This window comes from Pan troglodytes, chromosome 6, assembly GCF_028858775.2.
Source record: "Pan troglodytes isolate AG18354 chromosome 6, NHGRI_mPanTro3-v2.0_pri, whole genome shotgun sequence".
In the NCBI taxonomy this organism is placed as follows: domain Eukaryota; kingdom Metazoa; phylum Chordata; class Mammalia; order Primates; family Hominidae; genus Pan; species Pan troglodytes.
The window spans coordinates 173,716,993-173,849,529 of record NC_072404.2 but is presented as its reverse complement, the minus strand read 5'-3'; the positions used below and the strand labels follow the sequence as shown (position 1 = coordinate 173,849,529).

The 132,537-nt window shown below is 44.4% G+C and overlaps 2 protein-coding genes across 10 annotated transcripts; both read left to right on the top strand.

Annotated features, from left to right (window-relative positions):
- The first annotated feature begins 11,770 nt into the window (after positions 1-11,770).
- On the top strand, positions 11,771-83,313 carry NCAPG2 (non-SMC condensin II complex subunit G2). Of its 9 annotated transcripts, XM_016958513.4 has the most exons (28): positions 11,771-11,942; positions 14,564-14,680; positions 23,018-23,206; positions 23,556-23,670; positions 25,829-25,983; positions 26,595-26,729; positions 29,119-29,213; positions 30,319-30,388; positions 33,172-33,258; positions 35,747-35,842; positions 36,474-36,599; positions 40,911-41,090; positions 44,862-45,014; positions 50,880-51,102; positions 51,334-51,446; positions 53,265-53,438; positions 57,246-57,316; positions 58,286-58,439; positions 58,558-58,731; positions 59,536-59,652; positions 59,733-59,873; positions 60,297-60,396; positions 62,505-62,692; positions 64,013-64,153; positions 67,988-68,091; positions 68,930-69,030; positions 70,160-70,259; positions 82,909-83,313. In XM_016958513.4, exons 2-28 carry the CDS (start codon positions 14,603-14,605, stop codon positions 82,958-82,960), a joined length of 3,432 nt encoding a protein of 1,143 aa, XP_016814002.2. In that variant the 5' UTR covers positions 11,771-11,942; positions 14,564-14,602; the 3' UTR covers positions 82,961-83,313. The 9 variants fall into 9 exon arrangements, with proteins under 9 accessions (XP_016814002.2, XP_016814003.2, XP_016814004.2 ...); XM_016958514.4 differs by lacking the exon at positions 36,474-36,599 and having other exon boundaries at positions 11,823-11,942; XM_016958515.4 differs by lacking the exon at positions 64,013-64,153 and having other exon boundaries at positions 11,835-11,942.
- A 9,519-nt stretch (positions 83,314-92,832) lies between these two features.
- LOC107976009 (THAP domain-containing protein 5-like) lies at positions 92,833-95,649 on the top strand. Its single transcript, XM_016958511.3, has 2 exons — positions 92,833-92,925; positions 93,048-95,649. The coding sequence occupies exons 1-2, from the start codon at positions 92,915-92,917 to the stop codon at positions 93,961-93,963; spliced, it is 927 nt and encodes a 308-aa protein (XP_016814000.1). The 5' UTR covers positions 92,833-92,914; the 3' UTR covers positions 93,964-95,649.
- Positions 95,650-132,537: the final 36,888 nt, after the last annotated feature.

Here is a 132,537-nt window from a genome sequence, read left to right as displayed (position 1 = left end):
CATCAGAGTTTTGTCATTTATTTCCTATGGATTTTTTTTTTTTTTGAGACAAGGTCTTGCTCTGTTACTCAGGCTGAAGTAACACATTGCACAAACATAGTTTCATGCAGTCTTAACTTCCTGGGCTCAAGGGATCCTCCCACCTAAGCCTCTTGAGTAGCTGGGACTACAGGTATACACTGCCATGCCTAATGTTTAAAAAAAAATTATTTTTTGAGATGGAGTCTCGCTCTGTCACCCAGGCTGGAGTGCAGTGGCACAATCAGCTCACTGCAACCTCTGCCTCACAGGTTCAAGTGATTCTCCTGCCTCAGCCTCCTGAGTAGCTGGGACTACAGGTATGCGCCACCATCTCTGGATAAGAGGAAGTTTCTTTTTCTTTTTCTTTTCTTTCTTTTTTTTTTTTTTTTTTGAGACAGAGTCTCCCTCTGTCACCTAGGCTGGAGTGCAATGGCGCGATCTCAGCTCACTGCAAGCTCCACCACCTGGGTTCAAGCAATGCTCCTGCCTCACCCTCCTGAGTAACTAGGATTACAGGCACGCACCACCATGCCCAGCTAATTTTTTTGTATTTTTCATAGAGACAGGGTTTTACCATGTTGGCCTGGCTGGTTCCAAACTCTTGACCTCAAATGATCCACCCACCTCGGCCTCCCAAAGTCCTGGGACTACAGGCATGAGCCACCTCACTCGGCCTATAATTTTTTTTAAATCGAGCTAATTGTGTTACTCATCTTTTCCTTAGCGTTACTTATCTTTTGTAGCTTCATAGTTCAGTTTCTGATTGCAATATGTTAAAAGGTGCTGTGATGATTGAGAATTCATCTATTTCTCCTTGTAAGTTTTTCATTTTTTATTTCATATTTTTAAGGTTTGGTTGTAAAGGGCATACAGATTCATGATTAATATATCTTCCTGATGGATTTTTTCATTTATTACCTATTATCCCTTCATTATTTTCTATAGATATTTTTGCCTAGGATTCTATATTGTCTAATATTAATATTGCCATACCAGCTTTCCATTAATTAGTACTTAAATGGTATTTTTCACACCTTTATTTTAAACCTTTCTGTGTAGCTTTGTTTTAATTATATCTTTTATTTTATTTATTTATTTATTTTTGTATTTTTAGTAGAGACGGGGTTTCACCCTGTTCGCCAGGATGGGCTCGATCTCCTGACCTCGTGATCCGCCTGCCTCAGCCTCCCAAAGTGCCGGGATTACAGGCATGAGCCACTGTACCTGGCCTGTTTTAATTATATCTTGAATAAGATACACATAGCTGGAATTTGTTATGTTATCCGATTTAATCTTTTTTTAAAATTAAGAATTTAATCTTTCTACATTAGTTATGATTAGTGGCATATTTACACTTATTTCTATGATCTTACTTGATGTTTTATTTTACCTTTTCTTTTGCTTCCTTGCTCTTCTTTCCTACCTTTGGATTGATAGAGTTTTATATATTTTTTCCTTTGCTGTTTGGAAGCTGTAGGTGATATTATTTGATTGGTTAAACTCTTTCGGTATCTGTCTTTCTAAACACAAAGGACCGTTGATACTACAACTCAGTGTGTGCTCTTCCAGAGTTTTAGTTCCAATATTTTAACTTTTTTTTTTTTTTTGAGATGGAGTCTCTCTCTGTCACCCAGGCTGGAGTGCAGTGGCGCGATCTCAGCTCACTGCAAACTCCGCCTCCCGGGTTTACGCCATCCTCCTGTCTCAGCCTCCTGAGTAGCTGAGATTACAGGCGTCTGTCACCACACCTGGCTAATTTTTTGTATTTTTAGTAGAGACGGGGTTTCACTGTGTTAGCCAGGATGGTCTCGATCTCCTGACCTCGTGATCCACCCACCTTGGCCTCCCAAAGTGCTGGGATTACAGGCATGAGCCACTGCGCCCGGCCAGTTCCAATCTTTTTCAATGCAAAAAAGTCATTATCACTTTATAGTGATTGTTAATAACATCTAAGGGTGCAGATTGGCAATTTCTGTGCTTGTTTTTATTTCCTGGATTCCATAGCTTTCCTTGAGTTGACTTTTCTTCTTTAATAATTCTTTATGGAGAGTCTCTGGGTACTGATTCCCTTGGTCTTTTAAGGACTGAAAATGTCTTTATTTGCCCTTTTCCTTGAATAATTAGTTGGCTGGTTTTAAAATTCTGAGTTGGCAGTTACTTTTCTCCAGCACTTGCCTTCTGGTATTTACTGTTGATGATTATTGTTTGTAATAATCTTCACATCCAATAATTATTAAATCATTCACATCTCTTTAAGCAATCTGTCTTTTCTGTCTGAAAGGTTTTAGGCTTTTAAAAATAGCTTGATGTTCTACAATTCCATTGTAACTTACATAGGTATGGATTTATCTTAATTAATTCTGTTCATTGCTTAGTGTGTACTATCAATCTTTTTTTTTCTTTTTTCTTTGAGATGGAGTCTCACTCTGTCGCCAGGCTGGAGTGCAGTGGCACAATCTCACTGCAACCCGTCTCCCAGGTTCAAGCGATTCTCCTGCCTCAGCCTCCCAAGTAGCTGGGACTACAGGCGTGCACCACCACGCCTACTTTTTTTTTTTGTATTTTAGTAGAGACAGGGTTTCACCATGTTGACCAGGATGGTCTCGATCTCCTGACCTTGTGATCTGCCCACCTTGGCCTCCCAAAGTGCTGGGATTACAGGCATGAGCCACCGCACCCGGCCTTTTTTTTTTTTTTTAATTGAGACAGAGTTTTGCTCTTGTTGCCCAGGCTGGAGTGCAATGGTGCGATCTCAGCTAACTGCAACCCCTGCCTCCCAGGTTCAAGCGATTCTCCTGCCTCAGCCTCCCAAGTAGTTGGGATTACATGCACATGCCACCGCACTCGGCTCATTTTTTGTATTTTTAGTAGAGATGGGGTTTCACCGTGTTGGCCAGGCTGGTCTTGAACTCCTGGCCTCAAGTGATCCACTCGCCTTGGCCTCCCAAAGTGCTGGGATTACAGGTGTGAGCCACCACGCCTGGCCCCCTTCAGGCATTTTAAAGATTGACATTCTAGTTCATTGGCCTGGGTAGTCTTGGGCATGCAGTGGCTGTGAAGACCCCTGCCTGCTGTGAGGTGGAGGCAGCAGCCAGAACTCACTCCTCAGTGCGGCATCCGAGGAAGGACTTCCCTGGCTGGGAGTCATGCCTGTCACCCGTGGCTGCCTGGCTGGGTCCCTCCCGCCAGCACCTACCTGGGCCAATGTGTCCTCCCGTTGCCCCCAGGGATTTCTCAGAGACACGTCACACTCGTTCTTAAAATACTTCAGAGAGGGCCAGGTGCAGTGGCTCACGCCTGTAATTCCAGCACTTTGGGAGGCCGAGGCGGGTGGATCACGAGGTCAGGAGATCGAGACCATCCTGGCTAACATGATGAAATCCCGTCTCTACTAAAAATACAACAACAAAAAAAATTAGCTGGGCATGGCGGCGGGTGCCTGTAGTCCCAGCTACTCGGGAGGCTGAGGTAGGAGAATGGCGAGAACCCGGGAGGCGGAACTTGCAGTGAGCCGAGATCGCAGCACTGCACTCCAGCCTGGGCGACAGAGCGAGACTCCGTCTCAAAAAAAAAAAAAAAAAAAAACAAAAAACTTCAGAGAGATTCTACCACCCATTGAATAAACCCCAACTTCCCGGTGTGAACCCGGGTGACAGTTCCTGTTTCCAGCTTGTTTCACCCCTTGCCAGTCTATGCTGGCAATGCCCGTGTTTGCCTGGCACTCACATGCCGCCCTCTGCCTGGCAGGCCCCTCTCCCTTCCAGCTTCAAGCCCCCGGCAGCATTCAAACCTATACTCTGGCTACACAATGGAATCACTCTGTCCAGCCCACCGCCAGCGATTCTGACTTAATTGGTCTGGGGTAGGGCTAGGTTTTTTGGTTTTAAGAACTCGGTGATTTTAAGTTGTGTTCAGGGTTGACAGTGACTGTTCTCGAGTCTGTTTAGATACCACGACCCTTAGGAAGCCTTTATAACATCTTTCTGCCCTGTGGCACCACCCAGGACTCTGGCTCACGTTGTCCCTGAGGCCAGACCCATGGATATGGGCTTGACTGTGCCCGGTGCCACCAGCACTGCATCCCCTTCCCCTCAGCTCACCAGATCCGAATCCCCACCTTGGCTCCTCTCTATTCATACTCTTGCTGGTAAATTTTTATTTATTTATTTTTAGTAAATTAATTTCTTTTTGAGATGGAGTTTTGCTCCGTTGCCCAGGCTGGAGTGTGATGGCGTGATCTCGGCTCACTGCAACCTCTGCCTCCCAGGTTCAAGTGATTCTCCCGCCTCAGCCTCCCGAGTAGCTGGGATTACAGGTGCCCACCACCACACCCAGCTAATTTTTGTATTTTAGTAGAGACAATGTTTTGCCATGTTGGCCAGGCTGGTCTCGAACTCCTGACCTCAGGTGATCCACCCACAGGCCTGAGCCACCATGACCGGTCATAAATTTTTTTTTGAGAGGGAGTCTCGCACTGTCGCCCAGGCTGGAGTGCAGTGGTGCGATCTCGGCTCACTGCAAGCTCCGCCTCCCGGGTTCACGCCATTCTCCTGCCTCAGCCTCCTGAGTAGCTGGGACTACAGCCTCCGGCCACCACGCCTGGCTAATTTTTTTGTATTTTTAGTAGAGACGGGGTTTCACCATGTTAGCCAGGATGGTCTCGATCTCCTGACCTCGTAATCCGCCTGCCTCAGCCTCCCAAAGTGCTGGGTTTACAGGCGTGAGCCACCGCGCCCGGCCGCGAATTTTTAATAACAGCTTTATTGAGATACAGTTTTATACCATAAAATTTACCCTTTTAAACATACAACTGTGTGGTCTTAGTAAACCCACAAGGTTGTGCAACCATCACCACTATCTAATTTTAGATAATTTTCGTCACCCCAAAACCACAGCCATTAGTAGTCACTCCCCATGCCCTCTTCTCAGTCTCTGGCAACACCTAATCTGCTTCCTGCCTCTGTGGATTTTACAGTCATGTGGACATTCCATATAAATGGAGTCCTACAATCCGTGACCTCCGTGTCTGGCTTCTCTCACTGAGCATGATGTTTCAAGGGCCATCTGCACTGTAGGGGTGTCAGAGCCTCATTCCTTCTACAGCTGAGTCATATTCTATTGTGGGAAAAGACCACACTGTGTTTCTCCATTTGTCTGTTGATGGACACTTGGGTTGTGTCCACTTTCTCAGTCATGCTATGAGCTTTAAGAGGCCAGTGATTGTCCCGCGTTAACGCCTGGCTTGGGCAGGTGCTGAGGAGCCACTCATCGCGCAGTCTGATTCTCAGCTGTTTCAGGTTCAGCCTGGGGCAGGAACCTCAGCTTTATTGATTTTATACTTGAGTCACTCACGTTTCCTCTTTTTACATGTTTTCTGAGATCAGTTTCTTCTAACCTGTGCATTAGGATCACTTGGGGAGGTTAAAAAATATGAATGCAGGCCGGGTGCGGTGGCTCACGCCTGTAATCCGAGCACTTTGGGAGGCCGAGGCGGGAGGATCACGAGGTCAGGAGATCAAGACCATCCTGGCTAACACAGTGAAAACCCGTCTCTACTAAAAATACAAAAAAATTAGCCGGGTGTGATGGCGGGCGCCTGTAGTCCCAGCTACTCAGGAGGCTGAGGTGGGAGAATGGCATGAACCTGGGAGGTGGAGCTTGCAGTGAGCCAAGATTGCGCTATTGCACTCCAGCCTGGGCGACAGTGTGAGACTCTGTCTCAAAAAAAAAAAAAAGAATGCCCAGGGAATCCCCGGTTGAATTGATCGATTTGATTGAGTTGGCCAGGAAGCCTAGCCTTTAGTATTTTTAAAGCAGCTGAAGTAGTTTTCATGGGCAGCCATGGTTGAAAACGTTTGCCTCGATGGTTTATCTTGTTCTCCTTTGAGTAACCACTAAGGAGATACCCCTGAGCTCACCTCCCGTGCCTGAGCTCCGCATCCCTGGACCCATGCTGCGACGTCCCCGAGGACCCCAGGGGGATGGGGGGGGGGCTGCTCACTTTCCTCTTCACTTTTGCCCCTGCAGTCTTCCCTAGGTCACAGCTGCAGGTTGTGTATGAAAATTCCTTTATCGAAAGGCCGGGGATCATGTTAAAGAGGAATTACAACCTAAGAGGGGGAAGAAAACCACTTACACTGAACAGGAGCTCCCCAGAAGTCCAGAGGGCCCTGGTCCACAGGGCCCTGCAGAGCCCGGCTCGCCCCACCATTCCCCTCCCCTCACTGTCGGGGACACCAGGTGAGTGGTATCTGTCTCAGCACCCCCAGTTGTCACCCTCCACCCCTTCCCAAGCTCTCCCTAAGTGTGGCTGTGCCTCCTGGGTTAGCAGGAGGTGCTGCAGGGCTGCTGGCCCAGCACCCAGGCAGGGGCAATGTGGGTTCCCAGCTGTCGAGCACTTTCGAGTCTTCTGTAGTTACTGTACTTTTGGGATCAAACATCCACATCCACATCTCCCAGGTTCAAACGTTTAGAGACAATGCAATACAAAAACCACAAAAAGGAAAAAAATGTTTCTGCAACAGCTTCTGATATGGTTGGCTGTGTCCACACCCAAAATCTCATCTTGAATTGTCATCCCCGTAATGCCCATAATCTGCATGTGTCAAGGGACAGATTAGGTGGAGGTAAATGAATCATGGCGGTGGTTTCTTCCGTGCTGTTCTCGTGATAGTGAGTGAGTTCTCACGAGATCTGAGACTAGGTGGAGGTAAATGAATCATGGGGGTGGTTTCTTCCATGCTGTTCTCGTGATAGTGAGTGAGTTCTCACGAGATCTGATGGTTTTATAAGGGGCTCTTTCCCTTTTGCTCCTTGCACTTCTCTCTCCTACCACCTTGTGAAGAAGAATGTGTTTGCTTCCCCTTCCTCCATGATTGTAAGTTTCCCGAGGCTTCCCCAGGCATGCAGAACTGGGAGTCAATTAAACTTGTTTCCTTTATAAATCACCCAGCCTTGGGTATTTCTTTTTTCTTTTTTTTCTTTTCTGAGATGGAGTCTTGCTCTGTCGCCCAGGCTGGAGTGCAGTGGCGCGATCTCGGCTCACTGCAACCTCCGCCCTGCCTCCTGGGTTCAAGCGATTCTCCTGCCTCAGCCTCCCGAGTAGCTGGGATTACAGGCGCACGCCACCATGCCTGGGTAATTTTTGTATTTTTAGTAGAGACGGGGTTTCACCATGTTGGTCAGGCTGGTCTCAAACTCCAGACCTCAGGTGATCTGCCCACCTTGGCCTCTCAAAGTACTGGGATTACAGGTGTGAGTCACTGCACCTGGCCTCAGGTATTCCTTCATAGCAGTGTGAGAGCAGACTAATACAGCTTCCTATGTGCCGGAGAGACTCCTCCCCTTCTTGGAGCCAGTGGCTCTCTGCTGGGCCAGGCCCTGTGTGGCCCTGGAGACCCCTCCTCTGGGCCCCCGGCTGGTGTGACAGAGCCCTCACAGCTGCCCTGCACTGGGGGGTTTTGCCCAGAGTGGCTTTGAAATGGTTATTTTAACTAGGACTCCATGAAGTTCCTAGCTAATGACTTCTTGTTGGTTTAGCTTATTTTCCATGTTACAATTATTATAATTAAATTATAAATCTGGTATTTTCTTATACAGGCAGGGGAAGGGTTTCTGAGAAGCTGATAACAATGGTTTCCTTTGGAGCAGAGGGCTGTGTCCAGGGGGTCTCAGAAGACTCTTCTGTATACCTCTTCTTGCCATGTGAGTTTGAACCGTGTGATTGTGTTACTTGTGCAATTCAAAATAAACTAAACTTAAAAAAAAAAAAACCTGCAAACCCTATGCTTGGCTCACTATGAAAGATATTATATTTTTGGCCGGGCGTGGTGGCTCACGCCTGTAATCCCAGCACTTTGGGAGGGTGAGGCGGGCGGATCACGAGGTCAGGAGATCGAGACCATCCTGGCTAACACGGTGAAACCCCGTCTCTACTAAACAAAATACAAATAATAATAATAATAATAATAATAATAATAATTAGCCAGGCGTGGTGGCGGGCACCTGTAGTCCCATATACTCGGGAGGCTGAGGCAGGAGAATGGCGTGAACCTGGGAGGCAGAGCTTGCAGTGAGCCGAGATAGCACCAGTGTACTCCAGCCTGGGCAACAGAGCGAGACTATGTCTCAAAAAAAAAAAAAAAAAATATCATATTTTTATCAAAGATATTTTTGCCAAGTTTTATACCCTTTGAAACTTAGTTTTATATTGCCTTGCCATGTGGTCCACCTTTAATTCTATAAACCTTTTCTAATTTACCACATTGTAAGGTTTTAAGAACACAGATGATCTCATGCCTCATTCATTCATTTATTCAGAAAATATTTTCTTCAAGCATCTAAAATGTGCCAGGCCTTATGCCACGGATATAGGACTAAGGATGACACAGTGCTTGACATGGAGGAGATGATGAGGCCTGTGGTAGGGGGCTAAGAGACTGCATTACAGTGAGGATTATGGGGTTCAGGAAATAAACCCCTATAGAAGGTAAAGCTTGAGCTGAGTTCTGGAGGAGTGTCATCTATTTGCAGGGAAGGTCACATTCCCAGTGAATGGTGATGGCAGCAGGAGGCAGGCAGGTTCCTGGGTGGGAAGGGGCAGGTCCCTGGTGAAACCCCACTTTCAAGCCAGGGACAGCCTGAAGTTCCTGGGCCAGGATGCCAGTTCCTGGTGAAGTCCGAGATCCAGAAAGAGAACTTACGTACTTGATGCCTTTCAGCCAATCAAGTGGTGCTTTTTCCAGGCCTGCCCATGGGCCAATCAGCACACACTTCCTCCTGTCTATGGACCAATCAACATGTACTTCCTCCATTCTGAGCCCATACCTGCCTGTGGATAGGAGCTACCCACTTCGAGTCTCCTCTCTGCTGAGAGCTATTTGGTCAGCTGTTCTCTGCCTTGCTCACCTTCCAGATGTCTGCCAAACCTCATTCTTCCTGGACATGGGACAAGAACTTGGAACCTGCTGAATGGTGAGAGCAAAACGAGCTGTAATACTTTCCTGGCCAGCTTGCCAAGTTGCAGGTGGGAGCCAAAGTGGCTGTAACGGGTTCCTGGCCGGGTCGCTGAGCTGCGGGTGGTGACACGCTCCCAGACTGAGGGAGTGAAGAGTGGTGACCCTTGTAGAGGCCCAGGCCTTGGGATTCCCCAAGCCAGAGCTATAATGCTATAGCCCTCCCACCCTCTGCTGGCGCCCAGTGGCCACCCCATGCAGTGGGAAGCAGCGGTGGGGCCGGGACAGCCAAGGAGCTGTGGACCGGTGTGGGGCGGCAGGACCAAAAGACCTGTAACACAAATGAGGTGAAACATACCGCCCCGGAAACACGACCCCCTGCTAGCCACGCTGTGGGTGATGAGAAGGACAGAAGAGCTGTGGCCCTTCTGGGAGCCCAGACCTCGGGGCTCCCCGAGCCAGGGCTGTGACACACTATAACCCCCCTTTGGGGCTCTGTGGCTCCTGGCATCTGTGAGCTTTCGGGTGCCACCATGTTCCCCTTGTCCAGATGCTGATGCCTGCAGTGGAAGCCACTTGTGGTACCTCTGGTCCAGCCACAGCCTTGCATGGAGCCGGCAGCTGTGCAGGCACCTAGAGCTGCCTGCTCCACCACAGCAGCTGCATGGCTGGGTGTGCGCAGTGGTTGGACCCCATGCTCGCTTGCTCACATACCCCTTGCTGCTCTGCACCTGGCTCACCCTTGGCAGGCGTGGGATCTGGGTTGGTAGTGCAAGCCGAGCGCAACCTGCTGGGCTGAGTGGGCTCGAGCAAAACTCTAGCAGAGGCACCGCTGGCCACGGAGGTTTCTAGCTGGTGAAGCGATACCCAAAGGATCCTATGACATTAGTGGCTGCATGGGCAGGTGCATTGGGGGCGCACTGGGCGCTCCTGCTGCCCTGCTTCCACGCGCCTCTGAGCACTGCACTACATAGACATTTAGGCCTCATAACAACCCCCTAGAGGAGGCTGAGCTCTGCATTATACAGACATTTAGGCCTCATAACAACCTCCTAGAGGAGGCTCAGTACTTAAGTAGGTCCCATTTGATAGATGAGGAAACTGAGGCTCAGTCGCCCACGGCTTGTTGAAGGTCACCAGCTAGTGAGCACAGAACCAGGTTAGCCCAGGTGGTACAGCTTCAGAGCTCACATGCGTAACTTGTTACATTATTCCTACTCAGGAAGTGGAACCCCCAGGAACAGATGGCTGATTGGAGGAGGGACCAGCATAAGGAAAGGGGCAGGATTCAGGGGTGGGAGGGGAAGTCGATATCTGTTTTGGATGCATGTCAGCACCAGCGTGGGAGTAGGCAGTGAGCTGTTGAAAATTCTGGAGTTCAGAAATAACCGTGTCTTGCAAATCCAGATGCAGAGGTCACTGCTTGAAGGTGGCAGTTTGCACCTTGGATATGAAGGAAATTGCTAAGAAGAAAGCAGTGAGAAGATGAGGGCACCAAAATTCAAGAAATGGCAGGGAAGGATCTGTGTATGGAGGGAGGAGGAGGTCAGAGGTGGCTGGAGCCCCAGGATGAAATAGGCAATGTTAGATATCGGCCACCTGTTGACAAGGGTCCCAGACTCAGCATCCTCTGAGTGGGTCTTCTCCCTCCCCTCTGCAGCCTGCCTTGCTTCACTGTTGCAAGCTTCCTAGTAAACCAGTCTTCTCCCTGCTATAATTTTATATTGCTTGTTGAAACGATATTCCAACAAGTAACATAAATATTTTTGATATACTAGGCTAAATAAAACATTTAAAAATTAATGTCACCTATTTATCTTCATTTTTCTAATGTGGTCACTAGAAATTTAATTGCACTTGTGGCTCCCATGATGTTCCTATTGGGTGGTGCTGTGCTCCCACAGTGCAACGACTTCAATCTCGCCAAGACCTCTGGCTTGAGTTAAGCCAGGAAAACAGATACCACTCTAGACATCTCAAGCATGAAAGAACATAGCTCCAGGGAAGGCCAAGTCCTCACGAAGGGATGCAGAGCTCGGTGGTAAAGAGCACCGTTTTCTAAGAATTTGCTTTCAACAAAAATTGGGAACGCCCAATCAAGTTATTCGCTGACACAAATTAAAAGAGATTGATACATCAGTATGTGATTTTGGCATTTAAGTCCAAAGAATTGAATGACATTGCTACTCCTCCTTCACACGGGTGCCTCCGAGGGTCCCCGCTAAGGCCTCTCCCTCTCCACCCTATGGGCAGCTGACCTGCCGGGGGCCTCACCTGCTGGAGGAGCAACTGCAGGAGAAGCACCTGTTAGGGGTCGCACCTGGCCGGGGGGGCTCCTGCGGGGGAAGCACCTGCCCAGGGTGCACCTACCGTGTGCAGGCTGCGGACCACCCGGACAGGTGCCCCTTCGGCAGGGAGGGCGGTCACGGGGGCCGGCCAGGTCGGGGTGGGGTCCTCCCGGGGATCCAGACACTGCCCTGTGGCCTCTCCCCGCCCCAAGCCTTTCCTTTCTCTCCCCGTCTCTCTCTTCCTCTCCTTCCTGCTTCCCACAACACCGCCCGCTCGCAGCGCCCCGCCCTCTCCTGGACCGCGCACTCCCTCCGCGGAGGCCCCAGGACGCGCACGAGCGCGCAGTGGACGTCGGCGCGCGGACCGTGCATGGGTTCCGCAGCTGTGGCGCCCCGCGTGCGCGCTCCGTAGTGCCCGGTAGGGCACTGGGCTTAGCTGCTCGAGGCCGCGCCCTAAGAGGCGGGGCATAGACAGGAAGATGACTGGCGGGCATGTGGGCGGGGCACGATCTGGAGGCGGGGCGGGGCGGGCGTGTGGGCGAGGCCCGAGGCTCGCGGCGCCCCAGCTCTCGCGAGAGCGGCGCCTGATGACGACCGGGAGGGCGGGGCCCGTCTGGGGCGCCGGCGGGTGCGTTTGAATCTGGTCCGAGCGCGGGAAACGGCGGGTCCCCGAGCCCAGGTAAGAGCTGCGGTGCCGAGCCGGGATTGGGTTCGGAGCAGGGGCTGGGAAGTAGCAGGGATCGGGCGGGAAGCCCCTCCTCGGCTGGTCGGGGTCCCAGCCTCCACTCCCCTAAGGAGGCGGCCGACCTGCGTGCGGGCAGTGCTGCCTCTGACGGAACTGGACGGAACTGGCGACCCCGGGCCATCCCCGCTACCCAGCTCAGCGACGCCCGTCCTTCTTGTCCGTGTCGGAGGAAAATCCCAGCCCCGGGCGCGGGCACTGCCCTCAGAGAGCGACCCCCCAGCCCTGAGCATGGGCACCGTCCTCAGAGAGTGTCCCCTCAGTCCTGGGCATGGGCACTGCCCTCAGAGAGCGACTCCCTCAGTCCTGAGCATGGGCACTGCCCTCAGAGAGCGTCCCCTCAGTCCTGGGCATGGGCACTGCCCTCAGAGAGCGACCCCCTCTGTCCTGAGCATGGGCACTGCCCTCAGAGAGCGTCCCCTCAGTCCTGGGCATGGGCACTGCCCTCAGAGAGCGTCCCCTCAGTCCTGGGCATGGGCACTGCCCTCAGAGAGCGACCCCCTCTGTCCTGGGCATGGGAACTGCCCTCAGAGAGAGTCCCCTCAGTCCTGGGTGTCGGTACTGCCCTTAGAGAGTGTCCCCCTGAGCCCTGGGTGTAGGCACTGCCCTCAGAGAGTATCTCCCCAGCTGTGGACGTGGGCATTGTCCTCAGAGACATCAGTCTCCTGAACTCTTGTTGCTGGTTTGGTGCCTCTTGTTGTGTCCCTGAGGAAGGAGTTTGGGGACGGAGTGGGAAGTCACAGGTGGTGAGAAGGTAACAGGGATTTCTTCGTTTTAATGCTCATCTTGATTTAGTACCAGACCTCCTGTGCGAAGAGTAACCTGCTCTTCGGACTGATAACTGGATGGTGAGATGACTCCTTACCTTGAAAGTAGCATTCTGGCTGCAGGGCTGAGGTCTCATGCACATATGGTACAAGAAACATGGAATATCGCCACCTTGGGAGATAGATTGAAAAATTAACCATTAAAAAATTACAGTCACTAATATAAGAGGGAAAATGGGAAATATAGGAATAAGTTTGGTAGTCTAGAGGAAGTGTATTACTGTAGGTTGGACTAAAATGCCAAAGAGGTACACTTGGAAGTAGAACAAACAAGAAAAGTGACCAGAACTATGAAAAAGTGGAGAGTGTTCACAGACTTGCCGGGCGAAGACGTATGATTCCATGTGTTTGCTGCACCTTATTGGATTATTTTTCTAAAATCATGAATTTGTCCTAACCACTATTCATTATGCTTGTTACTGGCCACTCTCCCTTACCTCCCCATTTTCTTTGTCAGTGAAAAATGTGCCAGTCATGCTTGATTTAAAGAGGGAGACACGTTGTTGTTAGGCAATTTCATCATTGCATGAACATCACAGTGGACTTGCCTACACCTAGAGGTGCAGCCTACACACATAGGCTGTATGGTGTAGCCTACTGCTCCTAGAGTGTTACTGTACTGAATACTGTAGGCAACTGTAATACAATGGCAAGTATTTGCATCGCTAAACATATCTAAGCATAGAAAAGGCACAGTAAAAATATGGCATTATAATCTTATGGGACCACGGTCATACATGTGGTCTGTTGTTGACTGAAATGTTATGTGGTCCATGACCGTAGTTCATAGTTCAGCCATTTGAGTTGAGGAATGAGATGACCAGACTTCACTGTTAACTTATTTGGGGAGTCATTAAACTGAGGTTATTTTTGCTTTGTTCAATTTGGACATTAAAATCTAGTATTATATGTTTAAGATGACTCTCTGTCCCCATAATTATTGGCAGTAGTTTTCCATATTGCTCTATTTATAATGGTGCAGGTGGTTTTCATTTATTTTTAAAGTGAGGGGGCTCCTACTGCAAATGTGTTCCATCATTTGCTATTACCTCATCTTTAGGTTGATGTTTTTTCAGTAGGGCACCAGTAGCACCAGGTATTGTGAATGCGAAATAGAATTTCCTGGAAAAACACAGGCAGGATGGAGGGTATACAAAGTCCCCTGAGCTCTCATTATCCCGAAGGGGTGGGAGGAGGATGCTGTGGTTGAGCATGCCTAATGCATAGTCTAACAAGATCCCAGGTGACCCCCGGGGCCACTGTTTTCCATCTCGCTTTGAATAACAAGATGACACTAACAGTGAGATTTTTTTGATGGAGGAATGGCCTTTAGAAAGGGGAGCATCTTCAGAATCTGCAGCTGGGATCAGATTGTTCTTTTGTTGAATCAACTCAGCTCTGCTGAGCCAGCATCTTGCTAAGGTACTAAAAAGGGAGAGATGGTGGTGAGCTTCCTAAGGCTATTTGGATTTCTCCCTCCTTAGTTGGTAATTTTATTAACAATTGTTGATAAGATATCATTAATATCATGTTATTTACATCTCCAGTAAAGGAAATAAGTAAATTGTTTTTCAGATATTATAGCGTGTTTCATGTCAGAATGTTTTTAGAAACTGTCTGCCATACGTGGTTCAGGAATTTTCTTGCAGTTCTTGGATGTTAATATCAAATTAAATCTTACAGGAAAAGATATATTTGCAAGTGTTTCAGTATGATTGTGTTTTCCATTAGGGTTACAAAATAAATGCCATTTGAACAGTGCCATCTGTCATGGAAAAACGTGAGACATTTGTACAAGCCGTGTCTAAGGAGCTGGTTGGAGAGTTTTTGCAATTTGTTCAACTTGATGTAAGTTTCATGTTTTAGTTTTGTTGTGATTTTTGACTGTGAATATGAAATATGTTCTAAAGTCATTATGTCCCCAAAAGAAACATAGTTATCTCAGTGAATCCTTAGCGACCAATGTTTATTTGAAAGAAGAAAACAAAACCCTTTATACTCAAATCTACCTGCTGGTGGGCTACGCTAAGATGTAAAAGATAAACCGAAGTTAACCAGTCAAAGAGGGATGTTGGGGGAAAGGACCCATCTAACAAAGAAGGTCACTCTGAAGACTAGAGAAGGTTTGTTGTGTTTGAACTTGAAGTTCAGCAGGAAGGCAGAAGATGAGGCTGGGGGCTAGGCTACACGAGTCTTTACCATTTTAAGGAATTCAGACTTTATCTTGAGAATGGTGGGTGCTTGAAGCAGGGAGCGAGCTGTAGGCAAGGGAGGAAGAGAACAAAAGAGAAGGAGAGAGAACTAGTGGACAAAATAGAGGTAAGGAGAAAAATATGGTTTGCCTTTTGGAAATATTCCTCTGACTGCAAGTGAGAAATATGTCAAAGGGACATATTTAAGGCTAACCTCTTAGGTTGTGCTCTTCATAATGATGGTTGAATTAGGAACTGGAAATGGGAAGCTGCTTGGTAGTGAAGTGATGGCACTATTGGACTGATTGATTGGATATGGATATGGTGGGGAAGGGCCCAGGCGTCTGACTGTGTAGTACCATTCAGCAAGCTCATGAACGTGGAAGAGGGCAGATTCAAGGGAGAATGTGGCTCCATTTTGGAGGTACCAGATGACTGGTGGTGGGATGTGCACCAGCGGATGGCCAGTAGTCAGACATGCATGTCTGGATACCAGGGGAAAGGGCTGGGCTAGAGACAGGTTGGGCATGGAAGCCTAAGTCGTGGGAATGCCTGCAGTTATCTCTGTAGAGTTTCAGATAAAAGGGCCTAGGACACATCTCTGAGGAAGCCAGCATTGGAGGCACTGACTCTGAAATACGAAAGTATCTTTGGGGCAGGAGACCCTTGGCACACTTGTCTCACTTGTTCTTATTATGTGGTGAAAATCAAATTAATGACAACAAAGAATTAGAGAGGAATCTAATAATGAATTTGTTACTGGCAACATTTAAGAAATCATTTTTCTTTATAAGAGAAATGAGCTTATAACATGTTTTGGTATTATAAAATGATATCCTGTAAACTTAAAAATAATCACAAACTCATAGGCATCTCATCACCATAGAAGTGTTTATAAGAGCAAATTAGTTAGATAATATATAAATGTCTGCTTTAGCAGTAGCAGTGTATATGGATTGTATTGGAAATGCAGTACATACATATTTTAAAGTCTAAAAGATTGTTGTTGCAAAGTGCATACCATAATGTTAACAAAATCACAGCAAACTAAATTGAAAATCAGAGGTAAAAATAGCAACTCAAAATCACACTGGTGGCCACAATGACAGGTGCCCTTCTGGGGTGCGTTGTTTCCAGCCACCCGTTGTGTGCCAGCCAGCCTTTGCAGTGTTGCTGGGCAGCCAGCAGACATCTCAGGAGAATACTGAATTAGTCCTTATACTAATGAGGATTAACTCTAGTTTATCAATAAGCTTTATTAACACTTAACAGTTCAGCTTAGTACCTAGTCACCGTGTGGCTCTTACATGTAAAAATGAAAATGTGTAGGATTGTGCATCACGTGGTTTCAAGTTGAATGACATAAATGCCATTTTATATAATGATGGTTTCCCATAGTTCAATTTGATAAGAACTTAAATCAGTTTGAGGCCTATCAGGTAGATCTTTCCAAGTACAGTTAGTTCTGCTGTAATCCCACACATGCGTTACCAACAGTCACTGCACTCTGCAGAATTGGTTAAGATAAATAAATAAATAAATAAATAAAAAACCCAGAGAGATTATGGGGAAAATGGAGTTAGAGGGACAACACTAAAAAATTTTGCCAGTGACATGTTAAAACAGGAACCTAATAAAACAGTAGCATAATTTTATATGTTAAATCACTAAGAAATGCATAAATACTATAGTAAGCATGGCACTTTACCTTGAAAAATATTTACATTCTATAGTTGGAAGTGGGTGCCTGTGCTCCCAAGGTACACCTGCCCCTCTGTGTGTAAGAGGAAGAAAATGAGGTAGAACAGAGGAGAAAAAGGCAAGCAAGGCGGAGGGGAATATGGAGCATTAGAGAGCACAGTGGGCCTGGGGAGGGTGCAGTGAAGTGGGGTTGGGGCCTTTGGGTCATAGCAGGTGAGGGGCACAATGTGTGGCCCAGGTATGAATGGACTGAGCTGGTAGGTGTCTGAGATGTGTTTCATGGGATCCTCGTGGCTCCAGTCAGTGGGTGCAGTTTTCTGCATTCACCTGGTATTTCTTGCCTATGAAATCCCACATAAGCAAATGGGAATTTGCCTTTGGTCAAATTGTTCCTTGATGTATTGACAATGTTGGAACAAATTTTTATTTTCAAGCAAGTGTTCCAGAGTGGAGCTGATTATACTGTATGCCCTTGTCCTTCTTGGAGAATCAATGATGGGGAGGAGGACACAGCACTGAGGAGAATTCCATCATTTAACAAACATGTCCTAAGTGCCTTCTGTGTGCCAGACACTGCACTGAGAGTTGGGGTTATAGTACATACAAAGCAAAGTTTCTGCACAAATGGGGGTTTATGTTCTAGTGGTAGAGGAAGAAAAACAAGACACATATAGAAATAATAAAGCAGGTGGAGGCTGGGCACAGTGACTCACCTCTGTAATTCCAGAGCTTTGGGAGGCTGAGGCAGGAGGATCGTTTGAGGCCAGGATAACACCGGCCTGGGCAACATAGTAAGACCCCGTCTCTACAGTAATGTTAAAAAATTGGCCTAGTGTAGTGGCTTGTGCCTGTGGTCCCAACTACTTGGGAGGCTGAGGCAGTAGAATTACTTGAGCCCAGGAGTTTGAGGCTACAGCGAGCTATGATTGTGCAACTGCACTCCAGCCTGGGTGACAAAGTGAGACCCTGTCTCAAAAAAAAAAAAAATACTACTACTACTGATAAAGCAAGTGGAAGTGGAAGTTGGGAACGATGGAGTGGCTAAAGAAAACCTCAGAGATGATATTTGAACAGAGTTGGTACAGTCACATGACTCTTGATGAGGACAGGTTCTGAGAAATGCATCATTAGGTCATTTCATTGTTGTGTGAACATCCTAAAGTGTGCCTACATACACCCAGATGGAGCAGCTCAGTACACACCTGGGCTAGATGGTACAGTCTACCGTCCTAGGCTACAAACCTGTGTGGCATGTTACTGTACTGAATACTGTAGGCACAGTGTTGTAACACAATGGTGTGTATCTAAACATTGAAAAGGTACAGTAAAAATACAGCATAAAACATAAAAAATGCTACATCTGAATAGGGCACTTAGTGTAGCTGGAGCTTGCACAACTGGAAGTTGTTCTGGGTGAATAACTGAGTAGTGAGTAAATGTGAAGGCCTAATACGTCATTGTACACTACTGTAAACTATAAACACATTACACTTGGGCTACAGTAAATTTATAAAAACATTTTTCTTCAATAATAAATTAACGTTAGCTTACTGTAACTGTTTTACTTGATAAACTTTAAAAAAATTTTAAACTTTTAAAATCCTTTATAACACTTAGCTTAAAACACAAACTTATTTTGCTTTACAAAAAATCTTTCTTCATTTTATTTTATTTTAACTTTTATATTCAAGGGTACATGTGCAGGTTTGTTACATAGGTCAACTTGTCTCATGGGGGTTTATTGTACAGATTATTTCATCACTGAGGTATTAAGCCTAGTAATTAGTTATTTTTAGTTATTTAGTTATATTAGTTGTTTTTCCTGATCCTCTCCCTCCTCCCACCCTCTACCCTCCAATAGGCCAGTGTGTGTTGTTCCCCCTGTGTCCATGTGTTCTCATAATTTAGCTCCTACTTATAAGTGAGAACATGCTGTATTTGGTTTTCTGTTCCTGTGTTAGTTTGCTATGGATAATGGCCTCCAGCTCCATCTATGTCCCCGCAAAGGACTTGATCTCATTCGTTTTTATGGCTGTATAGTATTCCACGGTGTATATGTACCACATTTTCTTTATCCAGTCTATCATTGATGGGCATTTAGGTTTATTCCATGTCTTTGCTAAAAATACTCTCTTTATACCCCTATTTGATAGCTTTTTTCTATTTTTACTTTTTTTTTTTTTTCTTTTCAGTTGGAGCCTTGCTCTGTTGCCCAGGCTGGAGTGCAGTGGCGTCGTCTCGGCTCACTGCAACCTCCGCCTCCCGGGTTCAAGTGATTCTCCTGCCTCAGCCTCCTGAGTAGTTGAGATTACAGGCACACGCCACCACACCGGCTAATTTCTGTATTTTTAGTAGAGACAGGGTTTCGCCATGTTGGCCAGGCTGGTCTCAAACTCCTGATCTCAGGTGATCCACCTGCCTTGGCCTCCCAAAGTGCTGGGATTACAGGTGTGAGACACCATGCCCAGCCATCTATTTTTACTTTTTAAACTTTTTTGTTAAAAACTAAGACACAAATACACCATGAGCCTGGGCCTGTACCAAGTCAGGATCATCAGTATCACTGTCTTCCACCTTAACATCTTGTCCCAGTGGAAGGTCTTCAGGGGCAATAACAGACATGCAGCTGTCATCTCATCTCCTATGATAACATTGCCTTCTGGAATTTCTCTTGAAGCACCTGCCTAAGGCTAGTTTACAATTAACTTAAAAAAATGTAGAAGGAATATACTCTAAAACAATGATAAAAAGTAGGTTTGTTTACACCAACATTACCACAAATGTGATTAATCTGTTACACTATGATGTTTTGACAGCCATGACATCACTAGGTGATAGGAATTTTTCAGCTCCATTATAATCTTACGGGACCACTCTCATATATGTGGTTTGTCATTGACTGAAATATCACTATGCATTGCATGACTATATTTGATCAGAGATCCAAATGGGCCATGCAGAGATTTGGGAAAAGAAGATTCTAGACAAAAGGAATGGGAAAGGCCGAGCCCCTGAGGCAGGGCACATTTGGGAAGCTAAGGGTGTGGACTTAGGAGGAGGAGGATGGCAGGGTTAGGGTGGAGAAGTAATTTCTTTCCTGTTGAAATAACTGCTAAGTTAAAAGAAAAGTTGCAAGAGGAATTCAAAGGAATCCTGAATACCCTACGTCCAGGTTTACCAGTTGTTACCACTTGCCACATTTTCTTTATCATCCTTTGTATTTACATTTGTTTGAATCACTTGAGTCAGTTGTAGGCATTGTGCCTCTTTATCTCTAAACTTTTCAGTTTGTATTTTTCTAAAAGATATTCTGTTATATAATCACATTAAAATCCTCAAAATCAGGAAATTTAACATTGTGGATAATCCTGTTAAATAACCCTCTGCAGCCTATGTCCTCTCCTCTTGAATCTGGATTGGGCTTGTGCCTGCTTTGACGGATGGAATATTGAGGAAGTGGCCTTCAGAAAGTTTGGCAGCTTCTGCTTCCTCTCGGAGCCCGTGGTTGTCATGTAAGAAGTGCAGGATCACCCTCTGCTGGAGAGAGAGACCACACACAAAGGCTGGAGGATGAGACTGCAGAGGGAGACCTCATTAGTGGGCACCAAAGTGCCAGACATCCAACACCCAGCTGCCACCTTAAGCACAGGCATGTGTCCCCAAGAGTGAGCATCTGATTCATGAGATACAGTAAAATTGTTGCTTTATGCTACCAAGTTTTTTGCTACGCAACAAGACTTCCCCTGCTTCATACACATCGTGCCAGTCACAAGAGAATACCTCCCTCTGGGCATATAGACTACAAAAAGGCACCTTGCTGGGGCACAGGTGGCCAGGGCACTCACGTAGGGAGGAGAGGCCTTGCAGGATGTCCACCCCACCGGCCCCTCATCCTGGTGCGCTCTGTACAGCACAGGGCTGCACAGCTTCTGCATCCGGGGGCTGGAGGTGGTTGTGGAGGGATGCCCACAGGCAGCTCGCTAGTCTGCACGTGTTCTTTCTAACTGCTGGGCTTTTGTGTTGCCCTGCCTTTGCCCAGTGTCCTATGGCCCTAGAGGCCTGGGCCGTCACTGCTAATGTCGTGGCAATGCCAGGCAATGACCACCCCAAGGCCATGCTGGGGAGAGGTAGACCATTTTGATATTTGAACAGCTTTTGTCCCCCATCCTTTCCTTGCTCTTCCAGCCAGCTCTTCAGTGCCCTAGGCAACAGCCACTCATTTCTCACATCCCCAGCTCCAAACAGCCTTCAGTGAAGCTGGGTGTGTGTCTCATTTTGTTGCTATAGTTTGTTACTGGAACCTCTCTCACTCTCATTTCTTCAGGGTTGATTTTTCAGGAAGGAGTTAGCAGCCCATCCTAGTTTGTCACATAGGTGGATGGGCAGCTATTTCTTTTCCTTCAGGCTATATCCTTCAGCATACACCTCTAATAGATTTTAACAATCTGTAGGTTGTTATTCTTGCCCCTAGACTGTGAACTTACTCAGGGCAGGGTGGGACCTGATTCGTTTCTGTGCCCTAACCATCAGTCAACTAGTATTTCCTGATGTAAGCGTCATGAATCAGCCCAGTCATTTCTCTGGTCACCTTCAGTCACCAGAGTTTGCCCTGAATAGAACCTCTTGATCTTTGAACACAGTAGCTGTGGTCCATTACCCAGACGAGTGACCCCAGCACCAAAACTGTCCATTAATATACTGGAAAATTACCATTAATGGACTTAAACGGGCCATTAACTTATTTTTTTCTGCATAATTGAGGCGTAAAGAATTATTCAATTGTTCATGATTGAATGTCGGGTCTATAGGTAGATCAAGATACTGTCTAAGGTCAAACATTTGAGAGCTGGTCTGTGTTTGCATGTGATTGACTGGCAAAGGCCTAAGGAAAATGGAGAGGAGAAATGAAGGGGAGGAGGGTCAAGGAAACGAGGAAAGAGAGGAGATAGAAGTGAACAAGCGGAGGTGGAAAAAGCTAGATGAAAAATGAAGGAGCGCTAAGAAGAGGAGAAAACAAACGCCAGGGCAGGAGAGGAGCTAGGAGAGCAGGAAGAGAGGCTGGGGGGATGGAGGGCTTATGAGGTATCTTTACTCTAGTTTCTCCATCTTACTGTGTTTTTTATGACCCCGACAGTTTTGAAGAGTGCAAGTGGCTCTTTTGTGGTATAGCCTTCAATTTGCATCTGTTGAGGATCTGATTAAATTTTAGTGTGCATTTTGGCAGGAACTGCTTAGCAGTGTTAGGTCCTCGGCACTGTCAAGACAGGAAGCGCATGGCGTGGTCTGTCCGTCCTTGTGTGGGTAGGTGTCCTCCAGGTCTCTTCTGGGAGCCTGCCTCTGTGGGAAAGTGGTGACACTGTAATGTCCTGCTGCTCACCAGGCTTCCACCCACTTGTTTCAGCATCTTCTGATAATTCCTGCCAGAGTCCATAATTATTGTGATGGCTATAAAACAGTGATTTTCTAACCCTGTATTGCATCTATGTTTATTCACTGACATTCTAGAGCATGCAGGTGCTATTAATTAATGATTTGATATTTATTATCAGTATGCTGTCATTGATTTTTTCTTCTGAGAGACAGGCTCTTGCTATGTTGCCCAGGCTGGAGTGTAATGGTACAATCACAGCTCACTGCAGCCCTCTCTCCCAGAGTGGTTGGCTTGGCCTCGTTTATGCTTATTTCATTCAACTGGTTATAATTAATCACTGTCACTGTTTTGGTGCTCACATTGTCCCAAATTTGGCTATAGGGAGTCCCTTTAATTGGATTCTATGCCCTTTTGGTGAGGGCCGCTATTTGCTTCATCAAAGAGTAGGTGAGGTCATCTCAGATAAGAGGAAATGGGTTTAGAGGGTTGTTGGAGGAGATCTGAAATCATCTTGTTGGCTGGTGGGAGAGAATGATATTGAGGAATGAGTAGAAGGTGGTGTTGAGGGCCCACGTGGGGCTGGAATCTGTGGCCACAGTATTATTATTGCCATTGTTATTGAACTTTAGCCTACTTTTGTAACCTAATTCTAGGTATGGAGATGGTGGACATTTGGGTCCCTTTTAGGGAGGTTTTTGCTAAGTGGGTGAAATTTTAAAAACTCTGAAGATTAGGATGCTAGGAAAGAATAGGTGGAGAATCCCTGTGCTTCTTCCCTTTTAGGAATGGATTTTGAATACTACAACCAAACTCTTGAACTTGTAATGAAGTTAACACTTAACTTTTCTTTTGGTGACATTATGAAAAGGATATGATTAATTTTTTGTATTTGAAATGTGACACTTGCTATTTATGTTACAGAAAGAGGCCTCTGATCCTTTCAGCCTAAATGAATTACTAGATGAATTATCAAGGAAACAGAAAGAAGAATTATGGCAAAGGCTGAAGAACTTATTGACAGATGTGTTGTTAGAAAGCCCGGTGGATGGGTGGCAGGTAGTGGAAGCCCAGGGTGAAGACAATATGGAAACAGAACATGGCTCAAAAATGGTAGTATTTGTTTTTCAAAAATAAGAAACGTTTTTCTCTTTTTTTTGTCAAAAAATAACTTCACTGTGTATCATTGAATTTTACATTAAGACAGATTTTGAAGTTAGAAGTCAAGAATTTTAGAAGTTTAGTCTGTTGTAGTTTTATTCACTTTTCAACCCTACTGTTATTAATCTAATACTAAATATTGCTGTTCTTTTAGGATGATTTACTTTTATTCAACTTTAATTCTTTTTAGAATAAGCTAGAATTGTGGCTTGATTTTTAGAAAATTTGTAACTGAAATTTCTGCTAAAAACTGATTTTAAGTTGATTTTAATTCACTCATGCTTTGATTTTTCATTTATAGAGAAAAAGCATAGAAATAATTTATGCAATTACATCTGTGATTCTTGCTTCTGTGTCTGTAATAAATGAAAGTGAGAACTACGAAGCCCTACTGGAATGTGTTATTATATTAAATGGTGAGTTGATTTTGTTATAAATGGCATATTTAGAAGTGGGTGTTGAAATACTTGTTTTTGTTTCTGTTTTTATTTATTTATTCATTTATTTATTTATTTTTTTTGAGACGGAGTTTCACTCTTGTTGCCTAGGCAGGAGTGCAATGGCGCGATCTCAGCTCACCGCAGCCTCCGCCTCCCGGGTTCAAGCGATTCTCTTGCCTCAGCCTCCCTAGTAGCTGGGATTACAGGCATTCACCACCACGCCCGCCTAATTTTGTATTTTTAGTAGAGACAGGGTTTCTCCATGTTGGTCAGGCTAGTCTCAAACTCCTGACCTCAGGTGATCCACCCGCCTCGGCCTCCCAGAGTGCTGGGATTACAGGCGTGAGCCACCTCGGCTGGCCTGAAATGATACTTTGTAAAAGGAAACTAGTTGTTTTCATGAGCATTGTTGAATTCAGTAGCAGAAGTGGTATAAAGGTATAGCTTTGCAGTCAAGTTCTTTTTCTTCAGCTAGAATAGGAGCATACTTACATAAGAGTTGTCCTGAATACTTAGTTTATTTATTTTATATTTATCATTTTTTTTAGAGACAGAATCTCGCTCTGTTGCCTATGCTGGAGTGCAGTGACATGAACCCAGCTCACTGTAGCCTTGACCTCCTGGCCTCTAGCTATCCTCTCACCTCAGCCTCCTTAGTAGCTGGGACCATGGCCCATGCTTTTTGTTTTGTTTTGTTTTGTTTTGTTTTTTGGTAGAGACAGGATCTAACTGTGTTGCCCAGGCTGGTCTCAAACTCCTGTGCTCAAGTGATCCTCCCACCTTGCCCTGGCAAAGTGCTGGGATTACAGGCATGAGCCATTGTGTCTGGCCTAATTAGTTTAATTTAAGCTCCATTCAGATGTTATAGATGGTGAGATGGGCAGTACTCAGCAACTAACTGCTATTTACAGGTTTTTCAGGGAAGTCTGACTTACTGGACCAATGATCAAGAACTTGTTGAGAAGAAAATACCTGATTATGTGATTAGCATTGCTAGATAGTGTCAACTTAACTAAGAATTTGTGACACTGAATTTTTTCTTTAAGTATGTTGTGAACGTGATCTGAGGAGTGATTATTGACTCCTAGGGGAGTTTTACTGTATTGAAATTTAAATGATGGTACTTTTCAAGTTTTAACAAAACTGTAAAACTAGTTATTAATTTAGTCTAAGTTAATGAAAATATTTGATTATGAAATATATAAAATTTTAGTTACAAAAGATGTAAAAATATCTTAATGATTTTTAAGAAAACTTTTCACATACCCTCATCCTTCACTTGTGCGAGTGTAATTAGTTTGATGTGACAAAGTATCTCATCAAGCTTCTTATTCTTAGCATCACTTGGATTTATGTATGTTTTATAGTACATTGTTTTATTCTGAATTCTTGAGTTGAAATACAGTGTCTTATTAAAAAGTCACCCCTAATCATAATGAAAATAGCTTCCAAATGCTTTGTGAATTTTACTATCAGTTTATTTGTACGGTCTGCAAATAACTAGTGAAATGATTAGTGCTAACACTGTAGTTGCTGTCAACTTCCCAGTTAATTCAGGAATGTTATATTAGTGTAATGATATTCAGATACCTACAGATTATAATTATGAGCATTAGTATCATTAATCTAATTATTGAGCTTTTCTGTTAATAAAAGCACTGCAGTTTTTGTATTCATTATGGTAATTGCTTTGACTGTTTTTCACCTCTGAGCCAAAATTTGAGGCTGGCACATTGAGGGATAGTAGTGGATTATTGATTGGTCAGTAGACCTGTCTTGGCTCTGGTGTTAACAGAGATACCATTGGTGTTGTTACACTGAGGTTTGGTTAGCCTCAGCATCTGCCTTTCTAAAATTGGTGATACGATTTCTCTGAGACTTCCAGTTCCAAAAATCTCTTTTCTATTATGTCTGTTGAGGTTCTTTTTATAACAATTGTCAAACAGTTTTTTAATTAACATTATTTGCATTTTATAATTAATGTATATAAATCTTTGGCAAGTTAAACATAAACTAATATTATTTGCTTAGCAAAGCTTTAAATAATATATAAAGTCATGATACTCTAAACTGTTGACTCTGAAGTAATAAGAATTTGCCTTACTAATTGGAAAATTACTGTGCTGTATTTTAGGTATTTTATATGCATTACCTGAGTCTGAACGAAAGCTACAGAGTTCTATTCAGGATTTGTGTGTTACCTGGTGGGAGAAAGGCCTGCCTGCCAAGGAAGACACAGGAAAGACAGCCTTTGTCATGTTACTAAGGAGGAGTCTGGAGACTAAGACAGTATGCTCACTTTTTATTTTTTTAAAGACAGGGTCTCTCTCTATTGCCCAGATGGAGTGCAGTGGCATGATCATAGCTCACTGCAGCCTCAAACTCCTGGGCTCGAGCAATCCTCCTGCCTCAGCCTCTCAAGTAGCTGAGACTTCAGGAGTGCACCACCTAGCTAGGACTTTATTTTTAAACGTCTTCCTAACATTCTAAACCTGCGCTGTTCAATGTAGTAGCCACTTGCCACAGAAAGCTGTTTAAATTTAAAGTTAAAAATAATGGAAAATTCAGTTCCTCAGTTGCATTAGTCACATTTTAGTAGCTCTACAGTGAAATGTGGCTAATGTCTACTGCACTAGACAGTTCAGATGTATAAAATCTTCATCATCAAGGAAGTTCTTGAACTTGCTGGATTTTTAATTATTTTCCTTATGTTTTAAAAAAATGTTCTGTAGAGCTATAGGGGGCATTTGCAAATTTTAAAATCTGTTTTTATTTGTCATTTTTTAATCTTTGATGAATCAACTAGAATTGCCATTATTTATGATATAAAATATACTTGATTTGAAATATGACTTTACTGTTCATTGAAAAAGGTATCACATTTTTTGTGTCATTCCTAGGGTGCAGACGTTTGTCGGCTTTGGCGTATCCATCAAGCTTTGTATTGCTTTGATTATGATTTGGAGGAAAGTGGGGAAATTAAAGATATGTTACTTGAGTGCTTCATAAATATTAATTATATCAAGAAAGAAGAGGTAAATAGGTATTTGTTTTTTGATCTGTTTGTGAGCTGCTTCTTAATAGATGTTTCTCCTGTGTTCACATGGTTCCCGTCTGCACCATGCTCGGTGTTGCCATGAAGGTCAGCTTAGCTGCCAGGAGCTATTTACTGCACATGATTTTTACTGCATGGCAGTACTAGAGAAGACGTTTTACAAGTCCTTGCTTATTTCATCATTAAATTGGATGGTAACAGGTGGCTGTGTGAATCCTAGGGGAACCGTAATTACATTTTAAATAAAGAATGATTAAAAATAAGGTTGAGAAAGCACTTCTCTATGAATGAGATCTGGCCTTCTGCCCTAATTCCATTTTAATTGCCATGTACTCAAAACTGTCATCCCATAATATCCTCCATTTCTTTTTTCTACCCATCCTGTAAATCCAGAGAGGCTTCTGGCCTGTTGCTGCACTGCCCGTCTTGGGGTCAACTCCCATATGAGGCTACTGAGCACCTGAAATGGGACCCATCTGAACTGAGATTAGCCATAAGTATAAAACACACATGGATTTGAAGATTTAGTGGGAAAGAAATGAACATAAAATAGCTCATTAATAATTTTTGTTATATACTTAATATAATAGACAATATTTTTATTGTCTGTTATATTAAATATTGGTTTACATAAAATATATTATTAAAATTAATCTTCTTTACTTTTGTTAACATGGCTACTAGAGAATTAAGAATTACAGAGAGGCTCGCATAGTTCTTCTGTGTTAGGGGCCTTCTGCAGTTGTTTACTGAGCGTCGACTACATGCTCAGGCAGGGTCAGTGGAGACTAGAACAAGCCTTTGCTTTTGGATGCTCATGGCTCAGCAGGCACATCTCTGAGGCAGAAGGAGGAAGTCATCCCTCCTCCCTGAAGGAGGTGGAGAAGGGCTTCAGAGGAGGAGGAGGACCAGCTCTGAGGTACAGAATAAGTTTCCTCCAGGTGTCACAGCTGCTCAGCGGCAGAGACAGAACTGGACCCCGGCGAGCCATCTGCAGTCCGCTAGACAAGGGCCATGTGATTAGGACTGAGACCTTTGGCTCCCAGGATCTTTGTTCACTTTATAGGTGGTGCCCTTGGTCAGGCCTTTCAGCCTCAGAGTTTTCTTCTGTAAAATAGGAGCAACAGTTACTGTTTCATAGGATTGTTGTGAGGAACAGATGAGGTAATATGTATCAAACCGCAGCCTAGGCGCTGGTGGAAAAGAATCCTTGGGGAGGGCTGCCCTTTGCCATCCTTGCTGTGTCAGCACCATCGTTATTACAAAGATGTTGGACACAGCCTATGCCCCACACATGTCTCCAGGATTGTCCTGAAATGGGAGAGTGAAGAAATTAATGATGGATTCAAACAATAAACTATTTTATGTTGACTTATACATAAGGAGTTGATGAATTGTACTTGTTAACTTATATATGTGTGCAGATATATAACAGGCATAAATGTATGTATGTGTTACAACCCCTACCCTTTTTAAAAAATTGATGTCTCCTTTGAATTTAAGATATCTAAATGTGGTTTCCTAGTCAATCATTAATTTGGTCAGGTCAGTTTCCAGTCATTCTGGGTAAACCATAAACATCTTGTACTGTACTAACAGATTACTTCCAGTGAATATTACTGTTTTTTTTTTTTAACTTGCCTGTTGTGAGCATGGTTACCCTGCATTTGAATCAAAATGTATTGCATTTCTGTAGGATTCCAGTTCTGTGCAGTGGTGTGCTGATAAGAGATAAAGGTGCTATTCACTGAGAGAATTCTAGATAGATGTATTTTATGCACTCTATAGAGTATGAATATTGTATTCATTCTTTTTAGGTTCAGATATATGATCTAGTAGCATGCATATAAATTATCATCACATGATGTATTTATGACTTGAAGACTGTGTATTTGGAAATTCTAGCTTGACAAACACTTAGCCTTTTAACTATATGAGTCCTCAGTTTTCTCATCTATAAATGAGAAGGTGAAATGAACTGGGATATTCAACTCCATTCCCACCCACCTATGCTAGATTTAAAGCTTTCTTTCATTTGAGACTATGGAACCATCCATGACAGAGCCAGAATGAGATGTTTATGGACCCATGGTTACTGTCTGTGGTCTCCATGTCTGCACCTGTGGCCCTTGAGGACAGAGGCGCTCAGTGTAGTGGCTGCTCGGCCCTGGGGGAGGCGGCTTGTGTGGCTCCTGGCTGTGCAGGCCCCGCAGACAGCTCAACTCGTGCGTGTGCTCTTAGTGATAATTACATGTGCCTCCTTTTTAGCAATAGCAATGTTTAGCTTACTAGACGTTCAAATAATTGTTTGTTATTTGGCACTTTTTATTTGGTTGCAATGTAAACATTCTATCCTTTTTTATTTCTAGGGAAGAAGATTTCTTAGTTGTCTCTTCAACTGGAATATCAACTTCATCAAAATGATCCACGGGACCATTAAAAACCAGTTACAGGGATTACAAAAGTAAGTGTTAAAAGTACTGAAGATTTTGTGCTGTCTTAATCTGGTTTTGAAAGATTCCATTTGGTCTGACTTCTTAAGTTATAGTAATGGATTAGAAGCTTTAGAAATACGTTACTTATCATGTACCATTGGATCACTGGGTAGCCTTTTCCTTTTATAGGAAATCATTCTTTTCCAGTATTGACCACTGAAATTAAGGTTTTAATTTGTGGTAGTTCTTTAAATAGTTAAAATAGTTTCCAGTTGAACCTTAGCCTCACTGTAATAAAGCCATGTCCATGGTACTTTGAATGCAATGTGTGCTTTTTGGTTGAACGTGGCCTGGCCAGGGTGGCTTCTCGGAAGAGCCTGTGGAATCTGCAGGAGCAGCAGGGAACGTTGCAGTCATGACTCTGCCACTCCCTGCGTGATGGAGATGTCAAGTGTGTGCTTGTCGTTTGCCAGGCACAAGGCAGAGTACTTCATTTGCTCCAGCGCTGAGTACTTAGTCTGCATTTTAAAATTTAATCCTCACAACTCTCTTTTGAGATAGGCTTTGCTTTCTAAATTTCCCAGTGTCAGGCAACTGTATAAGTACCAAGTTGGGATCTGATTCTGGATCTCTGATTGCAAAGCTCCTGTTGTATACTAGATTGCTTTTTCATATTTCCTCATCTTCAGAATATTTGAGTTGAACTAATAGATTTCTAAGCTTATGATTCTTAAGTTGGTACTGGTATTTTAGGGCTTCTTGTACCTCAGGAATTGGTAGCGTGAAAAGTCCAACATGACTCGAAGTCGACAATTTATTTATATTTAAATATTTTTGACTTTAGAATTTTGTTCTGGACTTATGCACTCATAGTTTCACAGAAAATAGTAAAGTTTTGGGTAAGCCTTGACTGAGAAGGATGAAATAGTTCGTCACTTCAGTTTCCTTTCCCAAAACCTTCTCCGTTTTCTACTTTTTGCTACAGGTAGATAACCTATTTCTATAGATGATTTGCAAAGCACTAGTTTAAACTGAGTTTCTTCTTCGCTATGGTTGGAGAGTAGCTGAAATGATACATGTTGAAAGAATAATTCTTTAAATTTGCATTAAAACTATTTTGATCTTTTTATATAGGTCTTTGATGGTATACATTGCAGAAATTTATTTCAGAGCTTGGAAAAAGGCTTCAGGGAAAATACTGGAGGTATTTTCATTTTTTTAAATGTTAACACTTATTTTTATTATATTTTAGTTACTAAATAAGTAGTCAAAGAAGGGTTATTTAAGATCCATGTTTATGCACTCTGTCAAAATAAAGCCAAATAATGAAAATCTATTTGATGGGCAGTCCAGTCACTTGCTAAGATGTGTGGTCTGTGGGAGGTAGGACTGTGCTCTTTCAGCTGGGAGGGAGCTCTGACCCTGATCTTTCCAGCCATGTGCTCACTGGGCATTTGGAACGTGGCCAGTCTGAATCAAGATGTGTTGTAAGTGTAAGAAACATATCAGATTTCAAAGACTTCATATGGAAATGAGAATATAAAATATCTCAGTACTTTTTAAAAATGTTGAGTGAATGTTGAAATGATAGTGGTTTGGATGTATTAGGCGAAATGTGGTAGTTGGCCCTTTGTGGGTTTCGCGTCCATGGATTCAATCAACCAAGGATCGAAAATATCTGGGAAAAAAATGCATTGTACTTAACATGTACAGACTTTTTTTTTTCTTGTCATCAGTCCCTAAACATATAGTGTCACAACTATTTCTATAACATTGACATTGTATTAAGTATTATAAGTAATCTAGAGATGATTTAAAGTGTGCAGGAGTGCATAGGTTATATGCAGATACTACTCCACTTTATATGAGGAATTTGAGCATCCGCAGATTCTGGTATCTGAGGGAGGTCCTAGAACTGATCCCCCATGGATACCAAGGGATGACTGTGTAATATTAAAGTAATTTTACCTGTTTCTTTTGTCTGTTTTTAATGCAGCCACTAGAAAATTTAAAATCGCATCTGTGGCTTGCATTCAGTTTCTATTGGATAGTGCCGTTCAGGGACTTCAAGTCACCTCTTTTAGTTACATTATTTTTGAGAATTTGAAGGTATTTTCTTTGATTATGGGTAACTCTGGTGAATACATAGTATTTATGTTATGAAGATAGGGCTATGTAATCCACAATCCCAACTCAACATCCAGATACCCTTTTGGACAAAAAAGTGTCTTTGTTTTCCCTTATATTTTTCTTATACCAGGTTCTCAATCATTTTATTTTTCTCTGAGAATAAAATTTTTACTCTAGGTCAGAAAGGAGCCTCTCACAACCCTGTGTTCTATCCTGACTTTTCATTCCTCTTTGGAGAGCAGGCCCTGCACTGATGGGCAGAGGGAGGAACCTGCAGGGTGGACAGAGGCTGCCCCATGTCTGGAGTTTACTTCCATCCTCTCTGCTCCTCTGCACAACTTACACTTGATTTGTATTGCCAAGGTTTATCACTGACTTCTAGAAAATAAAAAATAGGCTGGGCGTGGTAGCTCACACCTGTAATCCCAGCACTTTGGGAGGCCGAGGAGGGTGGATCACCTGAGGTCAGGAGTTTGAGACCAGCCTGGCCAACATGGCGAGACCCTGTCTCTACAGAAAAATAAACAAAATAAAAACTATTTGACTAGATGTATACAGAATTGGTATCAACAACGTGTATTTCTCAGTCTCCATTCCTCTCTGCCCTCCCTCTCTTTAAGTTTTTCAGGCAAATTCCAGACCTGACATTTCATTTCTACATACTACTTTATTCATCTCTCAAAAATGTGCTTATGGAATGCCATTGTAAGACCTAAAAATGTGACAGTAAATCCTTGGTATTTTTAAAAATAATCAAGCCACATTAAAATTTTTCCAGTGATCTCAAATGTCTCCTTAGAGTTTTTTTGAATTAGGACTCAACAAGTTGCCCACATGGCATTTGCTTGTTATACCATTAAAATCGCTTATTCTAGAGCATTCCTCCCTCCTTTCCTTTTCTTAAAATCTATGCCATTGGCATGTGAGGAAACTGGACCAGTTGTCCTGTAGAATGTCGGCATACTGATAGTTAGCTCTAAAGGTTTGGATTCAACTTTTATGGTGCAAATAACTTCCCAGGTAGTGCTGTGTATCTCATCTTTCATTGCAAGTCAGACAATGTGTGGTTGTCCCACATTAAGTGATGCTAAGTGACTTCAGGTGAAGGAAATATTTTCAAATATAATGGGGAAGAGGAACTTGAGCATCTGCAGACTCTGGTTTGTATTAGTATTAACCCTAGGAGCGTTTCCTTAGGTCCTTCCTCAAAGCCACAGAAATCCTGCTCATGTGTGAGGGTGGGCACAGAGTGCAGGTACAGACATAGGGTCCACTGGGGTTTTTTGCTACTCTTAGAGGCTAGGCCTTTTCCCAGTTGCTGCACTCTGAGTACCATTAGTGCATGGGGCTGATGAAGGGCTTCCCACACCTTCCTTGCTCAGCCCTTGTCAACAGTGGCCCTGAAATATCTTATTTACAGTTTCCACCGTAGAGGTAGTTCTGTTTTTGTTCTGTGGAGGCTGTTGGAACAAATCCAGTCTTCTGAAGGTTGTCCAGGTCAGTGATGAGTCAGAAGAGGGGGCTCCACACTCACCATGCACTCAGTCTCTGAAATTTGTCTGATTTGAACTAGCCTTGAGTGGTAGGTGGAATCTTACCTTGCCATTTGGCACAGATTTGATATTTCATCAAATGAAAGAGAAGCAAAGCATTCTCCTTGATATAAGAAAACCAAAGGGATTCTAAGAAGCATGGACTTAAAATAAGAAAGCTTGGACAAAAGGGTCCAGGTTTTTTTCTCATGAAATGTAAGATGGACAGGTCAGACTCTTTTTGTACTCAAATGCTGCACTGCTTGTCAGGTCGTCAGTAGGACACACACACACCAAGTGCTTTGCATTGCATTTGTTATTTCAGGCGATTGAAAATGATTGCATCCAGGACTTCATGTTCCACGGGATACATCTTCCGAGGAGGTCTCCAGTGCATTCCAAAGTGCGGGAGGTAAGATTGTGAACAGATTGTTTTTGAAATAATGTTTCCTCTGTTTTGTTTTTAGATAATTGTTTTGGTTAAATTTTAAAATTAAGCTTTCACAGACATCAGTTAGGGGGATTTCTCAGAACCTTGATATTTGATGTCTGGCAGTTTTATTCCTGCCACCAAAGTTTTAATGAGGAAAGCAAAGGTGTATTGTTGAGATGGTTAGTATTGTATTTGAATGACCTTAAATTCAATTCTCTGTCTTGAGATTTTCCAGAATTATTGGTTTCTAATGGCCACTATCATTTTTTTCAAAGATCCTAGAGGGTATTTGAAATTATTTTTATTATTTTACTTATTAAATTCCAATTTTGCTGTTCTGCAAACCAAATGAATAAATGTTTTGATTATTTCTTTTGATATTTTGTTCTGTAAAGGTAATCTCAGAATTTAGATTAACCTCAGAATTTAGATATGAACTTTACCTTTATATTAATAATTGTAAATGGACTGACTAGATAAGATTCTATCATCAGTGCCATTACTACACTGATAGGTGTTTGATGGATCTTAAGGATCCTGGCAGGAGGAATGGGAAAATCTGGTCTGCTGTGTTTATTTAAATTAAGCAGCTGCTGTTGATCAGTGTTCTAACCCATGGGATGCCTTGTTTGCTTGCTGTTAGTTTTGGCAACCATATGTCAAGAAACCAAGTGAATAAAGACTACTCATTTCTTTGTTTTGTTGTATAGTGAAACTACTGCTATTTATAGAATGTAAATATACTAATTATATTAATTTTGAGTGGATAAGAAAATGTTTCTTTGCATTATTGATGATTTAATTTCAGTTACACAAGGATAAAGAACCCAGAGATTTATCTAGACTACTGAGTTTTCCAGAGGATTTAAAAATCGTGATTGCATATATTTAGGATAAATATATTCAATGAACTCCCTGTCCTACCCACCCCCCACCCCCATCCCAGTGTGGCTTTATTTAGTTGTAGTCAGTTTGGGTTATTTATTTCACATAGATGAGTTGGTGTTTCAAATTTTATTTAGTAGAATTGCATTAAACTATGTATTTATGTAAACTATATTTATGTTTATGTAAACTATATGTGTAGTTTATATGTAAACTATGTATGTTTTCATATGTTATTTTCTGCTGTGGTAGTCTGAGTAATTAAGATATTATAAGTATAGATATCACTATTTGGTAAATTTATGGAAAAATGCACAAAAAGAATTTAAAGGGAGAATATTAGATTTCACTCAAGTGAAACGTGTTACTCAACTCCAAGTAATTGTTTTTGTCACAACTTATAACACATTATAGTTTCTTCCTCAAATTGTTTTTATTTGATAACTATTAAATTTATCTGATAAGTCATTTTATTGATATTGAAAGAGGTTTCAGGCAGTGCTTCAGACATCATTTGAAATTAAAAATCTCAATATTATTGATGAAAATGTTCTAGAATTAGACAGTAACAATGGTAGCATAGCTCTAAATATACTGAAAGCCACTGAATTGTATACTTTAAAACAGTAGATTTTGTGGCATGTGAATTAATTCTTAAGCTGTTTAGAAAATTTTTCTATGAAGCAAGTATACTGTTGATATCAAAGTTTGATAGTATTATACACAAAAAGCAAACTATAGACTAATGTCACTTATCACCATCAATAAAAACTACAAAATAATAATCAGAAAAAAATAATCCCCATACTGCAGCTCTTCTAGGGTAAGTTGATACAAGCTCACTTAAAGTGTAGGCTGTTCTTTTACAGCCTGTTTAATCTTTCAAAATTTTCATGTTTCACTAATAAAGTTTAGCTCCAAAAGGTGTGAATAGAGAAGTAAGGCAAAATTAATTGTTAGGGACATGAGTCTACAAAGAATTTTGGGAAGATTCTGACTGGAAAAGAAGTGGGTAGGAAAAGAAGAATGAAAGCTACAAGAATGATCATTTTCTGATTTTTTTCATAAGTTTTGGGAGGAACTTGATACCTAAATTAATCTCGTACAGTGAGGGGTCACTAAATGTGACACCTCCTTGTTACAAAGTTATGAAACAGTTACCACAAGTTGATAATAAAGAGGTTTAGTTAGTGTTTTGGAACAAGCGTGAGCTCTTAGAACCATTCAGAAATCTCCCCTTTTCCATTTTATCCTGAAGGTCAGAGGTTTAAACGAGTCTTTTTTTGAGGTTATGTGGCTGTTGGCAGAATAGCAGAAACTAGAACCCAAACCATTTTATAGCCCAAGGCCATTAATCTTTTTATTTCAGCCGTAGATTCTTTCTTGTGATTGACTGCATTTACTACTGTCCTATATCCATTGAAGTTACTCCTGCTGAAGAATTGTCATGACATGTGGATGCCAGCCAGAGCCTACTTGTGGTGGAGAGAACAATTCTCCCTGTTGCTCTTTCCAAATGCCATTTTATTTTATTTATTTATTTTTTTGTTAATGCCTTCCTTTTCCTTTTTTTGGTCCTTAGGTTCTGAGTTACTTTCACCATCAAAAGAAAGTTCGGCAGGGAGTGGAAGAGATGCTTTATAGATTATATAAGCCCATCCTTTGGAGAGGATTAAAGGTATACATTTCAAATAGTTTATCCGTGTTTGAAATGTACTACTTGTGCTTTTGAATTTAGCAAACTCTAAGTCAAAATTACAATAAAATAGTAAAGATAAGGCTGAAGACTGAATGCTTTGTGAAATTTTTGAACAAATGTTTTTTTCTTTTATTAAAAGCATTTCTTGGTTTCATTTAACTGGAAATCTGGATTGGTTTAGTGCTAACTACACAGTTATTTTTAAGTAACCATGTTTAGGGAAGGAGATTAGAGGCATGCCGTAAAGCAAACCAGCTGAGGCTGTGGGTGGTTTGCCGCGCTGGCCTGGGCTGTCCAGGGCTGTCCAGATCCTTGAGATCTAACAAACACACAATAACTTTCAGTGCAGACAACCTGGTATCTTTAGTGAGGATGTGGGGTGACCACTTCTTAGTGCCATGAAGTGGGCTTTGAAGTGAGGAAGCTTTATCTTTTCATAGTATCTGTTGACATTGAACTGAGCAATGTTTGGTCAATTTAAACGTTATAATTGTCTGTAATTTGAAAATAAATCTGTATCAAGATAATTAAAGTGTTACTTTGGAAACACTTTAAGCCTTCGTATGTTAACTCTTTGGGATTCTGAGATACTCTTCTTTTATTATTATAGGCCAGAAACTCTGAAGTTCGATCAAATGCTGCATTGTTGTTTGTTGAAGCATTTCCTATTAGGGACCCAAACCTTCATGCTATTGAAATGGATAGTGAAATTCAGAAACAGTTTGAAGAGCTCTATGTACGTACTTCAGGTGGTCAAGCTTCTTACAGATATCAGCTTTGTCCAGGCTGTGGCATGTACTGCTTGTGTGTGTCCCCACCTCCCCTGTAACCGCCAGAGCTCTGCTCCCAAATGGCATGGTTTCTAAACCTGGACTGTTCTTCAGAGAGATGCCACTTCTCCCTGGGGCCTTCTATAACAGCGTGGACCTGTGGTGTCTTTTTCTACTTTTGGGACGTTTAATTATTTATTACTATGTGTGGTTTTAAACATTTTATGCATATGCCTGTTGTTTCCCCAATGGAGAGGTGGTGTCATATGGTGGGTAAAGCACATGCTCTGGTGTCAGCCCCCTGCTCTCTGGGGTCAGAGTCCACCACTCTCACTTAATAGGTATGTGGCTTTGGGCAAGTCACTTAACTTCTCTGTGTCTTTCTCTGTAAGTGTGATTGCGAGATTGCCTATCCTAAAGGTGTTGGGTAGCATAATGAGCAAACACTGGTTATATTTCAGGGCAAGCCTACAAATAATGCCTGTGGCAGGTGATTTTTCAGATGAGGTGCTAGGATGTTAAGATGCGGCATTTATTTCCAAGGAGTATTGTGGATTCTTTTCATCTACTTAGTCTGTATTTCCTAACACAGCTTACTTAAGCAGTGCATACTATCTACTGTCCTAAGTAGTAAAGTTTTAGGAAACAATGACAACAAAGTGCTGTTGTAATGCTGTCGCCTGTGGTGCTTCTGAAGTGCTCCCTTTTTTCTTTTTCTTTTCTAACTTATGGAAAACCTGACATGCAGAAAGTTGAAGTAATAGTATAATAGGCCTGCACAGTGGCTTACGCCTGTAATCCCAGCGCTGTGGGAGGGCAAGGTAGGAGGACTATTTGAGGCCAGGAATTTGAGACCAGTCTGGGCAACATACTGAGACCTCGTCTCTACAAAAAGTTAAAAACAACAACAACAACAAACAAAAAAACAGCCCGGTGTGGTGGCACACGCCTGTGGTCCCAACTACTTGGGAGGCTTCAGCCCAGGAGGTCAAGTCTACAGTGAGCCATGATCACACAACTGCACCCCAGCCTGGGTGACAGAGTGAGACCCTGTCTCAAAAAAGAAAAAGAAAAAAAGTGTAATAAATATCTGTATACTTCTTCATGCACACACACACATCCCTAAATGAAGTCATTAGTATTTTGCTGTGTACATTGTGTATATTTATCTACAATTCCTTTTTTTTTTAAGATTCTTTATTTTTAAATTTTTATTTTATTTTATTTTATTTTAGAGACAGAGTCGTGCTCTGTCTCCCAGCCTGGAGTCCAGTGGCGTGATCATCACTCACTGCAGCCTCAAATGGGAGGATCGCTTGAACCCAGGAGGTCAAGGCTACAGTGAACCATGATTATACTACTGCACTCCAGCCTGGGCGATAGAGCGAGACCCTGACTCTTATTTTAAAAAAAGAAAAAAATTTTGTGGACAACAAAATTTTAATCTCATGTAATTTTCACATGCCATAAAATGTTAATTTGTTCATTTTTTCCAACCATTAAGAAATATGAACCATTCTTAGTACTGTGGGCTGTGTAGGAGCAGGTACCAGCTGGATCTGGCCTGCGGCATTGTTCACCAAAGCTGGCTGAGAGCTCCTGTCCCTGGTGCTGCACCTCTTGAGGCTTTAACTCAACCTTTAGATGAAAATTAGGCTCTATCATGAGGAGACAAAGGAGGTGATCTGATAAATAAGTAAGAGCAGTGGTTATTTCCTATATCCTCTGTGTACCTTAACTGTTCTCTCATGCTTTTTGCTTTATTGGTATTTCTTAAACCTGAGTAATATGGAGAACCTTTTTTTTTTTTTTAAATAAAAAAGGGTCTAGGTGCAGTGGTTCACACCTGTAATCCCAGCACTTTGAGAGGCCGAGGAAGAAGGATTGCTTGAGCAATCCTGGGCAACATGGCGAAACCCCATCTATACCAATTAAAAAAAAAAATCAGCTGGGCACTGTGGTGCATGCCTATAGTCTCAGCTACTAGGGAGGCTGAGGTGGGAGGATCACTTGAGGCTGGAAGGTCAAGGCTGCAGTGAGCTGACATTGTGCCACTATACTCCAGCCTGGGTGACAGAGCAAGACCCTGTTTCAAAAAAGAAAAGGATTCTTTGAATGTTTTTAAATGAAGAGATGCGACAGAAACAGCATTGCAAGTCATGTGCTGTCATTTTGAGTGCTTCTCTGGTGATGGTGTAATTGCAAACAGGTCTGGACACTGAGTCCAGAGAGGATGTGGTTGTAAGGTGATTGTCTGGAATATATTTTTATTATTTTTAAAGATTATTATTGAAAGTAATTAATAGAAAACAAAATGTATAAAAACTTCTGAATCCCAAGGACAGGCCTTCAGATTCCTAAAGTTCTTTTCGGTTTTTTTTTTTTTTTTGGCTTTATTTTTATCATCTTTTTTTCTTCCTATTTGCTTTTTCTTAAATGACTGGTCATCTTTTCCATTCTTATGTTTGGATAAAGGATTGGGTTGGTAAGGTAGTTAGCAAGTGTTCTTGTCTAGTTGTGTAGAGTTGTGTCTCAGGTTTGCCCAGATGGGCAGAGTGCAACAGCAGGAGGGCTTCCCTTAGTTTCTGTGGAGGAAGAGCAGGCAGGCAGGTGACCCCTGGGTACCCAAGTACAAAGGGCCCTTTCCTTCTGGGTGGCATTGCTCTTCCTTCTTTTGCCTTTCTGGAGGCTTAGAGTTATTGCTGGCTCTTTTTTTGTTCTTCTTTGTCTGTTGCCCAGTATCTCTTCCTGGCAGATGACACACGTGGTTTAGAAACCATTTGTAAGACTTTATCCTGGGGAGCACATCCTTGCCCCTGAACTGTTGCTGGCCTGTATGCCTCATCAGGGGTTGTTTGCAGCCCTTGCCACAAACTCTTCTCTGTAACCTGGGCTCTGGGTTCGGGGCTGATGTGAGCTCTCTGAGGTCACAGCCTCCTGTCTTTAGAGCACCCTTACCTAGGAATGTCTAGGTTACAACCTTTTATGCTCTTTTCTCCATGAATCTATTCCTTATTCCCTGTCTTACAGAAATTTCTCAGTCTTTTTGTTTCTATTATTGCTAATAGAAATTGATCATTTTGGTCAATTTTTGGGGAGGAGATGGGGTAAATGCTTAATTTTAACTTGAAGTCTTTTTTTCTAATTAAAGTAGTAAGAATTCTGTTGTGTTTTTCAACGTTTCTAATAGAAAATGTCATGCATAATAAAAAAGAGACTGGAGTAATAACCCCTGTGTGCCCACAACACAGTTTTACTCATTGCTGACTAATCCCAATCTGATTTCTTCTTCCCCTGTCTTGAAACATATTTGGGACATCATATCATTTCAGCTCTAAATGGGTCAGAAGGTATTGGTAAAAGATAATCTTTTTTTTTTTTTAAGCATGCCATGATCACAGCTAAAGATAAATTAACGATGATTGCTTAGTGTCTTTGGGTACCCATTCGTTGCTCTCATTTTCTCGTTTTGTTTGAATGTTTCTCTAACTAAGGCCCATGTGCTATGACTAACTGACATGTTGCTTAAGTCTCCTGGACCACGAGCTCTCTCGCCATAATCTTTTTGTGTTTTGTTTTCTTAAAACTTGCTGTTTTTGTTGTCATTGAAGAAGCCAAATTATTCTATGACGTTTCCAGCAGTCTGGATTTTATAGAACCCATTCCTGTGATGCCATTAGTGTGTCCCTCTGCCCTTTCTGTTTCCTATAAATTGGTAGTTAAATGAGAGAGTTGATCCGATTCATGTATTTGGGATTTTGTTTCGTGAGATTATTTCCCTGTTGATGTCGAATACTCCCATCGGGGTACTTATTGCCTCATTGTCTGTTTTTGAATTTTTAGTACCACTGACGATCATGGCCTGGATTAGTTCATTACAAGTAGAATTATTTTATTCTGGGCTCTAAAATGCATTACAGCATTTTAGAATTCAAAAGCATGGTGTATGTGGGCCATGCCTAATCTGAACACCTGCCATGGTCAGCTGAGTGTGCAGGTCTCACTGAATGACAGAGCTGGTTTTGAGGCCCTGCTGTCAGGGGATGTGGCACATGAGGCACCCCATGTTTCTGGCTTGATCTTAAATACTCTGCTTTAGAAGCGATAGCAAGTAATCTCAGGTCTAGGAATCCATATGTGTCCAGTATTTCTATGCTTAAAGTTTCTCTAAGTTACGAATCCCTGAAGTGCTCATGTGTGAAGCAGATGTTGATTTCGGGAAATAAGTCAAGGTTATTTGACTTATTAAATAAGCCTTTCTCCCCTCCTACTTATAGAGCCTTTTAGAAGATCCTTACCCGATGGTCCGTTCCACAGGGATCCTTGGTGTTTGTAAAATAACTTCTAAGTACTGGGAAATGATGCCCCCGACCATTCTTATTGACCTCCTGAAGAAGGTGACTGGGGAACTGGCATTTGACACGAGCTCAGCTGATGTTCGTTGTTCTGTCTTTAAGGTAAGATTTTTTAAATTATGTAAGTAATGTTTATTTATTGTAGAATAATTAGAAAAACAGGAAAAGAAAAAGATTAAAATAATACCTGTAATCCTACTCCACAGAGATAACATTTTTGACCTGTCGTATATCCAAAGTAAGGTTTTTAAAAACCAAATTAAAAGTGTTTTCTACAAAAAATGATGACTTGAACTAATAGTAGTTTTTAGTGTAAGGGGGGAAGGGGTCCCAGTATTGTTGAATTTATTCTCTTTTGTCTCTTTGTGTAATGTCTTGGAGAAATATGCTTTGCATAGAATCTTGTACATATAATATATTTGGATTCACTTAAGTAATTTTTTAGTATCTCCCACCTATCAGCAACACCAATCGTAGCTCAAACCTTGCAAGAAGAACTCACATTTTATTTTCTAAGCAACCTGAACTGTCTTCAGGTTTATAGAAATTGTAATATGTATGTTAGATGGTAGTGGGGTGGCCACTGATCTTTTTTACCCCTGACTTTGGTGAGAAAATGTGAAACGGCCAGGTGTGGAATGAACCAGAGGGAGGGGGCTACCCAGGCTGCAAAAACAAATGCTCTTGGAGAGAGGGTTTGGAGAATCTGTAAAGCTCTCAGAGAGGCCAATTCAGAGAATTTCTTGAGGGACTGTGAGATGACCTAAGAAGAACTGATCTCACTTTCCTGCTACTGGAATCAACTGTTTAGAAGCTCTGACTCCCCTGAGCACAAAGCAGGTGACTTCCTCTTCCCTCATGTGCAAAACAGACATTTTCAGAGCAGCTCTTGGGCCTCACGGCCATGCCCTAGTGGGGGCTTCTGTGGATCTTCCTCCCCACTTCTCAGGAACCTGCTTGCTTATTTTCTGTATTGGAAAAGTTTTCTGGGCTAGGTGCAGTGGCTCACACCTATAATCCCAGCACTTTGGGAGGCCAAGACAGGTGGATTGCTTGAGTTCATGAGCTCGAGACCAGCCTGAGCGGAGTGGTGAAACCCTGTCTCTACAAAAAGTACAAAAAAAAGTAGCTGGGCATGGTGGTGTGTACCTGTAGTCCCAGCTACTTGAGAGGCAGAGGTGGGAGGATGGCTTGAGCGTGGGAAGCAGAGGTTGCAGTGAGCCAAGATTGTGCCACTGCACTCCAGCTTGGGTGATAGAGCCAGACCTTGTCTCAAAAAAAAAAAAAATTTTTTTTTCTGTGCATATTCAACCTCTCCCTCTCAGCAGTGTCCTTCCTATAGGTTTGTAAGCATGTTCACATCTCCATCCGAGGCAGAGGCTCCCCCATCTCTCCTCATTGCAGAGAAAGATATTCTGAGGAGCATGTCTGTGTTTGTTGAGTGATCAGACATTTGGGCTCATGCCTGTTGCTCTGCAGTAATTGTTAGGAGCAACCTTCTTACTCTCAAAAGAGTCTTAGTTTAGTGGTCACCTAAATAGTCTATCTCCATTTCCTGCCACTCCCCAGTCTACTATAAAGCGTCTTCTATGTCCACTACTCCAGTAAAGCATTTCTAGCCAAGGTGAATTTCACATGACCGCTTCTCTAGACTTTTTTGACCTCTGAGCAGAATTCATTCCTACACCATTCCCTTGTCCTTCTGGATGTTGTGGTAAAACCTCAGTCTCTCTTCTTCCTCCTGGTCTTTGGTTGAATACTCTTACTCTTCAAGTGCTGGCTGAGGAGCCAGGGAGCTGTGCGCCTCTTGCACTGTGACGGGCTCCCCCTGGCGATCCGGTTTCCAGCCTTGCTCTGACTGTGGTTTGCATGCGGCTGGTCCCAGTTTACAGACAAGCGTCTTCTTGAGAGCTCTGCTCAGGTGACCAGCAGGTAGCTCTGAGATTCAGACTATCCACAGCATGCAGATTAGGAAGTGCTCCTGGGGTGCACACCTGTGGAAGGGAAGGGACATTAAGCCATGACACAGCCTGGGAAAGCCTCGTGCAGACCCACAGGCAGCTCTGGAGCCAGCAGAGCCCTTCAGACTGGGCCCATGCTGATTCACTATTGCACACTGGCTGCCCGGGAAGAAGGCATTTTCTTCAGGAGGCCATCCCCAAGCATGCTGATGGCGAGGACAGCTCAGCAGCCCCAGGACAGCTGGGGTGAGTGCTTCATTTCTGATGGGGCCTTGGTTGTACGTCATAGCAACCACCCTGTCTCCACTGCTGAGTTGATGACCATCTTTTCCAAACCTGCTGCCATCCAAGAGTTTTATTTATTTTCCTCTCTCCCCCTTGCTCCTCTTTCTCCTTGAAGTGATGATGCCATCTGCTGAGTCACTCACTTGCGTGTTGTTCTTGCTTCTTCCTCCTTCACCCAAGTCCTGTCTTTCCCTTCCTGGTATCTGAGGTTCACCTGCTCCTTCCTGTTGCTGTCACCCAAAGTGGCTGCAGCTCCCTGGCCGGTCTTCTCTTGGTCCTGACCTTCTGACCACAGTCTGGTGCTTTCATGCTTCTGAGGAAACCCTTGCAGGGCCACTCTGAGATGCCTCCCTTGCCCAGATGGGTCATCTGTGAGGAGGGATGAGTGGGCTCTGGAGTAGAGGAAGAGTCAGCAGAGAATCTACAGAAGAAAGACCAGAGAAGTTGAAGGAGAATTAGGAGAACACAGTGTTATGGCAGGGGCTACAGGGGCTGTGGGATTGGGGGAACTGGCAAGGTAGGTGGTAGCCGGTGGCCGGTGTCCAGTGGGAGGGCAGGATCAAGAGGAGGCTGTGGACGCAGGTGGAGCAGATGATTCAAATCAGTCTGCCCTTGAGTGCTTTGGAAGAAGAGCTATGTATACTTGAAATTTTTTGAAAAAATTATCGTCATTAAAATATATGTGGCCAGGCGCGATGGCTCACACCTGTAGTCCCAGCACTTTGGGAGGCCGAGGCGGGCAGATCATGAGGTCAGGAGATCGAGACCATCCTGGCTAACAAGGTAAAACCCCGTCTCTACTAAAAATACAAAAATTAGCCAGGCGTGGTGGCAGGCGCCTGTAGTCTCAGCTACTTGGGGGGCTGAGGCAGGAGAATGGCATGAACCCGGGAGGCAGAGCTTGCAGTGAACCAAGATTGTGCCCCTGCACTCCAGCCTGGGCAACGGAGTGAGACTCCGTCTCAAAAAAAAAAAAAAAAAAAAATATATATATATATATATATACACACACACATGTTTTTGGAATACCGTATATACTTTTAATAAAAACCTGTGAAAATGTCCTTTCTCCTGAAACTAGATGGAGAAGGCAGTAGAGCTTAAGCAGTGCCGGAGCTTGGGGGCCCAGACTGAGCCTTGGCCTGTGGAGGAGTGCCACCTGCTACGTGGGCACTGTAGTCAGCCGAGAGTGCGTTCGAGTCACACACGCTGGCTCTGTTCCCTCCAATCCTCATGCAGTATCGAGTCAGGAAATGCAGAGTTCTTGGACTTGGTGCCTTTGGAGACCATGTGACCAGTAGTTATTCTGTGTTTCTTTCAACTCAAAAATTCTCTAAGATTTAGCTGAGAGAGAGCATTAAAGATTTCTTTTATAATTGCTTTAATCTTATTTGAACAAAACAATGGATGGACCAAATAGCAGTGGTTGGACCTATACTGGTTCATTAAAAGTATGCCTTTTATATGAAATAGTTCTAGAAGAAGTGGTATTTTCCCTAGGTATATTTATTTCACTAGTAGTTCTAGTGAAGATGGAACCAAATGTTTTCTTTAATGAAGTTTTCCTACCTGAACCTTTCATTGGCATGTTCTGATTTTGAATTGTTTATCTTTCTCTCTGTTGCAGTGTCTGCCAATGATTTTGGACAACAAACTGAGCCACCCATTGTTAGAGCAGCTCCTTCCAGCTCTCAGATACAGTCTCCACGACAATTCGGAGAAAGTAAGGGTAGCTTTTGTGGACATGCTGTTGAAGATCAAAGCTGTGAGGGCTGCTAAGGTAGGATGAATAGGGCTTTTTTACTTATGACATGAAATAGGGACATGTGTTCATCAAACAGAAAGAAAGTAGTTTTAATTCCACATTTTAAACTGCTAACTGATATGATTTGACCAGTTATCTCTGTCAAAAATGTTATTTTGTGTTTTTCATCAAAGGTTCTAGAAATATTATCAATGTGTTTTCTTTTTGAAAGACATTAATGTAAGCACCCCTGCCTTCCATTGTATTTTCGTCGTGTATGAAGGTTTTCAGTGAGATATTTGGTGTAATATTTGGATACTTGGCACCTGGTGAGCACTTCTGGAGAGTGTCTAGTATGAGCCACCCCCCACCCCTACCCCCCGACCCCACACAGAGTGAAGGAGGGAGACACCCGCTTTATGAGGAGAGTGTCTAGTATGAGCCACCCCCTGCCCCACACAGAGTGGAGGGAGACACCCGCTCTATGAGAGATGTGCGTTTTGATGTTTTTTAAACTACTGAAGTGATTGTTCTCTTTCAGCTCTAGTTCTCTTCAGCTTTTTGCCAAGAATATTGCTTATAATGTTCTTGACTTCGTTATTATTTGGTACCATTGTGAACTTTCTCCACACAGTAGCTTCTCAGAAATTTACTTTGAGTGCTGTTCTGCTATGGCACAGGATCCAGAAACAGACTGATAATGTCAGAGTGTAGGGTCAGCCAGACAGATTTGTGTATTCATAAGAGAAGCGGTGCCGTGTGGCCATGAAAAGAACAAGGAGGAACTTTTTGTCGGGCTTCCTTGGAAAGGCCTCTAAGATATGGAAGTATAGAAGCATAGTGTAGATGTGGACCTGGTGTGCTACCAGCTGAATAAAATGGAGACATATATATAAGTAAATATTGCTCAGATATGGGTAAAGTATCCTTTGAAGAGAACGAGAATTTAGTGTCAGTTGCTTAGGGTGATGAGGTGAGGGGGAGACAGGGTCCCACTCTGATGCCCAGGCTAGAGTGCTGGGGTGTGATCTTGGTTCACTGCAACCTCAAGCCATCATCCCTCCTGAGCCTCCCAAGTGGCTAGGAGCACAGGAGTGTGCCACCATGTCTGGCTGATTTTTGTTTTTTGTAGGGATGAGGTTTCCCCACGTTGCCCAGGCTGGTCTCAAACTCCTGGGCTCAAGCGATCTGCCCACCTTGGCCTCCCAAAGTGCTGGGATTACAGGTGTGAGCCACCGTGCCCAGCCAATGATGGGGATCTTGTCACTGAATGTAGTACATATTACTTTGTGTGTTTTGAGTTTTGATCTGTGAATTTTTTTATATTAGAAGAAAACAAAGGATATTTTGAGTGACCAATGTAGTATTAACACCCAGTGTCATATCCAATTGAGTTACTTTGATGCTTCTGTTGAAAATCATTGACCATGTGTGTGGTCCTTTTCTGGACTCTGTCCTGTTGTGTTGATCCGTTTGTTCTGTGTGGATCTTACAGTAAGTCTTGCAGTGTACATTCTCCAGCTTTGCTGTTCTTTCAGAATTCTTTGGCTACTTCAGGTCCTTTGCATTTCATATAAACTTTAGAGTAACAGCCGGGTGAGGTGGCTCACGCCTGTAATCCCAGCACTTTGGGAGGCTGAGGTGGGAGGATCACTTAAGCTCAGAAGTGTGAGACCAGCCTGGGCAGCATAGTGAGACCTTGTCTCTTAAAAAAATGTACAGTAAGCATGTCAATTTTTTTTTTTTTTTTTTTTTTTTTGAGACGGAGTCTCGCTCTGTCACCCAGGCTGGGGTGCAATGGCACAATCTTGCCTTACTGCAACCTCCGCCTCCCAGGTTCAAGTGATTCTCCTGCCTCAGCCTCCTGAGTAGCTGGGACTACAGGCGCGTGCCACCATGCCCGGTGAATTTTTTTTTTTTAGTTTTAGTAGAGATGGGGTTTCACTGTGTTGGCCAGGCTGGTCTCGAACTCCTGACCTCAGGGGATCCACCTGTCTTGGCCTCCCAAAGTGCTGGGATTATGGGCGTGAGCCACTGCGCCCGGCCAAGCATGTCAATTTCAATAAAAATACTGGCTGCAATTTTGATGGCATTTTTAAAAACAGCCTGTTAGAACTGTAGTTCTGTGCTTTTACACTGTTGGTGGGAGTGTAAATTAGTTCAACCATTGTGGAAGACAGTGTGGCATTTCTTCAGAGACCTAGAGGCAGAAATACCATTTGACCCAGGAATCCCATTACTGGGTATATACCTAAAGGAATATAAATCATTTTATTATAAAGATATATGTTTGCGTATGTTCATTGAAGCACTATTCACAATAGCAAAGACATGGAACCAACCTAAATGCCCTTCAATGATAGACTGGATAAAGAAAATGTGGTACATATATACTATGGAATACTATGCCGCCATAAAAAGGAATGAGATCATGTTCTTTGCAGGGAATGGATGGAGCTGGAAGCTATTATCCTCAGCAAACAAACGCAGGAACAGAAAACCAAATACCGCATGTTCTCACTTATAAATGAGAGCTAAATGATGAGAACACGTGGACACATGGTGGGGAACAACACATACTGGGGCCTGTTGGAGGGTGGAGGGTAGGAGGAGGGAGAGCATCAGGAATAATGGCTAATGGATGCTGGGCTTGATACCTAGGTAATGGGATGATCTGTGCAGCAAACCAGCATGGCACATGTCTACCAATTTAACAAACCTGCACATCCTGCATTTGTACCCCTGAACTTAAAAGTTGGACCAAAAAACCCGGAAAACAAAGTAGACTTTAAGGCAATTATTGGAGAAAAACAACTTTTTGTGAATATTTTTACTTTTTTAAATTTTTTATTTTGAATTTTCAAACATATATAAAAGCAGAGAGACTAATATAGTGAATTAGATGTACCCATCACCCAGCTTCAACAATTATTGCTATGTCCAATCTTGTTTTATCTAAACCGTATCCAGGCCACACTGCCAGACTATTTTGAAATAAATTCCAGACATCATATTGTTTTCTTTGTATTTCAGAATGTATCTCTAAAAGATAAGCACTTAAAAACCACTCTACCATTATTTTATAAAAAAAGAATAACTCTTCAGTAAAACAAAACAGAAAACAGTAATAGGTAAGGAGGGCGGAGGGACCCAGTAGTGGGTTAGGGAGGGCCTAGGGACACAAGGTAGGTAAGGAGGGCGGAGGAACCCAGTAGTGGGTAAGGGGGACGGAGGGATCCAGTAGTGGATAAGGGGCAGGGCGGAGTGACCCAGTAGTGGATAAGGGGCAGGGCGGAGGGACACAGTAGCGGGTAAGGGAGGAGGAGGACACAGGGTCTCTTAGGGAGAAGGAGGGACACAGGGTCTCTGAGGAAGGCGGAGGGACACAGGGTCTCTGGCCCACCAGGAAGTTTGGGCGCCAGAGCAGAGGAAGAAGGCAGAACGTTTGCGTTTCAGTCCTTATCTTTGCAAGTGCAAGGCAGACAGCCATTTGGTTGTGAGGTGTCTGGAAAGGTTTGTGACGAGCATGCAAGCTAATTTTCCTTGAAAGTTAAGGTTACAGAATGACATGAGTATAAGAGGCAGTCTGGCTGGCCAGAGGACAGCTGTTGGAGCTGACTGGCGGGCATTGTCTATGGGCAGGAACAACCTGGCAGCATGAAGCCAGGCTGCCGGGCCTGGCGTGCACACCTCAGTAATGGGTGCGCTGGCCCAGTGGAGGGTCTTGTACATGCAGCTCTAGAAGGATTGAGAGTTATACTTTCTCTTTGTTTCCTTTGTTAGCTGTGGTAGGCCTGGGCTGCTGGGCTGAGCCCAGTGGGCCAGGAGATGTCAACCCTCTCCCTTCAATGCATTGTCTTCTTTTTATTTTTTTTATTTTATTTTTTTTTTGAGACGGGGTTTCCCTGTGTTGCCCAGGGTGGCGTCAAATTCCTGGCCTCAAGCGATCCTCCTGCCTTGGTCTCCTGAGTTGCTGGGACTACAGGCGGGAGCCACTGTGCCCAGCCAATAAGTCTACTTCTATTTCTACAGCAGTGTGTGACCCGTGCAGCTCTGATCTGTGCATTTGTGTGATAATGAAAGGCAGCGTGGCAGACTAGATAAAAGTGCTATGATCTTGTACTTAATCACTCTAAGCCTGCTTCTTACCTATAAAGTGGGAATAATATCTATGCTGGGGGTGGTTTCAAAAATACAGTAAATAGTGGCTCAGGCACTTGGTTCTGTGCTTGACATCCTCAGGCATTTCCAGACAGGTTGGTTGCCAGCAGCACTGTCACCTGCAGGCCCGCTGGTGCAGTGTTCAGGGCTTGATGCCTCGCTGTCAGAAGTAACCACCCGCTGGGGCTGGAGCCTGTGGCCAGGAGGCTTTCGTGTGTTGGGACGTGCAGAAGGGGCTCAGGGTGGAGGTGGACAGAGTTGTTCTCTGGTCAGAATATGAGTGCTAGTATTTTTCTCTTTCTTGTCCTCTTAAACCGTGACAGCACAGCTTCTCACCCTTAGGTAAGAAATCTCCAGTCCCTTAATTTCCAAGGCTTCAGTCGGGTTTGGCAGAAGATTCTTGTCCCTGTGGCTGTAGGTGAGAGCTGGGAACCTTGGCCCTGTCCACTGTCCTGTGGCTGCTTGAAGTACTGGGGTAATGCTCTGTCTTTCCAATGCTAGAATGTGAGTAAACTGCCCCGTGTGGGATTTGGGCTTATTGTCCTTACTACAGTAACTTTTTCAGAAATACCAAGAAGTGCCTGAGTGGAAGTATCCCCGGGGCGCTTCAGGAGGTAGTAATGACAGTGTCAGATGCTGCAGATTTTGTCTGAGTTGAGGGCGTTCATATGTCTATTTGAATTTGCAGTATGAGATCATGACCTTGGCAAGAACAACTTCAGTGAGGGTGGACTTCAGTGTCGATGGGGTTGGGAGGTGAGATATGGAGGTGGAGGTGGGATGCAGGCACACTTAGGAGCAGGTCGACTGACAAGGGGTAGGGAAGGTGGGAGCCAGGAGATGGGAACTTCAGGTTGAGTTTTGTGTGTGGGTTTTTGTTCTAAGAGTTGGAATGATGTAAAGAAGAAAGATCCAATTGAAAATACTAGAAAGAAGGATTGGTACTTGGAGCAAGGTTCTTGAGAAAAATGCAAGGTCGAGGGTTTCGCCCACCATGCAGGTGAGGAGCCCGAGGCAGGGCTTGATGTGGTGCCATTCAGTTTTGCTTTGTCATGTTCTGCATTTTTCTTTTGTCTTGGATTTCTTGTGCAGAAGATTGGTGCTTGCTTTCTGTAGGTAGTTCGAATGCTTTTGAGAAGAGGGACGCTATCACTATGATCAGTTCTGATTTTTGCAGGTTGTCTGGAGGCTGCATGTGAGATGGGTGCGGGGAGATGAGACTAGGCTGTGGGCGTCCATGATGATCTGGGCAGGCTTGTGTCAGAGAAGGAGTCACTGTGGATGGGACAGGCAGCCGCAGGGGTTCAGGAGTGATGCCCCAGCCTCTTAGATAGGAGATGGAGTGTCCACGTCAAAAACGTTGTATATATTTTTACTCACTTTTCACATTAATGGGCCAAAAGTTAAGGTACTTTAAGAAATTAAAAAATATTAATTGACAATCATAGCTATCATTGGAGAGTTTCCTGTATGTTAATCATGGTGTTAAGTAATTTTAATTAACCCTCTTAGCACCCTAATACTTGGGTGCCTTATATAACAGTACTTTTAAAAATATAGATTTATTAATTCTAATTTCTCTACAGAAAGTCCCAGATTTTGGTGTAGTCATTCGAAGTGAATTTTTTTAAATATAAAAATTAGTTCCTTTTTTGGTTATGCTTGAAATTTTTCTTAAGCTGTTTCCAGGGTTACAGGCACAATTGATTATTTCCTTCTGCATATGTGCTTTTTGCACAGTTTTGGAAAATATGCCCCATGGAGCACATTCTGGTTCGTCTGGAAACTGATTCTCGACCTGTGTCTCGGCGCCTGGTGAGCCTCATCTTTAATTCTTTCCTGCCTGTGAATCAGCCGGAGGAGGTCTGGTGCGAGCGCTGTGTCACCCTGGTGCAGATGAACCATGCCGCTGCCAGGAGGTTCTATCAGTACGCCCACGAACACACCGCCTGCACCAACATAGGTAGGGAGTGCTGTTATTTCTCAGTTCTTGTTATGTTTTCCCCCAAAAGCACAATACAAATTACAGAGTTCAGTATTTGTCAGTTTAATAAGCTTCATACTTTAATGCATTTCTGAATGATTTCCCTTAAAATAGTACTTTTGACTAATTGGGATTATAATTTCACTATCAGATAGTTAATTTTGTAGAAGAAACACATCCATTAATTCTTGTTTATCCTAAACATTTCAGCAAAGCTGATTCACGTTATTCGTCATTGCTTAAATGCCTGTATGCAGAGGGCAGTGAGAGAGCCTCCAGAGGACGAGGAGGAAGAGGACGGAAGGGAGAAGGAGAATGTGACTGTGAGTAGAACAGGGCCAGGCCGGGCAGATAGTGCCTCAGTGGCATCACTCCCATGGGCCATTATGTTAGGAATATTCCTATGTTTTCTTTGTTCCTTCAGTATTGTTAATTAAACAAGTTATTTTGGAAGGTCATAAATAACATTTGTGAAAGAATTGCTATATATCCTTTGTAGTTCATTTTGGAGCTCAGGTAGGACTTAATACAGAAGAAAAATTCTTACCAGTCGCATCTTGTCCCAGATTTTCTTTACCTTAAATGTCTCTGTGTATTTCAGTTCAATCCTGGGTGTAGCATGGCTGGATTGGATTCTGGGTACTCCCATATTTTTGAAAGTATAATTTATTAAAGGGACAATTTCTTCAGAATCCAAAGCAACCAATTATATTAGAAGAAAATAACGTTTAAGACTTAGACAAACTTGTTACTTATAAGCATTATCTTAAGCTTCTAAACTCCTGTGCTTGTGGACGTCTAAAGTAAGATTTTGGGGTCATTTTGCAATGCCCACTACATTAAGAAACTAGACTTTAAAAGGAAATCACAAAACACAGTTTGCCGTGTGCTAAGGCACAGTGTTGGTGTGCTCCCCTAACAGCTGGTCCTGAGCCAAGTGCTTCTGGGTCTGACCCCACTGTGTCCTTCCTAGCGGGGGCAGCAGATGGCTCACCCAGGCCCTGCTCATGCCCCATGGTGCTTTCTCCTCCATCTCCCGCCACACCGTGATGGGCCACCAGCCCAGCCCCTCAGTCAGTTATGCTGGGTTGAAATTGTTCAGAAGGCACTTACCAAAAACATACAGGAAATAGATGTGGAATAGAGAGAAGAGTTCAGTGAGAGTGAGAGCCACTTCCGTCTTCACAGCCGTTGGGCAGGCCACCTCCCTGGGCTCATTACACCCTCACTGCCAGTGTTCAGAGCTTCAGAGCTGGTTCTGCTCTTGGTCGGTGGAGTTTGAGTTTCTTCTCTCAGGGCTTCTCCCTCAGTATACGTTAGAGTTGCGTGACAGGCCTCGACAGCAGGGATTGTTGGTGGGTCTGGCTGTGTGTCTGTGCTGGTGAGTGGGCATGTCTGCTTACTGGCATGCAGCCACAATGCACTTACGTGTGGCTTGCAGCGTTGACGGCGTGGGACTGCTGGCTCTGGGTAGAAGAGGAATTTGTTAGAGTGTGTTTATAGTTTACAGTGAACATTCAGGTGAGTACTGTGCACTATCAGCATATGTTCAGGAAAGTGTAAGTAGGTCTATTTATTTTAAAACAAACTAAAGAAGCCCATGATCATAGTCATTATTCCAGCCTCTCAGGCTGTGTTCTGCCTGCCTGTAGGGTGGAGTTGGCCAACCAGAGACTGTGTCCTTTCTGTGACCTGATAGGCTGGGTTTTGGTGGCTGAGTTTCAGTAGCAGTCACCTTGGAGGAAAGCAGCCTTCACCATTCCCCTCCCCCTGCATCGAGATTTGTGGTGAAAAGTGATGTCAATAAAGCGGAAGATACAGTGAAAGAAAAGGCATGTTTTTTAATAGGGTGTTATGTTCCCAGATGGAGACAATAGTTGATACGTTTTCCTTTTTAGAGGAGTTTTCTTCATGTAAACTGTTTCTTTAAAGGATGTAGAGTCAGTTTGGAATTTATATCGTGGTGGGCATTTAAAAATAAATTTACCTCCCTAGAAGATTCCAAAGTGGAGAGTAGAAGACGTGAAAGTAAGACCGATGTTCTCTACATTTTTGCTTTAGAGCTCTAATTCTGAGATGCTGTTACCTTTTAGTAGTTGCTATGATTAGATTCTTTCACAATAAAATTATTTTTATCTTAGGTTCTGGACAAAACACTGTCAGTAAACGATGTTGCATGCATGGCAGGTTTACTAGAAATCATTGTGATTCTCTGGAAAAGTATTGACAGAAGTATGGAAAATAATAAAGAGGCGAAACTTTACACGATTAACAAGTTTGCCTCTGTGCTTCCAGAGTATCTGAAAGTATTTAAGGTAAGTCTTGAACTATGCTTGTAAGCAAGGTATATTAAGGTTACGTTTGTTTAGAATTTAACAAAAGTTCTCAAACATGTTTACCTCCCTGCATCTGTTTTCTCATCTGTAAAATGAGAGGGTTGGATTAGTGTTTACCTTGCAGTATAGTTTCTTTCTGTTGCCCCTCTTGAGGGTGGAGATCTTGTGTCTCTGTCTGCTTCCATATCCTCAGCACCCAGAGAAACGTCTTGGGTAAGCACATGATTCTTCTGCCTCCGATGGTCAGCGACATTATTTCAGAATCTAATTTGATTTGCAGGGGTTTAAGAAAGAATTTCGTGAACATGGAGGTACAGTAGTACTCAAGTTCTGTGGGCAGTTAGGTACCCGAAGGCACCCAGTAAGCAAATATGTCCCTGAAGTATTTGAGTTGTGTGTGTTGTTGGGGCAAACAGTTGTGTGTGTGATTTCTTTTTTAAAAAAATTTATTTTGAATTGACAAAAATTGTATATACTTTATTGTGTTCAACATGATGTTTTGAAATATGTACACATTGTGGAATGGCCAAATCGAGCCTCACATACTTACCATTTGGCCAGTGTCACCTCACATACTTACCATTTCTGTGGCGAGAACGCTTAAAATCTGCTCGTGGTGATTTTCAAGAATATATTGTATTGTTATTAACTGGAGTCACCATGTTATAGGATAGATCTTTTGAACTTACTCCTCTGATCTAGCTGCCATTTTGAATCCTTTAGCTAACCCTTCCCACCCCCACCACTCTTCTCTGTGCGTGGTTTCTATTTGCATGCAGGACCTTCTCATTCCTTGACTTTTTACTTCTGAAGGAAGTTTATATTTCAAAACTAAATTTAAAAATAGGCCAACAGCATGTAAAAATGCAAATATATTCTTAACTCTGAAGAAAGTGTGGTTTAAATATAGAAAGATCGTAGGTCTTATGAACCACATTTCTCTTCCTAAATGTTACTCTTGCCTCTTTTTCTACCTACTTATGTGACTTTGGACCATGTAGCTTTTCTAACCCTTTCAAGGCTCTGAGCTTCATTCTGCCTCTGACGTGAAAGCAGATTGTATTAGTTGCCAAAATTGTATGAGTCTGTTTTCATGCTGCTGATGAAGACACACCTGAGACTGGGTAATTTATGAAGAAAAAGAGGTTTCATGGACTCACAGTTCCACGTGGCTGGGGAGGCCTCACAGTAATGACGGAAGGCAAAAGGCACGTCTTACATGGTGGCAGGCAGAGAGAAAATGAGAGCCAAGCACAAAGGGAAACCCCTTAGAGAACCATCAGATCTCGTGAGACTTACTACCATAAGAACAGTATGGGAGAAACCACCCCTAGGATTCAGTTATCTACCACCGTGTCCCTCCCGTAACACGTGGGAATTATGGGAGCTACAATTCAGGAGGACATTTGGGTGGGGACACAGCCAAACCATAATTTACCAGTAAATGGTAAAGCTCATTAGCTGGGCATGGTGGTTCACACCTGTAATCCCAGCACTTTTCGAGGCCAAAGCAGGAGGATTGCTTCAGGCTGGGAGTTTGAGACTAGCCTGGGCAACATAGTGAGACCTCATCTCTACAAAATTTAAAAAATTAGCTGGGCTTGATGGCCTGTGCCTTTTGGTCCCAGCTATACAGGAGGCTGAGGCAGGATTGCTTGAGCCCAGAGTTTGAGACTACAGTGAACTGTGATCATACTACTGCACTCACTCCAGCCCTGGCAACAGAGTGAGACCCTGCCTCTTTTTTTAAAAAAAAAAAAAAAAAAAGAAAGCTGAAATAATGACCTGGGACTGAGAAACCAGCATTATTTCAGAATATGAACAGAAGCCCATATAGGACACCAGGTAGGTTGGCGGACAGGGCAGTTGTGGCCTTGGGGTATTTGAAACCCTTAGAGGGTCTTGGGATTCAGTAAATTCTGAGTATGTCTATAAGAAGTCTCTCCACCACTAAGGAAAATTGCTTCCTTCTCTAAGTAAAGAGATGATGGGTGAGCCACACAGATGGAATTGGCCATCATTATCAGTATACTTGTAACATTAATGAGATATTTTCTTTTTTTTTTTTTTTTTCTCGCTCTGTCGCCCAGGCTGGAGTGCAGTGGAGTGATCTTGGCTCACTGCAAGCCCCGCCTCCCGGGTTCACGGCATTTTCCTGCCTCAGCCTCCCGAGTAGCTGGGACTACAGGCGCCTGCCACCATTTGTGGCTAATATTTTTGTATTTTTAGTAGAGACGTGGTTTCACCGTGTTAGCCAGGGTGGTCTCGATCTCCTGACCTCATGATCCGCCTGCCTCGGCCTCCCAAAGTGCTGGGATTACAGGCGTGAGCCACCGTGCCCAGCCATTAACAAGATATTTTCTTCCCATATTGTTAGTTGGGGGTAAGCATGGGTCACTGTGAATGCAAATTAATTCCTAATCGAATTTTGATTTTGGTTTGTTTCTGTTTCATATGTATTTTCAGGAAAATTATTATTATTGTTATTTTTTTAGGATTCACCATGTCCTCATTCTCCCAGCCAAGAATATCTCTTATTGAGTGTTCTTGAGGAAGGGTGGATGTACCCCCTTTTACTTATTGTTTTAGTAATAATAATTTAGCTGCAATTTACTAAGCACTGAGGACACTCTAAATACTGTACTGGGAATCTGTGTGGTGTAGTTCACTTTGGTTCTTCCAACAGTCCTGTGTTCGTTTTGCAAAGGGAGAAACTGACTCTGAGAGCTTAACTCCTCTCCTCTGTGCTATGTCGGCTGTTGGGCTACAGAATCTGATTGGGTCTAGATTTGGTTCAGTAGCCTCAAAGCTTACTTTTTTTTTTTTTCTTCTTTTTTTTTTTTTTTTTTTTTTTTTTTTTCTGAGATAGAGTCTTGCTCTTGTCACCCAGGCTGGAGTGCAGTGGCACAATCTCGGCTCACTGCAGCCTCTGCCTCCTGGGTTCAGGCGATTCTTCTGCCCCAGCCTTCCGAGTAGCTGGGATTACAGGCGTGAGCCACCATGCCTGGCTAATTTTGAATTTTCAGTAGGGACAGGGTTTCACCATGTTGATCAGGCTGCTCTCGAACTCCTAACCTCAGGTGATCCAGCTGCCTCAGCCTCCCAAAGTGCTGAGATTACAGGGGTGAGCCACTGTGTCTGGCCTTTTTTTTTTTTTTTTTTTTTTAATAGATATAATGCCCTGTTGCCCAGGCTGGAGTGAATGCTTACTGTAGCCTCTAACTGTTGACCTCATGCAGTCCTCTCACCTCAGGCTCACAAAGCGTTGGGATTAGAGGCATGAGCCACTATGCCCCGCTGCATTTTCCCTTGAACTATACTGTCTTCCTAAAGATATTCTGATTTTGTTTTATAACATTTTCTCTGAATAATTTCATTCTTTTGAGATTTGTGTTCAGGATACCAAGTGTATAGAGTTAATTTTTTTTCATTTCATCAGTGTTGTTTTTTAAAGTAGATTCAATTCATGACAGCATATGATTTTGTTTATCCTGCTTACTGGCATATTCCCAGGGTCTAGATTGGTACTGGGTACATAGCAAGTGCTTAATAAATATTTGCAAAGTAGTAAAATGTTATATAAAACTTCCATAACACTCACCAAGTAATTTTCTCTGCTCCTCAAACATGAGACTGGTTTAAGTTTTCCCTCTGAACGTGGAAAGGACTGCCATGGTTCTTCTTGAGCAATTTTGGTAGTAAGTTATCAGGAATTTACGTAGAGAGACTTTCAGAATTTATAGTGCTTACATATGCTTTGTTTTGTTTTTCTTTTTTCGCTTTTAGGATGATCGCTGCAAGATCCCTTTATTCATGCTAATGTCCTTTATGCCGGCCTCTGCTGTCCCTCCATTCAGGTATTTGGTCTGTTTTTTGGTACGGTAGAAAAGTAGGAATCCTGTCCATTGTTGTGCTGAATTATTAATTCATGTCAGCAGACCATAACATTTAGCTTTCAGCTCACTGTGGCCTCTTCCTTCTGCCCTTCCCTCTCCCTGTGGTAGGGAAGATATCAGGATGTGATTTTCAATGGGCCCTAAGTTGGTACGTGATGAAAGAAGAGACTGCATGGAACTGAAACTGTTACTCCACTTTAAGTCTGGGGTTACTCTTAGCACCTGGTGTGGGAGGTTCTGGAGCACAAGGTCACCGTTGGTCACATGTGGCCCTGAGCACCTGGGCTTTGGCTATCTGAGCTGAGATGTGCTGTGAGTACAAAATACATATGGAGTCAGCCTTGAGGCAAAAAGAAGAGTCTGAAATATTGATTACATGTTAAAATGATTTTGGATAGACTGGATTAAATAAGATTATGTTATTGAAATTAGTTTTACCTGTTTCTCTTTGTGTTTTCAAATGTGGGTACTAGAAAATTTTTAATTACATTTGTGGCTTTTGTGTCTCATCATATTTTTCATTAGAGCTCTACAATGTTGGTGATTATCTCAGTAAAAATAATTTTTATTCATATTTATGGAAGAAAAAGGAATATTTTGATGCTAAACAAAAATTGTTCTTCAAAAGTAGAAACTCTTGCTCTAGAATCTGACAGATGGCACAGTAACAGAAGGATGAGGGCTTGTGTGGCTGCTGTGCCCTGCTTCTTCAGCGTCCAGAGCTGGTCTCAGGTCTTGTGGTGGGATGCAGCTGAGCAGCAATTGTGGGAAACTGTATTTATTCCTGCATTGGAGAGCATGGAAGTGCTAATATAATAACAAGGGCTTATGCACCGTCAGATTTTAGCTTCTTGGTTTTCCTCACCTTTTGACAAAGTCGGGGAGTCTCTGTTGAAATACTCAGTCCGATTTTCCGTCTGACATTTTCAGCTGTGGTGTGATTTCCACGCTGAGAAGCCGGGAGGAGGGTGCTGTGGACAAGAGCTACTGCACTTTGTTGGATTGCCTCTGCTCCTGGGGGCAGGTGGGGCACATTCTGGAGCTTGTTGACAACTGGCTGCCCACAGAGCATGCCCAGGCCAAGGTAGGTTGACATCATGTTTCCTTAAAATTAGGTGAGTGAGGATAACTGTGTATTAGAAATTACATGCTTTTCTAGGGACGTGTGTTTTCATTCTCAGTTTCTCTCTCTCTTCTTTCAGAGCAACACAGCTTCTAAACGTAGGGTGCAGATCCATGATACATGCCCAGTCAAACCTGAATTGGCATTGGTCTACATTGAGTATCTGCTGACTCATCCAAAGAACCGCGAGTGCTTGCTCTCTGCTCCTCGGAAGAAACTTAACCATCTTTTGAAAGCCCTTGAAACATCAAAGGTAACTCTGTGCCCTGAGAGTTGAGTGGTTTCCTATGATTGTGGGGGTGACAAACCAAGGTGTGAAGCTTTCATATTTACAGTGCTATGCAAGTGTTCTGGCTGGAACAGAATTGAGAGTGATCATGTCACCTCATTCAGTTGGTACAAGGCATGGAGCCTGGCCAGGGCAAGGTTGGGAGTCAAGTCCCAGTTGACACGTGTTCAGAAATCTCACATTTGTGTTGCACCTGCTAGGGCGCTAGGACTCAGGAGGATGGCCCCAGTTTCTCAGAACACACCCTCTGCAGGAGATGTGTCACATACCCTTTCATGTGGACACTCACTCCCTGCAGTCCTTGGCAGTTTTTTCTGGGAATGTTTGGAGAGCATTTCCTGGGAACCCATCATGCTCCCAGCTGTCCCACGGAGGCCGTCATGTCTTCCTCTCCTCCAGGAGCCAGCCCTCTGAACACCCTGTTACGCTGCCCTCAAGTGTGACTGTACCAGAAGCAAAGCCCCAGCAGAGTGGAGCCAGGCAGATGGGGAGGACAGGGCCTGGTCATGAGGCAGGGAGGGGACGGGTGGTGCTGTGTGCAGGGCAAGGGCTGTGGACAGTGAGCTGAGGCTGCTCACGTGGCTGTACATTTTCCCATGCCACCCAGCACCTCATGTCCGGGTGCAGAGTCAGCAGACACTGGGCTTCACCAGAGCAGGGGTCTTTCCAGCTCACCTGAGGATCAGGTGCTTCCCATTGTTCTTGCTGTACGGGGTGTGGTGGTGCCTTGTCAGTCAGCATGTGGCCCTTGGGTTTTTTCTATTACAGGCAGATCTGGAGTCACTTCTGCAGACACCGGGTGGGAAGCCTCGTGGCTTCAGTGAAGCGGCTGCCCTGCGAGCCTTTGGTCTCCACTGTCGCCTGAGCATCCATCTTCAGCACAAGGTGCGCCTGCTCCTGGCCCTCTATTAGGATGATACACAGTGCTCTTTTTGTTACTGATTTATCTTCTTGTTTTTGGACAGTTCTGCTCAGAAGGAAAGGTGTATTTGTCCATGTTGGAAGACACTGGCTTTTGGTTAGAAAGCAAAATTTTATCTTTTATTCAAGATCAAGAAGAAGACTACCTGAAGCTTCATAGGGTCATTTATCAGCAAATTATCCAGGTTAGAAGTCTTAAGACACAGAAACCTTTCTCTTTACCAAGTTTGTTATGTTTCAGGATTTCATTTTCTACTTTAGAGTGGTAATTTTAGACATTAGTGTTATTCTTAAAAACTTACAGTGACATTTATCTAACTTTCTAGTTTATCTTTTTGCAAAGCGTAAACTGCATACTTTCAGTGTAATTTTATACATTACATATAAGAGGTGTTCGATTATGTTTGTGGAATTACATAAAATATGTCTCTATATTTCTTACAAAAACAAGAATTAATGTATCTTTATGAAAATTCCTTTATAAAACATCTTTATAAAAATCTGCTTTATAAGATAACTAGCACATGGATAGGAGAAGCTTTGTGAGGCTGGATTTACTCCCTTTTTTAAAATGGCCTTTGTTGCTAAGCTGTGTCTGTCTCTTACAGACCTACCTGACTGTGTGTAAAGATGTTGTTATGGTAGGCCTTGGTGACCATCAGTTTCAGATGCAACTCTTACAGCGGAGTCTTGGAATCATGCAAACAGGTACAGTCAGGGCTGTTTTAGAGCAATAAATACTCAGAACCAGTCCTTCCCTCCCTCCCTCCTTTACTGTGTAGCTCAGAACTCTCACTTTTAAGTGACTGATTATAATGCAACCTGGCATATCCCAAAAAAGGGATTTGTTAGGTGGTGCAGCCCGGAAATTCAGAGGTGTTTCTGTGTCAGACATGACTACATCCAGAGTTTGTGACAGGGTCCTTGGGATTCTGCCTGTCCTTGTGGTCAGCTTCGTTGCCAGGCTGACTTTCCCTGTGGATTGGGCTAGTGGCTGTTTCCTGGCATCTGTGTGGGAAACCATCACCTTTTTGCTCTGCTCTGGTCATGTGCTCCTGTGGATGGGGGCGTGAGTCAGGCATTATTGGGTGGTACCCCACCAGGACCCCCGGAAGTTGCTGTTACCACAGGGAAAGGGTTAGCACAGGGTGACCCATGGCAACAGTGAGTGAGAGGACAGCCCTTGAATCACATCAGATGATGACGGGAAAGGGTGTGGGGCCAGGGGGAGTGCAGCTGGGGTCATTCCATATCTCCTTGGCCTTCTGATCACAGTCTGGTAAAGAAGAGTACTGCTGAGCTGGGACCCTGGTCCCTGGCCCCTGACCCCTAGCCCCTAGCCCCTAGCTCCTAGCCCCTACTCCCTAACCCCTAACGGCCAGCCTCCCCACAAGCCGCTTCTGTGGTGTAGCTGACTGCTGTGTAAACCTGTTTCCGGATGGTTTTTAAGTAGTATCCCAATATCCCAGTGCTGCATTTGATTCTCACTGAGATCTGTAAAAGCCTCAACATTTGATGTTGACATTTCTTTAAGCCTAGTTATTTGCTAGAAGAGATTGAAAATGATAACATTTAGTAAATTCAACATTAAGTTTTGAAAATTAGATTAAGTTGGTAGTCCAATTTCTAGTGGATCCATCTGTAGTCTCTTTCCCATAGCCTTAAATATCTTCATGGCAGATTCCAGAGGGGTCTGTGTGTGTGGACACCCCCAGTGTATCTGTCTTCATGACGTTGCAACTGAAGTAGATGCTAGGAGAACACTGGAGCCAGGATACTGGGCAGTGTCTTAGTTAATCTTTAATTATAAGCAAAATCATCCATCATTTGTTTAACAGATCTAAAGTTTAAGAGTAAATATTAAATAGACCAATATTATTTGCTTCAGCTTTTTTGTTTAATTATTATTATTTTTAAAAAAAATTTTTTTTTTGAAACCAAGTCTTTCTCTGTTGCCCAGGCTGGAGTGGAGTGCAGTGGTGCGACCTTGGCTCACTGCAACCTCCACCTCTAGGTTCAAGCAATTCTCATGCCTCAGCCTCCCGAGTAGCTGGGATTACAGGTGCCCACCACCGTGCCTGGCTAATTTTTGTATTTTTAGTAGAGGTGAGGTTTCACCGTCTTGGCCAGGCTGGTCTCAAACTCAAGTGATCCACCCACCTTGGCCTTTCAAGGTGCTGGGATTACAGGCGTGAGCCACCATACCTAGCCTGTTTAATTCTTTATAATTCACTTCTGTTGTGAAAACAGCATTTTATACTTAAGCTTAATGATTGCAACAGTCAAAATTATTTATTTTTTAAACTTCACTTATCATTTAGGAATTATTTTCCCGTAAGGACCAAATCTACTTTTATTATTTAAAAATTTTACTTTTTGGAGGAGCTAATTATAATTAGAATTCTAGATCTCCAGTGTAGCCAGTTTCATTGTATAGGTATATCTGTTCTCTTAAAAATAAGACAGAACCAACAACACTGTTCTCTAATTCAGGTGTTGAGGGAGCCACACTGCTGAACTTCTGTATGTTCACATGTGCAGTGAACACAATTTTTAGTTTAGTGACTAATACACTATTACTGTTATTGAAGATATCAGTTTTAACTTAAATTGGACAAACGTCATACTTATTTATTTATTTTGGTTAGAATTTAGGTTAACCTGATCAACCTGGCTTTTGGTATTGGCTCACCAAATACCAAAGTGTAATAATCTCTTTTTTGTTACCATTTTATACATTGTTAAGTGAGAAATGTGTAATGATTTCAACAAACTTGTGTGATTAGAAAACTGATATATTCCAATTTTCTTTCTAGTGAAGGGATTTTTTTATGTTTCATTACTTCTTGACATTCTGAAAGAGATAACTGGAAGTTCCTTGATTCAGAAAACAGATTCAGATGAAGAAGTTGCAATGCTGTTGGACACAGTCCAGAAAGTATTTCAGAAAATGTTGGAATGTATTGCACGGAGCTTCAGGAAGCAGCCGGAAGAAGGCCTGCGGGTACTCAGACCTCCCCAGGACGGGGTTCGCTAGATGGGCTTTTCAGGGCTGGGTACACCTACACAGATGCGTCAGCCCTGGCTGTGCTGTTCACGCTCGGGTGACGTGCAGTGTTGTGTGGGAGGTCCCTGCTGGCGAGGTGCACTGAGAGAGATGGAGTCCGTGTGGGAGTCCCCCGTGGTGGATACACTGAGAGGGAGATGGTGACCCCTGTGCATGGGCTGGAGGCAGGAAGGGCGGGAGCTCCAGCTGTTAGATTCTACCCAATGGTCTTAGAACAGGATCCCAAGAGTTCAGGTTGACCAGACGGCAGGACAGGAAGCAGAGGACTGATTGCTCTGGGTTCTGAGCGCATAATTGTTAAGTTCACAGAGTTTTCCAAATAAAATATACCTTTCTTTTGAAAGATGCTAATTTTGATACTTGTAGAGTGACAGACATCTTGCCAGGTGAAATGCTAATTTCTGTCATGAGTTACCTCCCTGTCCTATGTTAACCTTCTCCAGGTTGGAAACGAGAGTCACAGACCTTGAAGGGGCCCGTGGCTTCCCTTTGCTGGTTGAAAGCTGATGTGAAGTGAGAATGTTGTATAAGCACTTCATATAAAAACCTGTCTGCCAGATTTGCTTCATCCTAAAAACAATGTCATGTCAGTTCTCGTGCCACGTGATGTTGTTATCAGAGAGAGCCATTACTTTTTCTAGGTAGTAGCTTAAAAATATCAATGAGCTATTATTTTTTAATGAAGACTTTAAAAAATGCTTAAATGGGAAGCTATTTATGAAATATTGAAGACTCAGTGTCCTGTGCTGATAGAGGTCATTGAAGGTTGTTGGCCATACTTTTTCTAGTCTAGTTCAATTTGAGTTAATTTGAAATGTTCCTGTTTTTGATGAATTTGTTTCAAGTGTCTGTGATCTTTTATGTAATTTGTGCCAAAACCTTTAGGTTTCCCATCAGACCTGTGTAGCTTTAGTCAGAATACCTTGCCTCATAGCTGATGCCTTATTTTAATGTATTGATGTTTTGCCTCTCTCCCTCCTTATTCCTGAGGGTTTTTCTTGGCTTTGGGGAAAGAATATCATCAGGGCAGTTTCCAGTGGGCTTTGGTCCCGTCTATCATCTTCTGGCCGTGGTGCATAGGAGGTTTGAGTCAGCCTGGGAGTGGAATGTAGTGGGCACTGGTAGCAGGCAAACAAGATCAGTGACTCCTTGAGTCCTGGGGGAGGATAGTAAGAATACTTATTTTAAAGTGTTTTTTTGTTTTTTTCAAAACCATGGTTTTTAGTCATTAAAAGTGACGTATGTGTTTTCTTGTAGCTGCTTTATTCTGTTCAGAGGCCTCTTCATGAGTTCATTACTGCTGTTCAGTCTCGGCACACAGACACCCCTGTGCACCGGGGTGTACTTTCTACTCTGATCGCTGGGCCTGTGGTTGAGATAAGTCACCAGCTACGGAAGGTGAAGTGCTTTAATCCTGAAACTGCTGTGCCTCTTATTGATGACACACGATGGTGTTTCTACTAGCAGTACATTCTCTACATTTCTCAAAGTATTTTTTAAGAATTTTCAAACTTGAGTGAGTGGTGCACTTTCCTAGCAGCTACACCTCAGAGTTTGATAGCTAGTTAGTATTTTAGACTCGTGACTATTGTGAAACATATACCAAGGATATTATCACTCTTGATTAAAACAGAAATATAGTCCTTACATTTGAACATGCTTTTATGCTACATTCAGGAGATTTAAATGAGTTGATAAGTTTCTTAAGGTTATTTTCCCTCCTAAAAGGATAGAAGTAGTTGTAATCAGTGGTGAGCAGAATACAAGACTACTCTAGGACTGCTTTTGTGGAATAGTTCACATATCTTTGCATGTTATATTATTAGCCTCCCCCACCTTTTTTTCATTTCTAAGCTAGGATATTCAACCTTCTAATGTCAGTTTAGACTGGGTGCAGTGGCTCATGCCTGTAATCCCAGCACTTTGGGAGGTGGAGGCAGGTGGATCATGAGGTCAGGAGTTTGAGACCAGCCTGGCCAACATGATGAAACTCTGTCTCTACTAAAGATACAAAAAATTAGCTGGGCATGATGGCACGCACCTGTAATCCCAGCTGCTCGGAGGCTGAGGCAGTCTTGAACCCGGGAGGCGGAGGTTGCAGTGAGCTGAGATCACGCCATTGGACTCCAGCCTGGGCAACAGGGCGAGACTCCATCTCAAAGAAAAAAAAATGTAGCTAATATCAGTTTAAACAGACAATTTATTCATTATTACTGACTATCTTATTTTCCTACCAGTAGCTGTAGATGAATTGAAGATGATTATTAATACAGAAGTTATTAGTCTATTTGGTTAAAGGATGTTATAATCAGGATGATAATTCAAGCCAAAACAAAAAGTGGTGTTTTCCCACATGGAATATTCAGGGTGTTGTTTTCCTCTTTACCTCTTAAGAAAATAGTAAAAAATCATGTTTTCATATAGAGAAAAAACCTTCTCTGTATGAAAAGATAAAATCTGACAGGGAAGGTCATTGAATTATATGCATTTTTAATATTTACGTGAATCATAAATTTTGTAATATAAAATCATGACTAATAAAAAGATGTTAACTAAATTCTAAAACATCAAATAGAATTTAAGGCCTTCCTTAAAGCTTGAAGGGAGATCATTTTGGTTTGGAAAGTAATTACCAGATTACACAATAGAATAAAAACTAGGATTTATTTATTCCGGTGAGCTATGTAGCTAAAAATGATTAAAAAAATGTTTGACCTGTGAGTCACATCTGGCTCACCATCTGTTTTTTATCAGTAAAGTCTTATTGGAACATAGCTGTGCCCATTTGCCGTGTTTTTTCTGGCTACTTTTGTGCAGAGTTGAGTAATTATGATAGAGACCATTGCAACTCTGCCCACAAAGGTGAAAATATTTACTATATTATTTAAATATTTACTATTTTGTTACTTTACAGAAAAAGTTTGCTGACAGCTGTTGTATTTCCTTATGGATTTTGTCTACTTATTTTATATGTGACTGTGGGTTTGTCTCTTTTTTCATTTGTTCTGTCAATTTTCTTTTCATGTATTTTCTTGTATTTGGGAGCTCTTTCTTTTTGATGAATTGACTCCTATTATTGTGGAGTATCTCTGGCTCTGACTCCTCATGAAGTCTACTTTGATATTTTCACAGCCAAACCAGCTTTCTTGTGCTTTGTGTTTGCATAGCGTATCTTTTAAAACCCCACCCCCACATGGGTTTAAAAAATCTCGTCCAACAGCCTCTGACTTTTATTTGGCGTGGTTCTAGTCCATTCTTTTTTTTTTTTTTTAGTCCATTTGACTTTAATGAATTTATTGATAGGTTTGGGTTTAAGTTAATGTTAAGTTTCTTTTCTATCAGTCTGTCTGTTCTGTTAGTCTTTCTGTTTTTTTTTCTTTCCTGTCACTTTTATGATGAATTAAGTGTTTTTACTACGCCATTTTATCTCTGTTGACTTTATATTATCTTTTGTGTAATTTTTTTTTTTTTAGTGATTTCTCTAGAGATCTCAGCACGCATGTTTAACTTATCTCAGTACCTTCAGAAATTATGCTTGTCCATTGCATGGTAGGAATCTCCAGTTGTGTTCTCCTATCCCTTATGCTGTTGTTATTATTTTTATTTTAATCTGTCAGTAGTCTTTTGTCTCACTGTTTAAGAAATGCATTTACAACAATCACTTTAAGATGTAAAGTATTTTAATGAGAAACAGTGCTATTTGATGTATAGTGATGATTGACTTAAATATTCAAATTTGTATTATAATCCTGGCAGAGGAAGTGTGGGAAGACTTATTGGAAGTGCTGTCTAGGCCAGGCACGGTAGCTCACACCATAATCCCAACACTTTGGGAGGCCTAGGCAGGCGGAATGCTTGAGGCCAGGAGTTCGAGGCCAACCTAGGCAACATGGTGAGACCCTGCCTCTTTTAAAAAATATTTAAAAATTAGCTGGGCATGGTGGTACACGCCTGTAGTTTTGGCTGCTCGGGAGACTGAGGCAGGAGTTCAAGGCTGCAGTGAGCTATGATTTGTGATTGTGCCACTGCACTCCAGCCTAGGCAACAGAGTGAGACTATGTCTCTTAAAAAAAAAAAAAAAGCAGTGTTGTTTAGTCATGCCTAAATGAAATCTCCTAAGATAGCCAAGAATCGGGCCTAACACAGTGGTGGAGAGATACAGTGGTGGAGAGATACAGGGGTAGGATAGGCATATTCATGTCTCAGCTATTACAGGTGGAAAACCAAGGCATAAGTTTCCACCTGGAGCAGGAATTCTGCACTTGGACTTTCTGAGGAGCATGTGGAATTCGTGGTGAAAGGCTCATCGAAGCTCACAAGGCTGATAATTAAGAGCACAGGTCCGGGCAGGTGCCCTCGTGGCTCTAAACTCGCAGTACTTCACTGTGGGCTTCTGCCCTGCAGGGGGCACTGTGATGTGTAGGAACATGTTTGTTTGGCACAACTGGGTGAGGGGGTGGGCAACGTGCCCCAGGCATTGAGTGGGTGGAGGCCAGGGATGCTGTTCAGCCTCCAACAGCACCTAGCACAGCCTCCCAATCCCCCAAAGAACGAGCTGGTCAGGTCAGTAGTGCTGAGATTGAGAAACGCCGATTTAGACAGGAGTACAATGTTAAATTTATTTAGCATAAAAGCACATTATTTGCAGTAGATGATAAAAAGATAAAGACTTTTTGATGAAAGACTCATTGAGTAATATGTCTGTTTTTCTTTATTTTTGTCTCACTGAATAAACACTTTCGTTTATCTTTTTTTTTTTTTTTGTCATATTGAGACAGGATCTGGCTCTGTCACCCAGGCTGGAGTGCCATGATACATGGCTCACTACAGCCTCAAATTCCTGGGCTGAAGTGATCCTCCTGCCTCAGTCTCCCAAGTAGCTGGGACTACAGGTATGCACCACCATGCCCAGCTAATTTTAAAATTTTGTTAGAGAGGCAGGGTCTTGTCATGTTGACTAGCCTGATCTTGAACTCCTGACCTCAAGCAATCCTCTTGCCTCAGCCTCCCAGAGCGCTGGGATTACAGGTGTGAACCACCACGCCCAGCACACTTATGTTTATAATAATAGATTATTCATAATTATTGTAGACATTTCAACAGTTAATAAAAATAATTCTTTTGAATTTCTAGAAAGTTTTTCTTAGGTGTTGAAGAAAACCCAAAGCAATGTAATTTACAAGTAAGTAGCCTAGTCTCTGTTTACAACTTGCTGATGTGGAACTTTTTTAGGTTTCTGGCGTAGAAGAGCTTACCCCTCCAGAGCATCTTTCGGATCTTCCACCATTTTCAAGGTGTTTAATAGGAATAATAATAAAGTCTTCGAATGTGGTCAGGTAATCACTTTCTCTTTACTGTCCTGAAACGCTCATCGTGGCTGTAAGTGCTCAGCAGCTTTTGTTCTATTCCTTTTACACTCAAGTTTTTCAAAGCTACATTCTTTTCTATGAGAAAAATGTTTCATATAATTTTTTCTCCATTTTATCAGTAATTAGAAATATTTACATTAAACTTACACAGAGAAAAATTCTAACTTTCTGTAAAGAATATTCATCTAAATAGTCTCTGGTTAGTTATGCTTCTCATAAATTCAGTTCAGGAAGAATATAGAATGTTAATGTTTAGTAAAATACTTCTTACCAAGTGTGCTTTCAAAACACTTGACAAGGTTAAATACCGGTGCCATTTTCGTTGAATACGCAGCTGCTACTCATTTTCCAGTCCATATGTCGCTTGATCAGAATTACAGGGTTTGCTGTGGTGCATGCAGGGCTGACAGGTTACAGAGGGAATTGCTTTGCAGATGTCTGGTACCTGTCGAATTTTAATAGCAGATACATTCAATGAAAACTTTTAAAAGCACCATCTTTAGCAGCTATGAGTCATCTTTCAACAACATATTAAATCTTTTTTGTGTGCATTGAGGGTATACAGAGTAGCCTTTTTCACTCAGCACAGCATCCCTGTTCCCAGCAGCATCCTCTGGTTTTAATATCTCACTGTACAATCTGGCACACTCTCCATGAAAAGCATGGGGTGAGTTCAGTCACCTTCCCATGTCCCCTGCAAACTGGGGTTTGTGGTTGTGGTTGAACCTTGGCTGTACTTCTTCTGCTATAATGTATTAGGGTCTATATGATACAGTAATTTTGATGATTGTTGATTTTTTTGCAGGTCATTTTTGGATGAATTAAAGGCATGTGTGGCTTCTAATGATATTGAAGGCATTGTGTGCCTCACGGCTGCTGTGCATATTATCCTGGTTATTAATGCAGGTTGGTTACATTCCCCTCCGTCATCTGGAAGGTGGCTGGTGCACCTCACAGGTGCTGTCATGGGATTCTGGGGATCAGCCCGTGCACTCGGCTACTCCTGGCCAGCTCAGGTGTCCCCCAGCCTTTCCACTCCCTGCCTTCTCATGTGCTGGACACAGTGCTGTCCACCTGGGCTTCCTCTCCTTAGCCCACCCTGCATCTGTTTTTATATCAGCTTGCTCACTCTTCAGTGGTGGAGGTCCTGTTCATTTTCACCTGTTGCCACTAGGTCCATTTAAGTGTTCCTCTCTGTGCCTCGGCATTGAATTTCTGTTGATTTGATGTGTTACCTGTATCTTAAAATCTGAATTTATTTTGGTTGATGATGGATATTTTGGTGTTAATATTTGACCTATCTACTATTTCTCGTAAGCCTTAGCCTTGCCTATTCTGAATATCCCAACCAGTTCAAATAGTACTGGGAAAATAATTGGAGATATGTATAAGATGCTTAGCTCAGTATAAAAAGTAGTAACATCCCTGCAGGGTGACTGCCTTTACCTTTCTGTATTATTTGCTCAGTTTTACTAACGTTGAAATTATTTTCAGAGATGATACATTGTAGATAGGGAGTGCTTCTATTGAAACAAACTCTCCCTGTAAGCCTAAATGGATAGGATATCTGCAGATTGATAAGAATACTCCTTAACTAGTTTGACCCAGGTTGGCCATAAGAAAAGACTTCCCTCAGGGACTCCCCTGCATTGAGATCACCACCAGGAGGATGTTGAGGATGGATGTTGGATGCTGCCAGGTGCCTTGCCCTTAATACATCCTTAACTACCTGCGATAGTTAAACGGGGAAGGACTCTGAAACAGGATTGGTTTGCTGGCATGGACATAATCCTTCCTCTCGTGGCTTCATGGGGTGAGGTCCATTTGAAGTCTTCTTCCCAGTAAACGTTTGTTTGATCTTTACAACATCCCTAAAGAAGGAAGAATTACTATTCCGCGGGTCAGTGTGTAGGTTACCTCAAAGGGAAGGATAGGGAGGCCCAGCTTAGGGAAGTTGTACCACATGTGTACCAGAGTGTTTGTCTTTGTGTAGTGATGTTAAAGTCTTTTCTGTCTTTTAATATAATTTTCCCAGGTAAACATAAAAGCTCAAAAGTGAGGGAGGTTGCAGCCACTGTTCACAGAAAACTAAAGACATTCATGGAAATTACTTTGGAAGAGGATAGCATTGAAAGGTAAAGCAGAGATATTCACCAGATGTGATCATCTAAAACTGCTCATTCTTCTTTGGATCTGCATGAGGTTGTGTTTTCATTTCTGCTACTTACACCCAGGTGGTTAGGAGACTGGGGACTGTAAGGAGAGAAATGTTTCTGTTGGCAAAGACCTTTAGCTTACGTTTAATTTACTTACTAATTCTGTCTTCAAAAACAAAACAAAACTGTCATTTGCAAAATTCTACTGTAGAAAAGTGAGGGCATACAAACTTACTTTATTTGGTTTTAAAATCAGACATTATTTTTGGTGGTTGCTGCATTTTTGAAACCATGGGCGTTTCCCAAGGATAGACACCTAGCGGACAAATACCCACATGGGGATGTGCGGTCCCTCCAGAGCCTCTGAGATGTGTATAATTTCCCCCTTGCTGGACAGCCCATTGCTACGCACAGCCTGCAGGCTACCAGTGTATTCGTAGGGCTGCTTTGCAGCTGGGTGCTTTTGCTGCTGTGTGCTGTTTGGTATGCTCTGCATTTTACTATAGACTCGGTTTTGAGTTGTGTTTGACTTTTAGATCAACCACAAAGAATTTTTTCTTGCTATTTTATGAGCTAGATAGGTGAAGCGTTGTAAAGCTCTGCACTAGGAAATTCACCTTTGCCGGGGAAACAAACCACTCTCCGTAGCTACTTCCTCTGGAGAAAGGTTTTCCAAATCAGAAACTCCTAATTTGTGAATAAACTTCCAAAGCGTGGCTTTTTATAGACTGTTGGCTTGTTCTATAGACACAATACACTTAATGCTCACTTCACTAGAAAATTTGGTTTGTAGGCTGGGCGCGGTAACTCACGCCTGTAATCCAGGAGTTCGAGACCAGCCTGGCCAACATGGTAAAACCCCATCTCTACTAAAAATACAAAAATTAGGCTGGGCACAGTGACTCATGCCTATAGTCCCAGCACTTTGGGAGGCCAAGGCAGGCGGATCTCAGGAGGCTAGGAGTTTGAGACCAGCCTGGCCAACATGGTAAAACCCTGTCTCTACTAAAAATACAAAAATTAGGCCTGTAATCCCAGCACTTTGGGAGGCCGAGGTGGGTGGATCACCTGAGGTCGGGAGTTCAAGACCAGCCTGGCCAACGTGGTGAAACCCTGTCTCTATTAAAAATTACAAAAATTAGCTGGGCATGGTGGCAGGTGCCTGTAATTCCAGCTACTTGGGAGGCTGAAGCAGAAGAATTGCTTGAACCTGGGAGGTGGAGGTTGCAGTGAGCTGAGATTGCGCCACTGCACTCTAGCCTGGGCAACAGAGCAAGAGTCCGTCTTGAAAAAAATAAATAAAAATAAAAAATAAAAATAAAATAATTAGCTGGGTGTGGTGGCAGGCTTCTGTAATCCCAGCTACTCTGGAAGCTGAAGAGCTTAGTTAGCCTGGCTAGAGGTTTATCAATTTTTACTGATATTTTCAGAGAACTAGCTTTTGGTTTCGTTTATTTTTTCTGTTGATTTCTTACTTTCAAGTATATTAATTTATGCTCTAGATTTTACTGTTTCTGTTTTTCTTACTTAGGATTTAATTTGCTCTTCTTTTTCTGTTTTCTGAAGGTGGAAGTTTAGATGATTGATTTTAGATTTTTCTTCTTTTCTAATATGTACTTTCAATGCTATAAATTTTCCTGTAAGCACTGCTTCATTCCGCATTAAAAAACTTTTTTTTTCTATTTATCTTTTTGTCCTTTTTCTTCCCATCAGTTTTTATTTTGTTTTGTTTTTTGTTTTGAGATGGAGTCTTGCTTCGTCACCCAGGCTGGAGTGTAGTGGCACGATCACAGCTTTAACCTCCCAGGCTCCAGCGATTCTCCCATCTCAGCCTCCCAAGTAGCTAGAACTACAGAAGTGTGCCACCATGCACAGCTGATGAAAAAAATTTTTTTGCAGAGATGTGGTCTCACTATGTTTGCCCAAGCTGTCCTTGAACTCCTGGGCTCAAACAAGCCTCTTGTGGCCTCCTAACGTTCTGAGATTACCAGTGTGAGCCACCATGTTTGGCCTTTCCATCATTCTTGCTTTCCTTTTATGCATCTCACAAATTTTTGATAAACTGTGCTGTCATTTTTATTTAGTTCAAAATATTTTTAAATTTCTCTTGTGATTTCCTCTTTGACCTATTTAGTTGCGTTGTTTAATCTCCAAGTGTTTGGGGATTTTTCCAGCTTTCTGTTATTGATTTCTGTTTTAATTCCATTGTAGCCTGAGAGCAGACATTGTATTGTTTCTGTTCTTTTAAAGTCGTGAAGGTGTGTCTTATGGCTCAGAATGTGTTCTCTCTTGGTGAGTGTTCATGTGAGCATGAGGAGAATGTGTATTCTACTGTCGCTGGAGGAAGTAGTCTGTCAACGTCCATTATATCCAATTGACAATGTTGTTGGGTTGAACTATGTCCTTCCTGATTTTCTACCTGTTGGATCTGATAGAGGGTGTTATAGTCTCCAACTATAATAACTGACTTATCTATTACTTTTTGCAGTTCTGTCAGTTTTTGCCTCACACAGTTTGATGCTCTGTTGTTAGGTCCAAGCATTGATGATTGTTACCATCTTTTCATTATGTAATGCTCTTCTTTATCTCTGATAATTCTTCTTACTGTGAATTCTGCTCTGCCTAAAATTAATACTACTACTCCTGCTTTGTTTTGATTAGAATAAGCATGGTATATCTTTTTCCATTCATTTCCTTTTTTTTTTTTTTTTCCCAAGATATGAGGACTTGCTATGTTGCCCAGGCTGGGCTCTAACTCCTGGACTCCTGGACTCAATCTATCCTTCTGCCTCAGTCCCAACTGGCTAGGACTGCAGGCACACACCACCAGACCCAGCTAATGTAATTTTTATCTATATGCGTCTTTATATTTAAAGTGGTTTTTTTTATAGACAGTATATAAATGGGTCATGTTTTTTGATCTTCTCTGACAATCTGTCTTAAAATTGGTGCATATGTACCATATTCAAAGTGATTATTGATATAGTTGGATTAATATCCACCATATTTGTTATTGTCTTCTATTTGTTCCCCTTGTTATTTGTTCCTATTTCTGTCTTCCACTCCTTTTCTGTCTTTTGTGGTTTTAACTGAACATTTTATGATGCCGTTTTCTTTCCTAGCATATCAGTTTTACTTTTTTTTTTTAAACCTTTCTTAGTGGTTTCTTTAGAGTTGGAATTTTTATTTGTTTTTATCTTTCTTAGTGGTTGCTTTAGAGTTGGAGTTTTCATTTATAGCTAATCCACGTTTGCTTTCAGATGACACCATACCACTTTGCAGGTAGGGTGAGTACCCTATAATAACAAAATAATCCTAATCCTTGCCTCTCGTTCCTTGTATCATTGCTATCATTCATTTTGCTAAGGTATAAGCAGACATAAGCATACATAATTGAATATATTGTTGCTATTATTATTTTGAACAAACTACATCTTAGGTCATTTAAGAATAAGAAAAATAAAAGTTTTTATTTACCTTCACTTACTCCTTCTTTGATGCTTCTCCTTTGTTTGTGTTGATCCAAATTCTGACCTATATTCTTTTCCTTCCGTCCAGAGAACTTCTTTTAATGCTTCTTTCAAGGCATGTCTACTGGCAACTAATTCTCTTAATTTTGGTTTGTCAGAGAGTCTTTTACTTCTACTTTATTTCTTTGCAGGGATAATGTTATGTAGTTTATAATTCTAGGTTGATGAATTTTTTTCTCTCTGTACTTTATTTAATTTATTATTATTATTTTTTGAGACAGAGTCTTGCTCTGTTGCCTAGGGTGGAACGCAGTGGTGTGATCTCAGTTCACTGCAACCTCCGCCTCCTAAGTTCAGACGATTCTTGTACCTCAGCCTGCTGAGTAGCTGGTATACAGGCACATCGCCGCCACACCCAGCTCATTTTTGTATTAGTGGAGACAGGGCTTCACCATGTTGCCCAGGCTGGTCTCGAATTCTTGATCTCAAGTGATCTACTCGCCTCAGCCTCCCAAATTGCTGGGATTACTCCCCGTGCCCGGCCACTCTCTGTACTTTAAACATTTCGCTATACTCTCTTCTTGGCTCGTGTAGTATCTGAGAAATAGGATATAATTCTTTTTTGCTCCTCAGTAGATAAGGTGTATTTTTCCCTATCTGGTTCCTTTCAATACTTTTTCTTTGTTTGATTTTTCTGTAGGTTGAATATGATATGCCTAGGTGTAGTTTTCTTTTCTTTTCTTTTCTTTTTTTTTTTGGCATTTATTCTATTCAGTATTCTATGAGCTTCATGGATAAATTCTCAGTTATTATTGTCTGAATATTTCTTCTGTTCCTTTCTCTCTTCTGAAATTCTTATTATACATGTTAACACCTTTTACAGTTGTCTCACAGGTCTTGGATATTTCGTTCTATCAAAACAGCCGCACTTTTGAATTCTGTTTGCTAATATTTTATTTGAGAATGTTTGCCTTAGGTCTGAAATAAGATTAAATGGTCGTTGGTCGTTTTGTTTTGTAGTGTTTTATTTGAGAATGTTTGCATTAGGTCTGAAATAAGATTAAATGGTGGTTGGTTGTTTTGTTTTTGTTTCTTCAGTAGGCTCTCTACCAGTGTTGCTCTCAGCATTAGTTGGTAACTTCTCCCTTCTCAGTGTTGCGGAGCAGTTTAAATCACGTCTGATGCTGTGGAACAACATACCCCTAGAAACCTGGGATGACTTTTCCCTGTTTCTTCTATGTTAGTAGTTGGGTCTGATTTCCTATTACTGCCTGAATAAATTTTGGTAATTTACAATTTCTTGCATTGGTCTAGATTTTTAAATTTATTAAAAAAATGGCTTGTGGTTTTTGTTTATTGATTTTAATAGAATAGAATTTACTCATTGAGATATACATATGGAAAAGAATGTAAATAATATGTGTACCACTGAATTAATTGTCATAAAATGCACTCACAGGCCAGGTGCGGTGGCTTACAGCTGTAATCCCAGCACTTTGGGAGGCCAAGGCAGGTGAATTGCTTGAGTCTAGGAGTTCGCAACCAGCCTGGGCAATGTGGCAAAACCCTGTCTCTACAAAAAATACAGAAATTAGTTGGACATTGTGGCACTCACCTGTGGTCCCAGCTGCTCAAGAGGCTGAGGTGGGAGGATCGCTTGAGCCCAGGAGGTTGATGCTGCAGTGAGCCGAGATCACGTCACTGCATTCCAGCCTGGGTGACAGAGTGAGACCCTGTCTTAAAAAAAAAAAATTCAGTCACCACCTAAATCAAGGAATACACCTCCTGAACATGGCCCCTCTCTCCCTGTTTGAAGGTATCAGCCCACCCCAATACCTCAGTATAATTTTGGGCATTGTCCGGATGAAGAGCAAAGTGTGTGTGGTTTTATACTTGATATGAGGTTTATGTTTACTGTGGCTTTTAACACCATTTCTTTTTTGTCTTTTTTGATTGTACGTCTGAGACTGGCTCTGTGGCTCACACACAGCATTTGTGAGTGCTTGTGCATTGGAGTGTGTGTTTTAGAGAGGTGGAGTGCCACCTGATCAGTTCACGTTCGTTAATTGTGTTACCTCAACTTTTCTATGTTTTTACTGATTTTTTGTTACTTATTCTACAGAGACTTGTGTTAAATTTCTCATTATGCTTGTGAATTTGTCCAAGTATCGTATTTAGGACTGCTTTTGCATTATATATTTTATGGCCCTGTTATTAGGTGCATATAAGTTTAGAACTGCTGTATGTTCTTGATTAATTGACCCTTTTATTTTAATAAAGGGTCTCTCTTTACTCCACTTTGTCAGGTACTGAGATAACAATGTTGGCTGGGCATGGTGGCTCGCGTCTATAATCCCAACACTATGGGAGGCTAAGGTGGGTGGATTGCTTGAGCTCAGGGGTTCAAGACCAGTTTGAGCAACACAGCGAGACCTCATCTCTACAAAAAATACAAATATTAGACAGGTGTGTGGCATGTGCCTATAGTCCCAGCGACATGGACAGCTGAGGTGGGAGGATTGCTTGAGGTGGAGGTTGCAGTGGGTCGAGATTGCGCCACCACACTCCAGTCTTGGCAACAGAGCAAGACTTGTCTCAAAAGCAAACAAACAAAAAACAATGTTTTTCTGTGTGTTTGTCAGGTTCCAGGAGAAGACCAAAACCACGCAGTGATTCGGATAGGGAAAGCTCAGTGTCAGGGATTTTTTTGTTTGTTTTTGAGACAAGAGTCTCCCTCTGTTATGCAGGCTGTAGTGCAGTGGTGCGATCTTGGCTCACTGCAAACTTTGCCTCCCAGGTTCAAGTAATTCTTGTGCATCAGCCTCCCGAGTAGCTGGGATTACAGGCATGCGCCACCATGCCCGGCTAATTTTTGTATTTTTAGTAGAGACGGAGTTTCACCATGTTGGCCAGGCTGGTCTTGAACTCCTGGCCTCAAGTGATCCGCCCGCCTCGGCCTCCCAAAGTGCTGGGATTACAGGGGTGAGCCACCGTGCCCAGCCGAGTGTCAGGGATTTTTATAGGGAGTTGGCAGGATGGGTTATTGGCTAGTGAGAGTTAAAGAGAACTCTAGAGAATACAGGACTAGCAGATGAAGAGAACACCTCCAACCCTAGGTGAGCGCCGCCAAGGAAGGAGCCCCCACCCGGACAGGGAGACCTGGCTTCCTACGTGGAAGAAATTGTTAGAGGCCTTCTGTGGGACCTGAGGATGTCCACTCACCTGGGTGGGTGGTGGGCCGGGGGGATGTGGAGCCATCGCAGGGGAGGTGCTGGGGAGCTGCTGGAGCCGGAGCTGGAAAGCCTACTCTCTTGAGTCCTGCAGGCTCCTGTGTGTGGCTCGGATGGGGTGGGGGCTTGTGGGGTAGTTGTCTGGTGTGCTGCTTGTGCTGTCAGAGTCTGCTGGAGAAAGGGGGGCCTTACAGAAACCTGGAGAAAGTCCCCTCCTTCCCCAGTGACCTTCCAGCACCCCATGGTGATGGGACGTTGAACTGGGCACTAAAGCAGGTGGGTGGGTTTGGGCTCCTAGCGACTGAGTGAATGAAATGCATTCAATTATGTACTCTATTCTAAAAATGATTGAGTGTCCACTATGCTAGTTTTAATCAGGTTAGACTTTGCAACTTTATATTTTAAGAAGAAACCCTCTCAGCACTTTGGGAGGCCAAGGCAAGTGGATCACGAGGTCAGGAGATCGAGACCATCCTGGCTAACACGGTGAAACCCCGTCTCTACTAAAAATATAAAAAATTAGCCGGGCATGGTGGCGGGCGCCTGTAGTCCCAGCTGCTCGGGAGGCTGAGGCAGGAGAATGGCATGAACCCGGGAGGCGGAGCTTGCAGTGAGCCAAGATCATACCACTGCATTCCAGCCTGGGTGACAGAGCAGGGCTCCGTCTCAAAAAAAAAAAAAAAAAAAAAAAAAAAGAAGAAGAAGAAGAAGAGGAAACCCAATAGACTATTGGCCTTAGGAACTTGTTTTTAGGGCAGTGGTCTGATTTGGGGATGACAGAGGAGCACTTGTCCATTTCAGAAAATAAGTGGCAATGATGTAAATGGTTCATCAGGCACAAATATTAAACAAGATGACCAGAATTACCAACTGTAAGAATGTTAAATTGTTTTCACAGGATGTAGTAACAACCTCAAAAGTCTAAGCATTTTTCTTTATTAGAAATAATGTTGGCTGGGCACAGTGGCTTATGCCTGTAATCCCAGCACTTTGGGAGGCTGAGGCAGGCAGATCACCTGAGGTCGGGAGTTCAAGACTAGCCTGACCAACATGGAGAAACCCCGTCTCTACTAAAAGTACAAAAATTAGCTGGGTATGGTGGCACATGCCTGTAATCTCAGCTACTTGGGAGGCTGAGGCAAGAGAATCACTTGAACCCGGAAGGCAGAGGTTGCAGTGAGCCCAGATCGAGCCATTGCACTCCAGCCTGGGCATTAAGAGTGAAACTCCATCTCAAAAAAAAAAAAAAAAGAAAAGAAAAAAAGAAATAATGTTGCCAAGGAAGGCTTATTTGGATATAGAATAGTGTATACTATTCTGAAGATGAAAGGGAAGAGGAACATTGGTTTCTCACTAGGAATGCCTTCCATTTCCACTTATACTTAGTTTCAGGCTAACTACTTGAATTATGTTAGTTACATTGAGAGAAGAAAAGACCTGAGAAATTCAGAACTTACAATGTGGAAAAGGACATGAGCAGAACACTGGGGATGGAGCGTTTTGTTTCTCCATTATTCACCTGCATGCCATCCTCTCTACTAAGATGATACACAGATGAAAAAAAGAGCTCCTCCCTTTAAGAAGGAAACATCCTAGAAAATAAATAGGTCAGGACTGTGAAATAATGGCTTCTTACTTAAATATGCAAGAAGCAAACTATAGAAAAACCAGTGTCTAAAAAAATCAATCTGACAAATTGATGAAACAAGAAAAATCAATCTAACGGAAGAAAACAATTAAGATTTAAGACCGTATTTTAAAATATTATTGATTTAACGTTGGACTAGAGACATTAAAGCAAGTAAACATCTTTAAGAATCTGGGAACCCCTTGCTCCAATTAATATTTTAGGCAGTGGAGCTTGATTTAAAAGTGCACGTTTTCTTAACAACTAATCTAGTTTTCAGGGCTAGTATTCTGTTGACTGGTCTTTTGGGTGCTAAATAAAAATCGGCATCTCATTGCATTTTAATTGCCTCATCCCATATAGCATATTGTAAACTGGACATTTTCTGAGGAGAAACAACATGCATTTGCCCATGCACTGGTGCATTTAAATGTCAAGTATGTTAAATTTATTGCTTTCATAAATTGTATCGATAGTAATAAATTTGTAATTTGAAATAAATTACAAATATAAATAATATATTTCTTAAGGTTTGTGTTACCTCATGAATTTTCCCCACTAATCATATTACAAGCAAATTACTTGCCAATATTAATTGTGCCTCTACTTGCAGGCAACGTTAATAGTAAAATAATGTAGGTGCCAACATTAAACCTTGAAGGGAAAGAGTACTCCCTGAAAATGGCCTCTCTTTTGTTATCAGGTATTGATAAATGAATATCAATTCATTTTATTCTGCTTTAATTTTAACAGTCTTTTTTTTAAACGAATTTGAGGCTGGATGCTTTTTATAGCTTATTTAGTGGTATGCTTCCATCATCCATACCCAATGAAATTGGTGTGGATAATTTAAAAGTATTCATGTATAAAACCACCCTTTAATAAATACAGACACTGTCTTTTTATCTTACGGTTTTTCTCAGAAAATTGATTCTGCTGTGTTTCTTGTGGCTGTGATCACCAACATGTGATCCTAACCTGACATAGAAGGAAAGGTGGCGAAGTTTTGAGTCCTCGTGTTTGACATATTTTACAGACGTTAGTGCTGAGGGGACTTGCACATGGTCTGGTCTGTGTGTCTTGTTACACATCAGGAGAACCCTGGCCCAGGGAGCTTTTTGTCTAAGCTTTTTGTCACTGTCCCTTCCAACTTTAAAATTCCTTCATTTTGTTTTCTTCATTTGTCCTTTAGTAGTTCTTATTTCTCTGGTTTACATAGTGTGTTCAATTCTTGCTTCAGGTAATAGAAGAATGAGTAAATTTGTGTTGCAGTAGTGTTCCAGTAGCAGGAGAAAAATGGCCTGGGTTTAAACCCAGACTGCCCTTCCCAGCTGAGTGGTCATGGGCAGTTTGCTTTACCACTTTTGCCTCAGTTAGCTTATCTGTTACAGGATAACGATAAAGAGTCATTCTTGTTGCCAGTCTAGACTTAGGTCAGTGTAAGTAGCTCTTTACTACCTGGTAAATGAGAACACTTGGCCCTCCATATCCACGGGTTCCAAGTTCGTAAATCCAACCAATCATAGTTTGACAATATTTGGGACAAAAATGGATGGTTGTGGCTGTACTGAATATGAACAGACTTTTCCTTGTCATTATTCCCTAATATAACAGTATAGGATAAACAATATAGTATATAGTATAACAACTATTAGTATAGTATAACAATATAGACAATATAGTATATAGACAATATAGTATAACAATTATTACCATAGCATTTACCTTGTATTAGGTATTATAAGTAGTCTAGAGATGATTTAAAGCATACAGGAGGATGTGGGTAGACTATATGCAAACACTACACCAGGGACTTGAACATCTGTGGATTTTAGTATCTGGGGGGTCCTGGAACACATCTCCCACAGATAGTGAGGGTTAACTGTACTTTTAATGTAACATTTTTCTCTAAAGTATTTTTAAATTCATGTTCACTTAAGGAGACAATATTATTTTTGAGTAATTAAAAATTGATTTTAGGCCAGGTATGGTGTCTGTAATCCCAACACTTTGGGAGGCTGAGGCGGGCAGATTGCTTAAGCTGAGTTCACTACCAGACTGGGTAACATGGTGAAACCCCATCTCTACAAAAAATACAAAAAAATCTGCTGGGTGTGGTGGTGTGCACCATAGTCCCAGCTCCTTGGGAGGGTGAGCTGGGAGGATTGCTTGAGCCCGAGAGGTCAAGCCTGCAGTGAGCTGTGACCTCACTGCTGCACTTCAGCCTGGGTGACAGAGCGTGACCCTGTCTCAAAAAAAAAAAAATTAATTTTAGATTTTGGAGGGTTCATGACTTCCTGGGCCTGTTCCCCTCTGTCTTGCCTCTGGCTGCACTGCTGCTGAGCCAGGCAGTTGCTGGGCTGACAGGTGGGCGGAACCTGGTCTGTGGACAGAGAGCACTCTCTTCTCCTTGGGGGACTCAGGGAATGGGCAGGAAACCCTGAGGCAGCAGGTCCAGTAGAGGCCCAGCGAGGCTGGGAGAGTGAAGGGGCTGTGGGGCACCCAGAGTCTCCTGTGTCGTTGCATGGCGGCCTCCACATAGCTGTGCCCTCACCCCTGGTTCAACACAGGCAGAAATAACCACACAGAGGGTGGCCCAGGCGCTTCCAGAGTGATAGTGGTGGGTGAGTAATAAGTCTTTGAAGAAGAGTCAACTGTAACCCCGAAAGGACAGTCTAGAGCTCAGGTGTCACAGACATACTACAGAGATGGTCCCTGTTGATAGTCAAATTCCAGAAAGGTCAATTTGGAGAGATGTCTCAGAACATAGACCATAAATACTCACGAGGAGAGGTCACGAGGATGGGGATAGACTTGGGGGAAAAGGCCCGAGAGACCTAATAGCAAGGAGAAGCAGTGATTCAACAACGATAGGAAAAAATTCCCCAGAGCTTAAAGAAATATATGCAGATTCCCTTTTTTCTTTCACTACATTCTGGATTGATGGGAAAAAAAATCACAGCTAAATAATTATGGATAAGATTCCTAAATTCCAGGAATAAAGAGAAAATCTTAAAATTTTTCTAGATTCATGCAGGCCAATACAGTGGCTGCTGAACACATGAAACCTGGTGAGTCTAAGCTGAGTGTGGCCCTCATAGAAAGTGCAAGCAGGTTTGGAAGACAGTATGGAAAAGAGAATGTGAACTATGTCATAAATAATTTTATATTGATTACAAGTTGAAGCATTTTGGATATGTTGGGTTAAATAAAATATATTAAGATGAATTTTGCTTAAAAAAATAAAAAGAAGCAAGGTCTTGATCCATTGTACCCTTTGACCTGTTTCAATGTGATTACTGGAAAATGTAAAATGACGCATGTGACTGGCATTGACATTACAGGGGCTGTGGTAGACAGCAGTCTGTCTCCAAAGGTGAAGACCAGGTAGACATGAGTCTCACTTGCAGTGCTGGACACAGGAAGACAATAGGATTGTAAGAGTTTTAAATCTCGCTGAGATTCATTTGGAGTGAAAGGTAGATATTTGTGTCCAGGAGGAATTCAGAGATGAGCTTTTCTTTATTGCTTCTCTGAGGAGACTGCTTTGGAGTGCCCTGTAATGGAACAAGCATTGGAGCCATGCAGGAGTTGTGGGACAGTAAAAAGGGAAGCCATGGTGAGCCACGCACTTTGTAAATATGTGTATTTGAAGGGACAGTGATATGCTACCTGTCTAATAATGATTCTTAAAATAGGCACACTGCCAGGGAAGTGAGGACAACGACTGGCACGGAAAAGTACTCAGTGCTCTCAGCCAAAGCCGCGGCCTAGGTGGGGCTGGGGAGGGCGTGAGGAGGAAGAGTCTCGCCTTGAGGGACAGGGATGCAGGGCAGGGGAGTGGGAAAGAGGTTTTTCTAAAGGCTTCAGGTTATTAGAGGTAGTAGGTAAATGTCATGGTAGTAGAGTATCTTGGTAGGTCACATAGTTTTTATTTATCTTGTTTTCTTGTGTAATAGAGAAATAGGCTCAGAACTGTGGGTGCTGGAAAGGAAGAGCACACGTCCTGTTCGCTCACCAGCATAGCACACTGCCCAGTGAGCACGTTTCATTGCCTGGCAGTGCTTGGGGTCCACCGTCAACCCAAGCCTGTGCTCCAGTGCCATGTGTCCTGACTCCTGTGGGGATTCTGACCCCATTTTACATACAAGAAACAATTAATGAAACATCTATAGATTATTTCAACTTTGTTTTTAAATGCACGGTTGCAAACCATTTTTAGATTATATTTTTGAAAATGTACATTTGGATAATTTGGTCACTTTTTTCTGTAGCTAAATATTTCTTTATTTGTGTTTCAGATTTCTCTATGAATCATCATCAAGATCTCTGGGAGAACTTTTGAATTCATAACCAAGCCAACATCTCCAGACATGTAAAAATAGGGAAAAGTGATTCAAATTGAAATGCCTGTGTATTTTCCTATTGTTTTTAATGTTAATAACCCATATAATAGGGAAAGGGTGGGATTTTTTTGTGGGAGTGTGGGAAGGTGGGGGTTATGGAGGAGATAACTCAAAACTTCTTCAATTTTGCCTAGTGCCTGCGTAAATAATATATTTAATATAAAGGACTCCAGGTATGAATGGTGTAGAAATCCATGATTCCAAGAAAAAACACTTTTCTAGCAAACCTGGTTGTTTTTAAAATGACTTTTATATATGTAATATTGCTTGGAAACTATGAGTAATAAAGCAATGACAACATCCATTTGTTTATTTGAAAGTATTAGGGGCCCGGCGCAGTGGCACACGCCTGTAATCCCAGCACTTTGGGAGGCTGAGGCAGGCAGATCACTTGAGGTCAGGAGTTCAAGACCAGCCTAGACAACATGGTGAAACCCCGTCTCTACCAAAAATACAAAATTAGCTGGGTGTGGTGGTGAATGCCTGTAATCCCAGCTACTCAGGAAGCAGAGGTTGCAGTGAGCTGACGTCGCGTCACTGCACCCCAGCCTGGGCGACAGAGCAAGACTCTGTCTCAAAAAAAAAAAAGAGAAAGTATTAAAATCCACCTTTATGGCCAGGAGTGAGGTGCTGTGATACTCCCTGAGTGGAGAGCCCAGGGCAGGGCCCACAGCAGTCTCTGGGTCCAACCTTCCTGTTGCCTCTATGGGTATTGGGATGGGTCCTGTGGCTGTGAACGTGAGCAGCACAGACACCAAGTAGCTCAGCCTAAAGGCAAACCACTGTTACTCTGGTCTTTTCTTTCTGAGACCTGTTCTGGTAGCAGTGGTGCTGACAGCCTCCTATGCCGCCCTGACCTCTCGCCCACCTGGTGGATGCCAGTTGTTTCATGGCCCCATGCTCCTGGCCCTCTTAGTCAAAGATTCTGTGTCACGGTTGATCCTGTGGGCCCTTGTGGACCACCTCATAGTTGGTTGGAAATTAGTGCAGCTTAAATTTTGTGCTTGTTCTGTCCTCAGCCCCTGAGCAAAAAAGTAAAGAAATGCCAGTGTTTCTGTGCCTGTATTTCTCTGAGAGGGTACAAGAAGTGGACTACTTACTGTAGTTATGAGCATTCAGGGTAAGGTTTTGCCAAGGGATCTGAGAAATGGAAGGTGGGGAGTGGAATAATATTACAGCTTAATTCAGATAATTTTGAAAATATGACTTTCTAGACATCCTGGCTGACTAAACCGTATTCTGAATTCGTGAGTGACATTGATAACGGAAATATAGTTCTATCAGATAGAGTCGTTTATTTGGAAGGGTTAGTGCAGATCTAAGACTGGCGACTTGAGTATGTGAGGGAGAGATTGCTGGTCTCTCCCCTGTTATTCATTCTCCTCTTTTTCCACAGAAATACTATCTATGATTTTGTCTCTGGGTATGTGCCCCTCCTGAATAAAGACCACATTCACCAACATTGCTTGCACCTACATGTGGGCATGTGTCCAGGTGCTTCCAGTAAGATAATAGTGAAGTTGTCATGGGCACCTTAAAAGTTATCTGTGTATCTTTACCTTTCTTACATTCTGCCTGGAATGGGGTTGTGATGGATGGAGCTCTCACTGCCATGTTGGACTGTGAGGATCTACAGTTTTGAGCTACATTCCTGAGCCGACATTGTTTAAGCCCCCAGTGTCTTTGGGAGAACTCAGTCTTGACAGTTGAAAGCCATAACTCAAAGCTAGTCTGAGGATGAATCCCTGTGATTGCCACCGGGCACTTGACATTTTAATTAGCACTTCTGCTCCCAGAATTCACCTGCAATGTTCCAACACCAATGTTACTTCTGCACCCAGTTAGAGGGGTAGGGAGAGGTTGGGAGCTGCCCTACCCCTGCTGTGGCACTCACTCCTCAGCCAAAGACTGGCAGAATCCTGGCCGCATGGCCGCGAAGGCAAGTACTCACCACTTTAAACATTTAAATATTCCCTGCATCAGGAGACATTCTTCACCACTCACCAAGACTCAAGGGGAGAGATCCCAGAACAAAAAAATAAATAGCTGTTGGGTGGCCAAAGACAGTAATAATTGTAATTTAAATTATTCTGATTTTCTAGATCAGTGGTTTTCAGGCTTTAATATGCATCAGAAACATCTAAAGTTTGTTATAACGGCTGCTGGGACCCGGCCCCACACTGTCACAGTCTTGAGGTTCATCCACACTGTGGTGGCTTAGCCATTCACCTATTGAGGGTCGTTTGTTACAACGGCTGCTGGGACCCGGCCCCACACTGTCACAGTCTTGAGATTCATCCACACTGTGGTGGCTTAGCCATTCACCTATTGAGGGTCGTTTGTTATAACGGCTGCTGGGACCCGGCCCCACACTGTCACAGTCTTGAGATTCATCCACAGTGTGGTGGCTTAGCCATTCACCTATTGAGGGTCGTTTGTTACAACGGCTGCTGGGACCCGGCCCCACACTGTCACAGTCTTGAGGTTCATCCACACTGTGGTGGCTTAGCCATTCACCTATTGAGGGTCGTTTGTTACAACGGCTGCTGGGACCCGGCCCCACACTGTCACAGTCTTGAGATTCATCCACAGTGTGGTGGCTTAGCCATTCACCTATTGAGGGTCGTTTGTTACAACGGCTGCTGGGACCCGGCCCCACACTGTCACAGTCTTGAGGTTCATCCACACTGTGGTGGCTTAGCCATTCACCTATTGAGGGTCGTTTGTTACAACGGCTGCTGGGACCCGGCCCCACACTGTCACAGTCTTGAGATTCATCCACAGTGTGGTGGCTTAGCCATTCACCTATTGAGGGTCATTTGTTACAACGGCTGCTGGGACCCGGCCCCACACTGTCACAGTCTTGAGATTCATCCACACTGTGGTGGCTTAGCCATTCACCTATTGAGGGTCGTTTGTTACAACGGCTGCTGGGACCCGGCCCCACACTGTCACAGTCTTGAGATTCATCCACACTGTGGTGGCTTAGCCATTCACCTATTGAGGGTCGTTTGTTACAACGGCTGCTGGGACCTGGCCCCACACTGTCACAGTCTTGAGATTCATCCACAGTGTGGTGGCTTAGCCATTCACCTATTGAGGGTCGTTTGTTACAACGGCTGCTGGGACCCGGCCCCACACTGTCACAGTCTTGAGGTTCATCCACACTGTGGTGGCTTACCATTCACCTATTAAGGGTCATTTGTTACAACGGCTGCTGGGACCCGGCCCCACACTGTCACAGTCTTGAGATTCATCCACACTGTGGTGGCTTAGCCATTCACCTATTGAGGGTCGTTTGTTACAACGGCTGCTGGGACCCGGCCCCACACTGTCACAGTCTTGAGATTCATCCACACTGTGGTGGCTTAGCCATTCACCTATTGAGGGTCGTTTGTTACAACGGCTGCTGGGACCTGGCCCCACACTGTCACAGTCTTGAGATTCATCCACACTGTGGTGGCTTAGCCATTCACCTATTGAGGGTCGTTTGTTACAATGGCTGCTGGGACCCGGCCCCACACTGTCACAGTCTTGAGATTCATCCACACTGTGGTGGCTTAGCCATTCACCTATTGAGGGTCGTTTGTTACAACGGCTGCTGGGACCCGGCCCCACACTGTCACAGTCTTGAGGTTCATCCACACTGTGGTGGCTTACCATTCACCTATTGAGGGTCGTTTGTTACAACGGCTGCTGGGACCCGGCCCCACACTGTCACAGTCTTGAGATTCATCCACAGTGTGGTGGCTTAGCCATTCACCTATTGAGGGTCGTTTGTTACAACGGCTGCTGGGACCCGACCCCACACTGTCACAGTCTTGAGGTTCATCCACACTGTGGTGGCTTAGCCATTCACCTATTGAGGGTCGTTTGTTACAACGGCTGCTGGGACCCGGCCCCACACTGTCACAGTCTTGAGGTTCATCCACACTGTGGTGGCTTACCATTCACCTATTGAGGGTCGTTTGTTACAACGGCTGCTGGGACCCGGCCCCACACTGTCACAGTCTTGAGATTCATCCACACTGTGGTGGCTTAGCCATTCACCTATTGAGGGTCGTTTGTTACAACGGCTGCTGGGACCTGGCCCCACACTGTCACAGTCTTGAGGTTCATCCACACTGTGGTGGCTTACCATTCACCTACTGAGGGTCGTTTGTTACAACGGCTGCTGGGACCCGGCCCCACACTGTCACAGTCTTGAGATTCATCCACACTGTGGTGGCTTAGCCATTCACCTATTGAGGGTCGTTTGTTACAACGGCTGCTGGGACCCGGCCCCACACTGTCACAGTCTTGAGGTTCATCCACACTGTGGTGGCTTAGCCATTCACCTATTGAGGGTCGTTTGGCTGTTTATCCATTCACCTGTTGATGGTTGTTTGGCTATTTACCCACTCACCTATTGATTCCCCTTTGGCTGTTTATTGATGGTCCTTTGGCTATTGCAGATAAAGTTGCTAGGAACCTTCATGTATACAAGTCTGTGTGGGCTTGTTTCACTGGGTCAGTTTCTTGGAGTGGAAGTTCTGGTTAATATGTTAAGTCTACATTTAACCTTTAAACAAATCTCACAAACTGTTTTCCATAGTTGTTGTAACATTTTGTATTCCTATCAGTTCCTCCACATCCTCCCTTACAATGGTTATTTTCAGTGTTTTTATCTTCATTCTGTTGGTTGTGTAGTGGTAACTCATGGTGTCTTTAATTTGTGTTGCCCGAGGACTGATGCTGCACACTTCACTTATGTATCTGTGTTGGTGAAATACCAGCTCAAGTCTCTCATCTGTTTTTGTTGTATTATTGCATTGTTTGTCTTGTTGCGTTTTAAGCCTTCTTTAGATGTTCTGGATACAAGTCTTTTATTAGGGTAGGGTATTACAGTATGTGGCTCCTATTTTTATTTTATTTTATTTTATATTTTATTTTTGAGACCGAGTCTCGCTCTGTCACCCAGGCTGGAGTGCAATGGTGCGATCTTGGCTCACTGCAACCTCTGCCTCCTGGGTTCATGCAGTCCTCCTGTCTCAGCCTCCCGAATACCTGGGATTACAGGTGCATGTCACCATGCCTGGCTAATTTTGTGTGTGTGTGTTTTTAGTAGAGATGGGGTTTCACCATGTTGGCCAGGCTAGTCTCAAACTCCTGACCTCTGTGCTGGGATTACAGGTGTGAGCCATCGCACCTGGCCCTATTTTAATTTTTTAAAATGGTGTCTTTCAAATAGGAAATTTTAATTTTGAAGAAGTCCTGTTTATCAATTATACTCTTGTAGTTTGTGCTTTTTGTGTTCTATATAAAAAGACATGTAAAAAACCATGTTTATTTGTTGTCCTGTATGAAATAACATGTTTTATTTTGGCTTACATAGTTAACTGATGAGAATCTTGCTGTTATTTCTACATTGGTGTCTGTGGCTGCTTTTATTATCTCCTTATCGAAACCTAAAAGCTCTGCTCTTGTGTTTAGGTCTGTGATCCATTTTGAATTAATGTTTATGTATGGTATGAGGTAAGGATTTATTTATTTCTTTATGCCATATGGATATCTAGTAGTCCCTGCACCATTAGAAGGTAATATTTTTATCAAGGAACTCCATGACACATCTCTGGACCTGCCCTTCATCTAGACCAGCAGGGCTCAGCTGGGCATGAGTTTGCCCCTCTTTCCATCAGTGGCACAGGTGTCTTGGTGGGCTGGGTTGCCACAAAATGCCTCAGGTAGGAGGCACGGGACAGCCCTTGCAACAAAGAGTCATTCCAGCCCAGTGGTCAATGGTGTGATGTTGAGAAGCTCTGCTGTGTAAGTTTATGTTTTAGCTGTTATGATTAGGTGTATAATCCATTTTAAGTTAATCTTGGATGTGGAGTCCAAGTTCAGTTTGTCGTTTTTGGTTTTTCCCCATATGATTATCCAGTTGTTCCTGCACCCTTTCTTCCTCCATGAAATCACCTTGCATCTTCGCCAAGATGCAGTTGGCTATACATGTGTGGGCTCTTTCTGGAGTCTGTTCTGTGCACTGAGCTATGGCCATCCTTACGCCAATTCCCAGGGTCCTTTTTATTTGAGCCGTACCTGTGTCTTAAAATTGTGAATTGCAAGTCCCCAATTGGCTCTCTGTTTTTTGATGTGGTTTTGGCTTTTCTAGCTCCTTTGCCTTTTCATATACATTGTAGAATCAATTTGTCAATTTCTACAGACGAAAACATGCAGTACAATTCTGATTGTGATTACACTAAACTTACAGATCAAGCTGGGGATTAACTCGCAAAAAGAGTCCGGCCACTTATGGAAAGAAGGCAAAATAATAAGTTACGATGAGAAAGAGTGATATTCCTGTATTATTAGTGCAGGCAAGGGGAAGAGCAGTTCCACTCTTCAGTTTGTGGAGGGAACGCAGGGTTTTACAGAAAGGGTTTGGAATGCGGAATAGGCAAGGGGGGCTAAGAGGTGCCAGGTGGCGTGACTTGCTTCAGTGGCCCCTCTTGAATTATTGTCCCATTTGGTGAAGGGGCCGGCACCATTGTGCATCCTACCAGGTTATAAATTAATCACAGTCAATCTTGTAGTCACTCTTCAGCCAGGAGAGGGTTCTGGCCTTGAAATAATCTTTTGTTGGAAAGAGAATTCCGGAGTTGCCTAGTCCCTTTTAGGACCCGACCCCTGAAGCTTCTAAGCAAATAAATGGCCAGATAAGAGAGCATGGTGTGTGCTTAACTAGTATCTGGGTAAATAAATGTGCATAAAGCATGGGAGCATACAGTGGGAAAAGAAAGAAGAGTGGAGGGCCCGGGTTCGGTGGCTCACGACTGTAATCCCAGCACTTCGGGAGGCTGAGGTGGGTGGATTGCCTGAGGTCAGGAGTTCCAGACCAGCCTGGCCAACATGGTGAAACCCCATCTCTACTAAAAATACAAAAAATTAGCCAGGTGTGGTGGCACACGCCTGTAATCCCAGCTACTTGGGAGTCTGAGGCAGGAGAATCACTGGAACCCGGGGGGTGGTGGTTGCAGTGAGCGGAGATTGCACCACTGTACTCCAGCCTGGGCGACAGAGCGAGACTGTTTCCAAAAATAAAAATGAAAGGGAGTGGAGGTTCGCAGCACATTCCAAGGCTGTATTTCAAGATGAAAGGTAACACATATGCAGTTTGTCTCAAAGTTTTATCTTGAGACTGGGAAGGGGAAGAGGAAAAGGAAAAGAAAAAACAGTTTGAAACACAGTTTGAGGCTAGGCTGCTAAGCTGCTCGGGCAGAGGGAGAATTGACACTCAACAGTGTTGAGTCCTCTGATCCATGACCATTGTCTAGTTTTTCAGACATTTAATATCTCCCAGTATTTTGTCATTTTCATGATATAGGTCTTCCATATGTTTTATTAAATTTATCCCTACATATTTTGTGTTTTATAGAGCTGTTGTAAATGGTAGTATTTTTAAATTTTCAACTTCTAATTGTTTATACTGGAATAGAGGAAGGCAGTTTCTTTTTGTATGTTGACTTTGTATTCTACTTTTCTAAGCTCATTGATGACTTGTGGTAGTTTATTTATAGGCTCTGTCATATTTTCTACTCAGACGATCAGGTTATCTAAAAATAAATGCCATTTACATCTTCCTTTCCAGTCTGGATGCTTTTATTGCTTTTCCTTTTTGTGCCGGTGAGAACCTCCAGTAAAATGTAGCCTGGAAGTGGTGTGAGCAGGCACTCTCGCCTTGTTCTGGTCTCCACAGCACAGCATTCAGTCTTCCACAGCTCAATAAACTGTAGGTTGTTTATAGATGCATTTTATCAGGATGAGGAAGTGCCTTTCTATTCCTAGTTTTCTGAGAATTTTTTTCCATGAGTAGGTGTTAAAATTTTGTCAAATCCTTTTTATGCATTTTTTTTTTTTTTTGAGATGGAGTCTCGCACTGTCGTCTGGGCTGGATTGCAGTGGGTGATCTTGGCTCACTGCAACCTCCGCCTTCTGGGTTCAAGCGATTCTCTTGCCTCAACCTCTCGAGTAGCTGGGATTACAGCTGCCTGCCACCATGCCCGGCTAATTTTTTTGTATTTTTAGTAGAGATGGGGTTCACTATTTTGGCCAGGCTGGTCTCGAACTCCTGACCTCATGATCCGCCTGCCTCGGCCTCCCAAGGTGCTGGGATTACCAGCATGAGCCACCGCGCCTGGCCCGCATCTGTTAACTAACATATCTACCTTCAAAAAATATTGTATCCCTTCATGAGTTGCACACAGACTTAGCAGCCTACCTCCACCTTCTGCTCACTGTGCTCTCATTGTCATACGTTTTACTTCTACATATGTTATTCCCAAAATTCATTGTCATTATTTTTGTTTTAAACTGTTAATTAACTTTTTAAAAGATTTAAACATGAGAGAAAATTGTCTTTTAAGTTTATCCACGTATTCACTATTTCTGGCAATGTTCTTTCCTTTGTGCAGTTTCAGATTTCCATATGGTGTCATTTTCTTTCTTCTAAAGAGCTTTCTTTAATATCTCTTTAGCATATATCTGCTAGTTATGAGTTTTCTCGGCTTTTGATTATCTGGAAGAGTATTTTGCCTTCATTTTTGAAGGTTTAAAAAATTTTAGAGACAGTGTCTTGCTCTGTCACCCAGGCTCAATCATGGCTCACTGCAACCTTGACCTCCTGGGCTCAAGTAGTCCTCCTGCCTCAGCCTCCCAAGCAGCTGGAGCTACTGGCATGTACCACCACATCTGGCTTTTTTTTTTTTTTTTAAAGACAGGGATTTGGGCTGGGCGTGGTGGCTCACGCCTGTAATCCCAGCTCTTCAGGAGGCCAAGGCAGGTGGATTACCTGAGGTCAGGAGTTCAAGACCAGCCTGGTCAACATGGTGAAACCTCGTCTTTACTAAAATACAAAAATTAGCCAGGTGTGGTGGCGGGTGCCTGTAATCCCAGCTACCCGGGAGGCTGAGGCAGGAGAATCGCTTGAACCCAGGAGGCGGAGGTTGCAGTGAGCCGAGATCGCTCCGTTGCACTCCAGCCTGAGTGACAAGAGCGAAACTTTGTCTCAAAAAAAAAGAAAAAAAGACGGGTTTGCCATCTTGCCTAGGTTGGTTTCTGAGGTATTTTCGCTAGAAAGAGAATCCTGCATTGATATTTTTCTCCCAGGAGTTTAAGCATGTTTTACTGTGGCTTATTTGGTTACTGATGAGCATCCTACTGCCAGTCCCACCTTCGTGTCTCTGTCTGCCTTCATGATCTCTTTATCACTTTTTTGTTTGTTTGTTTTGTTTTGAGACGGAGTTTTGCTCTGTCATCCCAGGCTGGAGTGCAGTGGCATGATCTTGGCTCACTGCAACCTCTGCCTCCCGGGTTCAAGTGATTCTCCTGCCTCATCCTCCTGAGTAGCTGGGATTACAGGCATGCACCACCAAGCCCAGCTAATTTTTGTATTTTTAGTAGAGTCGGGGTTTCACCATGTTGTCCAGGCTGGTCTTGAACTCCTGACCTCAAGTGATCCACCTGCCTCGGTCTCCCAAAGTGCTGGGATTATAGGCGTGAGCTAACACACTCGGCCTATCACTGGTTTTTAGCAATTTGATTATGATGTATTTGGGTGTGGTTCTCCTCATGTTTCTTCTGCTTAGGTTTTATTAGAATTCTTGAATGTGTTGGGTTTTAGTTATCAAATTTGAAAAATCTTCTGGACCTGTGGTGCAGCCTCACTGAGGAGGGCCACCCTGCACCCGTCGCCGGCCCCGGTCTCCCAGGGCCTCACCCGAGTGATGCCCCGCTATTGCGCGGCGATTTGTTGTAAGAACTGCCGGGGATGAAACCATAAAGACCGGAAGCTGAGTTTTTATCCATTTCCTCTACATGACAAAGAAAGACTGGAAAAGTGGTTAAACAATATGAAGCGAGATTCATGGGTTCCCAGTAAATACCAGTTTCTGTGTAGTGACCATTTTACTCCTGACTCTCTTGACATCAGATGGGGTATTCGATATTTAAAACAAAGTGCAGTTCCAACAATATTTTCTTTGCCTGAAGACAATCAGGGAAAAGACCCTTCTAAAAAAAAAATCCCAGAAGAAAAACTTGGAAGATGAGAAAGAAGTATGCCCAAAAGCCAAGTCAGAAGAATCAGTTGTATCAAATGAGACAAAGAAAAATATAGTTAACACAAATGTGCTCCCTCAACATCCAGAATTACTTCATTCATCTTCCTTGGTAAAGCCACCAGCTCCCAAAACAGGAAGTATACAAAATAACATGTTAACTCTTAATCTAGTTAAACAACATACTGGGAAACCAGATTCTACCTTGGAAACATCAGTTAACCAAGATACAGGTGTAGGTGGTTTTCACACATGTTTTTATAATCTAAATTCTACAACTATTACTTTGACAATTTCAAATTCAGAAAGTATTCATCAATCTTTGGAAACCCAAGAAGTTCTTGAAGTAACTTCTAGTTATCTTGCTAATCCAAACTTTACAAGTAATTCCATGGAAATAAAGTCAGCACAGGAAAATCCATTCTTATTCAGCACAATTAATCAAACAGTTGAAGAATTAAACACAAATAAAGAATCTGTTATTGCCATTTTTGTACCTGCCAAAAATTCTAAACCTTCAGTTAATTCTTTTATATCTGCACAAAAAGAAACCACGGAAGTGGAAGACATAGACATCGAAGACTCCTTGTATAAGGATGTAGACTATGGGACAGAAGTTTTACAAATCGAACATTCTTACTGCAGACAAGATATAAATAAGGAGCATCTTTGGCAGAAAGTCTCTAAGCTACATTCAAAGATAACTCTTCTAGAGTTCAAAGAGCAACAAACTCTAGGTAGATTGAAGTCTTTGGAAGCTCTTATAAGGCAGCTAAAGCAGGAAAACTGGCTATCTGAAGAAAATGTCAAGATTATAGAAAACCGTTTTACAACATATGAAGTCACTATGATATAGAATAACTAGGTTTTAAAACTATGGCTGTTAAATAAGCTTTTTCCAGCCAAACCAAACTACATGTAAAGTGAACTTTTTCCTGTATAAAGTTCTCATCTTAATGAACCTATGAGAGTGTTGTGAAGTTATGAACTGTATCCTATTCTTGTAATGCTCATTTAAGAAAGACCAGAGAGTTGGGCTGGAGAGAAAAGCAGTTTTATTACTTGATAATTTTCCAAATTAAAATTTAGCACATAAAAGGATTCAGTTATAACATGAGAAAACAAAGAAGTGTTCAAAGAGCACAGACTAGAAGTCAGGTTCAGGATTCAGTCCTGGTTCTACCACTGGCATGTGACTTGGGTAAGTTACTTATGATTGTGCCTCAGTCCCTAATTTGTAAAATAAGCACTTACTAGATTTCTAATTGTCTGCTTCTTTATAGTTCCTTCCCTTTTTATTAAGATATTTCTATTAGAACACATTTTCTGTAAGATAATATATACTTAATACTAGAAGTTGGCTAGAATTTGATGATATTAAACTATGTATTATTTTCAATATTTATTGAATTCTGTGGTGTTTGACCTTTTGGCTGTAGTTACATATTACGGTTATATTATCTGTAATAGAAAGGAAGATAAACCTTTTTTTTTTTTTTGAGATAGAGTCTTGTTCTGTAACCCAGGCTGGAGTGCAGTGGCCTGATCTCGGCTCACTGCAGCCTCTGCCTCCCGGGTTCAAGTGATTCTCCTGCCTCAGCCTCCCGAGTAGCAGGGATTACAGGCGCACACCACCACATCCAGCTTATTTTTGTATTTTCAGTAGAAACGGGGTTTCACCATGTTGGCCAGGCTGGTCTCGAACTCCTGACCCCAGGTGATCCACCTGCCTCGGCCTTCCAAAGTGCCGGGATTACAGACGTGAGCCACTGTGCCTGGCCAAGATAGAACTTCTATAATTTTATTCCAGTTGAACTAAACTAAGGAACCACCCATTAGCCCAGTTCTTAGAAGAGGTACTTCAGACTTGAAATAATATGTATTTCGGTAACTTATATGTGGCTAGCCATCAAGTACATAGTCATCTGAGCTAAACGTTCTGTATTTACACAGTTATATTTATAAACCAAAAATTTTAATAGGTTAATTTTAAATATATTTTAGAAATCACAGTTTGTATCTGTTTCTTAGTAGGTGTGGCCTTTAAAATATGTGCTTATTCATTGTTAAATTCCAGAATAATAGAGTAATACTTAATACTGTACATTCCCACTTATGTATATTTTATTAAAATTTATAAGCAAGAAATGACACATAAGTGGTCATGATCTTAGGGAGACAAAGAATTTCTCTTAGGAAAGAGAAGTGATGGTAATGTAAATAAAAATGCTGTTTATATTCACATGATTTTAAGAAAACTGTAAAAGCAGAGACTTTAGTAATGACACAAATGTGACAAATAGATGTTTTCTTAAAATTGGCAGTCAATATAATTATGTTTCTGCCTATGATGTTGAGGAAGTTCTGTAAGTTCTATCAGTCTGATTCTTAGTTTTCTCATCTGTTAAGTAGAACATACTATTACTTACCTTAAAGGGTGGCTTTGAGAATTTTGTAAGGAACAAACATGTTTTTGGTTCTGGAATATAGGAGGTGCTCAATAAAAGTTGACTCCGAATGGCAAAAAGAAAAAAAAAAAAAAGAAAAAGATCTTCATCCATTATTTCTTCAACAACCTTTCCCTTACCTTCCCCTTTCCTAGCTCCAATTACATGTGCGTTATCCTGCCTGGTATTTTCCGTGGCTTCTTCGTGCTCTTTTTATTTCTCTCCAGTTTTTTCCTCTGTGTGTTTTTCACTTCCAGGAGCTACTTTTGAGTCATTTTAGTAGCTCCTCATTAAGTTCATTTTTTTCTCTACCTTTTTAAACCATATACTACATATTTATAATAGCTGTTTTAATGTCCTTGTCTGTTCATTCAGTCATTTCTGGTCTATATCTTTTCTGGTTTCTCCTAGCTATTGGTTACTTTTTTGTCGTTATTATTGTTTTGTGTTTCTAGTAATTTTTGAATTACTAGACATTTTTGAATAGATTTTTGAATAGTTGATGGACATCATAAATTTTATATCATTGTTTGCTGGCTTTTGTTGTATAGCTTTAAACAGTGTTAGAGTTTGTTATGGCATATGGTTAAGTTACCTGGAATCAGTTGGATCCTTTCGAGGATTACTTTTAAGCTTTGTTAGTGTCGGTATAGAGCAACCTTTACTCTAAGACTAGCTTATTCCTACTACTAAAGCAATACCCTCTGGGTAGTAAAGGAATACCCTTCTGGGTACTAAAGACTGGCCAACTCTCCCATACATTGCAAGGTCCTTCTGGTCTTGCTAGTGGGTATGTAAACTGTTCTTAGCCCTGTGTGGTCTGCAGGAACTATTGTGTCTGCACCAGCCTGGTGATTCTTTCCCTGGTCTAGTTGTTTCTCTCCTGTTTGCATAGTTCAGAACTCAGCCAAAGACTCAAGTGAACCCCTCTGCAGATCTTTAAATGGTTGTTTCCTTAGCTCCCTTTCTTGGGTATCCTACACTGTAGATTTTAGCTCTCTTGACCTTCCCAAACTCCATTCTGTCTCTCTCTTCTTAACATAATGAGGCCACCAGACCCTGTGTGTCTCCTCCCTGCCTAGAAACGGCTTCCAGAGAGTACCTGATGTGATCGTAGGACCTACCTCGTTTGTTTCGTCCCCTCAGGAACCTGAGTCCTGCTGCCTGTTATCCAGTGTCAGAAAACTCATTTCACATTTGTGTGGTTTATTGTTTGGTCAGGCTGGAGGGTAAATTCACTCCCTTGCTACTTCACCATGATGTGAAGAGGAAAAACCTTGAAAGTAGATAATTCTAGTAATTTTTTATTAGAACATTATGGATGTTACATTGTTGAATAGCTATGGGCTTTGTTTTGGCAGGTAGTTACATATGAATCAGTTTGGTTCATTTGAGGCTGTTTTTTCATATTAATAAAAAGTATTTTTAAAATGTGGTAGAATATATATAACAATTTGCTATTTTACACTTTCAGCTCAGTGGCATTAAGTACATTCACATTATTGTACCACCATTACCACCATCCATCTCTAGAATTTTTCGTCTTCTGAAACGGAAACTCTGTGGCCCTAAACACTAGCTCCCATCCTCCGTCCCCTAGCCCCTGGCAGCTACCATTCTACTTTCTGTCTTCATGAATTCGACTACCCAGGCACCTCATGTAAGGGGAATCATAAAATATTAGTTCTTTTGTGGCTGGCTTATTTCACTCAGTGCAATATCCTCAAGGTTCATCTGCTGTAGCATGTGTCAGCATTTCCTTTTTAGGGCTGAATAATATTTCATTGTATGGCTGGTCCACGTTTTGTTAATCCAGTCATCCATCCATGGACACTTGATTTGTTTCCACCCCCTGGCTATTGTGAATAATGTTGCAGTGAACATGGGTGGACAGCTGTCTCTGTGAGGTGTGCTTTAAATTTTGGGGGGTATGTACCCAGAGGTAGAATTACTGGATCATATGGTAGTTCTATTTTTAATTTTTCGAGGATCTGCCATACTCTTTTTCCACAGTGGCTGTACCATTTTACATTCCCACTAGCAGTGCACAGGGGTTTAAATTTCTCCATATTCTTGCTAACATTAGTTATTTTGGGGATTTTGTTTTATGTTTTTGATAACAGTCATCCCAATGTTTGTGAAGTGGTATTGAGGCCTGTTTTTAAACATAACTGTCAGGGCTAGAGCAGCCGTTATGCCACCAGAAGTTCAGCTCTCCTACTGAGGTGAGGCCCCTCTATGATCTTGGCTGAATGACGTGGGGAATGACTAAGGACATTGCTGTGGCTGATTAGAGTCTCACATTTCTGTGAATTCTTTATTTTTATTTTTTGAGATGGAGTCTCACTCTGTCACCCAGGCTGGAGTGCAGTGGTGTGATCTCGGCACACCGCAACCCCCACCGCCTGGGTTCAAGCAATTTTCCTGCCTCAGCCTCCCGAGTAGCTGAGATTACAGGCGTGTGCCACTACGTCCTGCTAATTTTTTGTATTTTTAGTAGAGACGGGGTTTCACCATGTTGGCCAAGCTGGTCTTGAACTGCTGACCTCAGGTGATCCACCCGCCTTGGCCTCCCAAAGTTCTGGGATTACAGGCGTGAACCACTGCATATTTCTGTGAGTTCTGAGAACTGTTTGTCTCACAACTTCCTGATAGTTTTGTTTTGTTTTTCTAAAATCTAGCTTTTACACAAGAATGGCCTCTTACCCTTTTCAGATTCCTCAGCCCTTTTTCTCCCCAGCTTTCTCCTCTGCAGCTCCAGCCACCTCCGCATCCCACAAACCTGGGTCGTCATCTCCTCAAGTTAATGAGACCTCTGGGCTTTGTGTGTGGTCCTTCTCGCTGTGTTCATGGCCCAGAAATGCCTCTGGTTGAAAGCCAGGGTGACCACAGGGCTCACAATCCTGCAGGCTTGCACCCAGTGTCTGAAAGCAGCTATTTAATTGTTTTGTCCATTTTTCTTTTTTCTTTTTTTTTTGAGTTGGAGTCTTGCTCTGTCGCCCAGGCTGGAGGGCAATGGTATGATCTCGTCTCACTGCCACCTCCACCTCCCGGGTTCAAGCAATTCTCCTGCCCCAGCCGCACCCGCCACCGTGCCCGTCTAATTTTTGTATTTTTAGTAGAGGCAGGGTTTCACCATATTGGCCAGGCCCGTCTCTTGGCCAGGCTGGTCTCAAACTCCTGACCTCGTGATCCACCCACCTCAGCCTCCCAAAGTGCTGGGATTACAGGCATGAGCCACCGTGCCTGGCCTTGTTTTGTCCATTTTTGTAGTTGGTTACAGTGGGAAGTTAAATGCAATCCTTGTTACTCCATTTTGAACAGAAGTGGAAGTTGCTTTTCGTTTAGTTTATCTTTCTTGGATGCATCTCTTTTGCCTTCTTGGTTTACTCCCTTGTTTTGGTGGTGCACATGGTCCAGTTGCTTCCTGAGAAATGGGTTGTATGGAAAGTTAATTTTGGGAAATCTTTAATGTAAAAAATATGCTATTATACTTGCTTGCTAGTTTATCTTAGTGTAGAATTCTAGGATGGAAATAATTTTTCCTCTTACTTATGATGGCATTGTTTTATTATCTTTTATCTTTCAACAGCTGAGAAGTTTAATGCCATTTTGATCCTTAGTCTTTTCCCCACCTCTTTATCTGGAACTTTCAGAATCTGTTTCTTGTACCCACTGATCTGAATTTCCCTGGGATGTACCCTGAGGTGATTCTGTTTTTCAACATTGTGCAGGTTACTCAGTGCCCTTTGTCACATCTTTGCATTCTAGGAAATTTTTAAAAATTACTTGTCTGATTTCCTTACCACCGTCTTGCTTTCTGTTTTTTCTCTCCATCTGGAACTTCTGTTGTAGTCTCGTTGCTTCCACGTTCTCTTTTCCCAACTTGTATTATCTCATCTCTCTGTTTCATATTAGAGGCGTTCCTTGAATGTCTTGTCATCTTTGCTCATTTTTAAGATCAGGGCACTAAAAAACAGAATGAAACTCTTGACCATGTCAACTGTATGGTCATAATAGGGTAGCCTGGTTAGATCTTTTAATCAGAAAACTCTTCATGTTGGTAGTTTTAAGTCTTTTCTCTTGGGCTGGCCAGATTGTTTTTGTTCCAATCTCCTGCTTGGTGAAGTGTCGACCTAGCAGCCGGTATTCTGGGTGCAGAGTGAGGGGAAAGAGGTACGGACTCTTCTTATTCAACAGTGTCAGTGTTTACTAACCCCCTGTTTTCAGTATGGTGCTGCACCCTCAGTTCAGAGAGCCTCTATCTCATATGCCCTGGAAAATAAATCTCTAGTTGCCTACCAGAGAGGGCATGGGGATCTGAGGCTCTGTTTACACCTTTACTTTCTCTTAATTTTATTACGGTGGAACATTTATCAGCTGCATGACAGATTTATTTGTACCCTCATCCACTGCCCACCCACTGGCTGATTTTGAAGCAAGTCTCAGATATCAAATAAAAACACAGCCACAGTACCGTTATTACATCTAAAAACAGTTATGTAAGTAAGATGTTAACTATGTTAATAGGCAATTATGATAAAAATTGTGTAAGATCATCCCATATCTCAAATTCTTCAGTAGATATCTGTTCTTACAGTTTGCTAGCTTGAATGAGATCCAAATAAGGTTTATATACCAAGTGTCTTATGTTTCTTGTGGATTCCACTCCGTCGTTTTAAAATACTGCTGGTACTTGTTTTGTACACTTGTGTTTGTCCTGTGGGCTTGCAGAGGTGCTGATTGCATCCTTGCAGCATCATTTAACACGTTACTCTGTCTCTGTTTTTCCTGAAGTTGTCGTTAAATCTTTATCATAGTTTGTACTTCTCAATTTGATTAAATTCAGGTTTGTTTTTGTTTGACAGGGTTCCTCATAGGGAATATTGGCTCCTCCCTTAGGATGTACCTACCTCACAATAGCCTCTCTTTTTGTGATGTTATTAGCTATTGATGATAATTACCTCGATCTGTTAATTCATAAAAGTTTGCAAAAAGTCATACTCTGAGAATTATATTTCTTTTTTATCAGCTGGAATATTTGGTTTGCTTGCCCCCTTGTATAGATTGTATAGGAAAGGAGGGGAATTATTTACCAGTATTCAAAAATAGTGAGCATCTTCAAAAAGCGACGAATGAGAATTGTTAAAATTAGTGTCATTTGATGAGTTTCAGTCCATCGTAGTTATTGTCCTTATTGGAGCCCATATTTTCTGGCCAGTGAGAACTCATTCAGTTTGGCCTGTAGTCCTCATAATGTGACCCAAGCAGTTTTTGGGAGCCTCCCTGCTTCCTGATGTGTTGAGTAGTCCCAGGCTCCTCTTGTACATTTCGTGCACTAGACCTAGAATCAACTGTTTCTCCGAGGACTTATGGTTTGAGTGGAAAATGGCAGTTGGAGACCATGATCTGGCCTCTAGGAGTGTTATTGCTAACGGGTTGGTCATTGACCGTTGTTTCTAGTGCTTTTCAGTAATCAGAGCTAGAAGATTATATAAGTATACATTTAAAAAGTATACATATATAAAATTATGCATATAATTGTATGCATGAATTATTTTTATGATAATATAGTTATATGAAATTTTTGGGGATAAACATGTGAGTTCATACTGATCATTCCAGTTCAAATTTAGGACTTGAGAATTTTAACTTAACCTCATTGGTCTTAGCTGTTTATATCCTTTTAACTGAGCCAAAAGTCTGAGTTCTCAGTGACACCAATGTGATTACTCATTCGGTTCAGCAATACACTCACTGTAGTCTAAGAGTAACATTGCAAACACTGCCACCATCAATGTGATTCTTGAAACAGTTTAAGATTTTTTTGCAGTTCTTTTGACCTTAGGGGTATATCCCCTTAGGGAACACAAACACAGCTCTTTCTGTATGGCTGTTCTGCCCCCAGCTGGATACATAATCAGATATATTTGTTTAGTTTTACCACCAATTTGTAGGTGTTGTTTTTAAAATCTGTCTATATTTTTATATTTATATGGTACCAAACATCAAGTTTTCAAAAAGGTATATTCAAATAATACATATTTCTGAATTTCCAAAATAGGTAATGTTTTTAAAAAATGTATGGTTTATTCTTCTATTAAAAAATAAGCAGGCCAGCCGGGCGTGGTGGCTCACGCCTGTAATCCTAGCACTATGGGAGGCCGAGGCGGGTGGATCACCTGAGGTCAGGAATTCGAGACCAGCCTGGACAACATGGTGAAACCCCATCTCTACTAAAAATACAGAATTAGCCCGGCATGGTGGTACATGCCTGTAATCCCAGCTACGCTGGAGGCTGAGGCAGGAGAATCGCTTAGAACCTGGGAGGCAGAGGTTTCAGTGAGCTGAGATTGCGCCACTGTACTCCACCCAGTCACAGTGGCTCACAGCTGTAATCCTGCACTTTGGGAGACCGAGGCGAGTGGATCGCTGAAGCCAGGAGTTCAAGACCAGCCTGGGCAGCATGGCAAAACCCATCTCTACAAAAAAATACAAAAATGCGAAAATTAGCCAGGTGTGGTGGCACGCACCTATAATTGCAGCTACTTCGGAGGCTGAGGTGGGAGGATCAGTTGATCCCGGGAGGTTGAGGCTGCAGTGAGCCATGATGGTGCCACTGTACTCCAGCCTGGGTGACAGAGTGAGGCCTGTTATACTAACATCCTTTCTTAGACAAATGGAAACATACCAGATACGTTGTATTTTACCTTTTTTTTTTTTTTTTTTTTTTTTTTTTAGTTTTTAGCTTAATATATTCTGGAAACCTCTTCAACCTGTAACATAACATGGAGCTCTCATTTTTTTTCACAGCAGACTGGTGCTCCCTTATGTGCATGAAGCAATTTATCTAACCAGTGCCTTGCGGAGACTTTGGGTGTTTGTTTTCACTTTTGCTTTTGCCATAGTACCACAATGAACAGCCTTGTGTGTATTTCTTCTCAGGCCTTCACTGGTATATAATTGGGATAGAGTAATGAAAGAGATTGCTAGAGGAAAAGGAGTGGATTTGTGATTTTTTTGCATAATTGCCTAGTTCCTGTCTCTAGAGGTTGCACCATTTTGCCTCTCATCAGCCATGCATGAGAAGCCTGTTTCCCTCAGCTTGGCCAACAGAGTATGTCATTGAGATTTTGGATTTTTGCCAATCTGATAGGTGAGAAATGGTATCTCAGTGTAGTTTTAATTTGCATTTCATGATGAATGAGTCAAACTGCTTTTTGAACAAACTCAGTGATTTTCCTTATTTACCACCATTCTCAGCGTAGCTGAACAGACTCAGTGATTTTCCTTATTCACCACCATTCTCAGCGTAGTTGAACAGACTCAGTGATTTTCCCTTATTTACCACCATTCTCAGCCTTGCTGGTGCTACCCACTTCTGTCCCTGGGCCTGGGGACAGTTGGATGTGTTTTTCCTTGTGGGATTGCTCCCCCAGCTTAGGGTTTGGCTTTCCTTGAGTATGCAGAGACAGAGACTGCTCTTTCTGATTTCCCCTTTTATAATATGAGTGCTAGTATCTGTTCTCCCACTTTGTTCTTGCAGGTCTATGCCTTTTTAAAAAAGCATTTCGTGTCTTACTGGGTTTTGCGGGTAGCAGAGGTAAATGCTTATGTTCGATCTACCCATCTTTAGTAAGAATCCAAAAGGAACTTCTGTGCTGAAAGCCACCACAAACGTCAGCTATTTTCATGATTAAGGGGGAGAAAACCCACTTCCAGGTCCTCCACAGCACAATTCAGAACTTGGAGTAACAGTTGTGGTGGGCACTGCTGTTTGAAAGGGGCACTGCTTTTAGTTTTTTCCTCTGCTTCAAGTTGTGAATCAATTTCACTTGAATCAATTGTGGCAGTCAACACAAATCAATTCCAGAGCACGTGGCTTCAGCATGAGCAAAGTTCCTGGTTTGTGTGGATTCTTCTACTTGGGACTGGGATGAGTACATTTTGGGGGTGCTTCAGGGTGTTTTTTGTGCTGGGAGACATCAACTTCATGTTGCCTGGGACTTTCCCAGGCAGTAGCCTCCCACGGAGACCCCCACAGCCCAGTGTGTTGTCACATCCCAGGTGAGCCTCATCCTGTGGGAGTCACTGCAGCGTTGCCCTTTCTTTGAGTCAGAAAAGTAGCATGAAGAAGTTGTAAAATCTCACCATATCCATTTTTCTTTATTTTCCTTGTTGAGATGTGTGTTTTGTAGAGATAAGTTACCTTAATCATAACGACAATATTTTAACTTAGCCTCATTGATCTTATGTGTGTATATCCTTTTGAGATTATGTAACATGGCGTAGTGATATTTTTATGCTACCTTATCTGATATTGTCACATGTACCCTTCACTTTTTTTGATTTGGTAACATCTCAGTAATGTATTCCGCCCAAGTTTTTTTCCCTGAAGAGAGCGTTTTTCCATAGGGAAACTAACCTTCAAGAACGGATTTAGCTAATTCCATAGTGTCCCACATGGTGATGAAGCTTAAAGTGTTTAAGTATAGTCGGTGTACTCTATACGGGTGTATCATGGGATTTATTTCCAAATGAAAAGTATTCTCACGTACTCTGATTTTAAGGGGCTTGTGTCCGTGTATGCTGTAGAAGATGCTTAGTAAATGAGTGGGTTGTCAGGAAAGCCCCAGGTTCGGTCTTTCTCTTGGAACCTTTTAGCTGATAATCAGCATCCTTAATTCAGTTCTGTGCTCTGCTGTTGTTAGGAATAGGTGTGGTTTTGCTGCCGCTTTTGAAATGAGATTGGCCTACTATGACAGAAAGCCTGGGGTCCTCGACAGAACCTTGTCAGCACGTGTGGGGTTATTTAACTGACATCTCTAGCTTTTGGAAGTTGAATATGGAAGTGGCTGGTATACCCCTCCTCCCCCCTGTACCTTTGAGAACTCCAAAGTCTTGAAGACAGCGATGCAGATGCCTAGGTGGCAGCCACTGTCATCACGTTCGGGAGGAAACAGTGTCTGTGGTGAGCGTCAGCAGGTGCATCCTGGGAAAGGGCTGAGTCGTGGCAGCAATGCTGCATTCTCACAGCCAGTTCCCTTACCAGGGCCATGCAAAGAAGCTGTGAGTAAAATAACTTTTTTGGATAGAATTGGAATTGGTTTTCCCTGGAAATATTTTTTATAGACATTTTTTAGTACACATTTTTTATAGAAAGAGAAAAGAAGTACCTCTGACTTACATTTAATGGCTTCTTGCATGTCAGGAGCCCTTTAACTTATTAAAAGCCTCCTTGGATCTGCTTTAAATTACTGCTGATGAAGCGCCGACTGTGTTTTCATGTGATGAAGTCAGCAAGGATGTCCATGTTGGTGCAGAGGGTTGCTTCCTATTGAATAAGGAAAGTGAAAAATCACAATGTAGCTCCCTAAGGCCATAACCCAGCCTTTCTGTCTCCTCAACTTGAGGCTGAAGAACACTGACATCCTATTGAGCTACAGTGTTAACAAATTTATCTTTGGTGCATGGGAGGGAAAACAGCAACTCAACTTTTGCTCCTGCCTTCCAGGCCCTGGAATAAGATTACTTTTCCCACCCCACCCCAATCTTTCTGAAAACTAGCTGTTGGAAGTATCTCAGTGCAAACAGGGGACATGTGTGTCCATGCACGTGTTCATCTGTGGGTCTCAGCAAAGGGGGTACACTTGCTGTTTCTGTTACAGCTGTCAGGCTAATGCTGGGCATGCTTCCTAACTGCCCTGTGGGTTTCTTATTCTGTAAAGGGAATGGATTGAAAACGTATGAATCTAAGAAAAATCAGAATTCAGTATTCGTGAAGCAGTGATTTCCAAAAGTTTTGGTCTCATACCCTGTATTAGGGTTCTGCAGAGAAACCAGTAGGAAGGGTGTGTGTGTGTGTGTGTGTGTGTGTGTGTGTGTGTTACTTGTATTAGGGTTCTGCAGAGAAACCAGAAGGCAAGGTTGTGTGTGAGTGTGTGTGTATAAAGTGAACTGGGCTGGGTGTGGTGGCTCACGCCTGTAATCCCAACACTTTGGGAGGCCGAGGTGGATGGATCACCTGAGGTCAGGAGTTCGAAACCAGCCTGGCCAACATGGTGAAACCCCGTCTCTACTAAAAATACAAAAAATTAGCCAGGCGTGGTGGTGCGCGCCTGTAATCCCAGCTACTCTGGAGACTGAGGCAGGAGAATTGCTTGAATTCAAGAGGTGGAGGTTGTGGTGAGCCGAGTTGCACCACTGCACTCCAGCTTGGGCAACAAAAGTGAAAATCCATCTCAAACAAAACAAAACAAAATAAAACAAAACAAAAAGAGGAGCGGGTCCCTGCAGTTATGAAGGCTGAATCCCATGGTCTTCTTTCTACAAATTACAGACCCAGGGAAAGTTGCTGGTGTAGATTTCACTCTGAGCCTGAAGGCTTGAAACCAGAGGCAACCAATAGCAGAAGACGACAGATGTCCCAGGTCAGCAGTCAGGCAGAGAGGTAGAATTGAACCTTCTGCTGCCTTTTTTTCTATTCAGGCCTTCAAGAATTGGATGAGAGGCACGAATATTGGGCAGGACATCTGCTTTTCTGAGTCTCCCAGTTCAAATGCTGATCCCTTACGGAAATTACCACAAAGACACAAACCACTCGCTGACACTTGCCCCTAAGACACACTCCCCACTAAAAACACTCCCCCTTTACACGCATTGTCCCCTCACAGACACTCCCGTCACACAGTAACCTCTCACACCCCCCCACTTACTGACAGTCCCCCTCACACATTCCCAACACTCCCTCCTCACACACACTCCCCCTCACACATACTACCTCCTCACACTCTGCCTCACACACACTCCCCCTCACAAACACTCCCTCCTCACACACACACCCTCACCCACACTCCCCCCTCACACTCCTCCCTCACACACACTCCCCCTCACCCACACTCCCCCTCACCCACACTCCCTCCTCACCCACACTCCCTCCTCACCCACACTCCCTCCTCACACTGCCTCACACACACTCCCCCTCACAAACACTCCTTCCTCACACACACTCCCCCTCACACTCCCCCTCACACACACACCCCCTCACCCACACTCCCTCCTCACACTGCCTCACACACTCCCCCCACAAACACTCCTTCCTCACACACACTCCCCCTCACACTCCTCCCTCACACACTCCCTCCTCACACTCCCCCCTTACACACACACTCCCCCTCACCCACAGTCCCTCCTCACACTGCCTCACACACACTCCCCCAACAAACACTCCTTCCTCACACACATACCCTCACCCACACTTCCCCCTCACACACACTCCCCCTCACCCACACTCCCTCCTCACCCACACTCCCTCCTCACACTGCCTCACACACACTCCCCCCTCACACTCCTCCCTCACACACCCCCTCACCCACACTCCCTCACACTCTGCCTCACACACACTCCCCCTCACACTCCTCCCTCACACACACACCCCCTCACCCACACTTCCTCACACTCTGCCTCACACACACTCCCCCTCACACTCCTCCCTCACACACACACTCTCCCTCACCCACACTCCCTCCTCACACTGCCTCACACACTCCCCCCTCACACTCCTCCCTCACACACACACCCTCACACTCTGCCTCACACACACTCCCCCTCACACTCCCCCCTCACACCCTCCTCACACTCCCCCCTCACACTCCGCCTCGCACACTCCCCCTCACAAACACTCCCTTTCACACACTCCCCCTCACACCCTCACCCACACTACTCACACTTCCGTCTCAACACATCCTCACACTCCCCCCTCACACACTCCCTCCTCACACTCCTCACACACACTCCCTCACACTCCTCACACACACTCCCCCCTCACACTCCTCCCTCACACACACACCCCCTCACCCACACTCCCTCACACTCTGCCTCACACACACTCCCCCTCACACTCCTCCCTCACACACACACTCCCTCACCCACACTCCCTCCTCACACTGCCTCACACACACTCCCCCCTCACACTCCTCCCTCACACACACACCCCCTCACCCACACTCCCTCACACTCTGCCTCACACACACTCCCCCTCACACTCCTCCCTCACACCCTCCTCACACTCCCTCCTCACACTCTGCCTCGCACACTCCCCCTCACAAACACTCCCTTTCACACACTCCCCCTCACACCCTCACCCACACTACTCACACTTCCGTCTCAACACATCCTCACACTCCCCCCTCACACACTCCCTCCTCACACTCCTCACACACACTCCCCCTCAGCCACTATACTCACATACTTCCGCCTGAACACATCCTCACATTTCCCCTCACACACACTCCGCCTCACACACGCTCCCACTCACACACACTCCCCCCTTATACACGCTTCCACTCACACTCCCCCTCATACACACTCCCCCTCACACACACTCCCCCCTTATACACACTCCTACACACTCCCCCTCACACACACTCCCCCTCACACACACTCCCCCTCATACACACTCCCCCCCATGCACACTCCCCCTCATGCACACTCCCCCTCACACGCACTCCCCCTATACACGCTCCCACTCACACTCCCCCTCATACACACTCCCCCCCACGCACACTCCCCCTCATGCACACTCCCCCTCATACAAACTCCCGCTCACACACACTCCTCCTCACACATATTCTGTCCTCACACTTCCTCCTCACAAACACTCCCCCCTCACATGCGCTTCCTCCTAATACACATTCGCCCCCCACACTCCCTCCTCAGAAACACTCCCCCCACACACTTCCTCCTCACACACAGTCCTCCTTCACACACACTCTCTCCTCAAACTCCCTCCTCACACATTCCCCCTCACAGACACCCCACACACACACACACACGCACTCCCCACTCACAGACACATGCCTCTCACAGAGACATTTCCCCACGCTCAGACACATGCCTGTCACAAACACTCCCAGAATCATGTTTGATCTGAGTACCTTGTGGACCGGTCATATTCACAAAAAAGTAACCATTGCACACCCCTTTGTAGTCTAGAAGCATTGAAAACCCCAAAGAGTTTGTTTCTGTGGTTTGCATCAATCAATATTTAATGTATTAGAAATTAAAGCTGAGATATTTAAAACATTTATTAAAAAACAATAAATCTATTACCTGCTAATATTATTTTTTGTTTATGGACAGGGTCTTGTTGTGTGGCTTAGCCTGGAGTGCCTGGTGCCTCACCCTCCTGAGTATCCGGAACTATAGATGTGAGCCACCATCCCCAGCCCTTGCTAACATTCTTTATGAATATGTGTTATTTTTCAAAACTGTATTTTCCCAAACAAAAGTAGCTAGTGAGCAGGGTTATTGTCTTACATATTTTCAAATTTCAGCTTAATTCTCACATCTGTTTCTACATTCACTCTATTGTGATTTATTGTTTTGGTTGAAGTTTATGAAGAAAATCCCGCCTCACACAGATGTATATTTGGAGAGTGCAGAAGTATTTATTAGCCTTTTAGATAATTGTGGATATTCTTCTTTGATGCTACATTATGTGTTGGCATTGGGGATTCCTTAAAGTTAGTTCAGTGTGGAATGTGAAACCATCAATAAAATCGCCACCGTCTGTGCCCCTAAGATCTGTTGGTGGACCTGCACTTCACATAGATATTTTACTGTTCGTGGTTCTGTAACTGTTCATTGGGGAAGTATTGGTTGCCTGAGTTATGCAGCTCTCCCAAATGTTGACACATTTTGTTATAAAATTTTTTAAAATTACATTTGTTAATATCACCACTGATCTCAGAAAAGTCTTTAAGTTTTGGAAATCTATCAAGCTCACATCATCAATACGTTTTCCAAAATTCCAATTTTTGCTGGAAAGCTCAGTGTTATCATTAGCAACAGATACTGTCTTGTCACTTGTTCTTGAACTGAAGGAGTCGTTTTTTGTTTGTTTGTTTTGAGACAGAGTCTTGCTGTGTCGCACAGGCTGGAGTGCAGTGGTGCGATCATGGCTGCTTACTGCGGCCTGGACCTCCTGGGCTCAAGCGATCCTCCCGCCTCAACCTCCAGAGTAGCTGGGACTACAGGCACGTGCCACCACACCTGGCTAATGTTTGTATTTTTTTTAGAGATGGGTTTTTGCCATGTTGCCCAGGCTGGTCTTGAACTCCTGGGCTCAAGTGATCTGCCCACTTTGGCTTCCCAAAGTAGTGGGATTACAGGCGTGAGCCACTGTGCCCAGACCTGATTTTTTTAAGTGCCAAATGCCACCTATGAATAGCTGCAGATCACCTTCCAGCACCCTTGCAGGGAACATGGCAGCCCATGAAAAGTGGTGGGTTCAGCCACAACGCACATCATCCAGATTATGGTAGGAATCTTCTTGGGACAAATTCCTTCCTTCAGTTACAGCAGAGGAATTTCGTACGTCCTTCCTTGATAACCAAAAAGACGTGCACTCAGGGTCAAGCTTTAGTAAGTTGATAATTTTATTTCCTCATCAAAGATATGCTTAAGCCAAACTGACCTTGTGTTTTCTGTGGCAAGGGCCATGGGGAACAGGATGCCCGTAGGTGCGGTTGCTCTTGCTCCCAGCTCCCACCCTGCTAGGTCCCTCCATTGCCACAAATGCAACCCAGTAAAGAGCAGACAATGCATTACAATAATTGTGAAGGCAGTTTCTACTTTGGGAACCCCTGAAGGTGTTGTGGAGACACCCGGGGGTCTGCGAGCCACTTTTGGAAGACCATGGGTGATTCTTCCCATCCCAGGAACTCATCTGCGGGTGGAAGGGTGGAGGGTGAGGGTCGGCATCTGGAAGATCCTATGCCTCTGCGAGCCAGCACTTTCCCCATGAGCAGCGGGAGGTTTGCTGAAAGTGTTGAGCGTCTGGGGCAGGTGCATCAAGGCTGGGCATCTCGTGCCTGCCGCACCATCTAGGAGGGACGAAGCCACTGGCACTTTCCTCCCGCCGGCCTGGGCTGATCAGCAGTACTTCAGCTTGGCGTTCATCTCCGGGTGGAGCTGGAGGCCACTGGCGCTAGCGGGCTGCCCTGGTCCACTTTCCTCCCACCTGGCTTCTGAGTGGGAAGCCAGCACTGGGTGTCTTGGGCCCACGTGTCCTCAGTCAGTCTCCTTCTACGTCTCTGCTGCCTCTCCCCTTTCCTGCTCCATCCTCCATCACCTTACCTTCCTGACCTGCTCTGTGGACCAGAACCTTGATTGCTGACTCTCAGAACTTCATGGATGCCAACCCACCTGGGGCCTGGGAACCCAAGGGGGCTCTTCATGGGGGTTCATAGAAGAGAAGCCTCTGACTACACAATGCTGCCTCTGAGGCCAGCCCTGCCTCACAAAAGGGACGTTCTGCAGCAGAGACAGAGTCTTTGGTCTCACTGCCTGGGGCTGGCTTGCATTCGCTGCTCAGGACTAATGAGAAACCTGTCCATGGCACTTAGGTGCTCAGCACCTTTCTCACCAGCGGGATCCCACAACAGTCCACAAAGTCAATGCCGACCCACGGGCCACCTGGCTGAGCTCAGAGCCGCCACCTGGCCCAAACCAGCCAGGTGTGTGGTTCCTGTCTTTGGAGGAAGGTCATTGTTTTGAAAATCATGATTTTAAAATTAAATGTGATATTTTCTGCAGGAAAGGCTAGAGGAAGCCTTGTGTTTGCAGGCTCAGAGGTGCAGGTGCCATCAACAGGCACCTCCTGGGATCGTTGAGATGTCTGCACAAACGTCACGGGTGAAAGATGGCAACACAGTGATGGCCTTTATTCTGTGTCTGGAAACTCCAGCCAGGAAAAGGTTCAGAGTGCTAGGAGGCTTCAGGCTGGAGAGAGCGCTATGCAATGTTGCCTCACTAATTACCTGGGTTTACAGCACATTCTGGCCTTAAAGGAGGAGGAGGCAGCATTTTCAAAGGCTCAGAAAGACTCCCTGTCCCACAATTGCTCTCTTGCCAATGCCTGAAATTCTTTGTTAGCAACGTATTGCTCCAATCTAAGCATGGCTGTCTCTCCTAGGTCTCCTTTTACAAGTGCAGTGATTCTGAGAAAACACTGAGTGGCTGGAGCTTCTGCTGAACGGTTTAATCAGCTCCCCATTATTTCTGCACTAGGAGGAACCTGGGTCCCAGCTGGTACTTGGGGTACAGCTGGCCAGGTAGGGTGAGTGGGGGTCCCCAGCCCTCTGAGGGGCAGACAGTGTGGGCTCCAGATGATGGGCTTATGTTCCAAGAGAAGACAGAAGCCTTAAGTTTTGTTTGAAATCCTCTGAATTTTATATGTTGGTAACTGATTCTTTTTTTTTTCTTTTTAAAATTATTTGTTTATTTATTAGAGACAGGGCTTTGCTCTGTCACCCAGGCTGGGGTGCAGTGGCACCATCATAGCTCACTGTAACCTCAAACTCCTGGGCTCAAGCTGTCCTCTCACCTCAGTCCCCAGAGTAGCTAGTACTACAGGCATGTGCTACCATGCTTGGCTAATTTTCTTATCTTTTGTAGAGATACGGACTTGCTGTATTGCCCAGCCTGGTCTTGAACTCCTGGCTTCAAGTGATTCTTCCACCTCAGCCTCCCAAAGTGCAAGGATTACAGGCGTGAGCCACTGTGACCAGCCAGAAGTCACTTCTAAGATCAACTTACAAAATACTGTGACTTCCATCTCCCTGACATTCTTTTTTTTTTTTTTTAATTATTATTATACTTTAAGTTTTAGGGTACATGTGCACAATGTGCAGGTTAGTTACATATGTATACATGTGCCATGCTGGTGTGCTGCACCCATTAACTCGTCATTTAGCATTAGGTATATCTCCTAATGCTATCCCTCCCCCCTCCCCCCACCCCACAACAGTCCCCAGAGTGTGATGTTCCCCTTCCTGTGTCCATGTGTTCTCATTGTTCAATTCCCATCTATGAGTGAGAACATGCGGTGTTTGGTTTTTCGTCCTTGCGATAGTTTACTGAGAATGATGATTTCCAATTTCATCCATGTCCCTACAAAGGACATGAACTCATCATTTTTTATGGCTGCATAGTATTCCATTATGTATATGTGCCACATTTTCTTAATCTAGTCTATCGTTGTTGGACATTTGGGTTGGTTCCAAGTCTTTGCTATTGTGAATAGTGCCGCAGTAAACATACGTGTGCATGTGTCTTTATAGCAGCATGATTTATAGTCCTTTGGGTATATACCCAGTAATGGGATGGCTGGGTCAAATGGTATTTCTAGTTCTAGATCCCTGAGGAATCGCCACACTGACTTCCACAATAGTTGAACTAGTTTACGGTCCCACCAACAGTATAAAAGTGTTCCTATTTCTCCACATCCTCTCCAGCACCTGTTGTTTCCTGACTTTTTAATGATTGCCATTCTAACTGGTGTGAGATGGTATCTCATTGTGGTTTTGATTTGCATTTCTCTGATGGCCAGTGATGATGAGCATTTTTTCATATGTCTTTTGGCTGCATAAATGTCTAACTGATTCTTAAAAACTCAAAATTCCAAACTCCCTGCCAGTCCCGATGAGAACTTCCTGGACTGCAGGAAATGCAGGAAGAGCTTTCCGAGAGAGCAGCACCAGGGAAGGCGCCCGACTCACAGCTTGGAGCACTGTGACATGCTGCCACACATCACCACATGCCGCCACACACTGGAACCCGAAACACAGACCCTTTGCGGGTGCAGCCCAGGCTGGTAGATAAGGAGGGCTCGTGTGAAAGAGTGTTTTCCTCCTGCTGAAGGACGAGGGGCCGGCCAGGGGAAGAGAGTTCTAGAAGCAGGGACAGCCTGTGGGGCCCTTGGCAACTGAAAGCCTGTCCTGCCGGATGGTGTCTCAGAAGCACGTCTTAGTGCGGAGCATGGGGAGGCTCTGGCCAGGCTGAGCTCTTCATCCACGGAAGATGAAGCCTGCATGGCTCAGGCAGAGGCGAGAGGTCCCCTGGGCTCCTCCGGGTGGGCTGCAAGCCTGGGCCAGACCCCTGGCTGGGCCTTGGAGATTTTCAGGGTGAGCTGGGCTCTGAGCTGCAGGACAGCATCCGCCACACGGGAACTGGGGTGGGGCGGGGATGGAGCAGGTGGGTGTGGGGCAGAGGAGGAGGCAGAGACCTGCCCAAAGAGGGGCAGACCTGGGGGTGCTGAGGTGGGTGCTGAGGCGGTGCCCCTCAGCCACCAGGAGGAGGCTGGGCAGGTGTCACTGGGCAGTGGGCCCCTGAGGGTGGGAGAGGCGCGCTGCGATTTCGATGCTGAGAGAGGAAGTTGAGGAGAGGGAGGCCTGACCAGGCGTCCTGTTTGGTTTGAGTCCTGACAGTAAGCCGGAGTGTCATAGCCTGAGACAAAGCTGCAGTCTGCACCATGACTCTGCTGAGAAAAGGAGTAGTTTCTAGTGCTTTCTCTTAATTGGGATAGAAAAGACAATTTGTTAGATTCTTAGGTACAAGCCTCATACCAGGGACTGTACTGTGTTAATTTGTCTGGTAAGAATCCCAGACTGGAGGAACAGTGGCCCCCGTATCCACCACCTGCTCCCGCTGTGCCAGACGAGTCATTCTTGAAGATACACTGGGGCCAGGCCGGTGACAGGAATCCCCACTGGCAGCGTTCAGTCATTGTGGTGTGCAAATTTCTGAAATACCAGAAAAATTGACGTCACTTGAATAGAAATTTACACTACAAAATACACTGATATTAAGCACAGTTTGATGAGTTTGAACAGTGTGTTCAACCACATGACCGGTGCTCCAGTCAAGCTGGGGAACGTTTCTGCCACGCCAGGAAGCACTCGCCTGCCCTTTCCCATGCGACGCACAGTATTCAGGTTTCTGTCTCCATGAGGTGGCTCTGTCTGTTCTCGGGCTTCGTGAGGGAAGCGCACAGTAGGCACTCGTGTCTGCTTCCCTCACCCAGCACACTACTGTTAAGATTCACCCATTTGTTGCACGCATTAGTAATTCGTTTCTTTTCATTATAGAGCAATATTCCATTTTTAAAATATACCACAGATTGCTTATCCATGGTCTTGCTTTTGATTTAATATTTAAGTAAGGAGGGAGAGCTCTAAGACGTCACCTTGCTCTTCATGCCTGAATAGGTGTTCCTCCTATTGGGGAACTGAGAGGTAGTTCTGCACAGTATTGAGGGTTAATATTCCAGCCACACACCTGGGTGCCTGAGAAATAATGTAGCATAGGCTTGGAGGCCCACTGTGACTGGAGGACATTGCGGTGTCCTGCCTCGCAGGGGCTAGAATTAGTCTGGTCTTTGTCCTAGATTCCCTGACACCCTTCACGCCAGCCTTCCCAGGCCCAGGCTCTCTGGCAAATGGCCACAGACCCTTTGGGAAAGAGAAGGGAGTTAAAAGAGCGCGTGCTGGTGAAATGATCTGTATCCTTCCTGAAGCCCCAGGCTCTGTGTGTTGGATGATTCCTTAGGAAATGGGTGAGAAGCTGTAACTTCATTGTTAGGCCTAAGTGAGACCTCACTTGCTAGGCCTGGAGTTGCTCTGGTTATATTGACCAGGTAAGCATGTGGTAGACTGCCTGGCTGTTTAGGTTCTCGGCCCTGGGGCTGGTGAGTAACCCCTGGAGACTCCTGTGGGTCCTCTTAGTTGTCAGCTGGCAGTGCCCTCGTTGCTTCAGTGGTTAGCGGTGATGCCTGGTCTCTGTGCTCCGGGTGGAGACTCCCATAGTTCCTCTTGGTTGTCAGCTGGCAGTGCCCTCGTTGCTTTAGTGGTTAGCGGTGATGCCTGGTCTCTGTGCTCCAGGTGGAGACTCCCATAGTTCCTCTTGGTTGTCAGCTGGCAGTGCCCTCGTTGCTTTAGTGGTTAGCGATGATGCCTGGTCTCTGCGCTCCAGGGTCTTTCTGTCCTTGTTGAATCAGGCACCGTTTCTTCAGTGTTCGCAGCACCTGCTGCCCATGGGGAGTGAGCACTGGGGTACCTGTTGGGGATGGCTATCTCCTCACTGCTTTATTTCCCAAAGTTTTATAGTGGGAGCGTCTTCTGGGTGCCCATGACACATTACCCTGAATGCCAGGTTTCCCACTGCCATCCCAGTGAGGCCCAGACCTCGTGGGCTAAGAGAGACCTGCCGCCTGAGTCCTGGCAGACTCCTGGCCTAGGGCTTTGTGGGTGTCATCCAAGGGTGGATTTGGGAGAGGTTATCAAACACCAGTAAATAATGCCCTTAAGTGAATGTGATTTCCTCCGTCTTACACATTTGGCATTAGGAACATGCCTCAGAATATGGTAGCTGCTGTAAATATGATGTTTTCAATGCAGAAGACAGATCTGCGGGAGCCGGGCTGTCTGGCAACCTTGCTGGCTCTCCCACTCAGTAGAGATGTGACTATGGGCCGGTTTGTGAAGTGGAGATAATAATGGAACATCCTCCTTGGGTTGCTGCGAATAGTAAGTGAATTAATGCTTGAGTAAACCTTTTAGAACAGTGTCTGCACAGAGGGGTGGAGTAGAGATAATCAGCTCCGATTCTCACTTCGTGGTTTTTCATACTGCATTTTCATTGGTAATTCCTGGGGTGCACGAAAGCCACCACTTTTTGCATGTGTGTTTTGTGTTTGAACTTTTACGGGATGTGTGTACCAAGTTGAGAACCATATTGTCGTCAAATATGAATATTGGGGGCCTGCTACCAACCGATGGATCGGGAAGCATTCCGGTGTTTCAGCAACTGAAGTGTCCATGTGTCCGCATGCTGGCTAAGGTTGTTTCTTGTAGATACTGTTTTTCAGGTATCTGAAGAGTTTCTGTTGGAAAGCTAGCTAAATATCCTTCAATAATGGAGTATATCATTTAAACACAGCCTGTCTGTACTAGGGAATATTATGTAACCTTTACCTGAAATGAGGCAAACATATCTATACTGATACAAAAATATCTCTAAGTCATATGCAAAGTAAAATTTTTTAAAAAGCAAGTCAAAACAGTACAAAGAGTATGATGTCATTTATTTTAAAAATGACATTTGAGCATAAGCAGCGTGTTTGGGTAAAACTGCTGATGGTTCTTACTTCTGGGAGAGGACTGGGAAGTGGGGGTGCAAGTAAAGGAACTCTCACATTTTCCTCTGTGTGTTTCTGTACAGACTGAACATTTTCCAAATGAGAATGCAGTAGTATTATTTGTATAATAAAGAAGAATTGAGCATTTAATTCAAGAAGCAAGAAATAGAAAACTAAAAAGGGAACAAATGAGTAAATATGTGAGGATACATTTATGAATTTAAAAAACTCCCAAAGATATGATAAAATAAATGAGTAAAACAACTAGAAAACTTCTAGAAAGTCTGGCAGAGAAAAGAAAAAGAACACAAGTAATTAACATCTGACAGGAGGGAGGGAATGTGTTCCAACACAGAGGAGAGGCAACACGAGAGAATCGCCGGGAAGAATCAGAGGGGGTTTGCGCTACCCAGTATTGAAGGGTGTATTAAAAAGCTACGGTATGGAAGTGGTTAGGAATAGGCAAATAGGCCAACGGAAGAGAACGAGAAGCACAGAGCACACACACTTATGTGGGATATTTGTGTATAATGAAGAGCCATCCCACATAAATGGGGAATGACAGATTTTCACTAAGAAAAGTTAGTTCTCTACCTTATGTAATGCATAAAAGAAATATTCCAGATGGAATACAAATCCACATGTAAAACTAAAACCATTCAAATATCAAAAGATAATGATTTGACAGGTAAAGAGCTTGGAAGTTATCACTGCTGTCCCCACAACAAGAAAAAAGCTCAGCAAATGGAAAATCAACAACTCTTCTCAGATCCATCAGAGAAATGAGGTCATGGGGCAAACTGCTATCCTGAAAACTGGAGAGACAGGCGAATGCAGAGAATCAGAACTTACCTGAGAAGCCAGGAACAGAAGCTGCTGCTGGAGCCAGTACTGTCAGGACACTCACAGGCCAACTGACAAATGTAATTAGCACAGAAATGAGAAGCCAGGTATGGTGTGCACCTGTCCCAGGCATGGTGTGCACCTGTAGTCCCAGCTACTTGGGGGGCAGGGGCAGAAGGATCTCTTGAGCCCAGGAGTCTGAGGCTGCAGTTACTATTTTCAATTACTAAAGCAGTTTTTTAAAAGTGTAATCCCCACTTCTGGAAAATGATGGTGTAATTGGTATAGATTGTTTTGGGGCAGCATTAAACTGGTTTACATTAGTACATGATGACACTGAAATACATATTGATACATATCCGTTGTCATAAAAATGTTCACACCTATTAACTAAAGAATCTCAGTTTAGAGTATTTTGTCTAAAGAAGATAAACATGTTTTAATGTTGCAATCGCCTGACTGTAATTTCAGGGTTTGGGGTTCTGGGAGCATTGGGATGGCTTGAAGCCAGGCTGAAGTTCACATGGGGCAGGTTTGCAGGGACTGTTCCACCCCTGCCCACGAGAGCTCCACACTCCAACTCCTTCGTTCCCCATACGCAGTCTCTCAGGGTCACCGTCGAGGCCAGGAAACACCACCTTGGACAAAAGTGGCCCCAACATTGACTTCCCTCCCTGGATATTTCATCTTCTCTGAGTCTTAGGGTGATCTTTAAATATCGTGTAAGCTTTTAAAACTTTTAGGATGATTGCCTTCTCCCCCATATGAATTTTAGTTTACCAAGTTCTAGAAAATCCCATGCAATTTTGATTGAGATTACATTAAAGTTATAACTAATGAGGGGGAGGAGGATGGTTTTTACATTAACTTCCCAGCCATGAGCATGGCATCTCTTTAATTAGTTTTTTTAAAAAGATGTGCTTCGGCTGGGCGCTGTGGCTCACGCCTGTAATCCCAGCACTTTGGGAGGCCGAGGTGGGCGGATCACGAGGTCAGGAGATCGAGACCATCCTGGCTAACACGGTGAAACCTCGTCTCTACTAAAAATACAAAAAATTAGCCGGGCATGGTAGCGGGCGCCTGTAGTCCCAGCTACTCGGGAGGCTGAGGCAGGAGAATGGAGTGAACCCAGGAGGCGGAGCTTGCAGTGAGCTGAGATCGCGCCACTGCACTCCAGCCTGGGTGACAGAGTGAGACTCCGTCTCAAAAAAAAAAAAAAAAGATGTGCTTCATGGAAGTTTTCTTTTTTCTCATAAATGTCTTCGTATTCTTTGTAATGTTTATTACTAAGCATGTAACAATCAATTTTTTTTGCCATTGTTAATGGAATTTTTTTTTACTCTTGTGTTATCTAACTAGTTATTGCTAGGGAATAGAAAAGTTAATTTTTTTTTTTTTTTAGATAGGGTCTCACTGTGTTGCCCAGGCTGGAGGGCAATGGTGTGATCTCAGCTCACTGCAGCCTCCGCCTCCTGGATTCCAGTGATTCTCCTGCCTCAGCCTCCTGGGTAGCTGAGATTACAGGTATGCGCCACCACACCTGGCTAATTTTTGTATTTTTTGTAGAAACAGGGTTTCACCAGGTTGTTCAGGCTGGTCTCAAACTCCTGACCTCAGGTGATCCACCTGCCACGGCCTCCCAAAGTGCTAGGATTACAGGTGTGAGCCATTGAGCCTGGCCTAATTTTTATACTTTTTTGGTTTTTTTGAGACGAAGTCTTGCTCTGTCACCCCAGGCCAGAGTGCAGTGGCGTGATCTCAGCTCACTGCAACCTCTGCCTCATGGGTTCAAGTGATTCTCCTGTCTCAGCCTCCCAAGTAGCTGGGACTGCAGGCGCACACCACCATGCCTGGCTAATTTTTGTATTTTTTTTAGTAGAGACGGGGGTTTCACCATATTGGTCAGGCTGGTCTTGAACTCCTGACCTTATGTAATCCACCCGCCTCAGGCTCCCAAAGTGTTGGGATTACAGGTGTGAGCCACTGCACCTGGCCTGTACTTCTTATAGAGATGGGTTTTCATCATGTTGCCCAGGCTGGTCTTGAGTTCCTGGGCTCAAGTGATCCTCCCACCTTGGTCTCCCAAAGTGCTAGGATTACAGGCATGAGCCACTGTGCCCAGCCTAGAAAAGTTAAAAATCTATGTTGATCTTGTATTCAGAAAAATTAGTGTTTTTTTTGAGACAGGGTCTTGCTCTGTCATCCAGTGCAGTGGCGTGATCTCAGCCCACTGCAGCCTTGGCTTCCTGGACTCAAGTGATCCTCCTGCCTTAGCCTCCCAGGTGGCTGGGACTATAGGTGCGTGTCACCACACCCGGCTAATTTTTGTATTTTTTGGTCAGGGTTTTGCCACGTTGCCCAGGCTGGTTCAAATTCATGGACTCACATGGTCCACCCACCTCGGCCTCCCAAAGTGCTGGGATTACAAGCGTGAGCCACCGTGCCTGGCTTATGTTTAAATATATTTTTAAAATTAGAGAAAATAGTACAACCAATCTCACTGATCTTCACCTTTTGTTGTTTTTGTTGCTAGAATATTTTATAGCAAATCCCAGACTTTACCTAATTTGACCCACAAATACCTTAGTTTGTGTCTCTAACAGATTGTTTTAAAAATAAAACATTTTGGCTGAGCGCGGTAGCTCATGCCTGTAATCCTAGCACTTTGGGAGGCCGAGGGCGGGCGGATCATGAGGTCAGGAGATAGAGACCATCCTGGCTAACATGGTGAAACCCCATCTCTACTAAAAATACAAAAAAATTAGCAGGGCTTGGTGGCGGGCGCCTGTAGTCCCAGCTACTTGGGAGACTGAGGCAGGAGAATGGAGTGAACCCGGGAGGCGGAGCTTGCAGTGAGCCGAGATTGTGCCACCGCACTCCAGCCTGGGTGGCGGAGCAAGACTCCATCTCAAAAAAATAAAATAAAACATTTCAACTTAGCAAAAGGTGAAAAATTATCACATAACAAATTTCTGTTAAATGCTATATCAAATATAAATAATAGGCCAGTGCGGTGGCACGTTTCTATAATCCCAGCACTTTGGGAGGCCAAGACAGGCAGATTGCTAGAGCTCAGAAGTTACCAGCCTGGGCAATGTGGTGAAACCGCATCTCTACAAAAAAAATACAAAAATTAGCTGGGTGTGGTGGCACATGCCTGTAGTCCCAGCTACTTGGGAGGCTGGCACATCAGGCCATGTTCCGGCCACAGGTTGTTGCCTCCAACCCGCTGAGAGCATTGCTGGCTGGAGAGCTGACGGGAAGCTCCACGGTGTTTGCCCCTGGTCTGGGGAAGAGCCTGCTTCCAGGCAGGCCAGACGTTCTCCTCCTCAGGCTTAGTGGCTTGTGGGTATAGCAGGCATGGAGTGAACTGGGCAGTGGCCAGCCCCCTGGGGAGGCACAGATGTTGGTGTGAATGGCCAGGAGTGGGGGCAACTCCCAAGACTCTGGCTTGGTTTTTCTATTGCTTTGCTGGGAGACCTGTGAGTACCGTCTAGAACATTCTGAGAAAGTCCCATAGAATAAGATGTCTTCCAGCAGATTCATTAACCAGTGTGCCGGGAGAGTATGACTTTTGCTAAGTTGCAATGCTGGTGAGGTGAGATTATCACATGTTGCTTCTCCCTCCCTCTGCCTCAGTAAAAGAAGCAACAAAATGTCTCGGATGCCAGACACCTCTGCACCCACACCCTGAATAATAGCCAGTCACCTCCCCGCTGAGTGGGCTGGCTGCCCTCCCAGCTAGGGTTAGGAGGCCTCAGAAGTGCTGGCTTCAGGCTAATGGAATCCACAAATGGAGAATTCGGTGAATTGGGATGGCAAGAATGGGACCTTGAACTCTGGAGTGAGACCGAGTGGATTTGAACCCTGAACCCAGCACTTACTGGCTGTGGGGGTCTTGGGAAGATGATTTAGACCTCAGCCTTGGTCTCCTCATGTGTGGAATGCGAATGAGAATGGCGCCTAACTATTGTCATAATCACTGGCACCTAGTCAGTGCTTTATGGAATTAGATATTTTTCTTATGACCAATGGCTGGACTGTTTATTAATAACAGTAAGACTGAGGCATGCCGACTTACATAGGTCACCAAGTCTCTCAATGCAGGTGACTGAAAGGGTCTGGCAACTGGGCCCACAAAAGACTTTATTGGAAGGTAGGGAGCCCCCAGAGTCAGGAAAAGATGCAGATGCAGACCTGAGCATGGGACTCAGGCCTCGGCACTCATTGGCAGTGACGCGGTTTGGATCTGTGTCCCCACCCAAATCTCATGTTGAATTACAATCCCCACTGTTGGAGGTGGGACCTGGTGGGAAGTGACTGGATCGTGCAGGTGGTTTATCATGGTTTAACACCATCCCCCTTGGTGTGGTCTTGGCAGCAGTGAGTTCTTGTGAGATCTGGTTGTTTTAAAGTGTGTGGCACCTCCCCTGTCTCTCTTTTCCTCCTGCTCCAGCCACGTAAGACGTGCCTGCTCCCCCTTCATCTCCCGCCATGATTATAAGTTTCCCGAGGCCTCCCCAGAAGCACAGGCCACCTTGCTTCCTGTATAGCCTGAGGAACTGCTGGTCAATTAAACCTCTTTTCTTTATAGATTACCCAGTCTCGGGTATTTCTTTATAGCAGTGTGAGAACGAACTAATACAGGTAGGCCCGGGTGCTGCTGCAGGCCTGAGGCAGCTCTGGTCATCTCCTCCTGTGTCACTCCATGCATGACTCACATCCTAGGGAGAGAGCATTTGCTGGCCTGCATATGCCATGAGCTTTTACCAGGCGGCCTGTCCTGAGGGAAAAGGGTTCAAGGGCAGAAGTCCCACAGATAAAAATGGCAGTGCTGTTTGCCTAAATGGGAAAGGGGGTGTGCAGACAGAAGCATCACCACCACTGACACTTCCATCACCACCAGCTCCACCTCTGTTACAACTTCACCACCATCACCATAACCACCATCACCACCTCTACTACCACCTCCACCACCACCACCATAACTACCATCACCACCTCTACTACCACCTCCACCACCACCACCACAACTACCATCACCACCTCTACTACCACCTCCACCACCACCACCATAACCACCATCACCACCTCTACTACCACCTCCACCACCACCACCACAACTACCATCACCACCTCTACTACCACCTCCACCACCACCACCATAACCACCATCACCACCTCTACTACCACCTCCACCACCACCACCATAACCACCATCACCACCTCTACTACCACCTCCACCACCATCACCATAACCACCATCACCTCTACTACCACCTCCACCACCATCACCATAACCACCGTCACCACCTCTACTACCACCTCCACCACCATCACCATCACCACCGTCACCACCTCTACTACCACCTCCACCACCATCACCGTAACCACCGTCACCACCTCTACTACCACCTCCACCACCATCACCGTCACCACCGTCACCACCTCTACTACCACCTCCACCACCATCACCGTAACCACCGTCACCACCTCTACTACCACCTCCACCACCACCACCACCGTCACCACCGTCACCACCTCTACTACCACCTCCACCACCACCACCGTAACCACCGTCACCACCTCTACTACCACCTCCACCACCACCACCACTGTCACCACCGTCACCACCTCTACTACCACCTCCACCACCACCTCCACCGTCACCACCGTAACCACCATCACCACCTCTACTACCACCTCCACCACCACCACCGTAACCACCGTCACCACCTCTACTACCACCTCCACCACCACCACCACCGTCACCACCGTCACCACCTCTACTACCACCTCCACCACCACCACCACCGTCACCACCGTCACCACCTCTACCACCTCCACCACCACCACCGTAACCACCATCACCACCTCTACCACCTCCACCACCACCACCGTCACCACCTCTACTACCACCTCCACCACCACCACCACCGTCACCACCTCTACCACCTCCACCACCACCACCACCGTCACCACCGTCACCTCTACTACCACCTCCACCACCATCACCGTAACCACCGTCACCACCTCTACTACCACCTCCACCATCACCGTAACCACCGTCACCACCTCTACTACCACCTCCACCACCACGACCATAACCACCGTCACCACCTCTACCACCACCACCATAACCACCGTCACCACCTCTACTACCACCTCCACCACCGTCACCACCTCTACTACCACCTCCATCACCACCACCGTAACCACCGTCACCACCTCTACTACCACCTCCACCACCACCGTCACCACCTCTACTACCACCTCCACCACCATCACCGTAACCGTCACCACCTCTACTACCACCTCCACCACCATCACCATAACCACCATCACCTCTACTACCACCTCCACCACCACCAGCTTTACCATCACTAACAGCTCCACCTCCACCACCACCACCATAACCACCTCCACCACCAGCTTCATCACCACTAACACCCCAACCACCACCGTAACCACCTCCACCACCACCAGCTTTACCATCACTAACAGCTCCACCTCCACCACCACCATAACCACCTCCACCACCAACTTCATCACCACTAACACCCCACCACCACCGTAACCACTCCACCACCAGCTTCATCACCACTAACACCCCCACCACCACCATAACCACCTCCACCATCACCAGCTTTACCATCACTAACACCTCCACCACCACAACCACCTCCACCACCACCAGCGTCACCACCACTAACATCTCCACCTCCATAACCATCTCCACCACCACCAGCTTCATCACTACTAACACCCCCACCACCACCATAACCACCTCCACCACCACCAGCTTTACCACCACTAACAGCTCCACCTCCACCACCACCACCATAACCACCTCCACCACCACCAGCTTTACCATCACTAACACCTCCACCACCATCGTAACCACCTCCACCACCACCAGCTTTACCATCACTAACACCTCCACCACCACCAGCTTTACCATCACTAACACCTCCGCCACCATCGTAACCACCTCCACCACCACCAGCTTTACCATCACTAACACCTCCGCCACCATCGTAACCACCTCCACCACCACCAGCTTTACCACCACTAACAGCTCCACCTCCACCACCACCACCATAACCACCTCCACCACCACCACCAGCTTTACCATCACTAACAGCTCCACCTCCACCACCACCGTAACCACCTCCACCACCACCACCAGCTTTACCACCACTAACAGCTCCACCTCCACCACCACCACCATAACCACCTCCACCACCACCACCAGCTTTACCATCACTAACAGCTCCACCTCCACCACCACCGTAACCACCTCCACCACCACCACCAGCTTCATCACCACTAACACCCCCACCACCACCGTAACCACCTCCACCACCACCAGCTTCATCACCACTAACACCCCCACCACCACCGTAACCACCTCCACCACCACCACCAGCTTCATCCCACTAACACCCCCACCACCATCATAACCACCTCCACCACCACCACCAGCTTCATCACCACTAACAGCTCCACTTCCACCACCACCATAACCACCTCCACCACCACCAGCTTCACCACCACTAACACCTGCACCACCACAACCACCTCCACCACCACCAGCTTCATCACCACTAACACCTGCACCACCACAACCACCTCCACCACCACCAGCTTCATCACCACTAACACCTGCACCACCACAACCACCTCCACCACCACCAGCTTCATCACCACTAACACCCCCACCACCACAACCACCTCTACCACCACCAGCGTCACCACCACTAACACCTCCATCTCCATCATCACCAGCTCCACCTCCACCACCATGACCACCACTGTCACCATCTCTGCCACCACTAGCTTCATCACCACTAACACCTCCACTTCCACCTCCACCACCACCACGGTATTAGTCCATTCTCGCACTGCCATAAACCCCTGAGACTGAGTAATTTATAAAGAAAAGAGGTTTAATTGGCTGATGGTTCTGTAGGCTGTACAGGAAACATGGCTGGAGAGGCCTCAGGAAATTTACAATTACGGTGGAAGGTGAAGTTCGGAAGCAGGCACATCTTACATGGCCAGAGCAGGAGGAAGAGAGAGAGAAGCAGGAGGTGCTACACACTTTTAAACAACCAGATCTCATGAGAACTCTATCATGAGAACAGCACCAAAGGGGGAAATCTGCCCCCATGATTCAATTACCTCCCACCAGGCCCCACCTCCAACACTGGGGATTTCAATTCCACATAAGATTTGGGTGGGGACACAGATCCAAACCATATCAACCACCACGACCACTTCCATCACCACCAGCTCCACCACTACCACCATGACCATCTGTGTCACCACCAGCTTCACCACCATTGCCATCACCACCTTTAACATCATCTCTACAACTGCCCTCCAGCACCACCGCAGTAACCACTACCATCACCGTATCAATCACCACTTTCTTCAACAACACATCCACTGTCAAAATCACCACCACCTTTCCCATCACCATCAGTACCACCATCAGGATTACTGTCAATATCAATACCACCACCACCAACACAATATCAATATCAGTACCACCACCACAACAGTCACCACCTTCATCAACACATCCACCATGGAAATCACCATCATCTCTACCATCATCACCACCAGCATCACCATCAGCAATACTGCCAATGTCAATACCACCACCATCACAATCACCATCACCACTATCACCATCTCTATCACCACCTTCAGCAGCACCATAATAACCACAACTAACACTGCCAATATCAATACTACCACCACGACCTCCAGCATCACTTTTACTACCACCACCAATACCATACATAGTCACCATGATTACCACCATCACCCCAACCACCACTGTTGCCACCCCATCACTGCCACCATGATCACCACCATTCCACCACCAACACTGACACCTTCAACATCAACACCACTGTAACAATCATTCCTACCATCACCTCCACTTCCACCACCACCACTACCGACACCACCACCACTACCGACACCAACACTAACACCACCCAAGATGGACGGTCCAGACTTCCACTCCCCTTTTTGTTTTCTGCTGACTGGCAAAATATTGATAATATAGTAACATGCTAAGGCCAATTCTTCAGACATTTGGGGTCTAGGAGCAATATTTTTAAAACCACCTTTGCAAAGATTATAACTGAGACAATTATTACAGTGAAAGAGATTTGACCTAACTGACTCCATCTTGTTTCTAACCTCCAAGCTGTCCTTGTTCATTCCTGGCCGTAGGCCAGACTAACTCTAGGAGGAACTTAGTTTATGGTTTAGCTTTGAAACAGAGATGATAACAGTCCTTTCCCAAAACAAACCCCCTTCCTGCCTGGGGACTAACAAATTAGCCACAAGATTAGAATTATGATTTAGGAGTCATGCAGCTGGAGGCTGCAAGATTCTAAACCTCCCCACGTTGCTCCTGGGAATAACATCACTGTTGTAAAATCTGGGATCAGTGCTTGAGATATTGCAGACCCTGAATTCTGATGTACCAGCTGACACCTCCCAGACTGGTATTTGTCTCAACCAGTTCTGCGATCCCACCCAGGAACAGAAGACAGCAAGAAAACCCCACTTCGACCCCCTCTGATTCCATCTCCAACCCGACCAATCAACACTCCCCACTTCCCGAGCCTCTACTCACCAAATTATCCTTAAAAACTCTGATCCTCAAGTTTTCAGGGAGACTGATTTGAATAATAAAACTCCAGTCTTCCGCACACAAGCTCTGCGTAAATTACTCTTTCTCTACTGCAATTATGCTGTCTTGGTAATTTGGCAGTGGGCAAGGTGAACCCGTTGGGCTGTTCCATTTGGGGGGTTGCAGCTTCCGATTCCCCACCCTGCAATTGCACCCTGGAGTCAGTGACACTTGGTACTGAACAGAAGTGTCACCCTTTTGAGGCAGGACGTTTCCCGCAGGGAAGAGGTGTCCACAACAGGACAAGACACCAAGGAGTGATGGACCTTCCTGACTCCTCTCTGCTAAGCAGAGGGAAGCTTTGTGGGGCACTCTTCTCTGAAGCGGCAGGGGCAGGAATGACTTGCTCTTGCCCTGTAGATTGGGATCAGTCAACATCATAAGCAGAAGACTGAGCTACCGTCTCCATGGGCTGACATCCACTTTCCATCACACAGACTGGGATTAGGTGACTCACTGCATTTGCCATTCAACTAGACCTGGGTTGTGTTTAAATGGTGAAAAATGGCCAATTAAAAGTGGCCAATCTGGCAGTTTTGACTGTTCTAATAAGTCATTCAAATTTCATCATGGTTGGCCAGAACCACTATGTCATTTAGCAAGAGCCAAAATGTTTGTCTAGCATGAGTAACTTTGAGTGTATTCATTAGTACATGTTCAGGCACCTTTGTTCTTGAGCATGGAGTGTGTGGAAGTTGCATCTGCACTTGCCCTAAAACCTCACCTGAAGTCCATCCCTCTCATGAAGCCATTCCTGATCAAGCGGAGACTCAGCATCTCCCACAGAGAATGTTAAACGGGAAGATCAGAGCCCCAGCCTTCAACCTGAAGAGGAGAATGCCACGCAGGAACCGGTCAGTCCTGTCCACGTGATGTGGGCCTTTGGGATTCAAACAAAGCCTGCTGCGCCCCACTGCACCCCAGGGTTCTCATGCCAGCCCTCTCAAGATTGTTTCTTAGAATCAGAGGCCCAGCCGCCCCATTTGAAACACTTTCTGGTCCTCGTTAAGGACTGGTCAGCTCTGATGTAACCCAGAGCACTGACTGACACAAAACCATTGGATTGGCCAAGAGTTTCACCTTTGTCACCAGTGGGCAACGTTCACGTTCACGATCACGGAGCTGGTGCAGCGTTCACGATCACGGAGCTGGAGCCGCGTTCATGATCATGGAGCTGGTGCACCGTAGGACTGGAATTCGAGCCCTGACCTTCTGTGTATTCCCCTGGTACACACCACTGTTGTCCCATTCGACCGGACACCTCTGGCAGATAGGATGCCCTTGAAGGAACATGCGTGACTCAGGAACTGTTTGACACAGGCCTTTCAACCTTGAAAATCTTGGAATCTTGGAATTAATCCTTGTAATCAAGGAATAACCCATGATTACAAATGTGAGGGATATGTTATCACTGCATTGAAACTACAAGGTTGCACTGTATACAGACCCTGGCATGCTATGGGCATACAGCATGCATATCAGCAAGTGTGACAATGATGGGTTAATTTCATAAGTAGGAAGGCACAAAGCATAAATGTATGTAGGAGACATTCCCCCTAAAGGGCTGGGAGAATATAAGAGCATGTTTGAAAGCTGTACATGTGGTACAATGTTCACATATGTGCCTTGTACAGCATTCAAACGTGTTCTTACACAGACAGACACAGACACGCCTCTGCACCTGTTGGGTCAAGCAGTAAGAATCTAATGGTGACCACCTGTCTGGCCAGAACGGTCTTCCTTTTGGATTAGAAGTCTGGGCTATATCAGCTGGAGTTCTGGAACCAGCCTTGGTTTGGTAAACAACATTTTTCTTCCTCTCTCCACCCTTTGCATTTCCTTTCCTTGAGTTTCCTTTTTTTTTTTTTTTTTTTTTGAGATGGAGTCTTGCTCTGTCACCTAGGCTAGAGTGCAATGGTACGATCTCGGCTCACTGCAACCTCTGCCTCCTGGGTTCAGGTGATTCTCCTGCCTCAGTCTCCCGAGTAGCTGGGATTACAGGTGCCCACCACCACACCTGGCTAATTTTTGTATTTTAGTAGAGATGGGGTTTCACCATGTTGGCCAGGCTGGTCTTGAACTCCTGACCTTGAGTGATCCACCCGCCTCAGCCTCCCAAAGTGCTGGGATTACAGGCGTAAGCCACTATGCCCGGCCTCCTGGAGTTTATTTTATCCAGTGTTGACCTGCCCCCTCTCGGAACCTGGGTTAGCCTGCCTGGTGCTTGAGGCAGGGAGCTGGCCACGCTGCGCTGCTGTCTTGTAGGTGCTTCTCAAGGTGCTTTTTGTTGTGATTCCTCCAGTGCCTCTGGTTTTCGCTTTCCCTTTTCTTGGGGCTTGTTTGTGTTTAACCAAAGTTCAGGGCCCTTGGGGTAAAACAGGACCTTGTTCAGGAAACTACCATTAAGCAAGCAGCAAGTCAAACAACGAAAGTACAAACAAGCCCAGGCCCCTCCCAAGATACACAGTCCTCCAGGATGTAGGCTCCAGACTCTGGGTCCTTCTCCACGCCCACCGTTCACGCCAAGGGATGCGGCAGTCCGACGGCCTCTGGGAATCGCAGGGCCTTGGTCTTGGGAGCTGCTCTCCTGCAGTGTAAACTCAGTGACTCTCATTCAGGCAACAGACCTCTCCAGGTCGTCCTTGTTCAGGCGGAGCACTTGGTTCCTCAGACCCCCATCTGTACCAGAGAAATGGCGTTAAGGCCTCACAAAGTAGTTTTCACTGAAGAGAATCCCGTGTCCTACCCCTGTGCATCCGAATCACCTCACGGACCTGTCATGAAGAGGCTCTCCCTTCTGCGGGCTCACTCTGACCTTTCCTTTCCCCCGTGGTTTCCATCACTGACTCCATAGTCAGATGGCTCAGGACCTCCCAGGACGCACCGGCCCATCGAACCATCCAGGGGTGCCGCTGTTCCCAGCCTCCCGACACCCCCACACGGACTTCTCTTACCACCTGTGTTAGGCCATTCTCGCATGGCTGTAGAGTAATACCCAAGGCTGGGTAATTTGTAAGAAAAGAGGCTTAATTGGCTCACAGTTCTGCAGGCTGTACTGGAAGCATGGTGGCATCTGCTTCTGGGGAGGCCTCAGGGAGCTTCTGATCATGGCAGAAGGCAAAGGGGAGCAGGCATGTCACATAGTGAGGATGGGAGAGACAGGGAGAGAGAGAGGGAGAGGGACAGAGGGACAGAGAGGGAGATGGAGGGAGAGAGAAGGAGAGAGAAGGAGAGGGGGAGAGAGGGAGGGAGAGGGAGAGAGTTAGGGAGAGGGAGAGAGTTAGGGAGAGGGAGAGAGGGAGAGAGTTAGGGAGAGGGAGAGAGTTAGGGAGAGGCAGAGAGTTAGGAAGAGAGGGAGAGAGTCAGGGAGAGGCAGAGAGGGAGAGAGGGAGAGAGTTAGGGAGAGGGAGAGAGGGAAAGAGGGAGAGGGAGAGAGGGAGAGAGGGAGAGGGAGAGAGGGAGAGAGTTAGGGAGAGGGAGAGAGTTAGGGAGAGGGAGAGAGTTAGGGAGAGGGAGAGAGTTAGGGAGAGAGAGGGAGAGAGAGAGTTAGGGAGAGGGAGAGAGGGAGAGAGTTAGGGAGAGGGAGAGAGGGAGAGAGGAGGAGAGTTAGGGAAAGGGAGAGGGAGAGAGTTGAGGGAGTTAGGGAGAGGGAGAGAGGGAGAGGGAGAGAGTTAGGGAGAGAGTTAGGGAGAGGCAGAGAGTTAGGGAGAGGTATCACATGGCTTTAAATGATCAGAACAGGGAGTCGGGGAGCTCACTCATCACCAAGGGGTGGCTCAAGCCGTTCAGGAGAGATCCTCCGCCATGCTGCCATTGCCTCCCACCAGACCCCACCTCCAACTCCAACACTGGGGATTACAATTCAACAGGAGATTAGGGCAGGACAAATGTCCAAACAGTATCACCACCAAGCCCACATTTGGGGTGCGCCTGGCTGTGGGCTTACAGCCTTTTTCCTGGATGGATATTGCTGGGGGGGTTGCATTTGTTTTGAGGCAAGCGCTGCTGTGTTAAAAATTAGAGTCTAGGCTACTACAAATAATGAGTCAGAAGCAGCCCCATCTATCCAGTCCTTGCTGCCATCCTTCTCCCAACCAGCGGCTGTTTTTGTAGGATCCGCAGGTTTACACACGGGCCTGACTTTGTAGGAGGGAAGGGCTGCCCGGGAGCTACCATGACCTCTATGCTGCTGCATTCTGCAAGAAGGTGCTTTCTACGGGGAGGTGGTCCCCTGGGCGTCTGGGTGTGAAGGATAAGCTGCCACCCACCACCCACTCCGGGCACAGGTGGCTGAAGGAGGGCTGCGACAAAGAAAGAGGAGCTGCTTTCTTGAAGGATGGGAGGGTGAGGGGCCCCAGCAAGGAGATGACGGAGGTCTGAGGACAGAGGTGTCCGTGAGGAGGGGACTTAGGACAGTCAGCCCCAATATCCAACTCTGAATTGCAGATGTTTGGGCTACGATGGAACCTCCCCGCTGCCATCCCAGCCCCCATTCACTGTCCACAGGTGCCAGCCTTGCCCAGGCTGGTAACGGACGCGGAAGGCATGGCCCTGGTGGCCAGGCATGGAGGAGAAAACCCACAGGGCGCCGAGCGGATGTCCTTGGAATGAGAACGTGGCAGGAAGGCACGCGGGAGGGCTCAGGCCTCTCTGTCCAAGGCAGAAGCAGGTGGGGAGGTTGGGGGCCCAGGTGGGGTCGCCAGGACAGGGACCCGGCAGGGGGTGGTCCTGGGGTAGCGTGTGAGGGAGGTGGGCTGTGGAGAAGCGCAGGCTCCCTCCCACCCGGAGGCCCCTACTGGCCCCCTTTGTCTTAGGACCTCTTGGAAGTGGCACTGTCTCCTGAGGAGGACACGCGACATCCCCCAGGACCCCGGGCGGGACGGTGGCGAGGAGACCAGGCCTGCAACAGGCCTCACCCTGCTCTGCCCCAGAGCCCGCCTGGCCCCAGCCCACACCCTGGGCCCTCCGGGAGCTTTCCTGGGACCGAGCCTGGGCGCCGCCCGCGCTGCAGGGGAGGTCGACTGGGTCCACCTCTGCGCGACCCGATGCGCAAGTGGCCCGCTACGTTTAAATTAAAGAAACGGTTGGAAGGCGTTAATTCGACGCGCGCGGGGCCCCGCGGGTAGAGGCCGCCTGCCCAGGTCCCCAGCAGAGTAGGTTCGGGCCTTTCCGTCCGGGCCAAGGGCGCGGCTTAGGCCCCCGCCGTCCCCAGGGACAGTGCGACCCCCAGCACCGGGCCGGGCGGGGAGCGGCGGCAGGCGGGGAGGGGATCCGAGGGCCAGGCGGGGGGCAGGAATGCAGGTGGGAGGGGACGCGCGGGGCGGGGGGCGGACGGGGCGTTCCGAGCGGGGAGGGGCGCGAGCCGGGGCTGGGGAGTCCAGGGCCGGGCGTGGGGCTCCGGGCCGCGGCGCCTGCGAGTGGGGAGGGAAGGGAGCCGGGCGGGCG

Bases quoted from the DNA above. Each gene is read 5' to 3' on its own strand.
- NCAPG2 (XM_016958513.4), top strand. From the start codon at position 14,603: ATGGAAAAACGTGAGACATTTGTACAAGCCGTGTCTAAGGAGCTGGTT. The intron at 64,154-67,987 runs GTGAAGTGCTTT...GAACTTTTTTAG, and splicing joins TAAGTCACCAGCTACGGAAG to GTTTCTGGCGTAGAAGAGCT. The intron at 70,260-82,908 runs GTAAAGCAGAGA...TTTGTGTTTCAG, and splicing joins GAAGAGGATAGCATTGAAAG to ATTTCTCTATGAATCATCAT.